The 104,621-nt window shown below is 40.4% G+C and overlaps 4 protein-coding genes, 1 long non-coding RNA gene, 5 other non-coding genes and 10 pseudogenes across 12 annotated transcripts in view; 1 reads left to right on the top strand and 19 right to left on the bottom strand.

Annotated features, from left to right (window-relative positions):
- The window catches only part of LOC131357969 (condensin complex subunit 1-like), a 130,916-nt gene extending 127,514 nt beyond the window's left edge, over positions 1 to 3,402 (bottom strand). Inside the window, exons 1-4 of the mRNA XM_058397399.1 lie at positions 3,275 to 3,402; positions 3,095 to 3,189; positions 2,916 to 2,996; positions 2,445 to 2,721 (exon numbers count right to left, since the gene is read on the bottom strand). Coding sequence (XP_058253382.1) covers positions 2,445 to 2,721; positions 2,916 to 2,996; positions 3,095 to 3,189; positions 3,275 to 3,379 — 558 coding nt within the window. The 5' untranslated portion in view covers positions 3,380 to 3,402. The remainder of the gene's footprint in view (positions 1 to 2,444; positions 2,722 to 2,915; positions 2,997 to 3,094; positions 3,190 to 3,274) is intronic.
- Positions 3,403 to 3,847: 445 nt separating this feature from the next.
- Positions 3,848 to 7,437, bottom strand: LOC131358265 (uncharacterized). Its single transcript, XR_009205364.1, has 5 exons — positions 7,083 to 7,437; positions 6,656 to 6,706; positions 4,823 to 4,927; positions 4,660 to 4,741; positions 3,848 to 4,536 (listed from the first exon to the last, which is right to left on the bottom strand). It is a non-coding gene; the product is annotated as an uncharacterized LOC131358265 (long non-coding RNA).
- Positions 7,438 to 24,538: 17,101 nt separating this feature from the next.
- LOC131357968 (serine/threonine-protein kinase pim-1-like) lies at positions 24,539 to 25,453 on the bottom strand. The gene is made up of 4 exons (XM_058397398.1): positions 25,288 to 25,453; positions 25,024 to 25,200; positions 24,790 to 24,899; positions 24,539 to 24,589 (listed from the first exon to the last, which is right to left on the bottom strand). The coding sequence occupies exons 1-4, from the start codon at positions 25,451 to 25,453 to the stop codon at positions 24,539 to 24,541; spliced, it is 504 nt and encodes a 167-aa protein (XP_058253381.1).
- Positions 25,454 to 26,201: 748 nt separating this feature from the next.
- LOC131357406 (uncharacterized) lies at positions 26,202 to 35,331 on the bottom strand. 3 transcript variants are annotated; one of them, XM_058396377.1, is made up of 3 exons: positions 34,348 to 35,331; positions 28,945 to 28,995; positions 26,202 to 28,321 (listed from the first exon to the last, which is right to left on the bottom strand). In XM_058396377.1, the coding sequence occupies exon 3, from the start codon at positions 28,254 to 28,256 to the stop codon at positions 27,603 to 27,605; it is 654 nt and encodes a 217-aa protein (XP_058252360.1). In that variant the 5' UTR covers positions 28,257 to 28,321; positions 28,945 to 28,995; positions 34,348 to 35,331; the 3' UTR covers positions 26,202 to 27,602. The 3 variants fall into 2 exon arrangements, with proteins under 3 accessions (XP_058252360.1, XP_058252362.1, XP_058252361.1); XM_058396378.1 differs by lacking the exon at positions 34,348 to 35,331 and adding an exon at positions 29,266 to 29,434.
- A 1,549-nt stretch (positions 35,332 to 36,880) lies between these two features.
- Positions 36,881 to 36,989, bottom strand: LOC131358507 (5S ribosomal RNA; annotated as a pseudogene).
- Positions 36,990 to 38,468: 1,479 nt separating this feature from the next.
- Positions 38,469 to 38,587, bottom strand: LOC131358441 (5S ribosomal RNA). Its single transcript, XR_009205442.1, has one exon. It is a non-coding gene; the product is annotated as a 5S ribosomal RNA (ribosomal RNA).
- Positions 38,588 to 39,993: 1,406 nt separating this feature from the next.
- On the bottom strand, positions 39,994 to 40,102 carry LOC131358464 (5S ribosomal RNA; annotated as a pseudogene).
- Positions 40,103 to 41,380: 1,278 nt separating this feature from the next.
- LOC131358453 (5S ribosomal RNA) lies at positions 41,381 to 41,489 on the bottom strand (annotated as a pseudogene).
- A 1,377-nt stretch (positions 41,490 to 42,866) lies between these two features.
- On the bottom strand, positions 42,867 to 42,975 carry LOC131358499 (5S ribosomal RNA; annotated as a pseudogene).
- Positions 42,976 to 44,296: 1,321 nt separating this feature from the next.
- On the bottom strand, positions 44,297 to 44,405 carry LOC131358471 (5S ribosomal RNA; annotated as a pseudogene).
- A 1,295-nt stretch (positions 44,406 to 45,700) lies between these two features.
- Positions 45,701 to 45,819, bottom strand: LOC131358432 (5S ribosomal RNA). The gene has a single exon (XR_009205433.1). It is a non-coding gene; the product is annotated as a 5S ribosomal RNA (ribosomal RNA).
- A 1,377-nt stretch (positions 45,820 to 47,196) lies between these two features.
- LOC131358452 (5S ribosomal RNA) lies at positions 47,197 to 47,305 on the bottom strand (annotated as a pseudogene).
- Positions 47,306 to 48,700: 1,395 nt separating this feature from the next.
- Positions 48,701 to 48,809, bottom strand: LOC131358468 (5S ribosomal RNA; annotated as a pseudogene).
- A 1,295-nt stretch (positions 48,810 to 50,104) lies between these two features.
- LOC131358440 (5S ribosomal RNA) lies at positions 50,105 to 50,223 on the bottom strand. The gene has a single exon (XR_009205441.1). It is a non-coding gene; the product is annotated as a 5S ribosomal RNA (ribosomal RNA).
- A 1,384-nt stretch (positions 50,224 to 51,607) lies between these two features.
- Positions 51,608 to 51,716, bottom strand: LOC131358451 (5S ribosomal RNA; annotated as a pseudogene).
- A 1,383-nt stretch (positions 51,717 to 53,099) lies between these two features.
- LOC131358487 (5S ribosomal RNA) lies at positions 53,100 to 53,218 on the bottom strand. The gene has a single exon (XR_009205460.1). It is a non-coding gene; the product is annotated as a 5S ribosomal RNA (ribosomal RNA).
- An 8,172-nt stretch (positions 53,219 to 61,390) lies between these two features.
- Positions 61,391 to 61,499, bottom strand: LOC131358486 (5S ribosomal RNA; annotated as a pseudogene).
- A 1,300-nt stretch (positions 61,500 to 62,799) lies between these two features.
- On the bottom strand, positions 62,800 to 62,918 carry LOC131358456 (5S ribosomal RNA). Its single transcript, XR_009205451.1, has one exon. It is a non-coding gene; the product is annotated as a 5S ribosomal RNA (ribosomal RNA).
- Positions 62,919 to 67,820: 4,902 nt separating this feature from the next.
- On the top strand, positions 67,821 to 67,939 carry LOC131358496 (5S ribosomal RNA; annotated as a pseudogene).
- A 17,265-nt stretch (positions 67,940 to 85,204) lies between these two features.
- Positions 85,205 to 86,179, bottom strand: LOC131357967 (serine/threonine-protein kinase pim-1-like). Its single transcript, XM_058397397.1, has 4 exons — positions 86,014 to 86,179; positions 85,750 to 85,926; positions 85,516 to 85,625; positions 85,205 to 85,315 (listed from the first exon to the last, which is right to left on the bottom strand). Exons 1-4 carry the CDS (start codon positions 86,177 to 86,179, stop codon positions 85,265 to 85,267), a joined length of 504 nt encoding a protein of 167 aa, XP_058253380.1. The 3' UTR covers positions 85,205 to 85,264.
- Between the last annotated feature and the right edge of the window lie 18,442 nt (positions 86,180 to 104,621).

Below are 104,621 nucleotides of genomic sequence, written 5' to 3'. Positions count from 1 at the left end.
AGAGAGTGTGAAGCCAGACAGCATAGGATGGTGGTGTGTAGGATGACTTTGATGGTCTTGTAAGCAGAGGTCAAAAGATAGAGATGGAGAAGAAAACCAAGTGGTGGAAGCTGAAAAAGGAGGAATGTTGTGAGGAATTTAGATGGCAGAAGTTGGAGGTAGGCTCTGGGTGGTCAGGTAGTGCTGCCAGATGACTGGGAAACTAAGCAGCAGAAGTGATCAGTGGAGGCAGGGAAGAAAGGTGCTGGGTGTGTCATCTGGAAGGAGAGGAAAGAAGATAAGGAGACTTGGTGGTGGAAACGAGGAAGTTCAGGATAGTATTCAAAGGAAGAGGTTAGCCAAGAAGAAGTGGGACATGGACAGGACCTAAGAGAATAGACACAGGAATACAAGGAGTTACAGCACAGAGTGAAGAGGAGGTGCTCCAAGGCCAAGCAGAAGGTGTATGATGAGTTGTACACTAGGTTAGACACTAGAGATGGAGAGAGAAGGACTCTGTATAGGTTAGCTAGGCTAAGGATGTGTGGGCAAGTTAGAGTTATTAAGGATAGAGATGGAAAGGTGCTCACAAGTGAGGAGAGAGGTACAGAGGAGATGAAGGAGTAGCCTGCTTTGAGAAGAGCTGATGAAATGAGGGAAAATGAGAGGGAACAAAAGAGTAGAAGGGGTGGGAACTCTGTGGAAACAGAAAGTAGATAAGAAAGATTAGAAAAGGATGAAGTCAGGTAGCGCTTTGAAGAGGATGAAAAGTGGAGCAAGGCAGTTGGTCCTGATGACATCCCGGTGGAGGTCCACAGTGCTCTCAGGAGAGGCGGCAGTGGAATTTTTAACTAGTCTGTTTACACAGGGTTTTAGAGAGTAGAGAAGATGCCTGAGGAATGGAGAAGAAGTGGGTATTAGTGCCGATCTTTAAGAAATACAGGGTGACATGCAGAGTTGCAGCAAACTATAGGGGATAAAGTTGATGAGCCATACAATGTAAGCTATGGGAAAGAGTAGTGGAAGCCAGGGGTTAAGGAAGGTTGTGGAAATTTGTGAGCAGGCAGTATGGCTTCATGCCCAGGTAAAGAGCAACACAACAGATGCGAATTTTTGCTCTGAGAATGCTGATGGAGAAGTATAGGGATGGTCAGAGAGAGCTGCACCTGTGTGTGTTTGTTAGACTTGGAGAAAGCGGTATGACACAGGCAGGTGCCAAAGAAAAAGGAGGCACTGTGGTACTGTATGAGGGAAGTCCCAGGAGTAGCAGAGTAGAAGTATGTCATGAGTGGTGCAGGACATGGGGTGGCTGAGAGGGAGCAGGACAGTGGTGAGGTGTGCTGTAGGCCAGACAGAGGAGTTCAGAGTGGAGGTGGGACTGCATCAGGGATCGGCTCTTGAGCCCCTTCTCTGTTTAGCAGTAGATGGACCAGTTGTCAGAGGAGGTCAGACATTTAGAGTCTCCTTGGAGGTCAATGATGTTTGCAGATGACATTGTGATCTGTAGGTGAGAGCAGGGAGCAGGTGGAGGAAACCTGGAGAGAGTGGAGGTTTGTGCTGGAGAGAAGAGGAATGAAAGTCAGTCGTAGTAAGACTGAGTACATGTGTGTGAATGACAGGGAGGGAAGTGGAACAGTAAGATTACAGGGTGAAGAGGTGAAGAAGGCACAGGAGTTGAAGTACTTTGGGGTCAACAGTCCAGAGTAATGGAGAGTGTAGGAAAGAGGCAAAGAAGCGAGTGCAGGCAGGTTGGAATGGGTGGAGAGAGGTGTCGGGAGTTCTGTGTGATAGAAAATTTCAGCGAGAATCAAGGGAAGGTGTACAGGACAGTGGTGAGACCGGCCATGCTGTACGGTTTAGAGACAGTATCACTGAGACAGAGACAGGAGTCAGAGCTGGAGGTAGCAGAGCTGAAGATGTTGAGGTTCTCTTTGAGTGTGACACGGTGGTACAGGATTGGGACTGGGTACTTCAGAGGGACTGCTCATGTTGGACGCCGGGGGGTCAAAGTTAGTGAGGCCAGGTTAAGATGGTTTGGACATGTCCAGAGGAGGGAGAGTGAGTATATTGGTAGGAGAATGTTGGACATGGAGCTGCCAGGCAGGAGGAAAAGAGGAAGGCCAAAGAGGAGGTATATGGATGTAATAAATGAGGATATGAAGCGAGTGGGTGTAAGTGTTGAGGATGCAGAAGATAGGGATAGGTGGAGAGAGATGATTCGCTGTGGCCACTCCCTGAAGGGAAAAAACTGAAAGCAGAAGAAGATATGCTGATCTCCTGTGGTCAGCTCCAGATGCAAACAAATACAAAATACTGCAGGAGATAAAACAGTAAAAGTGTCAGCAGTGTGGAACCATCTTAAAGTTTCTAACAAGCAATTAGCAATAAGACAAGCAATTTTTAAAAGCATATGTTGAAAATATACTGCATTATATTTTTAACTGTTCAGTGTTTCCACTTCTCACCCTGCAGTACTTGAGTACCAAAGTTAGGGATTTTTGGGAGGGCATGAGAAAAGTTATGAATATGCCTACATCCTTGTGTGGAGTGTAACGTACTTTAAACTGGGGCTCGGCTCTGCGGCGGAGTTTGGCCAAGATGGAGAGCAGAGGTTGGTAAACCGCATCCTCTGTAAGTTTATCACTGTAACACTCCCAGCACTCCTGTAGCTTCTTGAAGCCTCGCTCACACATGGAGAGCAGCGACAGAGATACAGCAATATCTGCCCACTGCCGCTCGGTCCTGAACAAAAACACAAACAGACAAGTGTTTATATTTTCTAACTTTAGTGAACCATTGCACCAAAGCATTATAGCTCCTGGCTAAAACATTCACATCACTACTCTACTAAGTGATAACAAACTATGTACATATATTCTTTGTAATAAAGTTTTTTAGTAGAAAGGGAAATGAAAACACTGATTTTTGCTACTCACTTTGCAGTTCTGAAACGCTGACAGAGCTTCTCCACCAAGCTCTCCGTCTGCCTCTCCTTAGTTATATAGGAAAACAGTTGCCTATGACAAAATGAGTACAATTAATCAATTACATATTTACAAATATATTAACCAAAAATCCAAGCAATACCAAACCAAATACCAAATTAATTTTTTACTTCATAACAGTGCTGAAGTCCTCCTCTTTCATTCCTCTCTCTGGATCGGACAGCCTACTTATAATGTCTGGCAGCAGATTATAGATGGCATTATCCTGAGAGAGGAAACCAACAACGACTAAACAAAGAAAGAGAAATAAAAAGTACATCAAGACGTACAACTCACAAATAAGTGCCTACCTTTGCAGCGAGTTCATTGAAAAAGTTGACTGCAAGGTTGTCAATATGTGGCTCAGGGTCAAGCAGGAGTGCAGCAACCTCGCTGACCTGACCTTTGACCTTCATCACATCCTTTAGCACCAACTGAGTCAGAACCGTGATGGCAGTCAGGCGCACCGACACGTTTTCGTCACACAACCTTCACAGACACATCCAATATAGAATGATAAACGACTCGTCACAAAACAACTTGCTGTGTAGTGTGCCAGAGTGCAGACTAGAATTTAATTTCAATTTATTTGTGTAGCGCTTTTAACAATGGATATCGTCTGTCTGTGGGAACAATAGTCTGTTTCGGGTGGGGAAGAAAGGGAAAAAATGGGGAAGAAGGGGAAGGAAGAAAAAAGCACACACCTAAATATGCAGTAACCTCCTAAAACTTATAAATAATGATTAAACAAAGAACACATTCAAATCAAGTCAAGTCCAGAAGCTTTTATTGTCCTTTTGACCACATATAGCTGATGCAGTACACAGTGAAATGAGACAACGTTTCTTCAGGACCCTGGTGCTACATAAACAACACAACAACATATAATTACAAAACAACACAGAGAGCTAAGGACAGAAAGTAAGCTGTCCTAGCTACATAAAGTACATCGTGTGCAACTTGGTGCAAACAGTGCAAGACAAAAGACAGTGCAAAGAGACAATACAGTACGTATAGCAGCAGTTGAATAATGTGCAAATACAATTCAAATAATAGATGACATGTACCCTAACAATAAATACAGGAACAAATTATAAAATAGCAATATATTAAACTATAAACAAAAGAGAAAAATAATATTTAAACATCAAATATTTCAATATAAAATATACATATAACTTTGTAAGAATACAAGCGCTATATGCAACATATCTATATTTTCTTAATTTTTTTGAGCAACTGCTTTTGTCATCGTCTCTGTCACTGGACAATAAATTCTGGCCTTGTCCTGGCTATGTCCAGTTGCTGATGTCCACACTTTCTGCAAGTGTTGGCCTTCCACTCGCCTAATGTATGCACGTAGTTGACGTGGCACAGGTGGTTGAATGCTGTTGGAGGAACACGTCTCGGCTGATGGACCATCACGTAGGGTGGAGTGCTGCTGGGCTGGGGAGTGCTGGTTGCTGAGGGTCCAGGGTCCATGTCCAGAGTCCGAATGTGGGTTCGGTGTGGGGACCGTGCTTGATAGAAGTGCTGGGCTCGATGGGAACAGCACCAGCTTGCGCCAGTATGCCTAAAACAACATGATGAAAAAAATATACATTAACAGTCTACATATATGGCAGTAAAATTTAAGCAATGGGTAAAGAGTTTAGGAGAGATATTTCAGATATAATATACTGAGATATTTACATACCAAATTCTCCTCCATAACTTGAGTGGGAGAATCTGAAGAAAAGTGATGAGTGTCCACAGGCCTGTACTGGACATTTACTTATCTGTAACATTAAAAAAACACTGTCAGTTGACACGCAACCTATAGATTACATGGTATGGCTTTATGTCTTTTCTATACATACCCTCTGTTGAGGAGCAGGTCTGTCCCCAGCTGCAGAGGGACACACACCTGTGCTGGAAAACTGCCATGGCCTTACGAGATTTTTGAGGCTTCAGTAGTCGAACATCTGTGAAAGTTAAATTCAGCAAGCTAAACTGAATAATAATTAAATCATAATGTACAATAATTCAAAAAATCGAAACGAATTAAAATGAACAACATGCAATTCTGTACAATTACCAGCCCTCTTAGATTGTAAATCGTAAATAATAACACTATAATAATAGTGCACTGTGATGTATAATAACAGTAAACTATGATGTAAAAAAAGCAAATATTGGTAAAAAGGGATATAGTTCATTAACAAAAGCATTCCGGATTATAGTATTGGACAAATTTATGTTAGTAATAGAAACTCCATTCACCAATAGCCGAGGAAGACGAGGTGTTACATTATTTTCAGATAAACTCCAAGATATCTGAACTATAGACTGTGGGATAGCTTTGATGATGTTATCATATTGTTTTCTGTCAAATAAATTAAATTTGGAACTAAAAGTTTCAAAAGACATTTGTATGACAGACCATACTCCTTTCTCCCACCAGTTTTTGTAGAATATAGATTTGTTCCTAAACACAGCATATCTACAGTTCCATAGAGGGACATTATGAGGACTCAAATTATGCTTATAGATCATTTTCCAATAAAGTAAGACCTGTTGATGAAACACTGATAACTTAACAGGGTCATAATCACATCTAAGGAAAAAAATGGATACCTCCAACTTTCATAAATATTTGGCTAGGGATATGAAACCAAAAACTATTTTCATTTTTCAAAAAGGATTTTAGCCAGTTTGTCTTAATCATACCATTAATACACTCAATGTCAAGGGATTTTAGTCCCCCTAACTGTGCTATTTGTGTCTTTATAAATTAATTTAACTAGATTAATAAAGTTTTCTCCAAAACCAAGTAATTCTAAAGTACGAAAATAAATTTGTGTTCAATCATGTCAAAAGCCTTAAAAAATCTAGAAATAAAATGAAACAATCTACGATTAAATAATTATAATCCAGTAAGTCAAGCACAAGTCGTATATTATTGTGAATTGAGCGGCCTTTCAAAAAACCTGACTGTGTCTCTGAAATAATCTGTGAAACTCCAATTTTTAATCTGTTAGCATAAATATGAGTTAAAACTTTAATAGTCATTATTAAGCAGAGTTATGGGCCTTCTTTGAGATTGTCTATTAATTTTGGATTTTTTCCAGGTTTAGGGATGAGAGTGATAATCCCTTGGTTCATAGTAGTCGGAAGAATATGGGATTCAGATATTTCTTTCAACATATGAAAAACAAGGTCTTTAATAAATATCCAAAAATGCCTATAGAAGTTACTCGTCAATCCATCTGAACCAGGCGATTTGTGTAATGATAAATAATTCATTGCTTTTTCAAGAAGCGTTTCTTCATCTCAATCTCAGTTCTTCACTGATGTATGTGATATCCCGGAGGTCATGTGATGTCCAGTAAGATGTGTTACCATGGTGAAAGTACACCAGTTTGAAGGATCAGTTACCTTTAGCTCACATCATGTTACTTGATCAATTTATAATGAATATGTTGTTGCTTATATGTGATTTGATGTAATCTAGTTATTGACCCTAACTGTCTGATTGGGGTGGGGGTGTTGACTTATGAAAGTAGTCATGAACAGTAACTAATGCAGCATCTAGGATTCTTATACCGGAAAATGACAGCAAGGTGCATTAGTTTTGCATAGTTTTGGTCTTTAAATCAATTGTAAACAGGACTTTATTGCTACTATCACAGCAGTCAAGTAAGGTTACTTACAACGGTGATGTACAGGTCCGAGCCGTCCTTACGGAGGTGTTTAATGGCAACCTACAAACAAAACAAAAACAAAACACCCCTGTGAAGTGTAGCAGTGGACAGATGGAAAACTTTCAAAAAGGTGAGGGCGGAAGGTGCGAACAGAACAGTGAAAAAGGTGGGACAAATAACACGTGGGGAAAACAGAAACGAGATCACGTGACCCAGAAATCATAAACACAGGCTTAAAACTAGTGCCGGGATTAATCAAGTTTTATCTAATCTTATTTTAGGGATGCCCTACAATGAAATGACAACCAGAGAAAGTTTTTGGAGAAAGTGCACATGCAAAAATCTGGACAATGCTCATGTCATTAACCTCATTACGCTCTACAGTTCATGTATTGTGTTGACCAGTGCAATCTGCAGGATTTGCACAGGCATTTACCTGCTGTCCATCTTTCCTACGAACACCTTCGTACACTGATCCAAAGCCTCCACTCCCCAGCAGATTTCTGATGGTGTACAGATTGAGATATCTCTGTGCTAAAGAAAACAAATAAAAAAAAAGACACAAAATGAGCCTCGTGTTTGTTGTCCTCTTCTGTGTGTATGTAACGCGCTGAGTTAGCATTAACGTAAGGGATCGCTCGCCTAACTCAAGTTGCAGCAGAAATCACACGAAGCTCACACAGGTCGCATTTCACATCTCGAGGGGTTTTTATTTTTTACTAGCAACAGTGTTATTTATTTAAAGAAGAAAAATTAAATGAGCAACAGAAATGAAAATAAAAACATCGGAGCCGCACTCATGCTGTACTCGCGGCTCACGTGACTGCAGACTGACCACAACACAAAAAAACAAAATGGCGCCCTGCTCTTAAAGGAGCCACAGCTTATTTCACTCGTTACAGGTGAAATGGTCAGTAATAAATCAGTGGTTTATTTCGTGTATGTGTTTTTTATTTCTTTTTATACAACAGCACAATAACTGCTAACCTTATCACAGCATTCTGATCATGGGTAAAAAAAAGCCAGTTGTTACTTATATAAAAAACAGCTTTCGTATCTACCTCAGATATACACTGCGGTCAAAAGAATTGACCACAACATTAACATCCCAGAGTTTCCATCATTTTCTTTTTTCTTTTTCTTTTCAAGCAAAAACCTTTTGCTGTTACTGCTTAACTAGCCTGAAATAGTGAATACTTAAGCATCGGCTAGTCACGTGACTGTCACATGATCGTACTGCACTGAGAGAGTTGTGGTCAGTCAGTATTGTCCTGTTCATCATGTTCATGTGTTTGTCAGCTTGATAGGACCATACAAATTTGTGTATCTTATATTAGAGCATTTAAAATTTAGTGCTTTGAGTACAATTCACTCACCTGTTAGTGGGTGGGATATATTAGGCAGTAAGTGAACATTTTGTCCTCAAAGTTGATGTGTTAGAAGCAGGAAAAATGGACCTATGTAAGGATTTGAGGCAGTGTCATGCTTTGGGCAATGTTCTGCTGGGAAACCTTGGGTCCTGCCATCCATGTGGATGTTGACACGTTCCACCTACCTAAGCATTGTTGCAGATCATGTACACCCTTTCATGGAAACGGTATTCCCTGATGACTGTGGCCTCTTTCAGCAGGGTAATTGTCGGAACTCAGAGCCCCCTCCGAGTGGACATATCACCGGGTGGAATTTTTAGATTGTGTCTATTTCTCTTAGCTTTCCATAATCTTACCCAATGAACTCAATAAACTATAAAAACTTAGCCAAAATAAAGGAGATCTCAGTCAGCAGATGAGAAGAAGCAGGTTTCTTTATTCAGCCATGCAGTCAACAACATGCATTTATGAAGAGAGCAGCTGGTTTATAAAATCCCTGAGAAATTCCCCTCTACTTATACCCGTTTCTCTAATTTAAATATTTCCAGCAATTTCCCATTATATTCAATGTATGGCTACATAATTTACATACTTTTGCCATTTCCCATTATTTTCCTACTTGTACCGATACCGCCCCTAAATTAATATCATCCTCCCCTTGATGACGTCAATTTTTCCTCCTCTCAAGTTTCCCTTGTTTTCAGGCTAAGTCAGCCGATTTCAAGAAAAAATAGCGCTTACTTATAAGCGCTGCTTCCTTATCAACTTCATTTGACCGCAACCTCCCAAGCTGCTTCCTTGGATCATCCCGACCTCATACGCTGCCTTCCACAACTATGTGTAAGTACCCTGACCTCTTCCTCTGTGTCATATTGATCTTTCTTTATCTGCTTGATCTAAGTTAGATGCGTTTCTATTTTTTAAATAAGCCTTCCCATTATGCTGTCTCATATCCTTCCCGCCAATGCTCTTCACTACCATAGACCAAGTCACACTGCCCTAACAGTCTACCACTGCCCTGTCAACCCAAGGCAAGAGTTTCCAATATCCTGGGCCTTGAGCTTTTAAGCGTTTCACTCTTATTGTCTGCTAAGCTTTATTTAAGATTACATAGTCACACAATATGCACCTCACTCATCCCTATTTTTCCTTCTAGCTCAGTCAGCCTGCCGTGCTATCTTCCGAAGAAGTCCCAGGGGTGCTCTGCGACGCTGTCGCCAGTATCGGCTGTCTTGCCTGGCTATTGAGCTTACTGGTTTCCTGGAACACCTATCTGACATCTCCATCCCCGAGTCCTCTCACCTTACTCACCATATCGTGAGAGATGCCCTCTGTCTCGATCAGAGCACCCAATTTCACCCCAAAACCTGTGATCAGTCTACTCAGACCCTCTACTGGCATTGGACACGCACTACCTCTCAAGGCATCCAGACTATTGAGATCTCTTCTGATGATTCTTCCTCTGACTCTTCTTCACCTCCTAACTCTCCTGACGTTCCCCAACGTTCTCCTGGCTTTGTGCCTTTGCTTTACAGTATTCACAATATTCCCCAATCTTCTCCTGTCTATTCGCCTCCAGTTTCTCCCACTGATTACTCTCCCACTTCTCCTCAGGAACCTGAGGTCCCTTCTTCTACAGCTGACCCTCCGGTCCCACTGATCCCACTGGATAGGCTGACTGACTGAGCTGTAACTCCTAATGTTTCAATAAATTTCTCTTTCCTTCTTCCTGTCTCAGTGTGGTTATTACACCAGTATACTAATATTAATGGTTTTGCATGTTTATTATAAAGGTTATACATGATTATTATAAATTTGCATTAATCAAAGCCAGCTACTAGTCAATAGCTAAATATTTTGGATAGGTAAACACTACTGATAAGCAGGGTATTGCTATCTTAAAGCTAGGCATATAATTTTCTCCGACATAATGCACCGTGCCACAAAGCCCAAATGGTTCAGGAATGGTTTGATGAGCACAAAAATGAGTTTGAGGTGTTGACTTGGCCTCCAAATTCCCCAGATCTCAATCCAATCCAGCATCTGTGGGATGTGCTGGACAAACAAGTCCGATCCATGGAGGCCTCACCTTGCAACTTACAGGACTTTAAGGATCTGCTGCTAACATCTTGGTGCCAGATACCACAGCATACCTTCAAGAATCAAGTGGAGTCCATGCCTCGATGGGTCAGGGCTGTTTTGGCAGCAAAAGGGGGACCAACACAATATTAAGCAGGTGGTCATAATGTTATACCTGATCAGTGTATATGATACTGTATGTAAACGGTTTTAGAAGACGTTTGTTTTTAGCTGGTCAAACAACACGGAAAAATCTGGAAAAGGCGCAGATTAAGATGAAAAAGCTTTTTGATCGCCAGTCTGAAAAGCGTGTATTTAATCCTGGGGATCAGGTTTTGGCATTGCTTCCGTTTGTGGATTCTCCGTTCTGTGTGAAATTTGTGGGACCCTATACTGTTGTGCGTGCACTGTCTGATCTTAATTATGAAATCGCAACTCCAGACAGAAAGAAAATAACCCAAGTCTGTCATGTAAATTTACTGAAACCTTTTTTCTCCCGCGATTGTCAACCAACTGATGTTAAATCATCCGCTCCGGTTAGTCCTGTGACAGATGGGATGGGTCAGTCTTTGGTATAGGAGAGATTAAGGTTGTAGACGATGCTGTAATACAACCTCGACTGAAAAATTCTGAGACCTTGAAAGATTTCTTGTCTCATTTATCCGTTTTGCAGCAAGCAGAGTTGTCACAGCTGATACGCGAGTTTACGTCATTGTTTGGGGATGTTCCATCAAAAACTCATTTAATAGAGCACGACGTGGATGTGGGTGATGCTTCACCTCTACATCAGCGCTATTATCGTGTCCCTTTTGAAAGACGTCTAAAGTTGGAAATCACCAAACCTGACGCTTTTCCCTCCCGAGAATGGAGGACTGCGTTGACCAAGTGGGCTCGGCAAGGTATGTTAGTAAATTTGATTTACTTAAAGGATATTGGCAGGTGCCTTCGACACCACAGGCACAGGAAATTACTGCTTTTATAACTTCTTCAGGGTTGTACTCCTATTCTGTCATGAGCTTTGGTTTACACAACGCTCCAGCTACATTTCAGAGATTAATGAATCGTGTAGTCTCTGGTTTGGAAGGCTGCGCGGTCTATTTGGACGACGTTATAGTTTATAGCGATAGCTGGGATCAGCACTTCACACGGGTACGAGATTTATTTCGGCGTTTAGTGGAGGCTAATTTGACGGTGAACTTGGCTAAATGTGATTTTGCACAGGCAACGGGTTCTTACTCGGGAAACGAGGTGGGCCAAGGTGTGGTGCGCCCTTTGCACGCTAAAATAAGTACGATAGATAATTTCCCTGCCCCTTGTGATAAAAAAGAGCTCATGAGGTTTATTGGGATGGCCAGTTACTATCACAGTTTTTGTCCCAATTTTTCATCGGTCATCTGTTCATTGACTAATATTTTAAAGAACTCCACGTTGTCAAAAGGCGTTTGAGAAAGTGAAGTTGTTGTTGACTGCTGCTTCTGTGTTAGCAGCTCCCCAAAGTGGTCTTGTGTTTGAGATTCAGGTTGACGCCGGTCAGGTGGGAGCAGGAGCTGTTCTTCTCCAGACTCATTCTGGTGGTATTGGTCACCGTAACTGAAGAACAGATCCTTGAAGAATATCTGAAGTAATCCTGTTCCTAATAAGCACATTAGCATTATGTATGTGTGAGGTTTCACATGCGATGTTTATAAGGAAACTGAATTGAAGCCTGATCACGTTGCCTTGTGCAAGTAAGCTTTCTTATGTTCAGCAGAAAAAGACCTCGGTGTGATTACTGACTCTTTCGTCTTTCATCCGAAGCTCATGTGCACACATGGACAAAATTGTTGGTACCCTTCCGTTAAAGAAAGAAAAACCCACAATGGACAGTGAAATAACTTGAAAAGTAATGATGAATAAAATTGTACTGAAAATTGACTAATGAAAATCAGACAATGCTTTTGAACTCGAAAAGATTGACACGTTCAACTAAAGTGTGTCCTATAATTAGCATCACAGGTGTCTTCCCACTTGTAGTCAGTCAGTCTGCCTGTTTAAAGGGTGAAAAGTAGTCACTGTGCTGTTTGGTATCATGGTGCGCACCACACTGAACACGGAGCACAGAAAGCTAAGGAGAGAGTTGTCTCAGGAGATTAGAAGGAAAATTATAGACAAGCATGTTAAACAAACAGCCTGATATTCCTCTGACTACAGTTGCACATTACTCAGAAGCTTAAGGTCCACTGGACTGTGTCCAACCTTCCTGGATGTGACCACAAGAAGAAAATTTATGACAAATTGAAGAGGCAGATAACCCTAACCCTAACCCTAACGCTAACCCAGCTTAGGCTGGAGTGAAAGTGGAACATGCAACAGGACAATGATCCATGGCTAAATAAGAAAATAATTGGTGCTACAATGGAATTTCATTTATATATATATATATATATATATATATATATATATATAAACAATTTGTGTATACAGTATATACATTTATATATACATTTATTTGTGTATACAGTATATACATTTATATATACATTCATGTTTGGTTGTTTCTTTCTTTCGAGGGTCTTCAACAGCTCCGCCTTCACTCAGAACCTTCACCAGATTTAAACCATTCATGGCTTAAGATGTCTTCAAATGTGGGCCGACATTCAGGTTCCAAGTCCAGGCACCGATTTATCAGATTGTGGCAACCTGTGTGCAGTGATGAGATATTATAGCTAGCGCTTTGACATTTAGATAGATATTAATATTATTCAAAAATCAATTCATCTTGTAATGCCAGTTTCACAAACTTCAGCAGTTCTTAATGGTGATGCTTCTACATTTCCTCACCTTCAGACACGCCGGGAGCGAAGTACATCTTCCTGTAAAAGATGTCGTCCTCATTATGGAAGGGCATGTGTCCGCAGACCAGGTAAAAAAGGAGAACTCCCAGACTCCAAATGGTGGCAGGATATCCGAAATACTCTCCATCGCACACCCACTCAGGTGGAGAGATACTCCAAGTTCCTGAGCAAAAAAGAGAGAAGGAGCACCGTCAGCACTGTGGAAACTTCACTTCGTTCTCTTTGATTCTGTCTCCTACCTATTATGCACTTACCTTCATATTCTGTGTAGGGCGTGTCAGAGAGCAGAGCTCCACAGCCAAAGTCGATTAACTTCACATCCAGCGTGTCAGGTTTGATGAGAAGGTTCTCCGCCTTGATGTCACCATGGAAAACACCGGCTTGACAGCAGTGGCGAGCGGCTTTAACCACCTGGCTCATGATTTTCTGAGCCAGTGCTTCTGACAATCTGCCGTCGTGATGTTTAAGGAACTGCTGGAGGTCCATGCATGGGCTGGGTCGCTCCAGGACCAAGATGTAGCAATCGGACATCTCGAACCATTCAATCAACTCCAGCACATTGTCACAAGGAAGCGGCTTGGAGACCTTTTTCATTAGTGCAACTTCCAGGGGAAGGCTGCTTGTTTCTCCAGGCTGAAATACGAACAGATACAGTTAGTCCTGGACTGGAGCGAATTCTTCTAATCTACTGAATCAGAGATGATACAATACGAAGGTATGAACTGGTAATGATTCAGATATCTATTATGGATGATAGGGAATACAATCTGAATGTGAACTCTAAGTTGAAGGTAAGTAGTTTAGGATTATTTTAGTAGGACTGAGTAAACGGACACATCATTTGGTCTATCAGGTGGGTGTTATTTGGACTCTATGTCGTCTCTGCAGAAGAATCTCAGAAGTAGAAGTTTACTTACAATGGTGATGAATTTATCTTCTGTTTTTTTCTCCACATATTTCAGTGCAACCTGTTCAGACATAAAGAAACATGCACATTCTTATTGTAAAACATGAACAGAACATATACAATTCGTAATTTCTACAGAGTTGTGATCAGAAATAAAATGAATCTATTCCAATAGGCTTCAGACTGGCTTAGCCTCATACTCCCATTTTGCCAACAGTTTGCTGCAATTCTCACTTTGCAGATGATTGACACTAAATAATGCGGTTTCTTTACGTTGACTGAACACACAACTGAATCAGACCAATTTTCAGCATTTGCTGAAGATTAAACATTTAAATACGTCACAGTGGTATCAGTTACATAGTTCAGTTACTAAACAGTTCCCTGCAAAATCTATGATTTTTTAACTCGGCTGTTCTGACATAGTGTGTTTTATTTTTGCCCCAGACAATCAGGCAAGTGTTATTGTTTAACCCTGGGATTGTCCCTCAGGGACATCGATCATTTTTCAAACGCTTAACAATGGTTACTAAGTGCAAATGGACTGTAGATGTCATGCACAGTCTAATGACCTGCTTGTCATCAGCATTACGGATTCCCGCACGGACTGTCCCGAAGCCTCCTTCACCCAGCATCTCTCCCGGGGTGTACAACGACTCAAACACCTCTGTTAAACAAACAGACCATCATTCAAATCAAGCTGAAATAAGAAAATCTGCAGAAAAGTTATACATTCACTAGCAACACATTACAGCAACATTTTTGGAAATGGTGGATTCTAACATACCCCATGGCGTGATGATGTTCTCAGGAAGAGGACACAGGTTCTGTACCAGAAAAAAGTATTGTACATACTTAATTCACACGTCATAAATCATACTGGATATGCCTAATATTTGACTGCATGTAATGCAAACACATCTTCAGAAATGAATTAAACAGAAACAGCCTTCACTTTCCTAGAATAGAAGAGTGAAATGAACGTGTTCTACATATTTCTTAGCGTTATTTTTGAGCTGAACATTTCTATAGCCACAGATTACTTTGTGTTAATGGGTTGTTAGCTTTACTTCTAGATGATCTCATTGAAAACTATTTTATCAAGGATAATCTCTTTTATTTTGAGCCTCTATGTGATTAGATTTGTGTAATCTCATATAATCAGGTAAGCACACCAATCTCTGTTACTGAGCAGTACAAGCCATGTAATCTGGACTAGTATAGCATGTTTCTGCTCGATATATTACGGTCTAATCTCTTCTCACTGACTCACCTTGACATTCTTCTTAGGTTCCTCAAACCACTGGTGGCTGAGGATTTGCTCGTACGTTGGGCGCCAGTGAGGATATAGCTCCAGACACCACTGGATCAGGTCATGGCAACCTGTGTGTAGTGATGAGAGAGACATTTAGTCAGACATTCTAGATTTTGGAAAATCAATTAATATGATTCATTTATTGTGAAAGGCAAGTTTTCCAACATTACTATACATATCTAAACTTGATGTGTTTGGACTTTCTCACCTTCGGACAGGTCGTTAGCAAAGTGCAAGTCCCGGGCAACGATGTCCTTCTCGCACCAGAAGGGCAGTTCTCCACATACCATGTCAAACAGTAGAACTCCCAGACTCCAGACGGTAGCATGATCACCCATATACTCGCCCTCACATATCCACTCAGGTGGGAAGTAAGCTCTAGTTCCTGAGTGAAAAAGACAGAAGGAGCAACGTCACAAAAATGGTTGTCCACTGCATGTTTTTATTCTTTCCAAGACCTATGATGTGCTTACCTGCATAATATCTGTAGGGGGTGTCCTGCAGCAAATCACCACAGCCAAAGTCTATCAGCTTCAGCTGGTGTGTGTCGGTGTTGATGAGAATATTCTCCGGCTTGATGTCACGGTGCAGGACACCACATTCAGAGCAGTGGCGAGCGGCCTGAACCACCTGACGCATGATGTGTTTTGCCAGTGATTCAGACAGTCGCCCTTTGTGACCTTTTAGGAATTTTCGGAGGTCTGTGCAGGGGATTGGTCTCTCCAGGATCAAGATGAAGCAGTCCGACATCTCGAACCACTCGATCAGCTCCAAGACATTTTCATGGCAATATGGCTTGGACACCATTTGCATTAAAGCAACTTCCAGAGGAAGGCTGTTTGTCTCTCCAGGCTGAAATATAAACAGACACACTTAGCATGGGTGCGGCGTGATTAGGTCTAAATTATGGTAAACAGAAATGTTACAGTATAAAAGGCTTGGATTAGTAATTGACACATAATTCCACACATAACCTCAGAAGTAAAGGAAGTTTACTTACAATGGTGATGAAAGCTTCATTCATTTCCTTCCCCACGTATTTAATGGCAACCTGTTCGCATATACAACACATAATTACATTCTTATAGAAAACCTCACTAAGACATATAAGTTGTGATGAATTGTGTCGATTAGTGCAAATGAACTGTAGATGTGCAGTCCGCTTACCTGTTTTCCGTCAGCATTACGGACTCCTGCACAGACGCTCCCGAAGCCTCCTTCACCCAGCAGCTCTCCCGGAGTGTACAGGGACTCAAACACCTCTGTTAAACAAATATACAATCATTCAGTAACAAATAAGAAGTGTGTTGTCTTGAAAAATCAATCTGAAATCATCTTTTCTGCTACCTAAGTTCTGATCCCTTCTGTCTCTTACCCAAAGACTAACGTACACTTTATATAAATATGACCATATTAAATTCAAACCTTTTAATAAACCTTTTCAGGCAAAATATATGAAGCTGATTAGACTGTTTTGGCCCAGTGTAATGTGTTAAAGATCTGACAGACGTGTGCTAAAAATCTTTACCGGACTTTAAATCATTACTGTAAATTCTTTGCTGTGTGATTCTTTAGGTACAATTTTATGTCCAAATGGTGGATGAACATACCCCATGGTGTAATGTGGCCTTCCTGACGTGGACGCTGGAGACTGAACATCTCACTAGTCATGAGGCCACGTCCGGAGTTCTTCACCTTATACACTCCGTCCGCGTACAGCTGACGAAGGTTTACCAGCCACTCCGGTTCTTCTTCCTTCCCTTGGTGTAGCTTCTCAGACAGCTACGAGACAGACGGAAAATAAACCGACTAAATATTTTGTAAATAAAACCTTGGAATCATTTTACAAGTATCATATTTACCGCAATGGTCATTTTCATTGTGGTCTTGGTGATTTGCCGTGGTAAAGTAGCAATTGCTGTAGCGATGGCCTCGCAGTACTCGAGGGCTTGGTCGAAAAGGCCGAGCTCGGCTAGCCTACTGGCGTGATAGCACTTGAAGATCTAAGACAGACAGAGTCATTCCATCTTAGCAAAAAGGTCCATGCTTAAATTTGATAAAAAGAATATTAAAAAGGAATAAAAAGAGAAATTCTAACTTGGAAATTTGGCTGGGGAAGCCCTGTGGTCAGCGAGCATATGTATTCATACACCTCCGTTCGTTCAATTGCTTCCCTTATGGCTGATTGCCTGATTGGCAGACTGTACAAAGAGAAAAGTGTCTTAGTCAAGTCAGAAGAATAATCATACCCAAGCGCTCTCACACACGAACACACACACAATACCTGTTACAGCCAATGAGCTCAAAGCTGGGGCTCTGTAAAATCTGCAACTCCTCCGTTGCAGCTACGTAGCACAGCTGTGCAGCATAGGTCAGTCCTCTGGAGTCTGCAGATGAAAGACCAAACATGCATGTAAGGATTTGGGTCAGTGCAACAGTCCAGAGTTCATGATCCGATCACAACATGTGAAGTTCCTAGAATATTGTTTATGTTATCCATACCAAGGTCCTGTCCCATTTGAATCAGAGCATCCAATATCTCGTCTTCTGGGTCGGCAGAGCACAAAAGTTTCGCCAGAGAAAGACACCAGCTATCTTGGTTCTTAACCGCTCTCTGTAGATGGAATTGGCACATTAGACAGCAACAAATAAAGCAAAAACAACACAAAAAGTAGACAGATGGTGATGCTGATGCATTAATAAACAAAGGTATAGCTAATATAACATATTACAACATAACATGACAAGTTTATACCCTTTTCTTCAGAAGCCTGTAGTTCTTGAAAAGGACAGTTGCAGCATCTGCCAGCTCTGCTTTCTGTAAAAGAAACATGCTTAACTTCCATCACTACTCTAGACACAGTATATTTATTCATGCTGACAAATTTAGCTTATTAAATCTCTTGCTGCTTTTATTGTGAGTAATTTTGCTGTGAAAGTCAACTAAAACGCTTACTCCATTTTTGCTGCAACGCAGCTCCATCACCTTCCAGAAGAAATAGGTCTCCTTCTGGTCAGGTTCCTCCACCTTTTGTAGGCACTCCTGGGATTTCCTCTGGATAAAACGCATCACGTCCTCCATCTGGATCTTACTGCTGTAATGGATGGATACAGATTATTGAACATACACCTTGACCAGCTGATGATATGTTTCCAAACATTCCTGCTGAATGTTCAGTTTGTGTGTGTGTGTGTGTGTGTTATCTCAGAGGAGAAATAAGCACTCACCTCATCAGAGGACCCGGAAAAGAGATGTTCTCCCCATCAGACAGGTAGTTGCCATCACCTTGTAAGAGGTTGCTTTCTCTCTCATGATGAGGAATTTGAACAGCAGGGTTGCTCTGCATTTTCTTGTCCACTGTCATTTTTGTTAATTTTGTTATTAACTGTGGAACACCATAAATACATTTGGTTATTTATTTATTTGCTTTTTGTTTTTTATATAATTCAACTTGTGTTTTAATTATTTTGTCCACCTCTGGACAAATTCATCAGACTCGCAGACGATATTTGCTTTAAGTAATTGAAAAAAAAAATGATGTGCTGATTCATCAATTTTTTATAGTCAGATGTGAGTGAGGACATAAAAAGACTTTCTGATATGTAATTTCAATACAAAACAATTTCACTGAATAGCAGTTAGGGGATATACACTGATCAGGCATAACATTATGACCACTGACAGGTGAAGTGATTATCTCCTCATCATGGCCCCTGTTAGTGGGTGGGATATATTAGGCAGCACGTGAACATTCTGTCCTCAAAGTTGATGTGTTAGAAGCAGGAAAAATGGGCAAGCGTAAGGATTTGAGCGAGTTTGACAAGGGACAAATTGTTATGGCTAGACGACTGGATCAGAGTATCTCCAAAACTGTAGCTCTTGTGAGGTATTCCCGGTCTGCAGTGGTCAGTATCTATCAAAAGTAGTCCAAGGAAGGAACAGTGGTGAACCGGCAACAGGGTCAGGGGCGGCCAAGGCTCACTGATGCACGTGGGGAGCGAAGGCTGGCCCGTGTGATCCGATCCAACAGACGAGCTACTGTTGCTCAATTTCCTGAAGAAGTTAATGCTGGTTCTGATAGAAAGGTGTCAGAATACACAGTGCATCACAGTTTGTTGTGTACGGGGCTGCATAGCCACAGACCAGTCAGGGTGCCCATGCTGACTCCTGTATACAGCCAAAAGTGCCAACAATGGGCATATGAGCATCAGAACTGGACCAGGGAGCAATGAAAGAAGATGGCCTGGTCTGATGAATCACGTTTTCTTTTACATCACGTGGATGGCCGGGTGCGTGTGCATCACTTACCTGTTGAACACATGGCACCAAGATGCACTATGGGAAGAAGGCAAGCCGGCGGAGACAATGTCATGCTTTGGGCAATGTTCTGCTGGGAAACCTTGTGTCCTGAGATCCACGTGGATGTTACTTTGACCCGTACCACCCACCTAAGCATCGTCACAGACCATGTACACCCTTTCATGGAAACGTTATTTCCTGACGCCTGTGGCCTCTTTCAGCAGGATAACGTGACACAATGCCACAAAGCAAAAATGGTTCAGGAATAGTTTGGGTTTGAGGTGTTGACTTGGCCTCCAAATTCCCCAGATCTCAGTCCAATCAAGCTTTTGTGGGATGTGCTGGACAAACAAGTCCGATCCATGGAGGCCTCACCTCACAACTTAGAGGACTTAAAGGATCTGCTGCTAACATCTTTTGTGCCAGATCCAGCAGCACACCTTCAGGGATCTAGTGGAGTTCATGCCAAAAGGTGGACCAACACTACCAATGTTAGGCAGGTGGTCATAATGTTATGCCTGAAGACGTCTACAGCTCATTACAGGTCGAATACAAACTATTCTACTTTGGGTTGTAGCAAGTTTGATAAACAGCTGCTTGCCTCTTTCTGCTTTGTGTAGATCTGTATTATCTTATATTAGTTATATTACTATCATATATCTTATAGATCTTATATTACTTTAAAGCTGAGACTTTCTCAGCTTTCTTCCCTCTCTCCTCTGCACAGGATGTTCACCTGTGTCCATAATAAATCCATGAGGCTGAACACGGGGAAACGAGTAGCTTAGCGGATTTTACTCAAGATTAAACCATTTAGCATAAGAAAAAAGTGTAGGACTAATGTAATATTATTTTTTTAACTCACTTTCCTGAAGGTTTTATACTTTAGGCTCAAGAAACAGAGCAAATCAGTGTAGACAGTCCCAGCATATTTTTCCATGTTTCACACAATATATTTCCTCTATTCGATCACAATTTCTCTTCCCTACTTAACACACTAACACTCTTCATACCTCAGTTGGTTGGGGGTCAGTTCTTAAATATCCCAGGGTCCTGTGCAAAACTTATACAGTATTAATGCACACACCTAATCTGGTCTAGATCACCAGTCTACATCAGACCTGACCTGAATCAACAAGATTTAATAGAAATATATTTCAAACAACAAGAGTGAGATCAGCTTCCCGAAAAAGAAAGATAATGTAACTTCATATTTTTCCCCCCTTTCATTTAAATAGTTTCAAGTAGCTCACAGAAGAGCTGGTGAATAACAATAGTCACATTTGCACAATTTTATTTCATATTCTACTTTTCATTTTTGGCCTAGGATGAGTTTTCTCTCTGAACTTAATATACTTTTATTACAAATGACACACACACACACACACACACACTACAATTAAACTGTTTATTTTGTTAATATGAAGCAGTAATGATTCTCTAGCTTCTAGCATCTGGTACAGTATTAAAGGTGTGTTCAATAAAACCTCCAAACATTTGGAACAATTAACCATTAACCATGTACAATTTGACACACAAACACAGTTTGATGTGGAATAGCTTTATAAAAGGGCATTTTGTCCTTTAATATTGCAGTAGGAGTTGCTCAGACATAAATGTAAAAGTGATATCAAACAAAGGAAAAAAAAAAACGTACATATCCATCCATCCATCCATCGTGTTTTTGTAGGTGCTCAGGATAGCTCTCTGAAGCTGTGGGATCTGAGGAAGCTGATGAACTTTTAGACAATTACTTTGGATAATAACTATGAGGTTTGTTATTATTATACAAGTGTTGGTTTGCTGATATGTTGCCATGTGTACTGCAATTGTTTTTACTAAATCACAAACAAATTGAAATAATCAGATCATTAAGTGCAATGAACCAGTATCAGCCTTTTCATTTCCTCCTTCTCCTCTTCCTCCTGTTGACCTGCAGGTGAAGTCTCTGGTGTTTGACCAGAGCGGAACGTATCTGGCTGTTAGAGGGTCTGATATTCGAGTGTACATTTGCAAACAGTGGACTGAGGTTCTCAACTTCACTGGTGAGTGCAGCAGCTTTACTGTTATACATTTATATCGTGTGTTAAGTGTCCATGCTTCCCATAAACAATTGTTTTCAGCTTTTAAAATGAATAACTGATTGAAAATGATGATTGGGTCTTTCTCCTCTCTTTTCCTCTTTGCTTTCTATAGATCACTCAGGTTTGGGTAACTGGCGAGCATGCTCAGTTCCTGTCCTCTACTGACATGGACAGAAGCCTCAAATTCTACAGCCTGTAGGACATCAGGAGAAACTGATGAAATGAAATGAGAGTGATAGGAGTTATGTTTTAGTCCATGATCCCATTCTAGTGTATAAGGATGAAGCTAACCATCATGGTTTTGCAGCCTCTGTCTCGCAGATGAAAATGGACGTCGAAATGATTTCCATATATGAATACACTGTAGTGATAAGTGAACACATTCTCTGCCGTCTCTAATCAATCATATGGTTTTCTCATGAGAACCGCTTAAAGATTTTTAGTAGCTATGAATAATAACTTGGTTTATATAATTTTGGTATATTTTTATAATAATTCTGGTTTTGTCAACCTTTTATTTTCCTGCTCTGTATTTCTAGGGCTCCCTTTTCCTGACTTAGTGGTGTTGCTGTCTCTTGTGCCTAATCATTTGTACCCTGCCATGAGCTGAAAACAGAAAAGAATCAAATTAGATTTCAATAAAGACTTGATGTTTTTAATGTCTGGTGTTCAAGTGTATGATGTGAATTATCACGTTTCACATTAATATTGTGTTAATGTTTCATCTGATATTATATTATACTGTAGTCTTACAAGGGCACATAATAAAAGGGCTACAAGGGTAATAAGTAATACATATATATACACTATGTTGCCAAACATTTGAGGACACCCCTCCAAATCACTGAATTCAGGGGACTGGGCTTGGCCCTTTAGTTCCAGTGAAAGGAACTCTTAATGCTTCAGTATACCAAGACATTTTGGACAATTTTATGCTTTGTGGGAACACTTTGGGGATGACCCCTTCCTGTTCCAACATGACTGCAAACCAGTGCACAAAGCAAGGTCCATAAAGACATGGGTGAGTGAGTTTGGTGTGGAGGAACTTCACAGAGTCCTGACCTCAACCTGATCAACATCTTTGGGATGAATTAGAGCGGAGACCTCACAAATGCTCTTCCAGTGGAATGGTCAAAATTCCCATAAAAACACTCCTAAACTCCTAAAACTCCTAAAGAAGAGTTGAAGCTGTTATAGCTGCAATGGTTCATAAAAAGCCTTTTACTTTTTCTATGCTAAACCCCTGCACTTTGGTGGATATGTCTCTAATTTGTTAGTTGTCTTTAAAACACCCCATATATATAAAGAGGATATATATATATATATATAAGGGTTTCACGGTATCGATAACTATCTATATATAATTAATATATCTGATCCTTAATAAATGATATCTATCTAATTTTATCACTTAAAAATATCCAGAGTAAGGACAATATTTTCTCAAGGTGATAATCTTACAAATAATGCATGAACATTTAGGTATGTGAGTGGAATGAAGGAGGTGGTGACCCGGGTGTGACGTGTCTCTGATGAAGCTTGTGGCCACTGGGTGCTGTAGATGTGCTTAAGTGCAGGGATTTTGGTTTGCCTATGTAGATAGTGTAACTCATGGGCGTCGCTAGGCCATTTTTAGGGGGGCTGTAGCATAACTACTCAGCACCCCAAAAAATTATGTGATTATCCATAAACTGTACACAAATTGGTGATTGATTAATTAATTAATTCATTCATTCATTAATTTTTTTACTATTATACCCACATTGGGGACTGAGCCCCCCTTAAATGAAAATCCTAGAATCGTCCCTGGGTCACCCAATTAGTTACTTTTCACTCAAGTTTAATTCCTATCAATTGAATTACTCTGTTACTGAGAAGGAAACGTTGGCACTGATCTGGGCACTTCAACATTTTGATGTGTATGTGGGGGGAGGGTCCCCAGTTGTCATCTATTCAGATCATAATCCTTTGACATTCCATCATTCATTACAGAGTCAGAGTCCACGCTTAATGCGATGGATACTTTACTTACAGCCTTATAATTTGACAATAAAACACATTAAGGAAGTTGAGAATGTGTTAGCAGACACCCTGTCCTGTGCCCCCATGGTGGAGAGAGGAAATGGTGTTTCTGTCTTCAACTGATGTGAGCTGACCCACCTCTATGTATGCATGTTATAATTTAGTATCATTATTTTGTTATTTTGATGTGGGAAACAGTATTCCCTGATGACTGTGGCCTTGTTCAGCAGGGTAATGCACCGTGCCACAAAGCCCGAATGGTTCAGGAATGGTTTGATGAGCACAACAATGAGTTTTTGAGGTGTTGACTTGGCCTCCAAATTCCCCAGATCTCAATCCAATCCAGCATCTGTGGGATGTGCTGGACAAACAAGTCCAATCCATGGAGGCCTCACCTTGCAACTTACAGGACTTTAAGGATCTGCTGCTAACATCTTGGTGCCAGATACCACAGCATACCTTCAGGGATCTAGTGGAGTCCATGCCTCGATAGGTCAGGGCTGTTTTGGCAGCAAAAGGGGGACCAACCCAATATTAAGCAGGTGGTCATAATGTTATGCCTGATCAGTGTATATGATATATAATGAAACGAATACAATTGTATAATATAAACAGTTCTACGTATATTTAAAAGGATTTACAGTATGAGTATATTGTGAATAAGAATCTCAGGATGAGCTCAGTTTTCTTGATTACAGCAGGTTTTAAATTCAAGTCTACATTATATTCATATAAGATCATCGACTGAACCCACGGTGAGATTTGGGCATGAACTGTTGATGGGAAGTGCAGATTTTTAAGCTATCCATGTGTGTTCATCCACAGCAGCAGACATTGAGTCATAAATGCAGACGGCTCCAAGCAGAAGATCATAAATATGATGATATTGAATGAAAGCAAACAGCAGCCACTCAGGTATAAGGTTCATGATTTATTTAACGTATTTCTAATTTATTTACAGGAATTATAATTTATTTGTAATTATAATTTGTTGGGTGCTGATGGTCTGATCCAACATGGCCTATTCATCATCTGTGGAATAAAAACATGTTTAAATTAATATAGAGTTTTGTAGAACATAATGTTTCCTTATTTGATTTCTTGTTCAATTGTCATGAAAATAAAATTACATAATACTTTATTGTGGAAGAATGCAGTAGGGTTCTAGTGCAATCCATGTGATCTGGATCATATTCTGTGTTAGTTCATTTTAATTAGATCTGATGTTTTACCTGGCTAACCTGAAGGGCTTCTGTGAACCACCCATGTTTACTGATCTGCTTCAGGCTTGGTCTTTTGGTGGGATCTTGCTCTAAGCACCAGTTGATCAGATGGCGGCAGGCTGTGTGGGCAGTGATGTAAACAGGGACAGAAATTTAGTCACTAATTTTTAATCTTCACTATCATTTTTCTCAGATTTGTAACATCTTGTAATATCTCAAAATGCTGTTTTTATATTCTCTCACCTTCAGACAGGCCAGGTATGAAATTGAGGGACCCAGCAACAATTTCCTCCTCATTACTGAAGGGCATTTCTCCACAGACTAAGCTGTATAGGAGAATGCCCAGACTCCAGATGGTAGCATGGTCGGCGTAGTACTGTTGTTGCTGGATCCATTCTGGAGGCCAAAAATCTGGGGTTCCTGAGCAGAAGAGCAAGAACAACATCAGCAAGATCACAACTTAGATATTCCATTAATTATGTGCAATATCTGTTGACGTGCAATTACCTGCATATTCCACGTAGGGCGTGTCCTGCCACAAATCACCACAGCCAAAATCGATCAATTTTATGTCCAGGGTGTCGGAGTTGAACAGAAGGTTTTCCGCCTTGATGTCACGGTGGAAAACCTTGTGACTTTGGCAGTAGCCGGCAGCCTCGCCCACCTGCAGCATGAAGTAATAATAATAATAATAATAATAATGATAATAATAATAATAATAATAATAATAATAATAATAATAATAATAATAATAATAACCATCAATCATTGAACACTAAAGAAAACTCTCAGGATCAAAATCAAAAGAGCTAAACTAAATTTCATCTAAACACAACTATATACACTGTAATTATGTAATATAGTCTATAAAGAACAACCAGTCTCAGCAAGACTGGACCCTTACAGCCACATCACATAGTCACAGCCGTACCATACATCAGTAACCCTAAATAAACAGTTCAATCACACACGTATCTAAATTACACACACAAACAAAAAACAAATGATGCCTTTGTGGATTGTTTCACCATTATTATTTGAATTTGTGCATCACTTTGTGTTCTCCATTTTTATGGGATTTTTACTTTGTGAAGCATCTGATAAAGCTAGCAAACACGTTATCAAGAACAAACAAATTCTTTGGTTATCCAAAGAGGGGCCATAGTGAAAGATGAATCACCTGCAGCATGATCATTTTGGCCAGTAGCTCAGTGAGTGTGCCTCCTTCACTTAAGCATAACTCGTACACGTCCATGCAGGGGATTGGTCTTTCCAGGACTAACAGGAGGCAGTTGTCCATTTCAAACCAATCCACAAGCTGCAGAACGTACTGGCAGTGAGGTGGCTTTGATAGCATTTGCATTAGTCAAAGTCAAAGTCAAAGAAGCTTTATTGTCACTTCAACCATATATAGCTGATGCAGTACACAGTGAATTGAAACAACGTTCCTCCTAGACCAGAGGTGCTACACATAACACAGACAAAGTACAGTGACGCGGACAAACATAAAGCTAAACATAGAGATAAAACTAAACTATACTTAAGGTGCAAGAAATAAACTAGACATACAACAGAAGTGCACAGGACGACAAGACAAGACAGTGCAGACAAACAACATATAGACATGCAGATATAAAACTGACACTTTGCGCAAAGAACAGTGTATACAGTGAATATAAATATGAAATTGACATGTAAACAGGATTAATATAAAGTGAAATGTAAAGTGAATGTGCATGCAAACAGGACAATTTAGTATGTGTGTGTGTGTGTCCAGCACAGTTCAGTTCCTCTTGGAACACAGTTCTCAGCTTTTGTGCATGTGCGTTATGTATGTGTGTGCGAGTACATGTCCAGCACAGTTCAGTTCTCTGTTGAGATCAGATCTTGGTTGTACGTGTGTGTGTGTGTGTCCAGCTCAGCTCAGTTCTCTGTTGAGATCAGATCTTGGTTGTACGTGTGTGTGTGTGTGTCCAGCTCAGCTCAGTTCTATGTTGAGATCAGATCTTGGTTGTGTGTGTGTGTGTGTGTCCAGCTCAGCTCAGTTCTCTGTTGAGATATCTGAAAGCCTCAGGGAAGTATCTGTTCAACAGTTTGGTTGTGCGGGTCCGAATGCTTCGGTACCTCTTTCCAGATGGTAGAAGGGTGAAGAGTGCATGTGAGGGGTGTGTGGGATCATCCACAATGCTGTTAGCTTTGCGGATGCAGCGAGTGGAGTAAATGTCTGCGGATGCAGCTGTTAAGGATGCTCTCGATGGTCCCTCTGTAGAAGGTGGTCAGGATGGGAGGTAGGAGATGAGCCTTCCTCAGCCTTCGCAGGAAATAGAGACGCTGCTGGGCTTTCCTGGTGATGGAGCTGGTGTTGAGTGACCAGGTGAGGTCCTCTGCCAGGTGGACACCAAGGAATTTGGTGCTCTTGACGATCTCCACGATGGACCCATCAATGTTCAGTGGAGAATGTTCACTCTTTGCTCTCCTGAAGTCAACAACCATCTCTTTAGTCTTGTCGACGTTCAGAGACAGGTTATTGACTTTACACCAGGCTGTTAGATGTTGCACCTCCTCTCTATATGCTGACTCGTCGTTCTTGCTGATGAGACCCACCACGGTCGTGTCATCGGCGAACTTGATGATATGATTAGAGCTGTGCATTGCTGCACAGTCGTGAGTCAGCAGAGTGAACAGCAGTGGACTGAGCACACAGCCCTCAGTGTGGTGGTGCTGGAGATGCTGTTCCCGATCCGGACTGACTGAGGTCTTCCAGTCAGGAAATCCAGGATCCAATTGCAGAGGGAGGTGTTGATACCCAGCAGACTCAGCTTCTAGATCAGGTGCTGAGGAATGATCGTATTGAATGCTGAACTGAAGTCAATGAACAGCATTCGTAGGTAAGTGTATTTATTGTCCAGGTGTGTGAGGGCCAGATGGAGGGTTGTGGTGATGGCATCGTCTGTGGATCGATTTGGACGATACGCAAACTGCATGGGGTCAAGTGACGGGGGCAGCAGGTTCTTAATGTGTCTCATGACGAGCCTCTCGAAGCACTTCATGTTGATGGGTGTGAGTGCAACGGGACGGTAGTCATTGAGACAGGACACTGGAGACTTTTTCGGCACGGGGATGATAGTGGTTGACTTTAGGCACGTTGGGACGACGGCGCTGCTCGGGGAGATGTTGAAGATGTCCGTGAAGACGTCTACTAGCTGTTCTGCACATTCCCTGAGCACTCTGCCAGAATTGTTGTCTGGTCCAGCAGCTTTCCGTGGGTTAACTCTGTGTAGAGTTTTCCTCACATCAGCTGTGGTGAGACAGAGCACCTGGTCCTCTGAAGAAGGGCTGGTCTTCCTCGCTGTCACGTCATTTTGTGCCTCGAACCGAGCGTAGAAGCTGTTCAGCACATCTGGAAGGGAGGCATCACTGTCACAGGCAGGTGGAGCTGGCCTGTAGTTGGTGATGGACTGGATGCCTTGCCACATGTGCCGAGTGTCGCCGCTGCTGGCATTAAAGCCACCTCTAGATGGAGCTTGCAGGTCTCGCCAGGCTAGCAATTAAAAAACAAACACACATAAAATTAGCATAGTTTGTGAAATCTGAATCTATAGATGCAGTATATGAAACCTAGATGCTGCTGTGAGCTAAGACTAATGTGACTGAACTGAGGAGAATTAGACTTTCAAAGAAAGATTTTTGCAGCATATGGATGGAAGAATCACAAAGAACAAGTATAAAAAAAGACAACATTACGTTTTATAGGAATTACTTTGCTGTTTAGTGTTTCTTCATCTCAATCTCAGTTCTTCACTGATGTATGTGATATCCTGGAGGTCATGTGATGTCCAGTAAGCTGTGTTACCATGGTGAAAGTACGCCAGTTTGAAGGATCAGTTACCTTTAGCTCACATCATGTTACTTGATCAATTTATAATGAATATGTTGTTGCTTATATGTGATTTGATGTAATCTAGTTATTGACCCTAACTGTCTGATTGGGGTGGGGGTGTTGACTTATGAAAGTAGTCAGGAACAGTAACTAATGCTGCATCTAGGATTCTTATACTGGAAAATGACAGCAAGGTGCATTAGTTTTGCATAGTTTTGGTCTTTAAATCAACTGTAAACAGGACTTTATTGCTACTATCACAGCAGTCAAGTAAGGTTACTTACAACGGTGATGTACAGGTCCGAGCCGTCCTTACGGAGGTGTTTAATGGCAACCTACAAACAAAACAAAAACAAAACACCCCTGTGAAGTGTAGCAGTGGACAGATGGAAAACTTTCAAAATAGACCCTGTAATCGGTATCGGTCGATACAGCTTCTAGTGATCGGAGATCGGTGATCGGCCACAAAAATCCTGATCGGAGCACCCCTAATGGAATCCAAAATGAAGGACTCTGTTGACCCTGTATCTCTCAAAACCCTCACCGGTACACTCTCACGTCCCTCTAAAAGAGAAATAAACCCTTCCAAAATGAATGGTGCATACCCTTTGTTTAATTTCAGAACAGATTGCTGCGAGAGAAAGTAAGGTGTCTTTGAACAGGCTATTACCACTTCATTCACAAATACTTTTCTTGCTTCAATTATTACTTCGATAAAAACAATTCAGAGCAACAATTTAAATGCCGCAACAACTACAAGAGCCACATGTCTGCTCTCTTCTTCTTTGTTCAGGAGTTGGACGCATTACCGCCACCAGCTGAACTGGAGAGAGGGGCCGGCTTCCAACGCGAGCGAGTGAGAGAGCGCGTGAGTGCGTGCGCTCTCTCTGTCTCTCTCTCTCTCTCTCTCTTTCTCTCTCTCTCTTTCTCTCTCTCTCTCTCTCTCTGCGTTTACAGCATTTGCTAGACGAGTCTATCAAAGGGGATTTTACACAAGTGCTTGAATTGGAAACTTCAGAACATATCTAGAAATAAAGAACACTGTACACAATCTGAACAAACCTGCAACATCCAATTGTTTGTTGGAGCATCTAAGACGCTCATGTGATAAGTGCAAATGCTACTACTACGACTGTTACGGACAGGAATCATAGTAGTAGAAGTAGCAGTAGTAAGAAAAATAATTAACAATAATAACGAAATACACGAATAAAAGAATAATCACGAGATTGGTATCATCAAGAAATGTGACTATGATATCTGCTACGTGAAGTCCGTCCATTCTAGAAACATACACCCTCCGAAATAAATAACTTTATGTAAAAAAAAGTTTCTTTATAAGAAAATAGAATAATAATTGTATTTTAAAGGAATATGCGAGTGATTGTTTGAATGAATGAATGAATGAATGAATGAATGAATGAATGAATGAAGTGGAAAATAAATAAGGTAGGGATAATTCTGTGATTTGAGCATGAATTTGTGTCGAGGTGATTGATTGCTTGTTGATTTTGTCAGATGTGTCTCTGTGTGTGATCTCTGTGTAGTAATAAATGAATGCAAGTTGAAGGTGTTTTTGAGTTTGAAAAGTTGCAGTAGAGACTTTTGACGGTGAAAAAGCTTACAGCACCTGGTATTCCCAGGCGGTCTCCCATCCAAGTACTAACCAGGCCCGACCCTGCTTAGCTTCCGAGATCGGGCGTTCTTTTTTTTTGTTTGTTTTTTTTTTTTATTAATTGAAAACTTTTCATATTATCCATTTACAGCACATAGCTTGATTACAATTTACATAAGTATTTAATAACCTTTTGATGTACATTTTATAAAAGGATTGTCTTTCACAACCATTTTCTGAAAATCATCTAATTTGTTATTCATTTTAAAATATTGATACATCGCATCAATTGTTTGTTGCATCTTTGCCATATAAATTGTCCAGACGTTTACTTCTACCCTTTTGTGTTTTACAACATTTCTTCTAATCCATATTGAATACTTAGCCACAGCTATTATAAGGTTTAAAAAATATGTGGTACAGATCCTGGTGCATGATCCAAATAGAAACAACATTTCCCAATCTTTCTGTGTCATTTGTTCTTTCCATTTCTCTTTTAACATATCCTTTACCATTATCCTTTACCAATTTTACTCATAAAATTTGTTAATTTTTCAAAGTAAAAAAATAAATGCAACCACCCTTCAACTGTTATGTTACACACACTGCATATCGCATCATCCTCTAATCCAATTTTACACAATCTCATTTCTGTTAGTAAGCAGTTATGTCTTTGCATGTAATTAAAATTCTCTAAAACAGGTTCCATATATTTTAGTCTTACATTTCTCCATATATGCTTCTCATTCAAAGCTTGGTATCTTTGTTTCCAGTAGCTATTCGCAGTTGACTTTACAAAAGCAATTTCTCTAAAATATCCATAAAATTCAATGAGTTTCCCTTCATTAAAGCACACCATTTCTCCCTTTTCTTTCTTTAAGAAAACCTTTGGATATTCTATTTTCCCTTCTATCTGCTCTTGTTCATTTATTCTTTTAATCCAGTCTTTCGGTATAGCATTCAACAGTTGTTCATATTGCTTTTTTATTGTTTTTTTTTTGACAATTTCACCGATTTCTACCATAGCATCCCCTTCCACCTGTACCGGTAAAAACCCCTCTATTATTTCGTATAGAACGTCTTTCACTTGCCTTAATCCTCCATCCCACCATTTCTTGTAATATATCGTGTTGTTTTCATTCCGTATATTCTGATTTAAAAATAGTGGTTGGTCTAACAATTGTTTTCTCCCTATGGGCTCTATTTTAATGTTACTCTGGAACTCTCCCCAAGCATTTAATACTTCCCTATAAAAACAGGGTAACATGTTTACCATGTGGCCTTTGGCTTTCATCCATAAAATGTTTTCTCCCATATTAAAATCCCCACTCTTTCTTAGATAAAACCTCATCACTTCCTTCCACATTGCTGTATTTTCTTTGTCTAAAAACCTCTTTACCGTTTTCACTCTCAAACTTTTCATTCTGATAAAAGGATCTAAAAGCCCTAATCCCCCCTCTTCTCTCCTTCCAATAAGCGTGTCATATGCTATTTTGACTCTTCCTTTGCCCCATAAAAAATTTAAAACAATCTGTTTAATTCTTGTGTAAACTTTCAAGGGCAATGGTGTCACATTCGATACATACCAGATTTTGGATAACATTAACACATTTGTTACTAGAACTTTACCATTTATTGTTAAATTTCGACTCTCCCAGAATTTTAGTCGTTTTTCTATTCCTCCTACAGTGCTCTCCCAGGTTATTTCATTTGCCCTGTTTGCATCTGGTCCAATTACTATCCCTAGGATTTTTATCTCTTCTTCCTGCTTAAAATCGATTTGTTCTGGTAGGGAATCTGCTATTCCAATTGTCAGGCCTTTGCTTTTTTCAAAATTTATTTTTGCTCCTGATCCTCTACAGTACATATTTAATAATACCCTTTCAATGCTTTTTAGGTCTTCGACCATAATCGTGGTATCATCAGCATACTGGTATATTGATTCAGTTCTTTCACTGTGTTCTATTGATATACCTTTGATCTCCTCATCAGCTTTCATTGCTAGACCACGTGGTTCGGCTACCAAAGTGTACAATAGAGCCGACAGTGGACATCCTTGTCTAATTGATCTTGTGGGTTTAAAATACTCTGTTAAAAATCCATTACATTTCACACATGTTAAAACATCAAAATAAAGGATTTTTATCCATCTTCTAAAATTATTTCCAAAACCAAATTCTCTCAGTATGTTATGCATATATTAGTATGTTCAACCCTGTCAAAGGCCTTTTCTAGATCAAGGCTTATTAGGTATCCCCCGCTCCCTTTTTCTTTCATATATGTTATTGTATCTATTATACTGCAAAGTGTGTCAGCTATGTCCCTTCCTTGTACTGCATATGCTTGTGTAGTGGTTATAATTTGGGGTAATACATATTTCAGTCTGTTTGCTAAAATCTTTGTTAGAATTTTAAAATCATTGTTTAGCATTGATATTGGTCTATAATTTTTAAGATCAGCTGTCTTTCCTTTTTTCTTATATATTAATTTGATCATGCCAGTTTTCATTGTTTCACTTAATTCTTTCTTGTTATATACTTCTTCATAAATTAATTTTAATATTGGTACCAACTGTTGCTTGAATTTTTTATAAAATTCATTTGTTAGTCCATCTGTCCCTGGACGTTTCCCTGTATTCAGTTGACTTATAGCTATATCTATTTCCTCTTCACTTATTTCTTGATCACACATTTCTTTGTTCTCTTCTGTTACTTTTGTTTTAATGTGTCTCAATAAAAATTCTTCATCTTCTTGATTTATTCCTCTACTTGTAAACATATCCTCATAGTATTCTTTCACCATTTTCAGAACATTTTCTTTCCCTCTCTCTTCTTCACCTTTTTTGTTTAGCACCTCTTTGATCACATTTGCTTTTTGTCTGTTTTTCTCCAGGTTAAAAAAAAAAGTTGTACTCTTTTCCCCTTCTACCGCATATCTTACTTTACTTCTCAGTATTAATCCTCTACACTTTTTCTTCTTCTATTTGCTTTATCTTGTCTTCTAGTACTATTATTTTCCCCATTGTTCCCTCATTTCCAGTTTCCTCTAATTCTTTTAGTTCCTTCTCTAGCTCTTTCCTTACTTCTTTTTCCTCTCGTCTTTTAATTTTTTTGTGTACGTGTACTATGTTCTATAGAATATTTTTTAATTTCATATTTTACGTTATCCCACCATATTCTTTTGTCTTCCAAGAACAATTTATTTTTCAAATTCCATTTAATTAAGTCTTTTATTCTCTCACAATATACTCTGTCATTTAAAATACTTGTGTTGAGAACCCACATTCCTGGGCCTCTCTCTACTTCATCAAAATCCAATTCCATGAATAAATAATTATGATCACTGAATCCTGCTTCTTTATAAAATACATTCCTTGTTATGTTTTCTACCTTCTTTGTACAGAGGACTAGGTCTATCCGACATTGTTTAATTAAACCTTGCACTTTTTGTCTTCTCGAGTATTCCCTTTTCGTTCTATTTCGTTCCCTCCATACATCAACAAATTTAAACTGTTCCATTAATGTCTTCAACTCATCTCGCCCTTTATCTGTTTTAAAAACCATAGCGTTTCCAATATCTAATTTAGATAGCGCTATATTGAAATCGCCGATTAAAATAACATTCTTCCACCCATCAATTGTTGTCATTATTTTCCTAAAGAAACTGACCTTTTCTTTTTCTTCATTAGGTGCATGTATGTTGTACAGAATTATTTTATTATCATTTTGTGTTAGGTCTATTGCTATACCTTTCCCCACATCGTCATTAAAAATTACTCTTTCTTTTTCGCATATGTTCCTTTTAATTAACACCGCCACCCCTCTTCCTTGTTTTTCCTTCCCGTTATTGCAATGTATATTTCCATCCCATATGTTTCTACATTTTTTAACACTTTCTTCATCCCAATATGTCTCCTGTAAGCACACTATTTCAGCTGTTCCAGCATTTGTTATTATTGTGTGAAATTTCTGTATATTATTTAAACCTCTTACATTGATAGATACTATTTTAAATGTCATTATTTGTATTACGGTATACAAAAAAAGCGTTCCATCAGTAGTCTTTAACTTACAATGCAGTAGTCATTATTCCAACATTTCTTCCGTTAGCCCATCAAACGTGCCAGTCCTTAGATTCTTTTTTAGTCCTTTCATTAGTTCCCTTCTTTCTCTCTGTTTTTCTATAACTTTTTGTATATTGAGTGTCGTTATTCTTTTTCTCCTTCTACTCTCCAGTCTGTCGTCTTCCGCACATCCGTCTCCAAGTTTTCTTCCCCAATTAGTTCCGCGTCGTTCTGTACTCGTCGTCCGTCCATTGTTATCCAGTGTTCCTCTTACTTTTACCATTTTTAATTCCAGATCTGTATCCTCGTCCATTGCCGATTCCTTTTCTATGTCGTCATCTTTCGTTTCTGTAGATATTCGCTGCTCCGACCTGTTGCTCTGCCACTCGGTCATTGCCTTTCCCTGTGTCCGTCACCCGGCTTTGCAGATGTTCCGACTCAGTATCTTCAGTATCTTCAGTATATCTCAGTATCAAGTCTTCACCTGCCGATCATGTATGATTCTGACATATTGTGGACCCTCTGCTGTGATGAATTTAGTGCTGTATGGCAAGGACACGATTTCCTTTGGGAATCGCACCTTTACATATCTTGTCCCGTCGGTTATATCTGTTCCTGGGTAATATCTCCTTCTAATTGGATGTAGGGGTGTGACACCCCACAGTCTGAGTTTTTCTGTTATAATGCTGTCTGATAAATAAACAGGCAGATACAGAAATGACACGACGATGTCATTATTTTCAAGCAGTCTGGTTTCACAATGCGTTCCACTGATTAAAATTCCATCTTCTACTAGTTTCATTGACTCATTATCGGCAAATGTTAACACGTATTCCGCCTGTTGTCGTGGTCTTAAAGCAAGTAATTTTACATGTCCAACTATTTCAACGACCGTCTTCAAAATATCAGTTGCTTTCAGTCCTTTAATTTTCTCAGTTTCAAGTATTATTGTGTATTCTTTGAATTATCTATCGTATTCAGCCATTGTCTTTGTTATTGTAGCAAAGACGATCCAACAAACTACCAAAATAATAACAAAAAAAACCGCCTCCCCAGGTAGTCAAACTGCTGGGGAGCAAGAAAGAAAAAAATACACTATAACCAAATTTAGTAAAAAATGAATTAGAACAAAAAATAAAAGAAATAAAGCAAACACTATGGGAGAGCATGTCTCTCCCCACTGTAGCCAAACCAACTTCCTCTGCGCACTAGAGGGCGTTCTCAGGGTGGTATGACCGTAAGCGGGAGAGCAGTTTCAATAAGGGCTCTTTATAGTGTACGATGTAGATGACTCCGTTTCTTTTCTTCGCTTTTTTTTTATTTTAAAGTCACTCATTCGCGTCTCAGTTTGCTGTTGGGTGGAGAGAACAACCGCTTCATCCATATCAAACTTTCTGTATCACCACCTACAACCCACACGCGCCTCTCCACCTCTTGGGATTACTAACACTTAATGACATCTTACTCTGCTAAATTTGACAAAATATTTAAACAGGCACGTTGCACGCTGCATCTTAGCTTCATGCTTTATTTTCATGCCACATCAATAAAACACTTGACATACAGCAGATTGCTGCGAGAGAAAGTAAGGTGTCTTTGAACAGGCTATTACCACTTCATCCACAAATACTTTTCTTGCTTCAATTATTACTTCGTTAAAAACCATTCACAGCAACAATTTAAATGCCGCAACAACTACAAGAGCCACATGTCTGCTCTCTTCTTCTTTGTTCAGGAGTTGGACGCATTACCGCCACCAGCTGAACTGGAGAGTGGGGCCGGCTTCCAACGCGAGCGAGTGAGAGAGCGCGTGAGTGCGTGCGCTCTCTCTCTCTCTCTCTCTCTCTCTCTCTCTCTCTCTCTGCGTTTACAGCATTTGCTAGACGAGTCTATCAAAGGGGATTTTACACAAGTGCTTGAATTGGAAACTTCAGAACATATCTAGAAATAAAGAACACTGTACACAATCTGAACAAACCTGCAACATCCAATTGTTTGTTGGAGCATCTAAGACGCTCATGTTATAAGTGCAAATGCTACTACTACGACTGTTACGGACAGGAATCATAGTAGTAGTAGTAGCAGTAGTAAGAAAAATAATTAAAAATAATAACGAAATACACGAATAAAAGAATAATCACGAGATTGGTATCATCAAGAAATGTGACTATGATATCTGCTACGTGAAGTCCGTCCATTCTAGAAACATACACCCTCCGAAATAAATAACTTTATGTAAAAAAAAGTTTCTTTATAAGAAAATAGAAAAATAATTGTATTTTAAAGGAATATGCGAGTGATTGTTTGAATGAATGAATGAATGAATGAATGAATGAATGAATGAATGAATGAATGAAGTGGAAAATAAATAAGGTAGGGATAATTCTGTGATTTGAGCATGAATTTGTGTCGAGGTGATTGATTGCTTGTTGATTTTGTCACATGTGTCTCTGTGTGTGATCTCTGTGTAGTAATAAATGAATGCAAGTTGAAGGTGTTTGTGAGTTTGACAAGTTGCAGTAGAGACTTTTGAGGGTGAAAAAGCTTACAGCACCTGGTATTCCCAGTAGGTCTCCCATCCAAGTACTAACCAGGCGCGACCTTTCTTAGCGTCCGAGATCGGGCGTTCTCAGGGTGGTATGGCCGTAAGCGCGAGAGCGTTTTTAATAAGGGCTCTTTATAGTGTACGATGTAGATGACTCCGTTTCTTTTCTTTTCTATTTTTATTTTATTTATTTTAAAGTCACTCATTCGCGTCTCAGTTTGCTGTTGGGTGGAGAGAACAACCGCTTCATCCATATCAAACTTTCTGTCTCACCACCTGCAACCCACACGCGCCTCTCCACCTCTTGGGATTACTAACACTTAATGACATCTTACTCTGCTTAATTTGACAAAATATTTAAACAGGCACGTTGCACGCTGCATCTTAGCTTCTTGCTTTATTTTCATGCCACATCAATAAAACACTTGACATAAGACAGCAGATTGCTGCGAGAGAAAGTAAGGTGTCTTTGAACAGGCTATTACCACTTCATCCACAAATACTTTTCTTGCTTCAATTATTACTTCGTTAAAAACAATTCAGAGCAACAATTTAAATGCCGCAACAACTACAAGAGCCACATGTCTGCTCTCTTCTTCTTTGTTCAGGAGTTGGACGCATTACCGCCACCAGCTGAACTGGAGAGTGGGGCCGGCATCCAACGCGAGCGAGTGAGAGAGCGCGTGAGTGCGTGCGCTCTCTTCTCTCTCTCTCTCTCTCTCTCTCTCTCTCTCTCTCTCTCTCTCTCTCTCTCTGCGTTTACAGCATTTGCTAGACGAGTCTATCAAAGGGGATTTTACACAAGTGCTTGAATTGGAAACTTCAGAACATATCTAGAAATAAAGAACACTGTACACAATCTGAACAAACCTGCAACATCCAATTGTTTGTTGGAGCATCTAAGACGCTCATGTGATAAGTGCAAATGCTACTACTACGACTGTTACGGACAGGAATCATAGTAGTAGTAGTAGCAGTAGTAAGAAAAATAATTAAAAATAATAACGAAATACACGAATAAAAGAATAATCACGAGATTGGTATCATCAAGAAATGTGACTATGATATCTGCTACGTGAAGTCCGTCCATTCTAGAAACATACACCCTCCGAAATAAATAACTTTATGTAAAAAAAGTGACTATGATATCTGCTACGTGAAGTCCATCCATTCTAGAAAAATACACCCTCCGAAATAAATAACTTTTTTTAAAAAAAAGTGACTATGATATCTGCTACGTGAAGTCCGTCCATTCTAGAAACATACAGCCTCCGAAATAAATAACTTTATGTAAAAAAAAGTTTCTAAATTAGAAAATAGAATAATAATTGTAGTTTAAAGGAATATGCGAGTGATTGTTTGAATGAATGAATGAATGAATGAATGAATGAATGAATGAAGTGGAAAATAAATAAGGTAGGGATAATTCTGTGATTTGAGCATGAATTTGTGTCGAGGTGATTGATTGCTTGTTGATTTTGTCACATGTGTCTCTGTGTGTGATCTCTGTGTAGTAATAAATGAATGCAAGTTGAAGGTGTTTTTGAGTTTGAAAAGTTGCAGTAGAGACTTTTGACGGTGAAAAAGCTTACAGCACCTAGTACTCCCAGGCGGTCTCCCATCAAAGTACTAACCAGGCCCGACCCTGCTTAGCTTTCGAGATCGGACGAGAGCGGGCGTTATCAGGGTGGTATGGCCGTAAGCAAAAGACCACTTTCAATAAGGGCTCTTTATAGTGTACGATGTAGATGACTCCGTTTCTTTTCTTTTCTTTTTTTATTTGATTTATTTTAAAGTCACTCATTCGCGTCTCAGTTTGCTGTTGGGTGGAGAGAACAACCGCTTCATCCATATCAAACTTTCTGTCTCACCACCTGCAACCCACACGCGCCTCTCCACCTCTTGGGATTACTAACACTTAATGACATCTTACTCTGCTTAATTTGACAAAATATTTAAACAGGCACGTTGCACGCTGCATCTTAGCTTCTTGCTTTATTTTCATGCCACATCAATAAAACACTTGACCTAAGACAGTAGATTGCTGCGAGAGAAAGTAAGGTGTCTTTGAACAGGCTATTACCACTTCATCCACAAATACTTTTCTTGCTTCAATTATTACTTCGTTAAAAACAATTCAGAGCAACAATTTAAATGCCGCAACAACTACAAGAGCCACATGTCTGCTCTCTTCTTCTTTGTTCAGGAGTTGGACGCATTACCGCCACCAGCTGAACTGGAGAGAGGGGCCGGGTTCCAACGCGAGCGAGTGAGAGAGCGCGTGAGTGCGTGCGCTCTCTCTCTCTCTCTCTCTCTCTCTCTCTCTCTCTCTCTCTGCGTTTAAAGCATTTGCTAGACGAGTCTTTCAACGGGGATTTTACACAAGTGCTTGAATTGGAAACTTCAGAACATATCTAGAAATAAAGAACACTGTACACAATCTGAACAAACCTGCAACATCCAGTTGTTTGTTGGAGCATCTAAGACGCTCATGTTATAAGTGCAAATGCTACTACTACGACTGTTACGGACAGGAATCATAGTAGTAGTAGTAGCAGTAGTAAGAAAAATAATTAAAAATAATGACGAAATACACGAATAAAAGAATAATCACGAGATTGGTATCATCAAGAAATGTGACTATGATATCTGCTACGTGAAGTCCGTCCATTCTAGAAACATACACCCTCCGAAATAAATAACTTTATGTAAAAAAAAAGTCACTATGATATCTGCTACGTGAAGTCCGTCCATTCTAGAAACATACACTCTCCGAAATAAATAACTTTATGTAAAAAAAAGTTTCTTTATAAGAAAATAGAATAAGAATTGTATTTTAAAGGAATATGCGAGTGATTGTTTGAATGAATGAATGAATGAATGAATGAATGAATGAATGAATGAATGAATGAATGAATGAATGAAGTGGAAAATAAATAAGGTAGGGATAATTCTGTGATTTGAGCATGAATTTGTGTCGAGGTGATTGATTGCTTGTTGATTTTGTCACATGTGTCTCTGTGTGTGATCTCTGTGTAGTAATAAATGAATGCAAGTTGAAGGTGTTTGTGAGTTTGACAAGTTGCAGTAGAGACTTTTGACGGTGAAAAAGCTTACAGCACCTGGTATTCCCAGGCGGTCTCCCATCCAAGTACTAACCAGGCCCGACCCTGCTTAGCTTCCGAGATCGTGCGTTCTCAGGGTGGTATGGCCGTAAGCGAGAGAGCGTTTTCAATAAGGGCTCTTTATAGTGTACGATGTAGATGACTCCGTTTCTTTTCTTTTCTTTTTTTATTTGATTTATTTTAAAGTCACTCATTCGCGTCTCAGTTTGCTGTTGGGTGGAGAGAACAACCGCTTCATCCATATCAAACTATCTGTCTCACCACCTGCAACCCACACGCGCCTCTCCACCTCTTGCGATTACTAACACTTAATGACATCTTACTCTGCTTAATTTGACAAAATATTTAAACAGGCACGTTGCACGCTGCATCTTAGATTCTTGCTTTATTTTCATGCCACATCAATAAAACACTTGACATAAGACAGCAGATTGCTGCGAGAGAAAGTAAGGTGTCTTTGAACAGGCTATTACCACTTCATCCACAAATACTTTTCTTGCTTCAATTATTACTTCGTTAGAAACAATTTAAATGCCGCAACAACTACAAGAGCCACATGTCTGCTCTCTTCTTCTTTGTTCAGGAGTTGGACGCATTACCGCCACCAGCTGAACTGGAGAGAGGGGCCGGGTTCCAACGCGAGCGAGTGAGAGAGCGCGTGAGTGCGTGCGCGCTCTCTCTCTCTCTCTCTCTCTGCGTTTAAAGCATTTGCTAGACGAGTCTTTCAACGGGGATTTTACACAAGTGCTTGAATTGGAAACTTCAGAACATATCTAGAAATAAAGAACACTGTACACAATCTGAACAAACCTGCAACATCCAATTGTTTGTTGGAGCATCTAAGACGCTCATGTTATAAGTGCAAATGCTACTACTACGACTGTTACGGACAGGAATCATAGTAGTAGTAGTAGTAGCAGTAGTAAGAAAAATAATTAAAAATAATAACGAAATACACGAATAAAAGAATAATCACGAGATTGGTATCATCAAGAAATGTGACTATGATATCTGCTACGTGAAGTCCGTCCATTCTAGAAACATACACCCTCAGAAATAAATAACTTTATGTAAAAAAAGTTTCTTTATAAGAAAATAGAAAAAAAAAATTATTTTAAAGGAATATGCGAGTGATTGTTTGAATGAATGAATGAATGAATGAATGAATGAATGAATGAATGAATGAAGTGGAAAATAAATAAGGTAGGGATAATTCTGTGATTTGAGCATGAATTTGTGTCGAGGTGATTGATTGCTTGTTGATTTTGTCACATGTGTCTCTGTTTGTGATCTCTGTGTAGTAATAAATGAATGCAAGTTGAAGGTGTTTTTGAGTTTGAAAAGTTGCAGTAGAGACTTTTGACGGTGAAAAAGCTTACAGCACCTGGTATTCCCAGGCGGTCTCCCATCCAAGTACTAACCAGGCCCGACCCTGCTTAGCTTCCGAGATCGGGCGTTCTCAGGGTGGTATGGCCGTAAGCGAAAGAGCATTTTCAATAAGGGCTCTTTATAGTGTACGATGTAGATGACTCCGTTTCTTTTCTTTTCTTTTTTCATTTAATTTATTTTAAAGTCACTCATTCGCGTCTCAGTTTGCTGTTGGGTGGAGAGAACAACCGCTTCATCCATATCAAACTTTCTGTCTCACCACCTGCAACCCACACGCGCCTCTCCACCTCTTGGGATTACTAACACTTAATGACATCTTACTCTGCTTAATTTGACAAAATATTTAAACAGGCACGTTGCACGCTGCATCTTACCTTCTTGCTTTATTTTCATGCCACATCAATAAAACACTTGACATAAGACAGCAGATTGCTGCGAGAGAAAGTAAGGTGTCTTTGAACAGGCTATTACCACTTCATCCACAAATACTTTTCTTGCTTCAATTATTACTTCGTTAGCAACAATTTAAATTCCGCAACAACTACAAGAGCCACATGTCTGCTCTCTTCTTCTTTGTTCAGGACTTGGACGCATTACCGCCACCAGCTGAACTGGAGAGTGGGGCCGGCATCCAACGCGAGCGAGTGAGAGAGCGCGTGAGTGCGTGCGCTCTCTTCTCTCTCTCTCTCTCTCTCTCTCTCTCTCTCTCTCTCTCTCTCTCTCTCTCTCTCTGCGTTAACAGCATTTGCTAGACGAGTCTATCAAAGGGGATTTTACACAAGTGCTTGAATTGGAAACTTCAGAACATATCTAGAAATAAAGGACACTGTACACAATCTGAACAAACCTGCAACATCCAATTGTTTGTTGGAGCATCTAAGACGCTCATGTGATAAGTGCAAATGCTACTACTACGACTGTTACGGACAGGAATCATAGTAGTAGTAGTAGCAGTAGTAAGAAAAATAATTAAAAATAATAACGAAATACACGAATAAAAGAATAATCACGAGATTGGTATCATCAAGAAATGTGACTATGATATCTGCTACGTGAAGTCCGTCCATTCTAGAAACATGCACCCTCCGAAATAAATAACTTTATGTAAAAAAAAGTGACTATGATATCTGCTACGTGAAGTCCGTCCATTCTAGAAACATACAGCCTCCGAAATAAATAACTTTATGTAAAAAAAAGTTTCTTTATAAGAAAATAGAATAATAATTGTAGTTTAAAGGAATATACGAGTGATTGTTTGAATGAATGAATGAATGAATGAATGAAGTGGAAAATAAATAAGGTAGGGATAATTCTGTGATTTGAGCATGAATTTGTGTCGAGGTGATTGATTGCTTGTTGAATTTGTCAGATGTGTCTCTGTGTGTGATCTCTGTGTAGTAATAAATGAATGCAAGTTGAAGGTGTTTTTGAGTTTGAAAAGTTGCAGTAGAGACTTTTGACGGTGAAAAAGCTTACAGCACCTGGTATTCCCAGGCGGTCTCCCATGCAAGTACTAACCAGGCCCGACTCTGCTTAGCTTCCGAGATCGGGCGTTCTCAGGGTGGTATGGCCGCGAGCGAGAGAACGCTTTCAATAAGGGCTCTTTATAGTGTACGATGTAGATGACTCCGTTTCTTTTCTTTTCTTTTTTCATTTTATTTATTTTAAAGTCACTCATTCGCGTCTCAGTTTGCTGTTGGGTGGAGAGAACAACCGCTTCATCCATATCAAACTTTCTGTCTCACCACCTGCAACCCACACGCGCCTCTCCACCTCTTGGGATTACTAACACTTAATGACATCTTACTCTGCTTAATTTGACAAAATATTTAAACAGGCACGTTGCACGCTGCATCTCAGCTTCTTGCTTTATTTTCATGCCACATCAATAAAACACTTGACATAACACAGCAGATTGCTGCGAGAGAAAGTAAGGTGTTTTTGAACAGGCTATTACCACTTCATCCACAAATACTTTTCTTGCTTCAATTATTACTTCGTTAAAAACAATTCAGAGCAACAATTTAAATGCCGCAACAACTACAAGAGCCACATGTCTGCTCTCTTCTTCTTTGTTCAGGAGTTGGACGCATTACCGCCACCAGCTGAACTGGAGAGAGGGGCCGGCTTCCAACGCGAGCGAGTGAGAGAGCGCGTGAGTGCGTGCGCTCTCTCTCTCTCTCTCTCTCTCTCTCTCTCTCTCTCTCTCTCTGCGTTTACAGCATTTGCTAGACGAGTCTATCAAAGGGGATTTTACACAAGTGCTTGAATTGGAAACTTCAGAACATATCTAGAAATAAAGAACACTGTACACAATCTGAAGAAACCTGCAACATCCAATTGTTTGTTGGAGCATCTAAGACGCTCATGTTATAAGTGCAAATGCTACTACTACGACTGTTACGGACAGGAATCACAGTAGTAGTAGTAGCAGTAGTAAGAAAAATAATTAAAAATAATAACGAAATACACGAATAAAAGAATAATCACGAGATTGGTATCATCAAGGAATGTGACTATGATATCTGCTACGTGAAGTCCGTCCATTCTAGAAACATACACCCTCCGAAATAAATAACTTTATGTAAAAAAAAGTTTCTTAATAAGAAAATAGAATAATAATTGTAGTTTAAAGGAATATGCGAGTGATTGTTTGAATGAATAAATGAATGAATGAATGAATGAATGAATGAATGAATGAATGAATGAATGAAGTGGAAAATGAATAAGGTAGGGATAATTCTGTGATTTGAGCATGAATTTGTGTCGAGGTGATTGATTGCTTGTTGATTTTGTCAGATGTGTCTCTGTGTGTGATCTCTGTGTAGTAATAAATGAATGCAAGTTGAAGGTGTTTTTGAGTTTGAAAAGTTGCAGTAGAGACTTTTGACGGTGAAAAAGCTTACAGCACCGGGTATTCCCAGGCGGTCTCCCATCCAAGTACTAACCAGGCCCGACCCTCCTTAGCTTCCGAGATCGGGCGTTCTCAGGGTGGTATGGCCGTTAGCGAGAAAGCAGTTTCAATGAGGGATCTTTATAGTGTACGATGTAGATGACTCCGTTCCTTTTCTTTTCTTTTTTTATTTTATTTATTTTAAAGTCACTCATTCGCGTCTCAGTTTGCTGTTGGGTGGAGAGAACAACCGCTTCATCCATATCAAACTTTCTGTCTCACCACCTGCAACCCACACGCGCCTCTCCACCTCTTGGGATTACTAACACTTAATGACATCTTACTCTGCTTAATTTGACAAAATATTTAAACAGGCACGTTGCACGCTGCATCTCAGCTTCTTGCTTTATTTTCATGCCACATCAAAAAAACACTTGACATAAGACAGAAGATTGCTGCGAGAGAAAGTAAGGTGTCTTTGAACAGGCTATTACCACTTCATCCACAAATACTTCTCTTGCTTCAATTATTACTTCGTTAAAAACAATTCAGAGCAACAATTTAAATGCCGCAACAACTACAAGAGCCACATGTCTGCTCTCTTCTTCTTTGTTCAGGAGTTGGACGCATTACCTCCACCAGCTGATCTGGAGAGTGGGGCCGGCTTCCAACGCGAGCGAGTGAGAGAGCGCGTGAGTGCGTGCGCGCTCTCTCTCTCTCTCTCTCTCTCTCTCTCTCTGCGTTTACAGCATTTGCTAGACGAGTCTATCAAAGGGGATTTTACACAAGTGCTTGAATTGGAAACTTCAGAACATATCTAGAAATAAAGAACACTGTACACAATCTGAACAAACCTGCAACATCCAATTGTTTGTTGGAGCATCTAAGACGCTCATGTTATAAGTGCAAATGCTACTACTACGACTGTTACGGACAGGAATCATAGTAGAAGAAGTAGCAGTAGTAAGAAAAATAATTAAAAATAATAACGAAATACACGAATAAAAGAATAATCACGAGATTGGTATCATCAAGAAATGTGACTATGATATCTGCTACGTGAAGTCCGTCCATTCTAGAAACATACACCCTCCGAAATGAATAACTTTATGTAAAAAAAAGTTTCTTCATAAGAAAATAGAATAATAATTGTATTTTAATGGAATATGCGAGTGATTGTTTGAATGAATGAATGAATGAATGAATGAATGAATGAATGAATGAAGTGGAAAATAAATAAGGTAGGGATAATTCTGTGATTTGAGCATGAATTTGTGTCGAGGTGATTGATTGCTTGTTGATTTTGTCACATGTGTCTCTGTGTGTGATCTCTGTGTAGTAATAAATGAATGCAAGTTGAAGGTGTTTTTGAGTTTGAAAAGTTGCAGTAGAGACTTTTGACGGTGAAAAAGCTTACAGCACCTGGTATTCCCAGGCGGTCTCCCATCCAAGTACTAACCAGGCCCGACCCTGCTTAGCTTCCGAGATCGGACGAGAGCGGGCGTTCTCAGGGTGGTATGGCCGTAAGCAAGAGAGCACTTTCAAAAAGGGCTCTTTATAGTGTACGATGTAGATGACTCCGTTTCTTTTCTTTTCTTTTTTTATTTGATTTATTTTCAAGTCACTCATTCGCGTCTCAGATTGCTGTTGGGTGGAGAGAACAACCGCTTCATCCATATCAAACTTTCTGTCTCACCACCTGCAACCCACACGCGCCTCTCCACCTCTTGGGATTACTAACACTTAATGACATCTTACTCTGCTTAATTTGACAAAATGTTTAAACAGGCACGTTGCACGCTGCATCTTAGCTTCTTGCTTTATTTTCATGCCACATCAATAAAACACTTGACCTAAGACAGTAGATTGCTGCGAGAGAAAGTAAGGTGTCTTTGAACAGGCTATTACCACTTCATCCACAAATACTTTTCTTGCTTCAATTATTACTTCGTTAGAAACAATTTAAATGCCGCAACAACTACAAGAGCCACATGTCTGCTCTCTTCTTCTTTGTTCAGGAGTTGGACGCATTACCGCCACCAGCTGAACTGGAGAGAGGGGCCGGGTTCCAACGCGAGCGAGTGAGAGAGCGCGTGAGTGCGTGCGCTCTCTCTCTCTCTCTCTCTCTCTCTCTCTCTCTGCGTTTAAAGCATTTGCTAGACGAGTCTTTCAACGGGGATTTTACACAAGTGCTTGAATTGGAAACTTCAGAACATATCTAGAAATAAAGAACACTGTACACAATCTGAACAAACCTGCAACATCCAGTTGTTTGTTGGAGCATCTAAGACGCTCATGTTATAAGTGCAAATGCTACTACTACGACTGTTACGGACAGGAATCATAGTAGTAGTAGTAGCAGTAGTAAGAAAAATAATTAAAAATAATGACGAAATACACGAATAAAAGAATAATCACGAGATTGGTATCATCAAGAAATGTGACTATGATATCTGCTACGTGAAGTCCGTCCATTCTAGAAACATACACCCTCCGAAATAAATAACTTTATGTAAAAAAAAAGTCACTATGATATCTGCTACGTGAAGTCCGTCCATTCTAGAAACATACACTCTCCGAAATAAATAACTTTATGTAAAAAAAAGTTTCTTTATAAGAAAATAGAATAAGAATTGTATTTTAAAGGAATATGCGAGTGATTGTTTGAATGAATGAATGAATGAATGAATGAATGAATGAATGAATGAATGAATGAATGAAGTGGAAAATAAATAAGGTAGGGATAATTCTGTGATTTGAGCATGAATTTGTGTCGAGGTGATTGATTGCTTGTTGATTTTGTCACATGTGTCTCTGTGTGTGATCTCTGTGTAGTAATAAATGAATGCAAGTTGAAGGTGTTTTTGAGTTTGACAAGTTGCTGTAGAGACTTTTGACGGTGAAAAAGCTTACAGCACCTGGTATTCCCAGGCGGTCTCCCATCCAAGTACTAACCAGGCCCGACCCTGCTTAGCTTCCGAGATCGGGCGTTCTCAGGGTGGTATGGCCGTAAGCGAGAGAGCGTTTTCAATAAGGGCTCTTTATAGTGTACGATGTAGATGACTCCGTTTCTTTTCTTTTCTATTTTTATTTGATTTATTTTAAAGTCACTCATTCGCGTCTCAGTTTGCTGTTGGGTGGAGAGAACAACCGCTTCATCCATATCAAACTATCTGTCTCACCACCTGCAACCCACACGCGCCTCTCCACCTCTTGGGATTACTAACACTTAATGACATCTTACTCTGCTTAATTTGACAAAATATTTAAACAGGCACGTTGCACGCTGCATCTTAGCTTCATGCTTTATTTTCATGCCACATCAATAAAACACTTGACATACAGCAGATTGCTGCGAGAGAAAGTAAGGTGTCTTTGAACAGGCTTTTACCACTGCATCCACAAATACTTTTCTTGCTTCAGTTATTACTTCGTTAAAAACAATTCAGAGCAACAATTTAAATGCCGCAACAACTACAAGAGCCACATGTCTGCTCTCTTCATCTTTGTTCAGGAGTTGGACGCATTACCGCCACCAGCTGAACTGGAGAGTGGGGCCGGCTTCCAACGCGAGCGAGTGAGAGAGCGCGTGAGTGCGTGCGCTATCTCTCTCTGTCTCTCTCTCTCTCTCTCTCTGCGTTTGCAGCATTTGCTAGACCAGTCTATCATAGGGGATTTTACACAAGTGCTTGAATTGGAAACTTCAGAACATATCTAGAAATAAAGTACACTGTACACAATCTGAACAAACCTGCAACATCCAATTGTTTGTTGGAGCATCTAAGACGTTCATGTTATAAGTGCAAATGCTACTACTACGACTGTTACGGACAGGAATCATAGTAGTAGAAGTAGCAGTAGTAAGAATAATAATTAAAAATAATAACGAAATACACGAATAAAAGAATAATCACGAGATTGGTATCATCAAGAAATGTGACTATGATATCTGCTACGTGAAGTCCGTCCATTCTAGAAACATACACCCTCCGAAATAAATAACTTTATGTAAAACAAAAGTCACTATGATATCTGCTACGTGATGTCCGTCCATTCTAGAAACATACACTTTCCGAAATAAATAACTTTATGTAAAAAAACGTTTCTTTATAAGAAAATAGAATAATAATTGTATTTTAAAGGTATATGCGAGTGACTGTTTGATTGAATGAATGAATGAATGAATGAATGAATGAATGAATGAATGAATGAATGAATGAATGAAGTGGAAAATAAATAAGGTAGGGATAATTCTGTGATTTGAGCATGAATTTGTGTCGAGGTGATTGATTGCTTGTTGATTTTGTCAGATGTGTCTCTGTGTGTGATCTCTGTGTAGTAATAAATGAATGCAAGCTGAAGGTGTTTTTGAGTTTGAAAAGTTGCAGTAGAGACTTTTGACGGTGAAAAAGCTTACAGCACCTGGTATTCCCAGGCGGTCTCCCATCCAAGTACTAACCAGGCCCGACCCTCCTTAGCTTCCGAGATCGGGCGTTCTCAGGGTGGTATGGCCGTTAGCGAGAAAGCAGTTTCAATGAGGGATCTTTATAGTGTACGATGTAGATGACTCCGTTCCTTTTCTTTTCTTTTTTTATTTTATTTATTTTAAAGTCACTCATTCGCGTCTCAGTTTGCTGTTGGGTGGAGAGAACAACCGCTTCATCCATATCAAACTTTCTGTCTCACCACCTGCAACCCACACGCGCCTCTCCACCTCTTGGGATTACTAACACTTAATGACATCTTACTCTGCTTAATTTGACAAAATATTTAAACAGGCACGTTGCACGCTGCATCTCAGCTTCTTGCTTTATTTTCATGCCACATCAAAAAAACACTTGACATAAGACAGAAGATTGCTGCGAGAGAAAGTAAGGTGTCTTTGAACAGGCTATTACCACTTCATCCACAAATACTTCTCTTGCTTCAATTATTACTTCGTTAAAAACAATTCAGAGCAACAATTTAAATGCCGCAACAACTACAAGAGCCACATGTCTGCTCTCTTCTTCTTTGTTCAGGAGTTGGACGCATTACCTCCACCAGCTGATCTGGAGAGTGGGGCCGGCTTCCAACGCGAGCGAGTGAGAGAGCGCGTGAGTGCGTGCGCGCTCTCTCTCTCTCTCTCTCTCTCTCTCTCTCTGCGTTTACAGCATTTGCTTGACGAGTCTATCAAAGGGGATTTTACACAAGTGCTTGAATTGGAAACTTCAGAACATATCTAGAAATAAAGAACACTGTACACAATCTGAACAAACCTGCAACATCCAATTGTTTGTTGGAGCATCTAAGACGCTCATGTTATAAGTGCAAATGCTACTACTACGACTGTTACGGACAGGAATCATAGTAGAAGAAGTAGCAGTAGTAAGAAAAATAATTAAAAATAATAACGAAATACACGAATAAAAGAATAATCACGAGATTGGTATCATCAAGAAATGTGACTATGATATCTGCTACGTGAAGTCCGTCCATTCTAGAAACATACACCCTCCGAAATGAATAACTTTATGTAAAAAAAAGTTTCTTCATAAGAAAATAGAATAATAATTGTATTTTAATGGAATATGCGAGTGATTGTTTGAATGAATGAATGAATGAATGAATGAATGAATGAATGAATGAAGTGGAAAATAAATAAGGTAGGGATAATTCTGTGATTTGAGCATGAATTTGTGTCGAGGTGATTGATTGCTTGTTGATTTTGTCACATGTGTCTCTGTGTGTGATCTCTGTGTAGTAATAAATGAATGCAAGTTGAAGGTGTTTTTGAGTTTGAAAAGTTGCAGTAGAGACTTTTGACGGTGAAAAAGCTTACAGCACCTAGTATTCCCAGGCGGTCTCCCATCAAAGTACTAACCAGGCCCGACCCTGCTTAGCTTTCGAGATCGGACGAGAGCGGGCGTTCTCAGGGTGGTATGGCCGTAAGCAAGAGAGCACTTTCAAAAAGGGCTCTTTATAGTGTACGATGTAGATGACTCCGTTTCTTTTCTTTTCTTTTTTTATTTGATTTATTTTCAAGTCACTCATTCGCGTCTCAGATTGCTGTTGGGTGGAGAGAACAACCGCTTCATCCATATCAAACTTTCTGTCTCACCACCTGCAACCCACACGCGCCTCTCCACCTCTTGGGATTACTAACACTTAATGACATCTTACTCTGCTTAATTTGACAAAATGTTTAAACAGGCACGTTGCACGCTGCATCTTAGCTTCTTGCTTTATTTTCATGCCACATCAATAAAACACTTGACCTAAGACAGTAGATTGCTGCGAGAGAAAGTAAGGTGTCTTTGAACAGGCTATTACCACTTCATCCACAAATACTTTTCTTGCTTCAATTATTACTTCGTTAGAAACAATTTAAATGCCGCAACAACTACAAGAGCCACATGTCTGCTCTCTTCTTCTTTGTTCAGGAGTTGGACGCATTACCGCCACCAGCTGAACTGGAGAGAGGGGCCGGGTTCCAACGCGAGCGAGTGAGAGAGCGCGTGAGTGCGTGCGCTCTCTCTCTCTCTCTCTCTCTCTCTCTCTGCGTTTAAAGCATTTGCTAGACGAGTCTTTCAACGGGGATTTTACACAAGTGCTTGAATTGGAAACTTCAGAACATATCTAGAAATAAAGAACACTGTACACAATCTGAACAAACCTGCAACATCCAGTTGTTTGTTGGAGCATCTAAGACGCTCATGTTATAAGTGCAAATGCTACTACTACGACTGTTACGGACAGGAATCATAGTAGTAGTAGTAGCAGTAGTAAGAAAAATAATTAAAAATAATGACGAAATACACGAATAAAAGAATAATCACGAGATTGGTATCATCAAGAAATGTGACTATGATATCTGCTACGTGAAGTCCGTCCATTCTAGAAACATACACCCTCCGAAATAAATAACTTTATGTAAAAAAAAGTGACTATGATATCTGCTACGTGAAGTCCGTCCATTCTAGAAACATACACCCTCCGAAATGAATAACTTTATGTAAAAAAAAGTTTCTTCATAAGAAAATAGAATAATAATTGTATTTTAATGGAATATGCGAGTGATTGTTTGAATGAATGAATGAATGAATGAATGAATGAATGAATGAATGAATGAATGAATGAATGAATGAATGAAGTGGAAAATAAATAAGGTAGGGATAATTCTGTGATTTGAGCATGAATTTGTGTCGAGGTGATTGATTGCTTGTTGATTTTGTCACATGTGTCTCTGTGTGTGATCTCTGTGTAGTAATAAATGAATGCAAGTTGAAGGTGTTTTTGAGTTTGACAAGTTGCTGTAGAGACTTTTGACGGTGAAAAAGCTTACAGCACCTGGTATTCCCAGGCGGTCTCCCATCCAAGTACTAACCAGGCCCGACCCTGCTTAGCTTCCGAGATCGGGCGTTCTCAGGGTGGTATGGCCGTAAGCGAGAGAGCGTTTTCAATAAGGGCTCTTTATAGTGTACGATGTAGATGACTCCGTTTCTTTTCTTTTCTATTTTTATTTGATTTATTTTAAAGTCACTCATTCGCGTCTCAGTTTGCTGTTGGGTGGAGAGAACAACCGCTTCATCCATATCAAACTATCTGTCTCACCACCTGCAACCCACACGCGCCTCTCCACCTCTTGGGATTACTAACACTTAATGACATCTTACTCTGCTTAATTTGACAAAATATTTAAACAGGCACGTTGCACGCTGCATCTTAGCTTCATGCTTTATTTTCATGCCACATCAATAAAACACTTGACATACAGCAGATTGCTGCGAGAGAAAGTAAGGTGTCTTTGAACAGGCTTTTACCACTGCATCCACAAATACTTTTCTTGCTTCAGTTATTACTTCGTTAAAAACAATTCAGAGCAACAATTTAAATGCCGCAACAACTACAAGAGCCACATGTCTGCTCTCTTCATCTTTGTTCAGGAGTTGGACGCATTACCGCCACCAGCTGAACTGGAGAGTGGGGCCGGCTTCCAACGCGAGCGAGTGAGAGAGCGCGTGAGTGCGTGCGCTATCTCTCTCTGTCTCTCTCTCTCTCTCTCTCTGCGTTTGCAGCATTTGCTAGACCAGTCTATCATAGGGGATTTTACACAAGTGCTTGAATTGGAAACTTCAGAACATATCTAGAAATAAAGTACACTGTACACAATCTGAACAAACCTGCAACATCCAATTGTTTGTTGGAGCATCTAAGACGTTCATGTTATAAGTGCAAATGCTACTACTACGACTGTTACGGACAGGAATCATAGTAGTAGAAGTAGCAGTAGTAAGAATAATAATTAAAAATAATAACGAAATACACGAATAAAAGAATAATCACGAGATTGGTATCATCAAGAAATGTGACTATGATATCTGCTACGTGAAGTCCGTCCATTCTAGAAACATACACCCTCCGAAATAAATAACTTTATGTAAAACAAAAGTCACTATGATATCTGCTACGTGATGTCCGTCCATTCTAGAAACATACACTTTCCGAAATAAATAACTTTATGTAAAAAAACGTTTCTTTATAAGAAAATAGAATAATAATTGTATTTTAAAGGTATATGCGAGTGACTGTTTGATTGAATGAATGAATGAATGAATGAATGAATGAATGAATGAATGAATGAAGTGGAAAATAAATAAGGTAGGGATAATTCTGTGATTTGAGCATGAATTTGTGTCGAGGTGATTGATTGCTTGTTGATTTTGTCAGATGTGTCTCTGTGTGTGATCTCTGTGTAGTAATAAATGAATGCAAGCTGAAGGTGTTTTTGAGTTTGAAAAGTTGCAGTAGAGACTTTTGACGGTGAAAAAGCTTACAGCACCTGGTATTCCCAGGCGGTCTCCCATCCAAGTACTAACCAGGCCCGACCCTGCTTAGCTTCCGAGATCGGACGAGATCGGGCGTTCTCAGGGTGGTATGGCCGTAAGCGAGAGAGCGCTTTCAATAAGGGCTCTTTATAGTGTACGATGTAGATGACTCCGTTTCTTTTCTTTTCTTTTTTTATTTGATTTATTTTAAAGTCACTCATTCGCGTCTCAGTTTGCTGTTGGGTGGAGAGAACAACCGCTTCATCCATATCAAACTATCTGTCTCACCACCTGCAACCCACACGCGCCTCTCCACCTCTTGCGATTACTAACACTTAATGACATCTTACTCTGCTTAATTTGACAAAATATTTAAACAGGCACGTTGCACGCTGCATCTTAGATTCTTGCTTTATTTTCATGCCACATCAATAAAACACTTGACATAAGACAGCAGATTGCTGCGAGAGAAAGTAAGGTGTCTTTGAACAGGCTATTACCACTTCATCCACAAATACTTTTCTTGCTTCAATTATTACTTCGTTAAAAACAATTCAGAGCAACAATTTAAATGCCGCAACAACTACAAGAGCCACATGTCTCCTCTCTTCTTCTTTGTTCAGGAGATGGACGCATTACCGCCACCAGCTGAACTGGAGAGTGGGGCCGGCTTCCAACGCGAGCGAGTGAGAGAGCGCGTGAGTGCGTGCGCTCTCTTCTCTCTCTCTCTCTCTCTCTCTCTCTCTCTCTCTCTCTCTCTCTCTCTCTCTCTCTCTGCGTTTACAGCATTTGCTAGACGAGTCTATCAAAGGGGATTTTACACAAGTGATTGAATTGGAAACTTCAGAACATATCTAGAAATAAAGAACACTGTACACAATCTGAACAAACCTGCAACATCCAGTTGTTTGTTGGAGCATCTAAGACGCTCATGTTATAAGTGCAAATGCTACTACTACGACTGTTACGGACAGGAATCATAGTAGTAGTAGTAGCAGTAGTAAGAAAAATAATTTAAAATAATAACGAAATACACGAATAAAAGAATAATCAAGAGATTGGTATCATCAAGAAATGTGACTATGATATCTGCTACGTGAAGTCCGTCCATTCTAGAAACATACACCCTCCGAAATAAATAACTTTATGTAAAAAAAAGTGAGTATCATATCTGCTACGTGAAGTCCGTCCATTCTAGAAACATACACCCTCCGAAATAAATAACTTTATGTAAAAAAAAGTTTCTTTATAAGAAAATAGAAAAATAATTGTATTTTAAAGGAATATGCGAGTGATTGTTTGAATGAATGAATGAATGAATGAATGAATGAATGAATGAATGAATGAAGTGGAAAATAAATAAGGTAGGGATAATTCTGTGATTTGAGCATGAATTTGTGTCGAGGTGATTGATTGCTTGTTGATTTTGTCAGATGTGTCTCTGTGTGTGATCTCTGTGTAGTGATAAATGAATGCAAGTTGAAGGGGTTATTGAGTTTGAAAAGTTGCAGTAGAGACTTTTGACGGTGAAAAAGCTTACAGCACCTGGTATTCCCAGGCGGTTTCCCATCCAAGTACTAACCAGGCCCGACCCTGCTTAGCTTCCGAGATCGGACGAGATCGGGCGTTCTTTTTTTTTGTTTGTTTTTTTTTTATTAATTGAAAACTTTTCATATTATCCATTTACAGCACATAGCTTGATTACAATTTACATAAGTATTTAATAACCTTTTGATGTACATTTTATAAAAGGATTGTCTTTCACAACCATTTTCTGAAAATCATCTAATTTGTTATTCATTTTAAAATATTGATACATCGCATCAATTGTTTGTTGCATCTTTGCCATAAAAATTGTCCAGACGTTTACTTCTACCCTTTTGTGTTTTACAACATTTCTTCTAATCCATATTGAATACTTAGCCACAGCTATTATAAGGTTTAAAAAATATGTGGTACAGATCCTGGTGCATGATCCAAATAGAAACAACATTTCCCAATCTTTCTGTGTCATTTGTTCTTTCCATTTCTCTTTTAACATATCCTTTACCATTATCCTTTACCAATTTTACTCATAAAATTTGTTAATTTTTCAAAGTAAAAAAATAAATGCAACCACCCTTCAACTGTTATGTTACACACACTGCATATCGCATCATCCTCTAATCCAATTTTACACAATCTCATTTCTGTTAGTAAGCAGTTATGTCTTTGCATGTAATTAAAATTCTCTAAAACAGGTTCCATATATTTTAGTCTTACATTTCTCCATATATGCTTCTCATTCAAAGCTTGGTATCTTTGTTTCCAGTAGCTATTCGCAGTTGACTTTACAAAAGCAATTTCTCTAAAATATCCATAAAATTCAATGAGTTTCCCTTCATTAAAGCACACCATTTCTCCCTTTTCTTTCTTTAAGAAAACCTTTGGATATTCTATTTTCCCTTCTATCTGCTCTTGTTCATTTATTCTTTTAATCCAGTCTTTCGGTATAGCATTCAACAATTGTTCATATTGCTTTTTTATTGTGTCTTTTTTAACAATTTCACCGATTTCTACCATAGCATCCCCTTCCACCTGTACCGGTAAAAACCCCTCTATTATTTCGTATAGAACGTCTTTCACTTGCCTTAATCCTCCATCCCACCATTTCTTGTAATATATCGTGTTGTTTTCATTCCGTATATTCTGATTTAAAAATAGTGGTTGGTCTAACAATTGTTTTCTCCCTATGGGCTCTATTTTAATGTTACTCTGGAACTCTCCCCAAGCATTTAATACTTCCCTATAAAAACAGGGTAACATGTTTACCATGTGGCCTTTGGCTTTCATCCATAAAATGTTTTCTCCCATATTAAAATCCCCACTCTTTCTTAGATAAAACCTCATCACTTCCTTCCACATTGCTGTATTTTCTTTGTCTAAAAACCTCTTTACCGTTTTCACTCTCAAACTTTTCATTCTGATAAAAGGATCTAAAAGCCCTAATCCCCCCTCTTCTCTCCTTCCAATAAGCGTGTCATATGCTATTTTGACTCTTCCTTTGCCCCATAAAAAATTTAAAACAATCTGTTTAATTCTTGTGTAAACTTTCAAGGGCAATGGTGTCACATTCGATACATACCAGATTTTGGATAACATTAACACATTTGTTACTAGAACTTTACCATTTATTGTTAAATTTCGACTCTCCCAGAATTTTAGTCGTTTTTCTATTCCTCCTACAGTGCTCTCCCAGGTTATTTCATTTGCCCTGTTTGCATCTGGTCCAATTACTATCCCTAGGATTTTTATCTCTTCTTCCTGCTTAAAATCGATTTGTTCTGGTAGGGAATCTGCTATTCCAATTGTCAGGCCTTTGCTTTTTTCAAAATTTATTTTTGCTCCTGATCCTCTACAGTACATATTTAATAATACCCTTTCAATGCTTTTTAGGTCTTCGACCATAATCGTGGTATCATCAGCATACTGGTATATTGATTCAGTTCTTTCACTGTGTTCTATTGATATACCTTTGATCTCCTCATCAGCTTTCATTGCTAGACCACGTGGTTCGGCTACCAAAGTGTACAATAGAGCCGACAGTGGACATCCTTGTCTAATTGATCTTGTGGGTTTAAAATACTCTGTTAAAAATCCATTACATTTCACACATGTTAAAACATCAAAATAAAGGATTTTTATCCATCTTCTAAAATTATTTCCAAAACCAAATTCTCTCAGTATGTTATGCATATATTAGTATGTTCAACCCTGTCAAAGGCCTTTTCTAGATCAAGGCTTATTAGGTATCCCCCGCTCCCTTTTTCTTTCATATATGTTATTGTATCTATTATACTGCAAAGTGTGTCAGCTATGTCCCTTCCTTGTACTGCATATGCTTGTGTAGTGGTTATAATTTGGGGTAATACATATTTCAGTCTGTTTGCTAAAATCTTTGTTAGAATTTTAAAATCATTGTTTAGCATTGATATTGGTCTATAATTTTTAAGATCAGCTGTCTTTCCTTTTTTCTTATATATTAATTTGATCATGCCAGTTTTCATTGTTTCACTTAATTCTTTCTTGTTATATACTTCTTCATAAATTAATTTTAATATTGGTACCAACTGTTGCTTGAATGTTTTATAAAATTCATTTGTAAGTCCATCTGTCCCTGGACTTTTCCCTGTATTCAGTTGACTTATAGCTATATCTATTTCCTCTTCACTTATTTCTTGATCACACATTTCTTTGTTCTCTTCTGTTACTTTTGTTTTAATGTGTCTCAATAAAAATTCTTCATCTTCTTGATTTATTCCTCTACTTGTAAACATATCCTCATAGTATTCTTTCACCATTTTCAGAACATTTTCTTTCCCTCTCTCTTCTTCACCTTTTTTGTTTAGCACCTCTTTGATCACATTTGCTTTTTGTCTGTTTTTCTCCAGGTTAAAAAAAAAAGTTGTACTCTTTTCCCCTTCTACCGCATATCTTACTTTACTTCTCAGTATTAATCCTCTACACTTTTCTTCTTCTATTTGCTTTATCTTGTCTTCTAGTACTATTATTTTCCCCATTGTTCCCTCATTTCCAGTTTCCTCTAATTCTTTTAGTTCCTTCTCTAGCTCTTTCCTTACTTCTTTTTCCTCTCGTCTTTTAATTTTTTGTGTACGTGTACTATGTTCTATAGAATATTTTTTAATTTCATATTTTACGTTATCCCACCATATTCTTTTGTCTTCCAAGAACAATTTATTTTTCAAATTCCATTTAATTAAGTCTTTTATTCTCTCACAATATACTCTGTCATTTAAAATACTTGTGTTGAGAACCCACATTCCTGGGCCTCTCTCTACTTCATCAAAATCCAATTCCATGAATAAATAATTATGATCACTGAATCCTGCTTCTTTATAAAATACATTCCTTGTTATGTTTTCTACCTTCTTTGTACAGAGGACTAGGTCTATCCGACATTGTTTAATTAAACCTTGCACTTTTTGTCTTCTCGAGTATTCCCTTTTCGTTCTATTTCGTTCCCTCCATACATCAACAAATTTAAACTGTTCCATTAATTTCTTCAACTCATCTCGCCCTTTATCTGTTTTAAAAACCATAGCGTTTCCAATATCTAATTTAGATAGCGCTATATTGAAATCGCCGATTAAAATAACATTCTTCCACCCATCAATTGTTGTCATTATTTTCCTAAAGAAACTGACCTTTTCTTTTTCTTCATTAGGTGCATGTATGTTGTACAGAATTATTTTATTATCATTTTGTGTTAGGTCTATTGCTATACCTTTCCCCACATCGTCATTAAAAATTACTCTTTCTTTTTCGCATATGTTCCTTTTAATTAACACCGCCACCCCTCTTCCTTGTTTTTCCTTCCCGTTATTGCAATGTATATTTCCATCCCATATGTTTCTACATTTTTTAACACTTTCTTCATCCCAATATGTCTCCTGTAAGCACACTATTTCAGCTGTTCCAGCATTTGTTATTATTGTGTGAAATTTCTGTATATTATTTAAACCTCTTACATTGATAGATACTATTTTAAATGTCATTATTTGTATTACGGTATACGAAAAAAGCGTTCCATCAGTAGTCTTTAACTTACAATGCAGTAGTCATTATTCCAACATTTCTTCCGTTAGCCCATCAAACGTGCCAGTCCTTCGATTCTTTTTTAGTCCTTTCATTAGTTCCCTTCTTTCTCTCTGTTTTTCTATAACTTTTTGTATATTGAGTGTCGTTATTCTTTTTCTCCTTCTACTCTCCAGTCTGTCGTCTTCCGCACATCCGTCTCCAAGTTTTCTTCCCCAATTAGTTCCGCGTCGTTCTGTACTCGTCGTCCGTCCATTGTTATCCAGTGTTCCTCTTACTTTTACCATTTTTAATTCCAGATCTGTATCCTCGTCCATTGCCGATTCCTTTTCTATGTCGTCATCTTTCGTTTCTGTAGATACTGTCTTTCTCGCTGCTCCGACCTGTTGCTCTGACACTCGGTCATTGCCTTTCCCTGTGTCCGTCACCCGGCTTTGCTGATGTTCCGACTCAGTATCTTCTATTTCTGCCGGTGTTTCCTCCATAGGTTCAGCTGATTCCCCCTCATCCTGGCATTCACAGCTGATGAGTGCTCTCCTGCAGTCTGGACACTTAGCCGCAGTGCAGTCCCTCGCGTGGTGTCCCTGTTCACAGCACTCTCTGCATACAAACTTTGGGCAGTCCTTCATTATATGTCCAGTGTTCATACATAATCGGCAAGTCTTCACCTGCCGATCATGTATGATTCTGACATATTGTGGACCCTCTGCTGTGATGAATTTAGTGCTGTATGGCAAGGACACGATTTCCTTTGGGAATCGCACCTTTACATATCTTGTCCCGTCGGTTATATCTGTTCCTGGGTAATATCTCCTTCTAATTGGATCTAGGGGTGTGACACCCCACAGTCTGAGTTTTTCTGTTATAATGCTGTCTGATAAATAAACAGGCAGATACAGAAATGACACGACGATGTCATTATTTTCAAGCAGTCTGGTTTCACAATGCGTTCCACTGATTAAAATTCCATCTTCTACTAGTTTCATTGACTCATTATCGGCAAATGTTAACACGTATTCCGCCTGTTGTCGTGGTCTTAAAGCAAGTAATTTTACATGTCCAACTATTTCAACGACCGTCTTCAAAATATCAGTTGCTTTCAGTCCTTTAATTTTCTCAGTTTCAAGTATAATTGTGTATTCTTTGAATTATCTATCGTATTCAGCCATTGTCTTTGTTATGGTAGCAAAGACTATCCAACTACCAAAATAATAACAAAAAAAAACCGCCTCCCCAGGTAGTCAAACTGCTGGGGAGCAAGAAAGAAAAAAATACACTATAACCAAATTTAGTAAAAAATGAATTAGAACAAAAAATAAAAGAAATAAAGCAAACACTATGGGAGAGCATGTCTCTCCCCACTGTAGCCAAACCAACTTCCTCTGCGCACTAGAGGGCGTTCTCAGGGTGGTATGACCGTAAGCGGGAGAGCAGTTTCAATAAGGGCTCTTTATAGTGTACGATGTAGATGACTCCGTTTCTTTTCTTCGCTTTTTTTTTAATTTTAAAGTCACTCATTCGCGTCTCAGTTTGCTGTTGGGTGGAGAGAACAACCGCTTCATCCATATCAAACTTTCTGTCTCACCACCTGCAACCCACACGCGCCTCTCCACCTCTTGGGATTACTAACACTTAATGACATCTTACTCTGCTTAATTTGACAAAATATTTAAACAGGCACGTTGCACGCTGCATCTTAACTTCTTGCTTTATTTTCATGCCACATCAATAAAACACTTGACATAAGACAGCAGATTGCTGCGAGAGAAAGTAAGGTGTCTTTGAACAGGCTATTACCACTTCATCCACAAATACTTTTCTTGCTTCAATTATTACTTCGTTAAAAACAATTCAGAGCAACAATTTAAATGCCGCAACAACTACAAGAGCCACATGTCTGCTCTCTTCTTCTTTGTTCAGGACTTGGACGCATTACCGCCACCAGCTGAACTGGAGAGTGGGGCCGGCTTCCAATGCGAGCGAGTGAGAGAGCGCGTGAGTGCGTGCGCTCTCTCTCTCTCTCTCTCTCTCTCTCTCTCTGCGTTTACAGCATTTGCTAGACGAGTCTATCAAAGGGGATTTTACACAAGTGCTTGAATTGGAAACTTCAGAACATATCTAGAAATAAAGAACACTGTACACAATCTGAACAAACCTGCAACATCCAATTGTTTGTTGGAGCATCTAAGACGCTCATGTGATAAGTGCAAATGCTACTACTACGACTGTTACGGACAGGAATCATAGTAGTAGTAGTAGCAGTAGTAAGAAAAATAATTAAAAATAATAACGAAATACACGAATAAAAGAATAATCACGAGATTGGTATCATCAAGAAATGTGACTATGATATCTGCTACGTGAAGTCCGTCCATTCTAGAAACATACACCCTCCGAAATAAATAACTTTATGTAAAAAAAAGTTTCTTTATAAGAAAATAGAATAATAATTGTAGTTTAAAGGAATATGCGAGTGAATGTTTGAATGAATGAATGAATGAATGAATGAATGAATGAATGAATGAAGTGGAAAATAAATAAGGTAGGGATAATTCTGTGATTTGAGCATGAATTTGTGTCGAGGTGATTGATTGCTTGTTGATTTTGTCACATGTGTCTCTGTGCAGTAATAAATGAATGCAAGTTGAAGGTGTTTGTGAGTTTGAAAAGTTGCAGTAGAGACTTTTGACGGTGAAAAAGCTTACAGCACCTGGTATTCCCAGGCGGTCTCCCATCCAAGTACTAACCAGGCCCGACCCGGCTTAGCTTACGAGATCGGGCGTTCTCAGGGTGGTATGGCCGTAAGCGACAGAGCGTTTTCAATAAGGGCTCTTTATAGTGTACGATGTAGATGACTCCGTTTCTTTTCTTTTCTTTTTTTCTTTTATTTATTTTAAAGTCACTCATTCGCGTCTCAGTTTGCTGTTGGGTGGAGAGAACAACCGCTTCATCCATATCAAACTATCTTTCTCACCACCTGCAACCCACACGCGCCTCTCCACCTCTTGGGATTACTAACACTTAATGACATCTTACTCTGCTTAATTTGACAAAATATTTAAACAGGCACGTTGCACGCTGCATCTTAGCTTCTTGCTTTATTGTCATACCACATCAATAAAACACTTGACATAAGACAGCAGATTGCTGCGAGAGAAAGTAAGGTGTCTTTGAACAGGCTATTACCACTTCATCCACAAATACTTTTCTTGCTTCAATTATTACTTCGTTAAAAACAATTCAGAGCAACAATTTAAATGCCGCAACAACTACAAGAGCCACATGTCTGCTCTCTTCTTCTTTGTTCAGGAGTTGGACGCATTACCGCCACCAGCTGAACTGGAGAGTGGGGCCGGCATCCAACGCGAGCCAGTGAGAGAGCGCGTGAGTGCGTGCGCTCTCTCTCTCTCTCTCTCTCTCTCACTCCCTCTCTCTCTGCGTTTACGGCATTTGCTAGACGAGTCTATCAAAGGGGATTTTACACAAGTGCTTGAATTGGAAACTTCAGAACATATCTAGAAATAAAGAACACTGTACACAATCTGAACAAACCTGCAACATCCAATTGTTTGTTGGAGCATCTAAGACGCTCATGTTATAAGTGCAAATGCTACTACTACGACTGTTACGGACAGGAATCATAGTAGTAGTAGTAGCAGTAGAAAGAAAAATAATTAAAAATAATAACGAAATACAGGAATAAAAGAATAATCACGAGATTGGTATCATCAAGGAATGTGACTATGATATCTGCTACGTGAAGTCCGTCCATTCTAGAAACATACACCCTCCGAAATAAATAACTTTATGTAAAAAAAGTTTCTTTATAAGAAAATAGAATAATAATTGTATTTTAAAGGAATATGCGAGTGATTGTTTGAATGAATGAATGAATGAATGAATGAATGAATGAATGAATGAAGTGGAAAATAAATAAGGTAGGGATAATTCTGTGATTTGAGCATGAATTTGTGTCGAGGTGATTGATTGCTTGTTGATTTTGTCAGATGTGTCTCTATGTGTGATCTCTGGGTAGTAATAAATGAAGGCAAGTTGAAGGTGTTTTTGAGTTTGAAAAGTTGCAGTAGAGACTTTTGACGGTGAAAAAGCTTACAGCACCTGGTATTCCTAGGCGGTCATCCATCCAAGTACTAACCAGGCCCGACTCTGCTTAGCTTCCGAGATCAGACTAGATCGGGCGTTCTCAGGGTGGTAAGGCCGTAAGCGACAGAGCGTTTTCAATAAGGGCTCTTTATAGTGTACGATGTAGATGACTCCGTTTCTTTTCTTTTCTTTTTTATTTGATTTATTTTAAAGTCACTCATTCGCGTCTCAGTTTGCTGTTGGGTGGAGAGAACAACCGCTTCATCCATATCAAACTTTCTGTCTCACCACCTGCAACCCACACGCGCCTCTCCACCTCTTGGGATTACTAACACTTAATGACATCTTACTCTGCTTAATTTGACAAAATATTTAAACAGGCACATTGCACGCTGCATCTTAGCTTCTTGCTTTCTTTTCATGCCACATCAATAAAACACTTGACATAAGGCAGCAGATTGCTGTGAGAGAAAGTGAGGTGTCTTTGAACAGGGTATTACCACTTCATCCACATATACTTTTCTTGCTTCAATTATTACTTCGTTAAAAACAATTCAGAGCAACAATTTAAATGCCGCAACAACTACAAGAGCCACATGTCTGCTCTCTTCTTCTTTGTTCAGGAGTTGGACGCATTACCGCCACCAGCTGAACTGGAGAGTGGGGCCGGCTTCCAACGCGAGCGAGTGAGAGAGCGCGTGAGTGCGTGCGCTCTCTCTCTCTCTCTCTCTCTCTCTCTCTCTCTCTCTCTCTCTCTCTCTCTCTCTCTCTCTCTCTCTCTGCGTTTACAGCATTTGCTAGACGAGTCTATCAAAGGGGATTTTACACAACTGCTTGAATTGGAAACTTCAGCACATATCTAGAAATAAAGAACACTGTAAACAATCTGAACAAACCTGCAACATCCAATTGTTTGTTGGAGCATCTAAGACGCTCATGTGATAAGTGCAAATGCTACTACTACGACTGTTACGGACAGGAATCATAGTAGTAGTAGTAGCAGTAGTAAGAAAAATAATTAAAAATAATAACGAAATACACGAATAAAAGAATAATCACGAGATTGGTATCATCAAGAAATGTGACTATGATATCTGCTACGTGAAGTCCGTCCATTCTAGAAACATACACCCTCCCAAAAAATAACGTTGAAAAAAAAAAGTTTCTTAATAAGAAAATAGAGTAATAATTGTTTTTTAATGGAATATGCGCGATTCGTCACTCCAGAGAACGCGTCTCCACTGCTCTAGAGTCCAGTGGCGGCGTGCTTTACACCACTGCATCCGACGCTTTGCATTGCACTTGGTGATGTATGGCTTGGATGCAGCTGTTCGGCCATGGAAACCCATTCCATGAAGCTCTCTGCGCACTGTTCTTGAGCTAATCTGAAGGCCACATGAAGTTTGGAGGTCTGTAGCGATTGACTCTGCAGAAAGTTGGCGACCTCTTCGCACTATGCGCCTCAGCATCCGCTGACCCCGCTCCGTCAGTTTACGTGGCCTACCACTTCGTGGCTGAGTTGCTGTCGTTCCCAAACACTTCCACGTTCTTATAATACAGCTGACAGTTGACTGTGGAATATTTAGGAGCGAGGAAATTTCACGACTGGATTTGTTGCACAGGTGGCATCCTATCACAGTTCCACGCTGGAATTCACTGAGCTCCTGAGAGCGACCCATTCTTTCACAAATGTTTGTAAAAACAGTCTGCATGCCTAGGTGCTTGATTTTATACATCTGTGGCCATGGAAGTGATTGGAACACCTGATTCTGATTATTTGGATGGGTGGGTATATATATATAAATAAAGAGATAAATGTATAAATGTAAGTCGATCTGGATAAGAGCATCTGCCAAATGCCATTAATAATGTAAATGGTGCTTGATTTTATACACCTGTGGCACCTGTGCCATGGAAGTGATTGGAACACCTGATTCTGATTATTTGGATGGATGAGCGAATACTTTTGGCAATATAGTGTGTATATATATATATATATATATATATATATATATATATACACTCACTCTCCCTCCTCTGAACATGTCCAAACCATCTTAATCTGCCCTCCCTAACTTTGTCCCCCAAACGTCCAACATGTGCTGTCCTTCTGATGTATTCGTTCCAACCAGTAACATAACATTTTAATATATTACATTAAAATATAACATTTTATTAATGAGTTCAAGAAGCTTTAAGTGCCTTCGGCGTGAAGGTGCAGCGTCTATATATTGCTGTGTTTCGTTATGTGACACATCCTCAAGCTTTAATTCTGTGCCCTTTAATCAAAGCATTAAGGACTAGACAAGACACTTTCTGTAGGGGATGGATTCATTTCAATTTATTTGTAGATAATGTAAATATGTTGAGTAATTGTAAACAATTTTATTAATGTGTCTGTAAATAAATAACTTTGATACAGCGTTTCTGTCAACATGTAAATATAAATGACTTTACATGTTTACAGAAACACAATTAAAGTTATATATATTTACATGGTTACAGAAACACTATTAGTAATATAATTCACTTTGTGTTTACTCTTATCTCTGTATTAACCCAGACTCATAATCAGAGTCCTGTATCACCGTGTCCACAGGCTCAGGTCAGTCAGATACAGGATCAAGGGGCACCAGGATCAGAGACGGACATTCACTGATCAGAACATGGCCAAGTGCATGCTGGTGCTGTACTGAAGCATAGATTCCCCGTGCAATATTTTCAAGATGACCATTAATAATAGCTAGATTTGCAGTTTTATATGAGTATATGAAAGTCTGCTGTATTACTTTTTATGACACTTATAGCTCTTTACCTGATAGTTTCAGGATGCAGACTGTCTGTGGAAAAAGAAGAATAAACACTGCATCCAGAAACCAGGAAAGATAAAAGCTTTAGTCAGAATGTTCAGGACTGCCATTACAGTAGCGTTCTTGTTGATAAAAGATGTACGTTTGATTTGTTTGATTTGGTTTTAAAGTATTTGACTCTGCACTTCTGTTTCTGCCCATTGCAGTAGTGTCTTGCTGCAGTTTTTATAATTCTGTGTCCAGGGCTGTTACTGCTAGTTCTGGCGTATATTGAAAAAAAGAAAGAAAGAAAATAAAGTTTTATTAAAGTAGTGACTGTTAATGTTGTATATTAATGCCAGAGAGAGGGAGAGATGTTTATTCATATTATAACAATGGCTTCTTGTCAGAGTCAAAAATCTGTCAACTGAAAATAAGTCTTTAAATTAGAAATTATTTCTAGACTCTTTATTTCTGTCTGTGTGCTAGAGATAGATCAACATCATTATGGAGTTGCATGCCACCATAAAAGCTGCAGAAGGATTTAGGGTTATTAGACGTAAGCATTGTAGAGTGATACTATAAATGTAATTAAAACAGATTTATTCCACAATTTGCCTCACACAGTTTAAAACTAATTCGGGGTGGGGAGTCTGGTTCAATGTCTGTCCTAAACTGTGACCACAGCATCCACTCAGTCTTTGTAAGCACGACCCCAACACTCTGCTCCTCTAGGAAGAAAGCACCATGTCCTCCACACCTGCACAAAACAACTGGAACATTTAAGGACCATTTTAGACATATTACAACTAATTCCTTGGGCAATTAAGGCATCTAACTAACGTATACATTGATATGGATTACATGTAGCTGTGTGTAATCGCCCATCTTCTCACTTACTCAAGACAGGTTCAAACACTAACCGGCAGAGTCAGTGACGTCACTTTACTGATTGGCTAGAGAAGGGCAGTAGGTTGAGAAGCAGTGGACCAATGCAGACTTTTATCCCGCCACTTAATCTGCATAAAACTCAGAAAAGTGAAGCGTGAATAAACAGAAAATTTAATGACGAGCAAAAAGTAGCAGAAAGAACAAACATCCGTGTAAAGTAAGCAAAAAAAATGTCTGTTTTTAATATTTTTTCTTCTTTTTTTGTTTGTTTTATTTTTTAAATTGTGTTTTCAATTCTGTGATTTGCGTGTTTTATTTTTTTATGTGTATTTTTTTTCACGAGGTATGGAAGTATAATAGTGCCAAAATTCCTGAAAGCAAAATAGCATATTGAATCACATGAACTGAATAAAAACTTGTCAATTTGCAATTTGATCTGAATGAAAAAAATCCTTACAGGATTTACAGGAAATTCAGGTATTAAAATTCAGGTTGAAAAAAATTCAGGTCTTAACATCCGGGCTATTACAGGAAGAGCAATGGATTGCCGATTTCTCGGCCCGTGTCGCAGTGCACTTTAAAGTGTACATCCTGCTCCCTGTGTAGTTCACTTCGCGGGGAATCACTTTGCCGATAATTAACCTGCAGCTTTTTAAAGTGTTTTTAAGTAAGCTAAACTAACAAAAAATAAGTAAAGCCAAAAAGTAACTGAGGTCCAATCATTTATTTTATAGTAACAGTGTACCAAAACATTTGGAACATTAACAAGTAGTTTCTTTAAGGATGATGGGAAAACTAGAGAAAACTGCTGTCAGCAGAGCTGTGACATCCATGATGTCCTGACAAATATTAACAACATAGTGTGCTTTCTGTGCCTTTGTGTGCAGTGCAAAGAAAAAAAGGCATGCGGCTCTCGTAGTTTTAGCGGCTTTTAAATTGTTGATCTGAATTGTTTTTAACGCAAAAAATTGAAGCAAGCAAAGTATTTGTGGATGAAGTGGTAATAGTCTGTTCTCAGTCACCTTTCTTTCTCTTTCTTTATCTTATGTGTTATTTAAAGTGATTAAGAAGTCGTATATGTGGCATTAAAATAAAGCAAGAAGCTGAGATACAACGTGCCCGTTTAAATATTTGGAGAAATTAAGCGGAGTAACATGACATTAAGTGGTAGGAATCCCAAGAGGTGAAGAGCCATGTGTTTGTGTGTGTGTTGCAGGAGGTGAGACAGAAATGTTAGTTTAGATGAAGAGGTTGTTCTCTCTGTACAACAGCAAATTAGGAAGTGAGAGAAAGGTGTTGTCTACGTCATACACTATAAAGAGTCGGTAGTGCGGGTCATCTCTCGCTTACAGCCACACCACCCTGAGAACGCCTGATCTCGTCTGATCTCAGAAGCTATGCAGGGTTGGACCTGATTAGAAGTTGGAGGGTAGACCTCCTGGGAATACCAGGTGCTGTAAGCTTTTTCACCCCCACCTTTACAAGTAATATGAAGCAAGTAATAGCATGACACCAGGTGGATGTATTAACAGCTATAGATAATTGATCAGGTTTAACTGTATAAGGACATTTTTATTTCCACTTTAGGGTTCTTTGCACTGATGAGCACAATAATGAGTTTGAGGTGTTGACTTGGCCCCCAAATTCCTCAGATCTCAGTCCAATCCAGCATCTGTGGGATGTGCTGGACAAACAAGTCCAATTAATGGAGGTCCCACCTTGCAACTTACAGGACTTTAAGGATCTGCTGCTAACATCTTAGGGCCAGATACCACAGCACACCTTCAGAGATCTAGTGGAGTCCCTGCCTTGTTGGGTCAGGGCTGTTTTAGCAGCAAAAGGGGGATCAACCCAATATTAGGCAGGTGGTCATAATGTTATGTCTGATTGTTGCCAGAATAAATGAAGTAGCTACCAGAATAAATTTTTGGATTATTGGAAGTGTAAGGATCTGAGCAAATTGACATGGGCCAGATTGTAATGGTTAGATGACTTGGTCAGAGCATCTCCAGAAGGTGTTGATTTGGCCTTCAAATTCCCCAGATCTCAATCCAACAGACCATTTGTGGGCTGTGCTAGACAAACAAGTCTGATTCATTGAGGTCCCACCTCCCAGCTTACAAGACTTGAAGGATCTGCTGCTAATATCTTGGTGCCAGATGCCACAGCACACCTTCAGAGGTGTTGTGGAGTCCCTGGCTCGAGGGGTCAGAGCTGTTTTTGGTGGAGGATCTACAGAGTATTACGCCTGTGTTTTTTATGTTGAAGCTGATCGCTGTATGCATGATAAATATGTGTATAAATAATATGTCATGACAAATTTATAACCTCATGAAAAAGCTAAATAAACCATAGGTAATTTCCTGCTTGCTGTTGACCACATTCACAAAAGATGCCTTGGTGAAAATATTATAATTATGAGGTGAAAACACATGTAATTATAACATGAACTCTTTAGAAGCTAGGAGAGATTTCCAAATAATAATAATAATAATAATAATAATAATAATAATAATAATAATAATAATAATAGTAATTATAATAATTCCCCTACTATGAATGTGCCACCTACAGCAGACAGTAAGGTTTAAGCAGTAATTTTGCATCAGTAAAAACTTCAGCTCTATACACAGAAAATCACAGATTGTTGGTTTCTACAATTACAATCTATAATCAGACTTTTCTACAGGCTGGCTCTCTTAAATTTGTGTAGGCTATAAAAATCTGAATTTTGTTATTTTTCATTTTTCACATTTTAGTGAATAACTCACAGTTTCAGTCATTCTTTAAAAAGGATTATTATATATTTACATTAATGAGAAATTCATTTTGTGTGTTTGGGTTGCTTTTTAAAGGAACACTGTATATTAATGAATAGAAATGATCAGAATGAGGCTTCAATAGATGCTAATAAAATATTTTTATTGACTTCATCTATATAGACACTACACTAAAAGAAAAAACTATTTACAGATATAGAACTATTTACAGATGATATATAAGATAAGAGGGATATCTACAAAGAGGGATGAGGGGGTAATTGGGGTGGTGGGATTGATATGGGAAAAGATACAAATTCTATACAGGCTAAAGATGATGTCCTTAAGTCCTGCAGACCTGTTAAAAAAGAAAAGACAGATTTAAATACAGTGTTAGCTAAAATATAATAAAATTTATTTATACCTACCTGTGGAGAAAATATCTAAAAAGTTGAAATGGAGCTGCAGAAAGAAAAAAATTACATTACATATATATTACTTTACATGTGGCAGATCTTTGATATTTTAACTAATATATATACAGTAATATGTTTAATATATGTATGTATAATATGTATGCATGATTTTATGCAATGTCCCGGACTTGGTTTCTGTTCCTCAGAGACGGACGCGAGTACGGTGTTTGACGCTGTCTGCGGGAAGAAAAACAGAAAACAATGCGCTGCTGTCGGTGGCAATAAACACTTGGTGCAGGAGCACATGGTGCATATGCAAATTGTCCATGAGTGCTTGGTGCATAAGCACTTGGTGCATAAACAAGTGGTCCAGAAGCAAATGGTCCATAAGCATTTGGTGGAAAAGCAAATGGTCCATAAGCGCTTGGTGGATTAGCGCTTGGTGCATAACCACTTGGTGGAATAACATGTGGCTCATATGCACTTGGTGGATATGAAAGACACTTTTCTAAAAGACACTTTTCTCTTTGTACAGTCTGCCAATCAGGCAATCAGCCGTAAGGGAAGCAATTGAATGAACGGAGGTGTATGAATTTGCATTTTGCATCTCAGCATTTTGAGATATTACAACAAATCTGAGAAAAATGATAGTGAAGATTAAAAATTAGTGACTAAATTTCTGTCTCTGTTTACATCACTGCCCACACAGCCTGCCGCCATCTGATCAACTGGCGCTTGGAGCAAGATCCCACCAAAAGACCAAGCCTCAAGCAGATCAGTAAACATGGGTGGTTCACAGAAGCCCTTCAGGTTAGCCAGGTAAAACATCAGATCTAATTAAAATGAACTAACACAGAATATGATCCAGATCACATGGATTGTACTAGAACCCTACTGCATTCTTCTACAATAAATATTATGTAATTTTATTTTCATGACAATTGAACAAGAAATCACATAAGGAAACATTATCTTCTACAATACTCTATATTAATTTAAACATGTTTTTATTCCACAGATGATGAATTGGCCGTGTTGGATCAGACCATCAGCACCCAACAAATTCTAATTACTAATTATAATTACAAATAAATTATAATTCCTGTAAATAAATTTGAATTCCTGTAAATATATTCCTGTAAATGAATTTGAATATCTGTAAATAAATTCCTGTAAATAAATTAGGAACCTTATACCTGAGTGGCTGCTGTTTGCTTTCATTCAATATCATCATATTTATGATCTTCTGCTTGGAGCCGTCTGCATTTATGACTCAACGTCTGCTGCTGTGGATGAACACACATGGATAGCTTAAAAATCTGCACTTCCCATCAACAGTTCATGCCCAAATCTCACCGTTGCTTCAGTCGATGATCTTATATGAATATAATGTAGACTTGAATTTAAAACCTTCTGCTGTAATCATGAAAACTGAGCTCATTCTGAGATTCTTATTCACAATATACTCATACTGCAAATCCTTTTAAATATACGTAGAACTGTTTATATTATTCAATTGTATATGTTTCATTATATACTGTATCATATACATTGATCAGGCATAACATTATGACCACCTGCTTAATATTGTGTTGGTCCCCCTTTTGCTGCCAAAACAGCCCTGACCTATCGAGGCATGGACTCCACTAGATCCCTGAAGGTATGCTGTGGTATCTGGCACCAAGATGTTAGCAGCAGATCCTTAAAGTCCTGTAAGTTGCAAGGTGAGGCCTCCATGGATCGGACTTGTTTGTCCAGCACATCCCACAGATGCTGGATTGGATTGAGATCTGGGGAATTTGGAGGCCAGGTCAACACCTCAAACTCATTTTTGTGCTCATCAAACCATTCCTGAACCATTTGGGCTTTGTCGCACGGTGCATTATGTCGGAGAAAATTATATGCTTAGCTTTAAAATAGCAATACCCTGCTTATCAGTAGTGTTTACCTATCCAAAATATTTAGCTATTGACTAGTAGCTGGCTTTGATTAATGCAAATTTATAATAATCATGTATAACCTTTATAATAATCATGCAAAACCATTAATATTAGTATACTGGTGTAATAACCACACTGAGACAGGAAGAAGGAAAGAGAAATTTATTGAAACATTAGGAGTTACAGCTCAGTCAGTCAGCCTGTCCAGTGGGATCAGTGGGACCGGAGGGTCAGCTGTAGAAGAAGGGACCTCAGGTTCCTGAGGAGAAGTGGGAGAGTAATCAGTGGGAGAAACTGGAGGCGAATAGACAGGAGAAGATTGGGGAATATTGTGAATACTGTAAAGCAAAGGCACAAAGCCAGGAGAACGTTGGGGAACGTCAGGAGAGTTAGGAGGTGAAGAAGAGTCAGAGGAAGAATCATCAGAAGAGATCTCAATAGTCTGGATGCCTTGAGAGGTAGCGCGTGTCCAATGCCAGTAGAGGGTCTGAGTAGACTGATCACAGGTTTTGGGGTGAAATTGGGTGCTCTGATCGAGACAGAGGGCATCTCTCACGATATGGTGAGTAAGGTGAGAGGACTCGGGGATGGAGGTGTCAGATAGGTGTTCTAGGAAACCAGTAAGCTCAATAGCCAGGCAAGACAGCCGATACTGGCGACAGTGTCACAGAGCACCCCTGGGACTTCTTCAGAAGATAGCACGGCAGGCTGACTGAGCTAGAAGGAAAAATAGGGATGAGTGAGGTGCATATCGTGTGACTATGTAATCTTAAATAAAGCTTAGCAGACAATAAGAGTGAAACGCTTAAAAGCTCAAGGCCCAGGATATGCACTAAGGCAAGAGGAAACAGTGTGTGCGGTGAGCCAGGTTACTGTGACAGGACAGTGGTAGGCTGTTAGGGCAGTGTGACTTGGTCTATGGTAGTGAAGAGCATTGGCGGGAAGGATATGAGACAGCATAATGGCAAGGCTTACTTAAAAAATAGAAACGCATCTAACTTAGATCAAGCAGATAAAGAAATGTCAATATGACACAGAGGAGAGGTCAGGGTACTTACACATAGTTGTGGAAGGCAGCGTGTGAGGTCGGGATGATCCGAGGAAGCAGCTTGGGAGGTTGTGGTCAAATGAAGTTGATAAGGAAGCAGCGCTTATAAGTAAGTGCAATTTTTTCTTGAAAATTGCTGACTTAGCCTGAAAACAAGGGAAACTTGAGAGGAGGAAAAATTGACATCATCAAGGGGAGGATGATATTAATTTAGGGGCGGTATCGGTACAAGTAGGAAAATAATGGGAAATGGCAAAAGTATGTAAATTAAGGAAGGAGGGACTAAAGTAGCCATACATTGAAAATAATGGGAAATTGCTGGAAATATTTAAATATTGGGGTATAAGTAGTATAAGTAGAGGGGAATTTCTCAGGGATTTTAAAAACCAGCTGCTCTCTTCATAAATGCATGTTGTTGACTGCATGGCTGAATAAAGAAACCTGCTTCTTCTCATCTGCTGACTGAGATCTCCTTTATTTTGGCTAAGTTTTTATAGTTTATTGAGTTCATTGGGTAAGATTATGGAAAGCTAAGAGAAATAGACACAATCTAAAAATTCCACCCGGTGATATGTCCACTCGGAGGGGGCTCTGAGTTCCGACAATTACCCTGCTGAAAGAGGCCACAGTCATCAGGGAATACCGTTTCCATGAAAGGGTGTACATGGTCTGCAACAATGCTTAGGTAGGTGGAACGTGTCAACATCCACATGGATGGCAGGACCCAAGGTTTCCCAGCAGAACATTGCCCAAAGCATGACACTGCCTCAAATCCTTACACACGTCCATTTTTCCTGCTTCTAACACATCAGCTTTGAGGACAAAATGTTCACTTACTGCCTAATATATCCCACCCACTAACAGTTGAGTGAATTGTACTCAAAGCATTAAATTTTAAATGTTCTAATATAAGATACACAAATTTGTATGGTCCTATCAAGCTGACAAACACATGAACATGATGAATAGGACATGTGACTTTGCATGCTTAAATGATGTACAGCTGTTATCACTTAGGGTGTACTCACTTTTGTTGCTTTTGTTATATATATTTATTTGTTACACCAAGATGCAAAGATGCAGCATTAAGGGAGATGACACGGCGGAATAACTTTAAACATAATATTTATTATAACAAAAATTAAGCAAAACATAATCAGGACATCAGTAGGTAACTTGAATCAAAAACTCAAAGGAATACAAAACATAACATAACGCCACAAAATTGGAGCGCAGCTCTGGCAAACTGCCCAAGAAACAGCGGAGATTTCAGGCAATTCTGACAATACTGACTGACCACAAGAACTCTCTCAGTGCAGTACGATCATGTGACAGTCACGTGACTAGCCGATGCTTAAGTATTCACTATTTCAGGCTAGTTAAGCAATGACAGCAAATGGCTTTTGCTTGAAAAGAAAAAGAAAAAAGAACCTTCACCAGATTTAAACCATTCATGGTTTAGGATGTCTTCAAATGCGGGCCGACATTCAGGTTCCAAGTCCAGTCATCCTCATTATGGAAGGGCATGTGTCCGCAGACCAGGTAAAAAAGGAGAACTCCCAGACTCCAAATGGTGGCAGGATATCCGAAATACTCTCCATCGCACACCCACTCAGGTGGAGAGATACTCCAAGTTCCTGAGCAAAAAAGAGAGAAGGAGCACCGTCAGCACTGTTGAAACTTCACTTCGTTCTCTTTGATTCTGTCTCCTACCTATTATGCACTTACCTTCATATTCTGTGTAGGGCGTGTCAGAGAGCAGAGCTCCACAGCCAAAGTCGATTAACTTCACATCCAGCGTGTCAGGGTTGATGAGAAGGTTCTCCGCCTTGATGTCACCATGGAAAACACCGGCTTGACAACAGTGACGAGCGGCTTTAACCACCTGGCTCATGATTTTCTGAGCCAGTGCTTCTGACAATCTGCCGTCGTGATGTTTAAGGAACTGCTGGAGGTCCATGCATGGGCTGGGTCGCTCCAGGACCAAGATGTAGCAATCGGACATCTCGAACCATTCAATCAACTCCAGCACATTGTCGCAAGGAAGCGGCTTGGAGACCTTTTTCATTAGTGCAACTTCCAGGGGAAGGCTGCTTGTTTCTCCAGGCTGAAATACGAACAGATACAGTTAGTCCTGGACAGGAGCGAATTCTTCTAATCTACTGAATCAGAGATGATACAATACGAAGGTATGAACTGGTAATGATTCAGATATCTATTATGGATGATAGGGAATACAATCTGAATGTGAACTCTAAGTTGAAGGTAAGTAGTTTAGGATTATTTTAGTAGGACTGAGTAAACGGACACATCATTTGGTCTATCAGGTGGGTGTTATTTGGACTCTATGTCGTCTCTGCAGAAGAATCTCAGAAGTAGAAGTTTACTTACAATGGTGATGAATTTATCTTCTGGCAATCAGGCAAGTGTTATTGTTTAACCCTGGGATTGTCCCTCAGGGACATCGATCATTTTTCAAACGCTTAACAATGGTTACTAAGTGCAAATGGACTGTAGATGTCATGCACAGTCTAATGACCTGCTTGCCATCAGCATTACGGATTCCCGCACGGACTGTCCCGAAGCCTCCTTCACCCAGCATCTCTCCCGGGGTGTACAACGACTCAAACACCTCTGTTAAACAAACAGACCATCATTCAAATCAAGCTGAAATAAGAAAATCTGCAGAAAAGTTATACATTCACTAGCAACACATTACAGCAACATTTTTGGAAATGGTGGATTCTAACATACCCCATGGCGTGATGATGTTCTCAGGAAGAGGACACAGGTTCTGTACCTGAAAAAAATATTGTACATACTTAATTCACACGTCATAAATCATACTGGATATGCCTAATATTTGACTGCATGTAATGCAAACACATCTTCAGAAATGAATTAAACAGAAACAGCCTTCACTTTCCTAGAATAGAAGAGTGAAATGAATGTGTTCTACATATTTCTTAGTGTTATTTTTGAGCTGAACATTTCTATAGCCACAGATTACTTTGTGTGTTAATGGGTTGTTAGCTTTACTTCTAGATGATCTCATTGAAAACTATTTTATCAAGGATAATCTCTTTTATTTTGAGCCTCTATGTGATTAGATTTGTGTAATCTCATATAATCAGGTAAGCACACCAATCTCTGTTACTGAGCAGTACAAGCCATGTAATCTGGACTAGTATAGCATGTTTCTGCTCGATATATTACGGTCTAATCTCTTCTCACTGACTCACCTTGACATTCTTCTTAGGTTCCTCAAACCACTGGTGGCTGAGGATTTGCTCGTACGTTGGGCGCCAGTGAGGATATAGCTCCAGACACCACTGGATCAGGTCACGGCAACCTGTGTGTAGTGATGAGAGAGACATTTAGTCAGACATTCTAGATTTTGGAAAATCAATTAATATGATTCATTTATTGTGAAAGGCAAGTTTTCCAACATTACTATACATATCTAAACTTGATGTGTTTGGACTTTCTCACCTTCGGACAGGTCGTTAGCAAAGTGCAAGTCCCGGGCAACGATGTCCTTCTCGCACCAGAAGGGCAGTTCTCCACATACCATGTCAAACAGTAGAACTCCCAGACTCCAGACGGTAGCATGATCACCCATATACTCGCCCTCACATATCCACTCAGGTGGGAAGTAAGCTCTAGTTCCTGAGTGAAAAAGACAGAAGGAGCAACGTCACAAAAATGGTTGTCCACTGCATGTTTTTATTCTTTCCAAGACCTATGATGTGCTTACCTGCATAATATCTGTAGGGGGTGTCCTGCAGCAAATCACCACAGCCAAAGTCTATCAGCTTCAGCTGGTGTGTGTCGGTGTTGATGAGAATATTCTCCGGCTTGATGTCACGGTGCAGGACACCACATTCAGAGCAGTGGCGAGCGGCCTGAACCACCTGACGCATGATGTGTTTTGCCAGTGATTCAGACAGTCGCCCTTTGTGACCTTTTAGGAATTTTCGGAGGTCTGTGCAGGGGATTGGTCTCTCCAGGATCAAGATGAAGCAGTCCGACATCTCGAACCACTCGATCAGCTCCAAGACATTTTCATGGCAATATGGCTTGGACACCATTTGCATTAAAGCAACTTCCAGAGGAAGGCTGTTTGTCTCTCCAGGCTGAAATATAAACAGACACACTTAGCATGGGTGCGGCGTGATTAGGTCTAAATTATGGTAAACAGAAATGTTACAGTATAAAAGGCTTGGATTAGTAATTGACACATAATTCCACACATAACCTCAGAAGTAAAGGAAGTTTACTTACAATGGTGATGAAAGCTTCATTCATTTCCTTCCCCACGTATTTAATGGCAACCTATTCGCATATACAACACAATTACATTCTTATAGAAAACCTCACTAAGACATATAAGTTGTGATGAATTGTGTCGATTAGTGCAAATGAACTGTAGATGTGCAGTCCGCTTACCTGTTTTCCGTCAGCATTACGGACTCCTGCACAGACGCTCCCGAAGCCTCCTTCACCCAGCAGCTCTCCCGGAGTGTACAGGGACTCAAACACCTCTGTTAAACAAATATACAATCATTCAGTAACAAATAAGAAGTGTGTCGTCTTGAAAAATCAATCTGAAATCATCTTTTCAGCTACCTAAGCTCTGATCCCTTCTGTCTCTTACCCAAAGACTAACATACACTTTATATAAATATGACCATATTAAATTCAAACCTTTTAATAAACCTTTTCAGGCAAAATATATGAAGCTGATTAGACTGTTTTGGCCCAGTGTAATGTGTTAAAGATCTGACAGACGTGTGCTAAAAATCTTTACCGGACTTTAAATCATTACTGTAAATTCTTTGCTGTGTGATTCTTTAGGTACAGTTTTATGTCCAAATGGTGGATGAACATACCCCATGGTGTAATGTGGCCTTCCTGACGTGGACGCTGGAGACTGAACATCTCACTAGTCATGAGGCCACGTTCGGAGTTCTTCAGCTTATACACTCCGTCCGCAAACAGCTGACGAAGGTTTACCAGCCACTCCGGTTCTTCTTCCTTCCCTTGGTGTAGCTTCTCAGACAGCTACGAGACAGACAGGGAAAATAAACCGACTAAATATTTTGTATATAAAACCTTGGAATCATTTTACAAGTATCAATAATCATATTTACCGCAATGGTCATTTTCATCGTGGTCTTGGTGATTTGCCGTGGTAAAGTAGCAATTGCTGTAGCGATGGCCTTGCAGTACTCGAGGGCTTGGTCGAAAAGGCCGAGCTCGGCTAGCCTGCTGGCGTGATAGCACTTGAAGATCTAAGACAGACGGAGTCATTCCATCTTAGCAAAAAAGTTCATCCTTAAGTTTGGTAAAAAGAATATTAAAAAGGAATAAAAAGAGGAATTCTAACTTGGAAATTTGGCTGGGGAAGCCCTGTGGTCAGCGAGCATATGTATTCATACACCTCCGTTCGTTCAATTGCTTCCCTTATGGCTGATTGCCTGATTGGCAGACTGTACAAAGAGAAAAGTGTCTTAGTCAAGTCAGAAGAATAATCATACCCAAGCGCTCTCACACACGAACACACACACACAATACCTGTTACAGCCAATGAGCTCAAAGCTGGGGCTCTGTAAAATCTTCAACTCCTCCGTTGCAGCTACGTAGCACAGCTGTGCAGCATAGGTCAGTCCTCTGGAGTCTGCAGATGAAAGACCAAACATGCATGTAAGGATTTGGGTCAGTGCAACAGTCCAGAGTTCATGATCCGATCACAACATGCGGAGTTCCTAGAATATTGTTTATGTTATCCATACCAAGGTCCTGTCCCATTTGAATCAGAGCATCCAATATCTCGTCTTCTGGGTCGGCAGAGCACAAAAGTTTCGCCAGAGAAAGACACCAGCTATCTTGGTTCTTAACCGCTCTCTGTAGATGGAATTGGCACATTAGACAGCAACAAATAAAGCAAAAACAACACAAAAAGTAGACAGATGGTGATGCTGATGCATTAATAAACAAAGGTATAGCTAATATAACATATTACAACATAAAATGACAAGTTTATACCCTTTTCTTCAGAAGCCTGTAGTTCTTGAAAAGGACAGTTGCAGCATCTGCCAGCTCTGCTTTCTGTAAAAGAAACATGCTTAACTTCCATCACTACTCTAGACACAGTATATTTATTCATGCTGACAAATTTAGCTTATTAAATCTCTTGCTGTGTTTTATCGTGAGTAATTTTGCTGTGAAAGTCAACTAAAACGCTTACTCCATTTTTGCTGAAACGCAGCTCCATCATCTTCCAGAAGAAATAGGTCTCCTTCTGGTCAGGTTCCTCCACCTTTTGTAGGCACTCCTGGGATTTCCTCTGGATAAAACGCATCACGTCCTCCATCTGGATCTTACTGCTGTAATGGATGGATACAGATTATTGAACATACACCTTGACCAGCTGATATGTTTCCAAACATTCCTGCTGAATGTTCAGTTTGTGTGTGTGTGTGTGTGTGTGTTATCTCAGAGGAGAAATAAGCACTCACCTCATCAGAGGACCCGGAAAAGAGATGTTCTCCCCATCAGACAGGTAGTTGTCATCACCTTGTAAGAGGTTGCTTTCTCTCTCATGATGAGGAATTTGAACAGCAGGGTTGCTCTGCATTTTCTTGTCCACTGTCATTTTTGTTAATTTTGTTATTAACTGTGGAACACCATAAATACATTTGGTTATTTATTTATTTGCTTTTTGTTTTTTATATAATTCAACTTGTGTTTTAATTATTTTGTCCACCTCTGGAGAAATTCATCAGACTCGCAGACGATATTTGCTTAAAGTAATTGAAAAAAAAAATGATGTGCTGATTCATCAATTTTTTATAGTCAGATGTGAGTGAGGACATAAAAAGACTTTCTGATATTTAATTTCGATACAAAACAATTTCACTGAATAGCAGTTAGGGGATATACACTGATCAGGCATAACATTATGACCACTGACAGGTGAAGTGATTATCTCCTCATCATGGCACCTGTTAGTGGGTGGGATATATTAGGCAGCACGTGAACATTGTTAGAAGCAGGAAAAATGGGCAAGCGTAAGGATTTGAGCGAGTTTGACAAGGGACAAATTGTTATGGCTAGATGACTGGATCAGAGTATCTCCAAAACTGTAGCTCTTGTGAGGTATTCCCGGTCTGCAGTGGTCAGTATCTATCAAAAGTAGTCCAAGGAAGGAACAGTGGTGAACCGGCGACAGGGTCATGGGCGGCCGAGGCTCACTGATGCACGTGGGGAGCGAAGGCTGGCCCGTGTGATCCGATCCAACAGACGAGCTACTGTTGCTCAATTTGCTGAAGAAGTTAATGCTGGTTCTGATAGAAAGGTGTCAGAATACACAGTGCATCACAGTTTCTTGTGTACGGGGCTGCATAGCCACAGACCAGTCAGGGTGCCCATGCTGACTCCTGTATACAGCCAAAAGTGCCAACAATGGGCATATGAGCATCAGAACTGGACCAGGGAGCAATGAAAGAAGATGGCCTGGTCTGATGAATCACGTTTTCTTTTACATCACGTGGATGGCCGGGTGCGTGTGCATCACTTACCTGTTGAACACATGGCACCAAGATGCACTATGGGAAGAAGGCAAGCCGGCGGAGACAATGTCATGCTTTGGGCAATGTTCTGCTGGGAAACCTTGTGTCCTGAGATCCACGTGGATGTTACTTTGACCCGTACCACCCACCTAAGCATCGTCACAGACCATGTACACCCTTTCATGGAAACGTTATTTCCTGACGCCTGTGGCCTCTTTCAGCAGGATAACGTGACACAATGCCACTTGGCCTCCAAATTCCCCAGATCTCAGTCCAATCAAGCTTTTGTGGGATGTGCTGGACAAACAAGTCCGATCCATGGAGGCCTCACCTCACAACTTAGAGGACTTAAAGGATCTGCTGCTAACATCTTTTGTGCCAGATCCAGCAGCACACCTTCAGGGATCTAGTGGAGTTCATGCCAAAAGGTGGACCAACACTACCAATGTTAGGCAGGTGGTCATAATGTTATGCCTGAAGACGTCTACAGCTCATTACAGGTCGAATACAAACTATTCTACTTTGGGTTGTAGCAAGTTTGATAAACAGCTGCTTGCCTCTTTCTGCTTTGTGTAGATCTGTATTATCTTATATTAGTTATATTACTATCATATATCTTATAGATCTTATATTACTTTAAAGCTGAGACTTTCTCAGCTTTCTTCCCTCTCTCCTCTGCACAGGATGTTCACCTGTGTCCATAATAAATCCATGAGGCTGAACACGGGGAAACGAGTAGCTTAGCGGATTTTACTCAAGATTAAACCATTTAGCATAAGAAAAAAGTGTAGGACTAATGTAATATTATTTTTTTAACTCACTTTCCTGAAGGTTTTATACTTTAGGCTCAAGAAACAGAGCAAATCAGTGTAGACAGTCCCAGCATATTTTTCCATGTTTCACACAATATATTTCCTCTATTCGATCACAATTTCTCTTCCCTACTTAACACACTAACACTCTTCATACCTCAGTTGGTTGGGGGTCAGTTCTTAAATATCCCAGGGTCCTGTGCAAAACTTATACAGTATTAATGCACACACCTAATCTGGTCTAGATCACCAGTCTACATCAGACCTGACCTGAATCAACAAGATTTAATAGAAATATATTTCAAACAACAAGAGTGAGATCAGCTTCCCGAAAAAGAAAGATAATGTAACTTCATATTTTTCCCCCCTTTCATTTAAATAGTTTCAAGTAGCTCACAGAAGAGCTGGTGAATAACAATAGTCACATTTGCACAATTTTATTTCATATTCTACTTTTCATTTTTGGCCTAGGATGAGTTTTCTCTCTGAACTTAATATACTTTTATTACAAATGACACACACACACACACACACCAATTAAACTGTTTATTTTGTTAATATGAAGCAGTAATGATTCTCTAGCTTCTAGCATCTGGTACAGTATTAAAGGTGTGTTCAATAAAACCTCCAAACATTTGGAACAATTAACCATTAACCATGTACAATTTGACACACAAACACAGTTTGATGTGGAATAGCTTTATAAAAGGGCATTTTGTCATTTAATATTGCAGTAGGAGTTGCTCAGACATAAATGTAAAAGTGATATCAAACAAAGGAAAAAAAAATGTACATATCCATCCATCCATCCATCCATCGTGTTTTTGTAGGTGCTCAGGATAGCTCTCTGAAGCTGTGGGATCTGAGGAAGCTGATGAACTTTTAGACAATTACTTTGGATAATAACTATGAGGTTTGTTATTATTATACAAGTGTTGGTTTGCTGATATGTTGCCATGTGTACTGCAATTGTTTTTACTAAATCACAAACAAATTGAAATAATCAGATCATTAAGTGCAATGAACCAGTATCAGCCTTTTCATTTCCTCCTTCTCCTCTTCCTCCTGTTGACCTGCAGGTGAAGTCTCTGGTGTTTGACCAGAGCGGAACGTATCTGGCTGTTAGAGGGTCTGATATTCGAGTGTACATTTGCAAACAGTGGACTGAGGTTCTCAACTTCACTGGTGAGTGCAGCAGCTTTACTGTTATACATTTATATCGTGTGTTAAGTGTCCATGCTTCCCATAAACAATTGTTTTCAGCTTTTAAAATGAATAACTGATTGAAAATGATGATTGGGTCTTTCTCCTCTCTTTTCCTCTTTGCTTTCTATAGATCACTCAGGTTTGGGTAACTGGCGAGCATGCTCAGTTCCTGTCCTCTACTGACATGGACAGAAGCCTCAAATTCTACAGCCTGTAGGACATCAGGAGAAACTGATGAAATGAAATGAGAGAGATAGGAGTTATGTTTTAGTCCATGATCCCATTCTAGTGTATAAGGAAGAAGCTAACCATCATGGTTTTGCAGCCTCTGTCTCGCAGATGAAAATGGACGTCGAAATGATTTCCATATATGAATACACTGTAGTGATAAGTGAACACATTCTCTGCCGTCTCTAATCAATCATATGGTTTTCTCATGAGAACCGCTTAAAGATTTTTAGTAGCTATGAATAATAACTTGGTTTATATAATTTTGGTATATTTTTATAATAATTCTGGTTTTGTCAACCTTTTATTTTCCTGCTCTGTATTTCTAGGGCTCCCTTTTCCTGACTTAGTGGTGTTGCTGTTAGTCTCTTGTGCCTAATCTTTTGTACCCTGCCATGAGCTGAAAACAGAGAAGAATCAAATTAGATTTCAATAAAGACTTGATGTTTTTAATGTCTGGTGTTCAAGTGTATGATGTGAATTATCACGTTTCACATTAATATTGTGTTAATGTTTCATCTGATATTATATTATACTGTAGTCTTACAAGGGCACATAATAAAAGGGCTACAAGGGTAATAAGTAATACATATATATACACTATGTTGCCAAACATTTGAGGACACCCCTCCAAATCACTGAATTCAGGGGACTGGGCTTGGCCCCTTAGTTCCAGTGAAAGGAACTCTTAATGCTTCAGTATACCAAGACATTTTGGACAATTTTATGCTTTGTGGGAACAGTTTGGGGATGACCCCTTCCTGTTCCAACATGACTGCAAACCAGTGCACAAAGCAAGGTACATAAAGACATGGGTGTCTTGAGTCCTGACCTCAACCTGATCAACATCTTTGGGATGAATTAGAGCAGAGACCTCACAAATGCTCTTCCAGTGGAATGGTCAAAATTCCCATAAAAACACTCCTAAACTCCTAAAACTCCTAAAGAAGAGTTGAAACTGTTATAGCTGCAATGGTTCATAAAAAGCCTTTTACTTTTTCTATGCTAAACCCCTGCACTTTGGTGGATGTGTCTCTAATTTGTTAGTTGTCTTTAAAACACCCCATATATATAAAGAGGATATATATATATATATATATATATATATGTATATGTATATATATATATATAAGGGTTTCACGGTATCGATAACTATCTATATATAATTAATATATCTGATCCTTAATAAATGATATCTATCTAATTTTATCACTTAAAAATATCCAGAGTAAGGACAATATTTTCTCAAGGTGATTATCTTACAAATAATGCATGAACATTTAGGTATGTGAGTGGAATGAAGGAGGTGGTGACCCGGGTGTGACGTGTCTCTGATGAAGCTTGTGGCCACTGGGTGCTGTAGATGTGCTTAAGTGCAGGGATTTTGGTTTGCCTATGTAGATAGTGTAACTCATGGGCGTCGCTAGGCCATTTTTAGGGGGGCTGTAGCATAACTACTCAGCACCCCAAAAAATTATGTGATTATCCATAAACTGTACACAAATTGGTGATTGATTAATTAATTAATTCATTCATTCATTAATTTTTTTACTATTATACCCACATTGGGGACTGAGCCCCCCTTAAATGAAAATCCTAGAATCGTCCCTGGGTCACCCAATTAGTTACTTTTCACTCAAGTTTAATTCCTATCAATTGAATTACTCTGTTACTGAGAAGGAAACGTTGGCACTGATCTGGGCACTTCAACATTTTGATGTGTATGTGGGGGGAGGGTCCCCAGTTGTCATCTATTCAGATCATAATCCTTTGACATTCCATCATTCATTACAGAGTCAGAGTCCACGCTTAATGCGATGGATACTTTACTTAAAGCCTTATAATTTGACAATAAAACACATTAAGGAAGTTGAGAATGTGTTAGCAGACACCCTGTCCTGTGCCCCCATGGTGGAGAGAGGAAATGGTGTTTCTGTCTTCAACTGATGTGAGCTGACCCACCTCTATGTATGCATGTTATAATTTAGTATCATTATTTTGTTATTTTGATGTGGGAAACAGTATTCCCTGATGACTGTGGCCTTGTTCAGCAGGGTAATGCACCGTGCCACAAAGCCCGAATGGTTCAGGAATGGTTTGATGAGCACAACAATGAGTTTTTGAGGTGTTGACTTGGCCTCCAAATTCCCCAGATCTCAATCCAATCCAGCATCTGTGGGATGTGCTGGACAAACAAGTCCAATCCATGGAGGCCTCACCTTGCAACTTACAGGACTTTAAGGATCTGCTGCTAACATCTTGGTGCCAGATACCACAGCATACCTTCAGGGATCTAGTGGAGTCCATGCCTCGATGGGTCAGGGCTGTTTTGGCAGCAAAAGGGGGACCAACCCAATATTAAGCAGGTGGTCATAATGTTATGCCTGATCAGTGTATATGATATATAATGAAACGAATACAATTGTATAATATAAACAGTTCTACGTATATTTAAAAGGATTTACAGTATGAGTATATTGTGAATAAGAATCTCAGGATGAGCTCAGTTTTCATGATTACAGCAGGTTTTAAATTCAAGTCTACATTATATTCATATAAGATCATCGACTGAACCCACGGTGAGATTTGGGCATGAACTGTTGATGGGAAGTGCAGATTTTTAAGCTATCCATGTGTGTTCATCCACAGCAGCAGACATTGAGTCATAAATGCAGACGGCTCCAAGCAGAAGATCATAAATATGATGATATTGAATGAAAGCAAACAGCAGCCAGTCAGGTATAAGGTTCATGATTTATTTAAAGTATTTCTAATTTATTTACAGGAATTATAATTTATTTGTAATTAGAATTTGTTGGGTGCTGATGGTCTGATCCAACATGGCCTATTCATCATCTGTGGAATAAAAACATGTTTAAATTAATATAGAGTTTTGTAGAACATAATGTTTCCTTATTTGATTTCTTGTTCAATTGTCATGAAAATAAAATTACATAATACTTTATTGTGGAAGAATGCAGTAGGGTTCTAGTGCAATCCATGTGATCTGGATCATATTCTGTGTTTGTTCATTTTAATTAGATCTGATGTTTTACCTGGCTAACCTGAAGGGCTTCTGTGAACCACCCATGTTTACTGATCTGCTTCAGGCTTGGTCTTTTGGTGGGATCTTGCTCTAAGCACCAGTTGATCAGATGGCGGCAGGCTGTGTGGGCAGTGATGTAAACAGAGACAGAAATTTAGTCACTAATTTTTAATCTTCACTATCATTTTTCTCAGATTTGTAATATCTTGTAATATCTCAAAATGCTGTTTTTATATTCTCTCACCTTCAGACAGGCCAGGTATGAAATTGAGGGACCCAGCAACAATTTCCTCCTCATTACTGAAGGGCATTTCTCCACAGACTAAGCTGTATAGGAGAATGCCCAGACTCCAGATGGTAGCATGGTCGGCGTAGTACTGTTGTTGCTGGATCCATTCTGGAGGCCAAAAATCTGGGGTTCCTGAGCAGAAGAGCAAGAACAACATCAGCAAGATCACAACTTAGATATTCCATTAATTATGTGCAATATCTGTTGACGTGCAGTTACCTGCATATTCCACGTAGGGCGTGTCCTGCCACAAATCACCACAGCCAAAATCGATCAATTTTATGTCCAGGGTGTCGGAGTTGAACAGAAGGTTTTCCGCCTTGATGTCACGGTGGAAAACCTTGTGACTTTGGCAGTAGCCGGCAGCCTCGCCCACCTGCAGCATGAAGTAATAATAATAATAATAATAATAATAATAATAATAATAATAATAATAATAATAACCATCAATCATTGAACACTAAAGAAAACTCTCAGGATCAAAATCAAAAGAGCTAAACTAAATTTCATCTAAACACAACTATATACACTGTAATTATGTAATATAGTCTAGAAAGAACAACCAGTCTCAGCAAGACTGGACCCTTACAGCCACATCACATAGTCACAGCCGTACCATACATCAGTAACCCTAAATAAACAGTTCAATCACACACGTATCTAAATTACACACACAAACAAAAAACAAATGATGCCTTTGTGGATTGTTTCACCATTATTATTTGAATTTGTGCATCACTTTGTGTTCTCCATTTTTATGGGATTTTTACTTTGTGAAGCATCTGATAAAGCTAGCAAACACGTTATCAAGAACAAACAAATTCTTTGGTTATCCAAAGAGGGGCCATAGTGAAAGATGAATCACCTGCAGCATGATCATTTTGGCCAGTAGCTCAGTGAGTGTGCCTCCTTCACTTAAGCATAACTCGTACACGTCCATGCAGGGGATTGGTCTTTCCAGGACTAACAGGAGGCAGTTGTCCATTTCAAACCAATCCACAAGCTTCAGAACGTACTGGCAGTGAGGTGGCTTTGATAGCATTTGCATTAGTCAAGAAGCTTTATTGTCACTTCAACCATATATAGCTGATGCAGTACACAGTGAATTGAAACAACGTTCCTCCTAGACCAGAGGTGCTACACATAACACAGACAAAGTACAGTGACGCGGACAAACATAAAGCTAAACATAGAGATAAAACTAAACTATACTTAAGGTGCAAGAAATAAACTAGACATACAACAGAAGTGCACAGGACGACAAGACAAGACAGTGCAGACAAACAACATATAGACATGCAGATATAAAACTGACACTTTGCGCAAAGAACAGTGTATACAGTGAATATAAATATGAAATTGACATGTAAACAGGATTAATATAAAGTGAAATGTAAAGTGAATGTGCATGCAAACAGGACAATTTAGTATGTGTGTGTGTGTGTCCAGCACAGTTCAGTTCCTCTTGGAACACAGTTCTCAGCTTTTGTGCATGTGCGTTATGTATGTGTGTGCGAGTACATGTCCAGCACAGTTCAGTTCTCTGTTGAGATCAGATCTTGGTTGTACGTGTGTGTGTCCAGCTCAGCTCAGTTCTCTGTTGAGATCAGATCTTGGTTGTACGTGTGTGTGTGTGTCCAGCTCAGCTCAGTTCTCTGCTGAGATCAGATCTTGGTTGTGTGTGTGTGTGTGTGTCCAGCTCAGCTCAGTTCTCTGTTGAGATATTTGAAAGCCTCAGGGAAGTATCTGTTCAACAGTTTGGTTGTGCGGGTCCGAATGCTTCGGTACCTCTTTCCAGATGGTAGAAGGGTGAAGAGTGCATGTGAGGGGTGTGTGGGATCATCCACAATGCTGTTAGCTTTTCGGATGCAGCGAGTGGAGTAAATGTCTGCGGATGCAGCTGCTAAGGATGCTCTCGATGGTCCCTCTGTAGAAGGTGGTCAGGATGGGAGGTAGGAGATGAGCCTTCCTCAGCCTTCGCAGGAAATAGAGACGCTGCTGGGCTTTCCTGGTGATGGAGCTGGTGTTGAGTGACCAGGTGAGGTCCTCTGCCAGGTGGACACCAAGGAATTTGGTGCTCTTGACAATCTCCACGATGGACCCATCAATGTTCAGTGGAGAATGTTCACTCTTTGCTCTCCTGAAGTCAACAACCATCTCTTTAGTCTTGTCGACGTTCAGAGACAGGTTATTGACTTTACACCAGGCTGTTAGATGTTGCACCTCCTCTCTATATGCTGACTCGTCGTTCTTGCTGATGAGACCCACCACGGTCGTGTCATCGGCGAACTTGATGATATGATTAGAGCTGTGCATTGCTGCACAGTCGTGAGTCAGCAGAGTGAACAGCAGTGGACTGAGCACACAGCCCTCAGTGTGGTGGTGCTGGAGATGCTGTTCCCGATCCGGACTGACTGAGGTCTTCCAGTCAGGAAATCCAGGATCCAATTGCAGAGGGAGGTGTTGATACCCAGCAGACTCAGCTTCTAGATCAGGTGCTGAGGAATGATCGTATTGAATGCTGAACTGAAGTCAATGAACAGCATTCGTAGGTAAGTGTATTTATTGTCCAGGTGTGTGAGGGCCAGATGGAGGGTTGTGGTGATGGCATTGTCTGTGGATCGATTTGGACGATACGCAAACTGCATGGGGTCAAGTGATGGGGGCAGCAGGTTCTTAATGTGTCTCATGACGAGCCTCTCGAAGCACTTCATGTTGATGGGTGTGAGTGCAACGGGACGGTAGTCATTGAGACAGGACACTGGAGACTTTTTCGGCACGGGGATGATAGTGGTTGACTTTAGGCACGTTGGGACGACGGCGCTGCTCGGGGAGATGTTGAAGATGTCCGTGAAGACGTCTACTAGCTGTTCTGCACATTCCCTGAGCACTCTGCCAGAATTGTTGTCTGGTCCAGCAGCTTTCCGTGGGTTAACTCTGTGTAGAGTTTTCCTCACATCAGCCGTGGTGAGACAGAGCACCTGGTCCTCTGAAGAAGGGCTGGTCTTCCTCGCTGTCACGTCATTTTGTGCCTCGAACCGAGCGTAGAAGCTGTTCAGCACATCTGGAAGGGAGGCATCACTGTCACAGGCAGGTGGAGCTGGCCTGTAGTTGGTGATGGACTGGATGCCTTGCCACATGTGCCGAGTGTCGCCGCTGCTGGCATTAAAGCCACCTCTAGATGGAGCTTGCAGGTCTCGCCAGGCTAGCAATTAAAAAACAAACACACATAAAATTAGCATAGTTTGTGAAATCTGAATCTATAGATGCAGTATATGAAACCTAGATGCTGCTGTGAGCTAAGACTAATGTGACTGAACTGAGGAGAATTAGACTTTCAAAGAAAGATTTTTGCATAAAAATCTACTGTACTCACTACTAAAATCTGACTCCAGCTCCACACTGACCCGACAGCTCAGTCTAAGTGAGACTCATAGTTAGTAGACCTCAAAACTAAATAAGCCAATCAAGCATACTAGATGAATGCAGATAAGAGATTTTATTTTGTAATCAGCGCTGATACAAGAATTGAGATGCTCACGCATGAACGTCCCAACAACCTCTACCCGGGGAACTCCAACTACAGCCTTTATATACATTTCCCTTATCTTCCCAGTGCAACACGTCACTGGTTCTTTGCCTAGACAATCCCACCCATTTTTCTTTTTAGACCTTTTAGATTCTTTTTTACACCATTATCTTTGGATTTACAACTTTTCGAATACCATTATAATTAAACTTTCCTGAATCATTATATTAAAAATTGGGCGTTTCCGCCCCCACCAGTGGGATTGTCTTTGGCCTCACTCTCGCCAATACCTCATTCTTCTTCAGGAGACAGCATGGGTAAGTTCTCAGTTCTTCAGGGGCCAACACCCCTTTCTTTTATTAACTTTTACACCTCACGGATTTTCTGATTTATCCGCTGTCTTCCACGTATATTCTCTAGATATTTCGCCTGGTACCACCATTGCCATCCAACACGCGCTGCGTTTACTTCATGATGAGCTCACTACCGCTCAAGGTACCAATGGAGCGAAGATTGACCACAACAATCTAGGGTGCGTCTCTGCCATTGATTGGTCCAAGTTTGGAAAGCCTGGTACCGCAGAGAAAGCCTGCCAGACTGACATCATTGATACAACTACTTGTTCTTCAAAGCCCTTGCAGCCTGTGTGCAAGGCCCGTGACAGGCCAACATGCCGTGTTAAACCTTATATTGTTCTTAAGCTCAAACGACCTAACGAATAAACCTTACCTGAGAACTCACTCCTGCTGTCCCCCTGATTATTTCACACATACCTTATACATATATTCTCATTTACAAAATTATCTCCCACATTCCCCACTTTTGTGACTCAAGTCACAACACACTCAACTTGTTCAGACACTATGCATACATGCCTTATATACGTACATAAGTCAGCACAAGGATTATATACTCGTATGATTCGTTTTCAGTGTTTCACTACTATCATGGTGCTAGTAAACAATTATATACTCGTCAAGGAATGTAATAAGTACTCCAAGCTCCGTGCAGGTACCACTGCATGTGGTTCTTCTCAGTCTTGCTATCACCCACCTCACTCGTTCTCTCACATTTGCCAATCAATTTCATACCTACCTGGATCCCAACCCTACTCATCAGGTATTCCCCTGGTTACACGCAATCCTCGTTGTTTCCATTTCATACCCGGTGACCAGCAGCACGACCGTGCCTGCCTTAGGTTGTCCCACCCAGTGAGATCTTACCCGTCTTTGGCTAACCGGCCTTCTTCTCTGGTCACCGGCTGCCCCCTGTTTTTTCAGGTAGCAGCTTTTCCTTTGCCCAACACCTCTGACTCTGGTGTGGCTTTTTGTGTTGCTGGTCTGTCTTCTCTTGATTCTTCAGTAGGGCATTATTGGGATCTATACCATGAGCCAGATTTGGAACCTCAGTTACTCTGTCCTCAGTCACTCTCGAGATCTCATCTCCTTACCTACCCAGCCACTGTACCCGCAGAGAGCTTCAAGTGTGCAAACATTAAGTATCAACTAACTCTGTTTATAACACATTCAGTAATGTCTACCACTCGTTCCCACATGACCATTAAGCCTGAATCATTATTATTATGTTCCCTTTAACCACAAATCAGCAGTTGTCATTAAGATGCATAAATGAGTAACATTCAATCATTCAGTTGTCATTATAAGACTTCTCCAGTGATTACGCTTTTTCATCAGTAGTATTTTAAAACACACGTAAATGATAATAGTGTTGCATGCATAAACATTAGTGATTTAAAACACAATATAATACGACACGCCGACATAACATATCCCACATCCTTTTATGACGTCCCCATGTTGTTCTTCTGCCCATGTGACTTTGCGCCACGTAGAGGGGCCGTTGGGGGGCTAAGGAGAGGTTACTAGCACATCACTTAGCCCCCTTCCCGATGATTGGAACGGCAAGGATCTCAGCAGCTCCATCATTTGTCTAGGAACATTGGTCCACAGTACATCTTCTCCTAACTTGACTGTAATGACCTCTACCCTCTTCTTAAGTGGTACACCTATCCATATTCCAAACCTTCTCTTCCTTCTGTACGCAAGATTAAGTAACCGTTCTACATTATAATGTGCATGTTCTACCACGATGGGTAACTGTGCTGTCTGTCTCGGAGTATATGCAAATGTTTGTATCTCTGTAATATACATCCTGTCTGCGTAAATCTCCCTTACTGATGTACGCCTATCTATAAAAGGGTACTCTAGCAATCCTAAATTTGGCTCCCACTCCCCCAAATTGTTTTTCAACAACCTACCCCATAAATACCTCCATATATGCCTCCAATCTCCCTCCATTATGCAATCATCTTTATTAAGTCCAATTCATCACTGCCATTGCTGGGTTTAAACGGAGACTCAATCTCATGTGTCATCTGAACATATTGGCCAAACAATGTGTGCGTCATCTGTGTAATCATGGAACGCAGTAGTGGAATTACACAACACAACAGAACTGCAAGTATCACCAAAACCACACCTACGACTGTTCCTACCCTAAGTATGACGGCTCTCCAATTTGAGGAGAACAACCATGCCAGCCAATCATTTGTTGGTTTATATGTGTTCTCTACGTGCTCGTCTCTAAGATCTTTCATCTGCCGCAATATTTTACTCAGGTTACCCTCCGGACCAGTGTGCATTGGAATGTAAGTACAACATTGGTCTCCGAACATAGTACACACTCCTTCTTCCGGGGCCCTCATGGTGTCCAGGATAAGCCTGTTCTGTAAGGCCATGGTAGATGTTGCATGTAGTTGTTCTTGAATCAAATCTAATGCTTGTATTGTGTAGTTCATGAACCTTTGTTGATTGTACCAAATATAGTTAATCCATCTCACGTTTTTACCAATCTGTGCCCATGGCAAGAAAAAGGTCAGTGCTCCTGCTCCTGGTCGACCAATGGCAGCATGTTCATCAGGGACTCCCACCGGAATCCCTCTCCAATCCACGTAAACCCCACTGCTCCTGTCGAATCGTCCCAAATCGCGCTTAATTCGTTGACCTGATGTATTAATCTCCTTTTCTTGCAGCACAGTCAGTTTTCCTGTCAGCACCACTGTTGCGCAGCATCCTCCCCACCCGGGTGGCAGGGTCTGCCTAGCAACGTTATATCCGCAATACCAGAATACATCAGCCAGTGGCCTAGTCCCATTAGATAGGTCAGGCTGGTTCAGATCAATATAGTCCTTTTTCCACTGTCTCCACACGGTAATCTTTAATCCTTTTGTATCTGCCGTCATGTCACAGTCTTTAGAAATGTTGCCGACAAACACCTGTGATCCGTTTGAACATACACAGAATGGGTATCTCTGTCCCTGACGCTCACTCACTCTGATGGGCGGATGTCCCTCAGTCCCGATCTCCTCATATTCACAGGTACTATTCAACTTCTTTAACCTGGTTGGGCCGTAGGCACATGAGATAGAATGCATAAGACAAACGAATGGGCATAGGTGGCGTAGGTTGTGCTTGGTGCTGTTACAACCTTCTGGTCCTCTCGTTGGAAAAACTCTGGGCGCTCGCGATGTCCTGTCATGGCACACTATGCACGAGGTGTTTCCTGCTTCGTGTGCTGTGTAACTTAGCCATTGGTAAAACAAGTTGTTTGTCCACAACTCCTGGTCTAATCTACTCATGAGGCTCATTGACTGTGCAGTGTCTCTGCGTATTCTGGGCAGCGTTGTTGGTGATTGCTCAATATAATGTATTCCCCTAGTTTCATCATTCATGTGTTCATCATCACCGAAGACTCGTATAAGTGTGTATATCCATAGTCCTATACACAGCAGTGCTATTATTACAAGTACCAATAAGCCCCAGTCCGTTCTGTTGATTCGATCACCGTTTCCCTCCTCTTCATTTATTTCTTGCTCATCGTTCCTTTCTCTCCCTTCTCTTTCAGTGTTCTCGCCGTGCACGGGCTCTAGTTCTATAGGCAGGTCCTGTATCTCCCACATCGTGTTGTGAAGGCCCTTCCCTTGGGTCGTCTTCTTCTTGTTCTGCTGGACTCTCCCACGGTTGAAACTCCTGGCTCTGCGGGTGGGGCGCTTGTACCGAAGGGGGTTGTGAGGCGGGAACAGCTGGATCACTCCTTCGCTCCTCGAATTCCCTTATCAGTGGATCCTGCTCCTGCGCTCTTTCACGTCTCGCTCCAGCCCTTGGATCTGGTGCTCTGCAACAGTGATTTAGATGAAACCAGGCAGTCTTACCTTCGACCTTTACGGCTGTTGGAGTAGCTAAGACAACTTTTAGTGGTCCAACTCGTCTGGGCTCATTCCATCTTCTCTTGAAGACCTTGACATACACCCAGTCTCCTGGTTTCACAGTCCTCAGCTCCTCGTCAATTTCGCTCGTCCTTCCCTCCGTAGCACCTTTTACCTGTTGGAATATAGCTCGATGTATTTCAGTCAAGTGTTTCACATAATTGCCAAGCTCACTTTCAAGCTGCTCCAGCGAAGGGCCCTTATAGGGCCCTCGTAGATAAGGCACAGGCATAGGTCGTCCTGTAAGCATTTCGTGCGGGGTTAGATGCGTCATTCGGTTAGTTTGCATTCTCATGCTCATTAGTGCTAGTGGCAAAGCTTGCACCCAATTCATTTTTCCCGCTTCGCAAATTTTTGCCAGCTTCGCTTTTAATGTTCCATTTGCCCTTTCCACCATTCCCTGCGACTGTGGGTGATAGACACAACCCAATCTGTGTCGTATTCTTAAATACTGGAACACTCTTCGAATCACATTGTTCACAAAGTGAGTACCACTGTCTGAGCTGATCTTATCAGGAATACCAAACCTTGGAATCACCTCACGACACAAAAATTTAGCCACTGAATCTGCATCTGCTTTAGCTGTTGGGTGCGCCTCCACCCATCTACTAAATCTATCCTCCACCACCAAAACATACCTTTTCTTCTCCTTCACCTCAGCCATATCCATGAAGTCAATGATCAGATGCCTAAATGGTCCGTCTGGCTCTGGTATGTGACCTATTGGGGCAGTAAAACTTTTCCTGTTGTTGTATTCTGCACATATTTCACAATGTGCTAACCTGTGATCAACCATCTGAGCTAAATACAGAGACCACCATGCTCTTTGAATTCGTTTGATCACTTCCCCCCTTGCGCAATGGCTCAAGCCATGCGCGTCATTAATCAACGATGTGAGAACTGAGAGAGGAGCCACAAAATGCCCCTGAGGACCACGCCATACGCCTGTTCGTGCATTCTTAACCGCCCCCCTTTTTATCCACTTAGATATCTCATACACTGAGGCCGAATTTTGCGCTGCGGCTAAGGAGGTTAAGTCCGTTTCTGGGTAGTCATCGCCTTCAGAGTCGGTCACAAGCATAATGTTGGTATGTCCTAAAGCTGCTGATTTTGCTGCCTCATCTGCTGCAGTGTTTCCACTGGTAACAAACGAGCCATCTGTTTTATGCGCTAAACATTTGACGATAGCTAGTTTAGCTGGCAGAGTAATAGCATGTAACAAATCAGTTATGGCCATTCCATGCGTCACAGGAGAGCCATCTGCTCTTAATAACCCTCTCTGGGCCCATGTAGGGCCGAAGTAATGACACACACCATAAGCATACTGTGAATCCGTGAAAATAGTACAAGATTTCCCTGCAGCTAGCTTACAAGCTGCGGCAAGCGCCTTTAACTCAGCCAGTTGTGCAGAACATGGTTGGGAAACAGCCGTAGACTGAACAGTAACAAAGCTAGTCAAATCATTACTGGGTGCTACTATGGCGTAACCCGCCAAGTTCCCGTCTGGGCCTCTAAAGCACGAACCGTCAACAAAAAAGGTTACATCCGAATGTGGCAAAGGTTGATTTTCAAGGTCCTGACGCGCTTTAGAGTATGTGGTTGAAACTTGCTGACAATCGTGCGGTTCACCGTCCAATGGGGTCATCATTCTATCAGCTGGATTGACTGTCTGGCATCTTTGAATAGTCAATTCTGGTGAAGAGAGAATTACGTCGTAACCTGTCTTCCGTGCATGAGTTATCACAAATGTCGGACTGGTAAGCAGGGCGTGTAACGCATGTGTAGTGTACAATATAGTAGGATGGCCCATTGTAATGGTTGACGCCTTTTGATACGCAAAGGCTGCTGCTGCTAATCCCCGGTAACACGGCGGCATACCACTCTCAATGTTGTCTAATCTGCAGCTAAAGTAAGCAACAGGCTGTTTGCTCGGTCCCTGTTGCTGAGTTAACACGGCATTAGCAAAGCCTCGTTTTTCTGATACATACAGGAAGAATGGCTTACCGTAATCAGGACTCGCTAGCGCTGGTGCTGTACAAAGATCCTCCTTTAGCATTTCGAAAGTTGCAACGGCTTCTGTCGTCCAAACCAATGCAGCTTTCTTCTGATCAGCTGCTTTTATCAACGCACGTAGTGGAGCTACCTTTAATGCAAAATCTACTATCCACTGTCTGCTATAACCCACCATACCCAGGAAAGACAACATCTGTCCAACCGTTTGCGGTTTCGGGGCTTTACGGACCGCCTCTAGATGCGTAGGCGACAGTTTACGATTAGTGCCATGCAAAACTCTTCCTAGATACTCTACTTCCTGTTTGCAGAACTGTAACTTTTCCTTGCTCACTTTGTGTCCGTTTTCTGCTAAGAGTCTCAATACTTTTAGGGAGTCTGCCTGGCACTGTTCTTTAGTTGGGCTACAAATCAAGATGTCATCAACATATGTCAGGAGAAGACTATCAATATCCAATGACGCTAGATCCCTAGCCACAATTCGATTGAAAATTGATGGGCTTTCACAATAGCCCTGGGGCAATCTCGTGTATGTGTACTGTTGGCCGTTGTACGTGAACGCAAACAAATGTTGTGAATCAGGATGCAGTGGAATACTAAAAAATGCAGAACACAAATCAATGACCGTGTACCACTTAGTATTGCCTGGGATGTTGGAGAGTAACGTATGTGGATCTGGGACTATGGGTGCTTCTGCCTCAACTATATGGTTAATAGCACGTAAATCATGCACAAGTCGCCACTTATCTGAGTTTGGTTTTCTAACTGGGAATATTGGAGTATTGCAATGGCTATGTGTTGGTATTAGAACCCCTGCCTCCAATAACCCCTCAAGTGTGGGTCCTATCCCTGCCTGAGCCTGTGGTGTTAGTGGATATTGTTTCTGATACGGGTACCTGACATTAGGTTTAAGTTTTATCAAAACCTGTCCTGCTGACTTTATGAGTCCTACGTCTGTAGAGTGCTGAGTCCAGAGCACACTTGGGATTGTGGCTAACAGTTCTTCAGTTTCTGTATCCGATTGTTTATCTGGTGCGATGTCTTTGTCATCTGAAAGTGGTAACTGATAAATAGGAGACATTTTCTTTTCTATCAAGGTTTGTGTGGCTCTTAAAGTGTCTGTGCCTTTTTGAGAAATGCGCATAAATTTTCCATCCGGTGAGGTGTGCATGTACTGGTTGATGGTTGGCTTCCATTCCAGCACCTGGCTAGTTTCTTTGAGCATTGGTCCCAGGTCTTTCGATTCATAGCCTCCTGCTACCATCAGCGTGATGTGTGGTATTGAGTTTGTAATCTGGTACCAGCTCTCCAAGTTATTGGGTAACTGAACTGCCGTTGCCACTCCTTGAGGGCCCACGAAGATGTCTGTTGTCACCACGTCAAACAGTTTTCCTTCCAACATATCTGACCATAGTGTTGCATATTCTTCATTGGTGCTGTCAGGGTCAAAACACATGGTACAGTGCAGCGGGCTCTTAGGTTCGGTGTAATCCGGCCGCATAGCCTGTATCCATGGCTTCCACTGTAAATAGCTGGCCTGCAACTCTGATAATGAGGGATCGTCGTTCTGTAGCCAATACACTGTGCTACACTCTGTGTCTGCCTGCGTCCCAGCCATGAGATATTGTCCTGCTGTGGTTCTGTCTGGGAATGTTACCCAGAGGCCTGTAGGGCTGCACTGAATTCTAGCCTTAAATTTACACAAAAGATCTCGTCCCAATAAATTGACTGGTGTAGAGGGTGAATACAAAAGTGGTGCCACAATGGTGGTGTCTTCTAATGTTAATATCTGAGGCTCTGTGAAGTGCAAGATCTGTGAGATCCCTGAGAAGCCTGTTGTTTTGATGGTCTTCTGAGCGAGAGGGAGATTCGAGCCTTCGCGCCCTATACATGAATATGTGGCACCTGTGTCGATCATGAATGGAAAAGGACGCTCATTATTGAGTGTTACCATGACAGTTGGTTCCTGTTGCGGATGCAGTGTAGTAGCATACTGCATATTCTCCCCCTCTGGCTTCTCAGGGCCGCTTCAATTCCAATTTGGTGCGGGCCCCAGTCCCGGGGCTATCTGGGGCTGATACATATGTGGGCAGTCTCTTCTCATGTGTCCAGTCCCTCCGCAGCCCCAGCACTCTAGTGGTTGTTGAGGCTGTTGGTACTGAGGATTGGGGGGTGCCTGCGCATAACTCAGTCCTTGGGGCCCTCCAGGGCTCTGCGGCGCATATCCCTGCGGTGGTGATCCAAATCGTTCCCACAGCTGCCTTCTCCCTTGCCACCGACCTCTCATTGGGCGTCCTCTAAATCTTCCTTGTGCTCCGCCAATGTGGACATTAATGGGTTGGGCCATTGGGTACACCTGACTGTTTTGTGGATGCTGTGAGTTTGGTGCTGCCGCCTGCGGTTGTGGCATCATTTGCGGCTGCTGCGGTGTTTGTCCTTGTTGCGGCAGCATTTGGTTATTCTGTACTGGTTCTTGGCCTGCTGGGATAACCACTGCGGCTTGTATTTTTCCTGCTTTTTCTCTCTCCTTTTCTTTCTGTCTAGCTCTTGTCAACTCGCCAAGCTGTGTTTTATATAACTGTGTCAGTAGGGCCTCTGAGGCTGTTTTCTCGTCCTTTTGTTTCTTTCTGTATTGTTCCACATAATGTATCACATGTGCTTTGTAGGTGTCCCATGGCATGGAGTTTAGACCGACCACCTCATCCAACGAGGTTTGGACTGGTTCTGGTAGACATTTCTTCAGCATTAATTTAAACAGTCCTTTACTTGTGTCTGTCTCGTCCCATGTTCCGCCTGTCTCTTCCTTCCATTTATTCTGATAATCATGGATGAATTTTACTACATTTTCTTCTTCCTTCAGAATCATGTGTTCCAGTTGTCCTGGGTCCATTTTCGTGGGGTAGGTTTTCCTTATTTCATTCCACAACCTGTTTCTCCATGTCCCCAGTGCTATAGCATCCCAGCCTGGTAGATCCATTGCCCCTTTTAGTCCAGCTTCATCCAGTATTTCAGCTGTTTTTGCTTTCCCTATCGTTTGAGCTAATATGGCTTTCACATCTCCTATCGACAAGGTATGTCCTGCTGTCTTTTCTTCGAACTTTGTAATCCACCTCTGCCCTCCATTACACATCTCCGGTAGCTGTGAGCTTAATCCTACCATATCCATAAATGTCCATGGAACATATTGCACATCTCTTCCTTTTGTCACCAGGGGATTCATTCGAACCTCTTCCTCACCATCAAACCCATATCTCTGCGGTGCTTTTAGTGACTTCTTGTCCCTTAAGGTTCTTGGTCGCGTGCGCTCCCGTTCCAGCTGCTCCTCCAACGCTGTAACTGAATTTTGTAAGCGCTCTTCTAAATCTTCCAGCTGCTGTGCGAAATCACGAACACTATCCTTCACCTTCTGCTCTTTGGTGTCCCTCTGTCTCTTTATTGCATCTTCCCTTGGCTCTATGTACAGCACTCCTCTAACCTGTCTCTCTGGATCTTCTCGCCAGTATTCAGCACATGGTTGTTTTTCCGGTGGCCCTGTTGTCTTTTCTGTTCGGGATTGATTATACGCACCCTGTTCTTCACTCATTGGTTCATCTCTTTCCCATTCTTCCGGGAGCGTAGGGGGCGCCGTAGGCCCACTCGCATGCGTTGAGATGTATCTCTCGGCACTGTCCCCCACTGGTGTTGAGTGCGTGAACTCCTTTCCCTTTTGCAAATACTCTTCACTCTCTTTCTTTGCTCTTTGCAGTATCTCCTCTGCCTCCCCTTCTTCCTCATTTTCACTGTGATTTCCCCCTGTCTCTTTGCTCCTTCTAATTTTTCCTTTAATTGGGTTTTCAACTGATATCTCCACGTCTTCCCATCCTGTCCAGTCGGCATAGCAGTCCGTTAAGGTCGGATACACTCCCACTTGTTCCCTGCCCACCACTGGCTCGTTGTAGTTGGGTGGTGGACAGTAGATTGGCGGTGGTCTTTCTATTTCTCTCTCCTCTCTACTCCGCTCTTCTTCCTTCTTTATCGCTCGCTTCACCACCTCTTCTGCTTCTCTGACCTTCTTTCCTTCTCTCATGAACCATTCCAAAATCTCTAACCGCCTATACTTCTTTCCTCTGGATTTATCATCATCTTTGCTTGGCTTCCAGTGTCTCAGCATTTCTCTCACCTCTGAGCAGGCCTTTTCATCAAATGTTCCTTCCACCGGCCACTGCCATGTCCCCTGAGTCCTGTCATGCCATTTTCTCATACACTTCCTGACATACTTCTCGTCAGGTTTGTGTTGTGCTATTATAATGTCAACTGGTGTAGGCTGTCTTTTCCCTTCACTCATGATGCACCCCTGTTGTGCCCTGTATGCGCTACTTCTCTCTCCTGGATTCCTGTTGCCTTCTGACCACGTCAGTGCGACGCTGATTCGTTTCACTGTCAAGCTCGGCCTTACTGGATTCTTTCTTAACTTCTCACCGAGCGCGTTGATCTTATCAATCAGCACTGATGTTGCAAAACCTCTTTCCCAGTGTACGAGTCACGGTTCTACTGTCACAGTTGCTGTCAATCCCGAACAATAATTGTACTGGCCTGGTCTGGGCTGGAATAACTCTGCCAGGGGTTCGTCGTCTTCCTTATATGGGTCACTGATGAAATCAAATATTGGGATGGCTACACTGCTGGGCTCGGGAGCGTCAACTAGTGCTCTCAATATAGGACTCAACAACTTGGGACGCCAAATCTTCCTTAATGCTTCGTACCAGTCTACGTCGGGGAACGTTCTTTGTAAGGTGTACAGTCCGTCAAACTTTGTCAGGGCCCACAATTTATCTCTAATCAAATCTTCTGGCTGCCAGTGCTCTACTCCTTCTCTATCTTTGTATGTCCGCTCGTCCCAAAAGTGTGTGCGTATTCCCCTCGTTTCTATCTCCAAGTCTTGGCGAAAGGCCATACAGCTGAAGAAAACAGTGGTGCGCATGCAGTATAAGGTATCAATATAATAGCTCAATACTTCAGTAAGGGTAATGTTGTATTATCTGGGTCACATTTTTTACAATTCACTGAGTGGCCCAATAGTATGCAGACCCAAGTTTTAGGTGGATTTTTCCTAAGTATTCTCTTTTGCTGATCACACAATATCCCTCCCTCGCTAAGCCTGTTTTCAGCCGCTTTTGATTTCGTTCCAAATCCACAGACCGTGTCTCTAGCCGTTGAACTCCTCAGCCTATTCATATGTACAACTCTTTTCCCTCACTTATTCTGTATGAAATTCCTCCTTCTAGGGGATGTCTCCGCTCTTACTCACTCTTTCTTGGCACAATGCCCCCGCACACACACACACACCTCTCCACTGCTTCAAAAAGCACTCAATCTTTTTCCACACACACGCACACTTGTTCTTTTAATTCTTCATCATCACCTGAGGATCTACTGTTAAACTTCCTGCAATGAAACACTTCCACAACCTTCGATCCTGCCCCAACTTCCACATGCTAACCCAGACTTCTGTGTATTGAGGACCTCTTGGGGTCATAGGCCACATTAAATTGACCCTAACCAGGAGTTTCCCAGCTTCCTTTCTCAACAACTCTATTGCTGCCTCCGCGAACTCCCTTTCAAACCTATTTGGAAACCTATAACCAACTCGCTTGAATGGTAGTGGACTGTCAAGACTTAGCTCTAATCCGCGAGTTCTTGCTCTTTCTGTGATAATGTTGGGAACTTCCTCACTTAGTTCCTCCGGAACGGTAAAGTAAGCACTCACACGGTGTCGTCCCGTGTAGGCGGATACAAACACTTCCACCATTCGGGAGCAGTTGTTTCCTACAGTCTGCTACATCTTCTCCTAGACCCCATGGATGTCACACCACACTTTCACGTCAGTAGAGGGTGGAACAATTATACTTGTGACCGATACACGTATTCATCCAATTCAATGAATGCATAACAAATTGAGATGAACCATTAGCTCACACTTGGCACTTGGTCCTTACTTACGGTATGTGGATGCCCGCTTCACTATAAGATTTATTCTAAAGACTATTCTAGTCCACACCATCACTACCCTTACTCTTCCTTCATTTCTCACATAGTGTACCTCCAAAACATATATATCAAACCTTAGTATGATTACATCCATGCACGGTGATTCCTTTACTCTCACAAAGATTTCTGCCTTATTTTCTCACTCTGTTGCTATTCCTTTTCAACTTCAGCCCTATCATCCCCACCTGTTTCATATATCACTCTCCATATCAGTGTGCATGCATGTACACACTGGTTTTCCTATAATCTCACAGTAATAGTGTTAGTAGACAAAAGGTTAATACAGTGCTATTTACAATGCGCACATCCAATCACCATTTATTTTCCTCATGCACTCACACTCACACAGCCCCTCGCACTCAACACACCCACACACTGCATGCAATACAATCGGGACAGACAACAGACAAAGGCCGACAGCAGGCCTCTCCTTTTTTTTTTTTTTTTCTACCACCTGGATCCAGGACTTTTCTATTCAGCGCTTTTTCTCTTTTTTCTCGGGATTTTTCACTATATTTCTCTTTTCTTCTCTTATTTTCCTTTCACTACCACCCGGATCCAGGAATTTTACTCTTCTCTTTTATCACCTGCTACTTGACACTTATTTTTCTTTTTCCAGTGACGGTGTTCACGTTCACAGAACTTACTATTCTGCTACTAAACGCTCCGTTTGCGTCCAAATAAGGTCTTTTTCACAGGAATTTCTCTCATACCACCTGGAACCCACCAGGACTTTCGATCATACAGGCCTTTACACATTCATACATCTGACATCATCTAGTCTTTTCAATACAAAACATGCAATTTATCATGTCACTCTATGTGGTTTTAACTTACACTCACTCTGCCTCTCTGCCTCAACAGGTTGGAGCAGAGCTGATCCGACCCTGGGCCGAGCACCTCCGCCTCCCCAGACCACACACAACTAATGCAGAAATTCGGTTAAACAGGCTTCTGCCTTACCTCTGTCCTAGTTGGATCCCGTGTCTGGTCCATGGGCGGCGGCTGCAGCCTCGGGTCCCGGGTCTGGGGCTCTGCTGTTCTCTCTGTGCCAATCTCGTTTCCTTTGAAATCACGTCGGGGTCACCAAAACAATGTGGAATAAAAATCTACTGTACTCACTACTAAAATCTGACTCCAGCTCCACACTGACCCGACAGCTCAGTCTAAGTGAGACTCATAGTTAGTAGACCTCAAAACTAAATAAGCCAATCAAGCATACTAGATGAATGCAGATAAGAGATTTTATTTTGTAATCAGCGCTGATACAAGAATTGAGATGCTCACGCATGAACGTCCCAACAACCTCTACCCGGGGAACTCCAACTACAGCCTTTATATACATTTCCCTTATCTTCCCAATGCAACACGTCACTGGTTCTTTGCCTAGACAATCCCACCCATTTTTCTTTTTAGACCTTTTAGATTCTTTTTTACACCATTATCTTTGGATTTACAACTTTTCGAATACCATTATAATTAAACTTTCCTGAATCATTATATTAAAAATTGGGCGTTTCCGCCCCCACCAGTGGGATTGTCTTTGGCCTCACTCTCGCCAATACCTCATTCTTCTTCAGGAGACAGCATGGGTAAGTTCTCAGTTCTTCAGGGGCCAACACCCCTTTCTTTTATTAACTTTTACACCTCACGGATTTTCTGATTTATCCGGAAGATTTATCTCTTCCACGTATATTCTCTAGATATTTCGCCTGGTACCACCATTGCCATCCAACACGCGCTGCGTTTACTTCATGATGAGCTCACTACCGCTCAAGGTACCAATGGAGCGAAGATTGACCACAACAATCTAGGGTGCGTCTCTGCCATTGATTGGTCCAAGTTTGGAAAGCCTGGTACCGCAGAGAAAGCCTGCCAGACTGACATCATTGATACAACTACTTGTTCTTCAAAGCCCTTGCAGCCTGTGTGCAAGGCCCGTGACAGGCCAACATGCCGTGTTAAACCTTATATTGTTCTTAAGCTCAAACGACCTAACGAATAAACCTTACCTGAGAACTCACTCCTGCTGTCCCCCTGATTATTTCACACATACCTTATACATATATTCTCATTTACAAAAGTATCTCCCACAGTGTCTTTGAACAGGCTTTTACCACTTCATCCACAAATACTTTTCTTGCTTCAATTATTACTTCGTTAAAAACAATTCAGAGCAACAATTTAAATGCCGCAACAACTACAAGAGCCACATGTCTGCTCTCTTCTTCTTTGTTCGGGAGTTGGACGCATTACCGCCACCAGCTGAACTGGAGAGTGGGGCCGGCTTCCAACGCGAGCGAGTGAGAGAGCGCGTGAGTGCGTGCGCTCTCTCTCTCTCTCTCTCTCTCTCTCTCTCTCTCTCTCTCTCTGCGTTTACAGTATTTGCTAGACGAGTCTATCATAGGGGATTTTACACAATTGCTTGAATTGGAAACTTCAGAACATATCTAGAAATAAAGAACACTGTACACAATCTGAACAAACCTGCAACATCCAATTGTTTGTTGGAGCATCTAAGACGCTCATGTTATAAGTGCAAATGCTACTACTACGACTGTTACGGACAGGAATCATAGTAGTAGTAGTAGCAGTAGTAAGAAAAATAATTAAAAATAATAACGAAATACACGAATAAAAGAATAATCATGAGATTGGTATCATCAAGAAATGTGACTATGATATCTGCTACGTGAAGTCCGTCCATTCTAGAAACATACACCCTCCGAAATAAATAACTTTATGTAAAAAAAAGTGACTATGATATCTGCTGCGTGAAGTCCGTCCATTCTAGAAACATACAGCCTCCGAAATAAATAACTTTATGTAAAAAAAAAGTGACTATGATATCTGCTACGTGAAGTCCGTCCATTCTAGAAAAATACACCCTCCGAAATAAATAACTTTATTTAAAAAAAAGTGACTATGATATCTGCTACGTGAAGTCCGTCCATTCTAGAAACATACAGCCTCCGA

The sequence above is a fragment of the Hemibagrus wyckioides genome, linkage group LG08 (assembly GCF_019097595.1).
Source record: "Hemibagrus wyckioides isolate EC202008001 linkage group LG08, SWU_Hwy_1.0, whole genome shotgun sequence".
NCBI lineage: Eukaryota > Metazoa > Chordata > Actinopteri > Siluriformes > Bagridae > Hemibagrus > Hemibagrus wyckioides.
This window is presented reverse-complemented; position numbering and strand designations above follow the sequence as displayed.

Bases quoted from the DNA above. Each gene is read 5' to 3' on its own strand.
- LOC131357967 (XM_058397397.1), bottom strand. From the start codon at position 86,179: ATGCTGCAGGTGGGCGAGGCTGCCGGCTACTGCCAAAGTCACAAGGTT. The intron at 85,927-86,013 runs GTAACTGCACGT...TCTTCTGCTCAG, and splicing joins GCCCTACGTGGAATATGCAG to GAACCCCAGATTTTTGGCCT. The intron at 85,626-85,749 runs GTGAGAGAATAT...CTGCCCACACAG, and splicing joins CATACCTGGCCTGTCTGAAG to CCTGCCGCCATCTGATCAAC.
- LOC131357406 (XM_058396377.1), bottom strand. From the start codon at position 28,256: ATGTGGCAAGGCATCCAGTCCATCACCAACTACAGGCCAGCTCCACCT.
- LOC131357968 (XM_058397398.1), bottom strand. From the start codon at position 25,453: ATGCTGCAGGTGGGCGAGGCTGCCGGCTACTGCCAAAGTCACAAGGTT. The intron at 25,201-25,287 runs GTAATTGCACGT...TCTTCTGCTCAG, and splicing joins GCCCTACGTGGAATATGCAG to GAACCCCAGATTTTTGGCCT. The intron at 24,900-25,023 runs GTGAGAGAATAT...CTGCCCACACAG, and splicing joins CATACCTGGCCTGTCTGAAG to CCTGCCGCCATCTGATCAAC.